General features: G+C 35.7%; 2 protein-coding genes across 3 annotated transcripts; one reads left to right on the forward strand and one right to left on the reverse strand.

Annotated features, from left to right (window-relative positions):
- Positions 1 to 21,172: 21,172 nt before the first annotated feature.
- NRDE2 (NRDE-2, necessary for RNA interference, domain containing) lies at positions 21,173 to 82,774 on the forward strand. 2 transcript variants are annotated; one of them, XM_003756162.4, is made up of 14 exons: positions 21,173 to 21,495; positions 40,217 to 40,325; positions 41,737 to 41,970; positions 48,705 to 48,854; positions 52,494 to 52,947; positions 53,463 to 53,868; positions 55,167 to 55,300; positions 60,550 to 60,670; positions 63,216 to 63,391; positions 69,934 to 70,320; positions 71,453 to 72,378; positions 74,186 to 74,324; positions 81,219 to 81,290; positions 81,933 to 82,774. In XM_003756162.4, exons 1-14 carry the CDS (start codon positions 21,324 to 21,326, stop codon positions 82,056 to 82,058), a joined length of 3,606 nt encoding a protein of 1,201 aa, XP_003756210.2. In that variant the 5' UTR covers positions 21,173 to 21,323; the 3' UTR covers positions 82,059 to 82,774. The 2 variants fall into 2 exon arrangements, with proteins under 2 accessions (XP_003756210.2, XP_012402775.2); XM_012547321.3 differs by having other exon boundaries at positions 48,702 to 48,854; positions 81,933 to 82,682.
- A 15,407-nt stretch (positions 82,775 to 98,181) lies between these two features.
- On the reverse strand, positions 98,182 to 116,446 carry PSMC1 (proteasome 26S subunit, ATPase 1). The gene is made up of 11 exons (XM_012547360.3): positions 116,323 to 116,446; positions 112,990 to 113,043; positions 111,427 to 111,523; positions 109,242 to 109,366; positions 108,689 to 108,874; positions 107,487 to 107,615; positions 105,149 to 105,245; positions 101,674 to 101,863; positions 101,130 to 101,281; positions 100,115 to 100,269; positions 98,182 to 98,544 (listed from the first exon to the last, which is right to left on the reverse strand). Exons 1-11 carry the CDS (start codon positions 116,323 to 116,325, stop codon positions 98,410 to 98,412), a joined length of 1,323 nt encoding a protein of 440 aa, XP_012402814.1. The 5' UTR covers positions 116,326 to 116,446; the 3' UTR covers positions 98,182 to 98,409.
- Positions 116,447 to 144,179: the final 27,733 nt, after the last annotated feature.

Below are 144,179 nucleotides of genomic sequence, written 5' to 3' on the forward strand. Positions count from 1 at the left end.
ACTTCTTTTCATGAGTGTCTTTGATATTCTAGACCTTTTGTTTTACCAAATGAATTTTGTGACTATTTATTAAGTCCTATAAAATATTACCTTGGTAATTTGATTAGTACAGTATTAAAAGTATAAATTAATTTCAGTTGTATTGTCATTTTTATTATATTGACATGGCATTGCCATGAGCACTGAATATTCTTCCAGCTATTTAAGTTGTTTTTCATTTCTTTAGGAAGCATTTTATATTATATATATATATATATATAATGTAAAATTGTATATATATATAATCTATGTAATATAATAATCTATATAATTTGTACTTGCGATCTAATTCCTTAGATATTTTTAAGAATTCTGTAATTATTTAGAATGAGATTTTCCTTTCTATTATTACTTCTCGTGTTTTGTTATTGCTATATTGAAATATTGTTGGGTTTTGAGGATTTATTTTGTAGTTTACAACTTTTCTGAAGCTATTGTCTCAATTAGTATCTTTGCTGATTCCTTGGGTTTTTCCAAGAAAACCATAATATTATTAGTAAATAAGAATAGTTTTATCTCCTCTTACCTTTCTTTATGTCTTTAATTTCTTTTGTCTTATTGCTATTTTTAGAATTTCTAGAACTATATCAAATGCTAGTAGGAACAGTGGGCATCTTTACTCTTTTATTTACTAGAAAAGGTTATAGTGTACCCTTGTTGCATATGATGTTTGCTTTTGATTTTAGATAGCTGCTTTTTACATATATATATATATATATATCCCTCTATGGCTTTATCTTTTAGTAGTAATTAGTAGTAATAGTATAAAAGAATGTTATCAAAGGCTTTTTATGCATCCATTGAAATGATTATGTAGTTTTTGGATGTTTTAGTTTTTTTTTTTTTAATAGGTTTTATTGACAGAACATATGCATAGGTAATTTTTCAACATTGTCCCTTGCAATCAGTTCTGTTCCAACTTTTCCCTTCCTTCCCTCCACCTCCTCCCCTAGATGTCAGACAATCTCATATATATTAAACATGTTAAAGTATATCTTAAATACAATATATGTGTACATATTTGTACAGTTTTCTTGCTGCACAAGAAAAATCAGATTCAAAAAGATAAAAATAACCTGGGAAGAAAAACAAAAATGCAAGCAGTCCACATTCATTTCCCAGTGTTCTTTCTCTGGGTGTAGCTGGTTCGGTTCATCACTGATCAATTGGAACTGAATTAGATCTTCTCTTTGTTGAAGATATCCACTTCCATCAGGATTGTTGTTGAAGTGTATAATGATCTCCTGGTTCTGCTCATTTCACTTAGCATCAATTCATGTAAGTCTCTCTAAGCCTCTCTGTATTCATTCTGCTGGCCATTTCTTACAGAATGCTTACAGTATGCTTTATCATTAGTTCTTTAGATTGTCTTGGATTATTATATTGCAGAGAATAGTTAAATCATTCAAATTTCTTCATTGAACAATATTGCTGTTACTGTATACAATGTTCCCCTGGTTCTATTCACTTCACTATGTATCAGTTCACATAAGTCTTTCCAGGTTTTTCTGAAGTAGCACAATAATATTCTATTACACTCATATGCTGCAGCTTATTTAGCTATTCCTCAATTGATGGATATTCCTTGATTTACAATTCTTAGCCATCACAATACAACAGACTATAAACATTTTTATACAAATAGGTCCTTTCCCCCTTTTTTATATGTCTTTGGAATGTAGGCCGAGCAATGGTATTGAGGGATCAAAGGGTATGCATGGTTTTATAATCCTTTGAGCATAGTTCCAAATTGCTCTCTAGAACTATGCTCAAAAAGGTATCAAACTGTGCATACCCTTTGACTCAGCAGGGTTTCTACTGGGCTTATACCCCAAAGAGATCTTAAAGGAAGGAAAGGGACCCACATGTGCAAGAATGTTTGTGGCAGCCCTCTTTGTAGTGTTAAGAAACTGGAAACTAAATGGAGGCCCATCAACTGGAGAATGGCTAAGTAAATTATGGTGTATGAATGTTATGGAATATTATTGTTCTATAAGAAACGACCAGCAGGATGGTCTCAGAAAGGCCTGGAGAGACATGAACTGAGGCTGGATGAAATGAGCAGAACCAAGAGATCATTATACATGGCAACAACAAGACTATATGATTATCAATTCTGATGCACGTGGCTTTCTTCAACAATGAGATGATTCAAACCAGTTCCAATTGTTCAGTGATGAAGAGAGCCAGCTACACCCAGAGAGAGGATCTTAGGAACTGACTGTAGACAACATAGCATTTTCATGCTTTCTGCTGATGTTTGCTTGCATTTTGTTTTCTTTCCCAGTTTTTTTTCTTCTTTCTTGATCCGATTTTTCTTGTGCAGCAAGAGAACTGTATAAATATGTACACATATATTGGATTTAACATATATTTTAACATATTTCATGTATTAGACTACCTGCCATCTAGGGGAGGGGAGAAGGAGAAGATAATTTGAAACAGAAAGCTTTGCAGAGGTCAATGTTGGGAAATTATCCATGCATAGGTTTTGTAAATAAAAAACTTTAATTAAAAAAAAATTAAAAAAAAACCCAAAAAACAAATTGCTCTCCAGAATGGTTGGATTAATTCACCAATAGGGCAATAGTGTCCCAACATTATTCATTTTTGTCATATTAGACATTCTGATAGGTATGAGATGGTACCTCAGAATTGTTTTAATTTGCATTTCTCTGATCAGTAGTGATTTGAGAGCATTTTTTTCAAATAATTATAGATAGTTTTGATTTCTTCGTCTGAAAACTGCATGTTCATATCCTTTAACAATTTAACAATTGGGGAATCCTGAGTTATCTATATATTTGAAAAATGAAGCTTTTATCAAAGATATTTGTTGCAATTCTCACCCTGCCCCTCTTCTGCTTTCATTATAATTTTGGTTGCTTTAAGCTTATTTGGGCAAATCTTTTTAATTCTACATAATTAAATTTATTTTATATTTTGTAATGCTCATTATATGTTCTTTGGTTCTAAATTCTTCTCTTATCCATAAGTCTGACAGATAATCTAATCTATGCTCTCTTAATTTGTTTATGGTATCATGTACCTATTTTGACTTTACTTTGTTATATAGTATGAGATGTTGGTCCATACCTAGCTTCTGCCACACTGTTTTCCTCTTTTCCCAGCAATTTTTGTCAAATAATGTTTCTTATCATTTTTTAACATAGCAGAATAGTATTCCATTACAATTATATATCACAATTTATTCAGTTGATGACTCCCTCTATTTTCTTTTTTTATTATTATTATAGCTTTTTATTTACAAGATATGTGCATGGGTAATTTTTTAGCATTGACAATTGTAAAACCTTTTGTTCCAACTTTTCCCCTCCTTCCCCCCATCTCTCCCCCAGATGGCAGGCTGACCAATACATGTTAAATATGTTAAAGTATATGTTAAATACTATTGTATTATACTATTATATGCATATATGTCCATACAGTTATTTTGCTGTACAAAAAGAATCGGACTTTGAAATAGTGTACAATTAACCTGTAAAGGAAATCAAAAATTCAGGCAGACAAAAATAGAAGGATTGGGAATTCTATTTAGTGGTTCATACTAATTTCCCAGAGTTCTTTCACTGGGTATAGCTGGTTCAATTCATTACTGCTCTATTGGAACTGATTTATTCCCTCTATTTTCAATTCTTTGCTATCACAAAAAGCAGCTATAAATTTTTTTTTTTTTATATATTGGTATCCTTTTCCTTTTTCTCTGATCTTTTTGGGATACTAACCTAGTAATGGTATTGCTGGGTCAAAGTGTATGTACAATTTTATAGCCCTGGTTACCTTTTCATCTCCATTTGCCTCAAAATCTCCTCCCTGTGTCCATGCTTTCCATTCCCCTAATTGCCACTTACCCTTAGGAATTTCAACCCCTCTCCTTCCTGAGGGAGGACAAATAGACTTTTCAAGCACCAAATCCCTCAGAAAACATATAGTGTAAGGTCCTTAATCTTCTTTCACAGATTATAAGAGCATTCATCAATGAAAGCCCCTCCTACCATCAATGTAAGACTTCATTTATTTCCCAACTTTTTCAATTCTCTCTTTTAACAATTCTCATGTAGGCTCTTCTCTTTCTGAGACGATGAAGGTCACCCTCCATCCATGACAAACCTTTGATTTAACTCTGGCACATCACACATTGCATTGCTTTCTGTCCCCTGCTCCCCACTCTCCCCTTTCATGTATTCTCCCATGTTGTAATATAATTCCACAAAAGAAACAAAAAAAAATATTAGTTCACCTATAGGCAGGGTGTTATCAGGTTTGGTCCATAATGTCAATGTCTACCTTTTCATGCCAGACTTCCTTTGTGTACATTTAGAAAAAAAAATTCTTTCAGGTCTTTCTGATGTTACTTTTTTGCAATTGCTGTTACTTTTTATTCTACATTTATTTACTCCTTGGATTTCCGTTATTTGAGGTATTTGAGAATCACATAATCTCTTAGTTTCTGGTTTTCTTTCTAAAAAAATGTTTCAAATGCCTCTTTATTATTTAGTGTCTATCTTTTTTATTCATGTCGGGTTAAGCTCAGATTTGTAGTTCACCTTTGCCTGCATCTTGAGCTTCATTGCTCTTCGAAATATAATTATTCTAGTCTGTCTTTCTATATTTTATGGTGGAATAGTCTTATATCATTTGAATTTCCCTTCCTTTGTATTTGAAGGTTTTCTCCTTATTGTTTGTAGAACTTGCTGTATCTGAACTTAACTTAAACACTATATGCCTTGGAGTATGTAACCTTCTGTTTGTTTTTGTTTTTTCCTAGAGGTCATCTATAAATTTTTAAAGTGATATTTCATTTTCTATTCCCAAAGTGCACAGTTCTTTTTTTTTAATTATTATTATATCATGCATTATGATTTTAAGGTTTTTGTTATTGTTGTTCTGTCATGCTCTTCTGGGAGACTTATGATCTTTAGGTTGTCTCTATGCATCCTGTCTTTGAGATCAGTAAGTATGTTTTCTGTGAATTGTTTTGCATTATTTTTACTTCTGTATCTTTACATCCCCAGTCTATCATTTTCTCTTTTGTTTCTTTGATAAGACTTGCCATTGCAGATTCCATTTTTTCTATCTGCCCATCATTTTTACTGTCTAACCCATAACTTCCCTTCTTATAATTCTCATTTTTCTTTTGAGCTACTCAGGAACAGTGTATTTTGATTCTGTGTACTCCTTATATTCCACAGGGCCTTCTGTCTCATCAAGGGTTGGATCTTTTCCCTCTTTTTTTGCTCTTAGCTTTATAGGCCATATTTCCTTCTGTTGTTAATGTGTTCCCTTTTGATATACTGCTTATGTTCAAAGCCTTTGAATTTTCTTCTTTGTGAAATCTGGAAATTTCAGTGTTTTTTTCCTATCACAATTTCCCTATTCATTTTCTGACTCTCCCTTTTGATGGTGGTTTCCTTGGGGTTTGGAGTCTCAGCCTTTTCCCACACTGGGTTACTCATGGTTGAATAATTAAGATCTTTGCTCCAAGTGACTGTTGAGTGATCAGAACTAAATCCAGTTGAATGCTTTCCTCTTTCTTTCAGAATTAGGTCTGATGTTCTGTCCTGATGTTTTGTTTCAGAGAGCTTCTTCACTGGTACTAAAAGTTTTTCCACCCTGGTACTGGCAGATTAGAGCTTTGCAGCATTGGTACATTGGGATTGTTGCCTCTGGTAGGTTTTTGCTCCTGAAGGACTGCCACTTGTTTTGCTGGCTGTCAGTCATAGCCCTTATTAACTTCCAAAAGTCAAAGCTGGGATCTACTTAGTACTGGAAAAAAGATGAGGGAATTGGAGTGTGAAGATTTTGTTGTAAACCTCTATCAATTTCTTGGGTCTACTGGTATAATCTCGCTGCCCCATAGCATGACTCTTGAGGGAGGAGAGCTGAATGAGTGCAGGGTCCATAAGTAAAGGTTAGTTAATGGGTATTTTAAAACCTTTTAGAGTCTGTGTGCTTGATTAAGGAGATTGATGAAATTTCTTTGTCTTTGGTGCATAATTTGTGTTTTGGACAGAATTGAGAGGTCACAGAAGCCAGAGAAAAACATTTAGTTCTCCATCTTGTTGCTCACATGATCCAGCAGTCTTTTCTTGTAAATTTGATTTAGTTCTCTATCATAGAAATATTTGCTACAATGATCTACTCCCTCTCCAGTTTCTGCTTTTCTTCTCATTTAAACTATATTGGCTTCGTTTGCATAAAAAGTTTTAAATTTTATTCATTCTATTTCCTTTGAACTGTTCTATCTCTGATTTGGTCAGGTATTCTTCCTCTATTCATAGATCTGACAAGCAATTTCTTTCATAATACATTAATTTGTTTATGATTCACCCTTTATGTCTAAAACATGTTCCTATTTTGAACTTATCTTGGTCTATAGTGTGAAATGTGGGTCGATACCTAGTTTCTGCCAGTCTACTTTCTAGTTTTCTCTATAATTTTTGTTGAAGTGAATTCTTATGACAATATCTGTGATTTGGGGGTTTATAGCCTGGTTGAGTTATCAAGATCATATTTGTATCATGGAAAAAATGTATTAGGATCCTTTCTAGAATTTACTTGTAAATCCATCTTATCTTGGTTCCTCTCCCCTCTCCACCCCCACTCCTCCATGTCCCCATCTTTGGTAGTTCATTTATGCTTATTTCAATTATTATTTTTCTAAAAGAGGATTATTTAAGTATGTTATTTCTTGTTTTATTAATTTGGGAAATTTATAGTTTTGGATATATGAATCAATTTCACTTAGATTATCAGTTATATGGATATATATTTTGATCTTACCAATCATATTTCTTCACCTTCTGCATTTTTTGATGCTGATAATTCATTTTTCTTCCTTCTTAAAAACTCAAATGAGTTAAAAAAAAGGCTTATATATTTTATTGTTTTTTCTCTCCAAAAAACCCCCCACTTCCTACTTTTATTTACTAATAAATTTTTTTTCAATTTTGTTAATCTCCCTTTTGATTTTCAGGATTTCTATTGTGGTGTTTAAATGGAGGTTTTTAATTTGCTGGTTTATTAGTTTGATGTTTTTTAATTTGCCTACTCAATTTATTGATCTACTCTTTATCTCTTTTATTGATGACAGAGTTAAAATATATACAATTTTCCCTAAGTACTGCTTTGGCTAAATCCCTCAAATTTTGGTATATTATCTCATTGTTGTCATTATCTTTAGTGAAATTATTGTTTCTTTGATTTGTTTTTTGATCTACCTATTCTTTAGGATTAAGTTATTTAGCTTCTTTTTTTTTCATTTTTTATTATAGCTTTTTATTGACAAAACATATGCATGGATAATTTTTCAACAATGACCCTTGAAAAAACTTCTGTTACAAATTTTCCCCTTCTTCCTTCCATCCCCTCCCCTAGATGGCAGGTTATTCCATACATATTAAATATGTTAAAGTATATATTAAATACAATATATATGTATACATATTTATACAGTTATCTTACTGCACAAGAAAAATCAGATTTAGAAAGAAGGTAAAAATATGTTATTTAGTTTCCAATAAATTTTCCATCTTTGCTTCAAAGATACTTTATTGATGATAATTTTTATCACATTATAGCTAATAAAAGATGCTTTTCTGCTTTTGCTTGTGAGGTTGTTATGCCCTAATATGTAGTCAATTTTTGTGAAGATGAGGTACAGAGATGAGAAATCAGCATAATTCTTTCTATTTCCAGTCAAGATATTTCCCAAAAGTCTATTATATCTAACTCTAAAAATGTGTGTGTGTGTGTGTGTGTGTGTGTGTATCCATCTCTTTAATATCTTTCTTGTTTTCATTTATCTGGGTCTAAGAGGAGGAAATTGAGGTACTCCACTATTAAGAGTTTAATATTTCCTCCTGTAACTCATTTAACTTTTCCTTTCAGAATTTAAATAATATGCCATTTGGTATATGTATATATATATATATTCAGTATTGATATTAATTCATTGTTTATGATACCTTTTAGTAAAATGCAGTTTTTCCATTTCTCATTTAATTATTTCTTCTATTTTTGCTTTTCCTTTGTTGAAGATCATTTTTTAAAAACTTTAGTTGAACCCTAATAGCTTTTGCTCCAGCCCCTGATTTTAACTCTGTAGATATCTTTCTATTTTAAGTGTTTCCTGTGAACAATATATTGTTGGACTCTGGTTTTTAATCTTGTTTTTAATCTTGCCTCCTTTCTCAAAAGAGGACCTGGCATAGATTGTGCACAGACTGGGAGCAGCTGCCCTAGCTTTAGGAATCTCACTCTGTAGTGGTATTGCAGTAAGATCAGCTTATTTACATCTACCCTCAAACCCTGATCTCTTGGACTTCAAGAAGCTGTAGCCTAAACCTAAGCCATTCATCTTCAAGGGACACCATGAGCAGATACTACCCCAACTGAATTTGCATAAATTAGCTTCTAAGATGTAGCTCTGTATTTTTGGAGCACATCAGACATAGGTGGTCTTCCTAATAGGAAAATCTGGAGAAAATACTTTCAATAGGCTATTTCTTTGATGGAAGATAGGGCTCCCTCTTCAGGGAGATTAAACATGCTCTAAGAGCAAGCTTTTTGTAGTGCACAGGTACCCCTACCAAAAACATGTTGCAAAAACTGTCATATTAGAATTATGCCAAGGACTCTGTCACTAATTCCCTTTATCAACAAATTCCAATCATTATGACTAGTTCTAGGCTGGAAAGAAGACGTATAGATAACACTATTTCTCTAGTAAGGGATTGAAGGAAGAGTTAAAAGGTTTAATTTTTAAGGCATCCAATTTCTAGAGACTTGGCTAGAATAACAGGTCTTTCTATTTGGTTCCATGACAGATGGAAGAGATGGGGAAGACAGCAGAGGAAAGTCGGAAAAGTACTGAATTGGACTTGAAGTCAGGAAACAAGTTCAAATCCTATGTCAGATCTTTTCTAATTGTGTGATTTGGGGCAAGTAACTTAAATCTCTCAAGGATCTCAATTTTTTTTTTTATCTCTAAAATGTGGATGGTATTGATTGAACAATTGAACTATTGAATGGGCTATTGAAATTATAGGATTGTTTATGTTTTTGAAAATCATAAAAGAGGCATATAAAATATGAGTTAGTGTAGGTATTGGGAGTAAGTATAGGGAATATAATTTGGGGACAAGAGATTCCCAAACCAATGCAATTAGACTAGAGTCTTTAGGCTCATAGGCTGCAGGAGCTACAGGCTACATAACTATCAGTCTTTGTTTCTTTTGTAGTACCCCTGACCAGTAGACTTGATAATATAGACCAAGTCAGGGCCCTTCCTCTAAGACCTTGGGAAATAAACTCAACCAGGAATGAGGTGGAGAAATCTTTGCTTTCCTGATGTGCTTTCAGCCATCATCTCCAGTTTCCTTTTGCAGAGTATCCCTCTCCCAGATACCTCTTTTCCTCACCACTTCCAATGCTTTTTCTATTCCACCTTTTCCTGAAGTTAGGATGTTACAGACTGCTGCCTGTGCCATAGTGGCCAGGGTTAACCTCTTTGTGAGGTAGGGTATTCCTCTGGGAGTAATTCTACCATCTGTGTAGATATCTAGCCACCATTCATACCTGCCCATGCCATTCAAGGGGACTCCTGAGCTTCACTTCGAAGCTGAGTCATGTCTTCCCATACTCTAGGTGAGTTTTTCTTCATCCAACTCCACTTGCTATTTCCTTTGGTAGCAGTATCCAAGAGCTCCCACTAGGGCTACTGTGACACCTCTAGGACTTCAGTCCCTTTCCATAGGGCCTTCGGCTGAACTTTCTTTTATGTGTTGTTGCCCTCAAAGTATGAACTTCACAAGGACATGGACTATTCTCACTTTTTCTACTTGTATCCCCAGTTAGTACAATATCTGGCACATATTAAGTGCTTAATAAATACTTTTTCATGTATTCATTCAATACTCTTCATCCCATACTTTCTCATCCCCTAATAAGGCATTTTCTATTATCCTTCAGTCAAAACCACCAATAAGGACTAGTTTTTATATTATATATTTTTTATTTATATAAAACTTATATATTAAAAATACTATCTTAATAGCAACAAGTAGCATTTTTGTGTCAGGTCAAGGTTTGCAAAGTCAGAACAAGTAATTTACATATTTCTTATCTTATTTGAGCCTATTCATTCAACCATACTATTTGAGTCTGTCCCTCAGAAATATTTGGGTAGGAATACCAATATACTTGTCCCTGTTCAACGTGGCAGAATGAAAAAAACTTCCTTACACTGTGACAATTTATTCTCTTCCTCCCAATAACCTTACATGGACATACCAAGTGACATCCTGGTACCTTCTAGACCTTGATGAATGAAAGGAAGGATTCTGTGATATTCTCATTGGAGAATTTATTTCAAGATAGATAAGAAATGTGAGTTAAATAACTACCACAACACCTTTTCAAATACAAGATTATTTATAGTATTTTGCCTGGCCTGATCTCAAATTTCTCAAGTGGCAGGATCTACCCATGGTTTGGGGACATTATTTAATAGTCCAGTATTCTAGAGTCAGACCTATTATTTTAAGTGGAGAATAGTCAGAATTTTCTTTCCCCCCATATTTATCTCACTACTATAAATTATGTCCCCATGTGTCAAGGACAATAATTTTTCTCCTTCTTTGATGTTGACACATTTTAAATATGTGTAGATTGGGACCACCAGGCAGAATCTGATGAGCTGGCTAGACAAAAGCTCAGGATGACGGCTTCTTGGAATTTGCATGGATGGTATTTGTGTTTACTGTGGCCAGCTGGGCTTGCTGGTGCTGAATACAGACTCCTACAGAGTCCATTTGGTCCTTCTATACTCTGCCAACTGTTCCAAGCTTCCAACTGGGCTTTTGTGCTTGTCTTGATTGTTGGGGGCCCTCAGCAATATTTCCTTTTAAATTGTTCCTGTTTTGGCCTTCCAGCCCTATTTCTTACGCAAAGGTGGCAATTCTACATTAGATATCCCTCCAAAAGAACAACACAAGAGAACAAGTGTAAATCGAAAGCTCCTCAGGGGGATGTTTTCACCATATTATTGTCTGGGTGGCCTGTGACTGCCAGGATCTAGCCACCCTTGACACAGACATACATGAATAAAGGACTCAGAAGGGACTATCAAGGACACAGCTGTCACTGATCTTGTCACACGGATTAATCACTGTCCAAACCCTTTAGTGATTTTTGTGCCCAGGACCTTGGGCAGCTTGTAGCACAGCCTGGAACACAATACTCCCTGGGGACACACACAACACAGGGAACAAAGAGACACAGAGGGAAAGCTTGGAATAACATACCCATAGCACTGTGCTCTGCCATGAAGTGTGCTCTCTCTCTCTGTAGCTTTCTGTCCTTCCCCTCTGTCTCTATCTCTGTCTCTTTGTGTTTATCTCTGTGAATGTCTCTGTCTCTGTCTTCCTGTACTTCCCCTTTGTCTCTGACTCTCTGTCTCGATCTCTCTCTGTGTCTCTCTGTCCTTTTGCTCTGTCTCTATCTTTCCCCTCTGTCTCTGTCTCTCTGTCCTTTTCCTCTGTCTCTGCCTCTGTCCTTTTCCTCTGTCTCTCTCTGTCTCTCCTTCCCCTTTGTCTCTGACACTGTCTCTATCTCTTTCTGTCCTTTTCTTCTGTCTCTCTCTGTCTTTCTGTCCTTCCTCTCTGTCTCTGTCTCTCTCCTTTTCCTCTGTCTCTCTGTCTATCTCTACCACAATATGATCCATAGACCTACAACCTATAGGCCCAGAGTTTCTACTTCATCTTTTTTCTGCCACCTGTGGGTGACCTCAGAAGAAGAGAGAAGACAGTCTTTAGAACTATGTGTGGACCACAGCTGCTGCTTTCCTGTTCCCTCAGCCCAAATGCCCTGTTAATCTTTTGTATAATTCTTCAATTCCCAAGTCTTCAGGAAAGGATCAGGCATCTTAGCTAATAGGTGTTACCTAATTTAATCAAAATAATTAATGAATTTCAGGTCCTGGTGTCAATCATTAAATAATTGTCACTTAAAATATATTCAAAGTTTGTAATATGTAGCACAGCTACAGTACTTTAAAAATCTTAGCGTCAAATATAGATCGTTACAGATTTCCCAGTTCTAGGAAGACACTTTAGAGATAACCTAATTCAACTCCTCTTATTTTACTGAGTCCCAGAGAAGTTCAGTGAGTTGGGTAATATTATATAAATAGTCAGGGCAGAGCCTTTAGCTGGGATCCATGTTTAACTTCTATTCCATAACTCTTTCCACTCCTGTCACTTGATTCATTATTACCTTGCTTATATTTAGCTAAATTAACAAGGCAACTTACATTTTATCATTTCATTAAATAGCAAAATGCTCATTTTTAAAAAATGGTTTTCTGTAAACATTAGAGGACAAAGAATATGCTTTCTTATGAATCTTAAAAGTTGGGCTTTGGAATAGTCTTTCACAAGTCCAATCATGTAAATATACGCTGGCATATTTGAGATTTAAATTAAGTCTTTTGTCTTTATTACATGTTCCCATTAAAAAAATCCTCACTATAGTTCATCTAATTGCCCAAGGTCTCATGCAATGATGAATCAAGTTTTAGAGCAATTGAAAATGTAATGAATAACACCCAGCACAATAAATAAATCACCAAGTTCATTAATTCCAAACACCCAAAGACAATTTCCAGAACAGTCATCATAAAATAACTTTACCTATAAGAAAGGAATAAAAAAGGAAAAAAAATATTTTTTTTAAATTTGCTTTTAATAGTGCAAAAAAAGACATTAAATGTTAACAAAACTTAATATATGATATTTTAACCAGCAGTTTATTAAACACTGTTTTGGGGACCAATATAGCAACTTATCAGAGCTTTGTAGTATAAGGGGATAGGTAGGGTGAGATACAACAAGGACTGCATCAGGAAACCTATTATGGCTCTTCCATTAACTTTGACATTGGGGGAGTCAATGTCAAATGTCTAGGCCTAGTTTCCTTACTTATAAAACTGAGGGTGTTGAATTACTTAAGGAGTTCCTAATCTTTTTCAGTCCAGTCTTCTCTTTGACTTCCAGTAAATCCTTCTCATGCCCCCTATTCAAAATGCAGGGAAATAATTCTAGAATTTATCATGTATATGCTCACAAATTAAAGAGATTAACTGGTCATAAAGAAAATTTAAGTGTTTACAAATTTATGCAATCTACAACTTTTTTCACTAACATTCTTTCTTCCAAATATTTCAAGAGGATCATATTATTTACCATATTTCTTTGACAAGATTGCGTATCTCAAGACAGTAACACTTGGATTAGATAATCTCTAAAGCCATTTCAATATTTCAAATTCTGTGCTTTATATAATGATCAAGAAATTATTAAAGATTCAACAGCAAGAATTACCTATAAAGACAATAGAATTTTCAATCTAGAACCCTCTAGAATAATTCTTAACTTTTTTGTATTATGAACTCCTTTGGTGCACTAGGGAATCCTATGACCCTCTTTTCAGAATAATATTTTTATATGCAGAAAATAAAATCCATAAAATTGCACAGGAAATCAGTCATATTGAAATATATTTATGAAAATATTTTTTACAAAAACAAGTTCAAGTTAAGAACCCTGATCCAGAGAATGAAGAGGAAACAAATAATGATAGAACAGATTAGGGCATGATTTAGTGCTAAGAAAGGTAAAACAGAGGGTCATAAACAGAGGAACTACTTTAGTTAGAGAAATCAGGGAAGGTTTCATGGAGGAGGTGACAACTGATCTCTACCTTGGAGGAAAGGAAGGATACCAACAGGTAGAAATGGGATTTGGATGAGTAGAAGGACCATTAGAGAAGTGCTTCTAATTCAACTTCCTCATTTTACAAATGAGGAAACTGAAACTGTGTGCCCAAAGGCACACAGATAAGAAGGATCAGAGATAGGATTTGAACACAGGATCTCTAATATCAATATTCTTTCCACTGGCATAATTCAATTTTTTTCCCCCTAGTCTTTACTTTCCTTCTTTACTGACATTTAACCTGTTGCAAGAACATCAAAAGTTTTATTAAGCTCTAGTCAGCTCTATCCGGGAACCTAGAAAGACCATTATATTTTCTGTAACAAACCAAATAATGGAACTTTGGTCTCGAGTCAAAATCAGTGCATGATTCTAAGACACAGATTCTGCTTTACAATTTAAAATTTAATGTCTTTGTTATGTGAATGTACTAGAGAAGAGAGTTTCATGCCACATGTTCTAAGGAGAGCCAAGAGTAGAAGTCATTTGTCCCTTTAAAGACTGATGAATGGATATCTCTTCCTGCCTCAGTGATCAATGAGGGAATCTTCCCAAAGTGCCACAGCCCAAATAGTTCAGTGGAAGTGCCCCAACATCCCAAAGATTGGGGGCTACCTGTTTACCACTACTGCATCTGTTTAAGAGAACCAAACTGTATTCTGAATACTTCAATCTAAGACAAGAGTTTTCCTAGAGGATTTGCTATTTTCATTAAACTCTAACTGAATTTTTAGTATTTCCTTCAACTGAAATTTAAAAAATAATTATTCTAAAAAGGGGTCCATAAGCTTCATCAGATTGCTAGAAGGGCCTATGACACAAAAAAGTTTTAACAATCTTTAGCTAGATACATATTAATAATGAGTTAGCATAGCTACTTAAGGATTATACTGCTTTCATCCAATATATTTAAACAAAGATGTTAATGTTATGCCAAAGAAGTCTTTGGAATTTTAGAACCTTGTTGACTTGAATTTTAATGTTTTGGCAGAGAATCGTAGCAATTATTTAGGTGACTCAGGCCAAAGAAAACAATCCATTTTGAATTACCTGAATTAGTTATTTGTGTTTGATCAAATAATTGCCAAGTCTCCAATTGATTTCATGTGTGGCAATCTAGTCCAGACTCTGTGAGTAGATAGTCTGTTTGGTTTGGGTTTTTAATAACTGTGAAATGTGGGATTTAATCTTATAATTGCTCATAAAAAGTAAAAAGTTGAAAGCAAGAAGAACAAACCTAAAATAAATGAAAGCAGCTTAACTGATATATAATAAGGTCAGTTGCTCACTTGGAATTTTCTGTGAAATTTGGCTGAGAAATTATCTCACTGTACTTTTGTCTTTGGGGACTGAATTATCTGGTTTGGCTGTCTATATTCATCAACCTAAGCAACTGCTAAAACTTCTATGTGTAGAGCCAATTTAAAAGATCCTTTTGCCAATTAATTTTTATCTTGGTTTATAAAAAATCTGGTCCTTTGATGGAACAACTCATGTACATCCAAAATTACATTTACATAATATCAACTTCCTAGAACATAATACCAAGCTCTCTTAAACTTCACCCTTCTCAAGCTTCCTCATTTCTGCTGAAGGTACCACTATTTTTCTAGTCACCTTGGAATCAACCCTAACTTTCTTCTTCTTCATTGGTCCCCTCCCTCATTCATTCAGTTGTCAAATCTTTAATAAATTCTAGCTATGGACTTCATGAAGCCTGCTAATGCTGTGGGTAGAGAGCACTGTATCTGGGATCAGGAATCAAATCTTTTGATCAAATCAAATCAAATCAGTTCAAATCTTGTCCCTAATACCATATCACAACAAATTAGTTACTGAACCTCTTTCTTTGATCCTCCATTTTCACTTTTGTAAATACTAGGTATAGACCTAGTATCCAGGATCATATATTTACAACTACCTCACAGGGTTGCTATTAGGATCAATGAAATAAGATGTACAATATTTTGAAAAGTTTAAAATGCTAGATAAGAATGGATTGCTACACCTATATGTTTTGGTGTTTCCTAGCTCTCTCTAAAAGCCTTTGAATTCATGCCCTCTCCACTTCTCCAGAAAATTTTTCCCACTATCCTCTCCCTGGCTAACCTTCAATCTCTCTTTCTCTTATAGCTCTTTTATTGATGTCTACAAACAAGCTTAAGTCTCCTCCATCCTATAAAGCCCTGATACTGGATCCTCCCACTCTTGCTGGGCAAGGAAAATTTATTAAACATTTAAAGTGCTGAACCAAACATTGTACTGTTTTACAAATATGATCTTATTTGATCCTAACAACAACTTTCATTATCTTTATTTTATTGTGGAGGAAACTGAGGCAGACAGAGGTTAAGTAATTTGTTCAAAGTCACAAAGTGTCTGAGGCTGTATTTAAACTTAGGTCTTCTGATTCCAGGCCCACTGCTCTATCCACTGTACCACTGAGCTCTACTTGTTACTTTTGACTTGGACTACTTCAATCTATTGTTCTCCCTTCTTCTGGTTTCTCTTCTCTTCAATTCATCCTCTATCCAGCTACCAAAGTGACTTTTTCCCACAAAATGTAGGTCTCACCATGTCACTCTCTTGTTCAGTGAGATCTATTATTTCTAGGACCAATTACAAACTTCTCTGTCATTGAAATTTGACTTCCATGTAGTTTATGGTCCACATATAGTGGTCTACTTAAAATGTCTCCCACATTATACCCCATTTCCCTTCTTTGCGCCTTTGCACTGGCTGACCTCAATGTCTGGATTTCTCTCTTTCTTTACCTCTGCACCTTGGTTTCCCTGGCTTCCTTCAAGACTTATCCCATTCTACCTCCTCTAGGGAGGCTCAGTACTGAGAAGAAAAGGCTATATGTCAGATTACCTTCTATCTACTCTGAATATGTCCTGTATAGCTGATTCTTTATGTTTTCTGTCCCATGAGAATGTCAGCTTTCAGACTACAAGTGTTGCTTTTGCCTCTTTTTGTAACCCCAGAGTTTAGTATTTCTAGCACACAATAAGCAACTTAATATTCTCTTATTTGTTTATTTTGTTGTTGTTGGTTTTTAGTGACAGAATTATAACTAGGGCAGGGCTAATGAGGTTTTGCCCCTAGGCACTGAAACTTAGAGAGCATTGACAGTATTTGCAATCTTTCCAAAGCTTTGTGCCTAGTTAGAAAGAATAATTAGTTAAAATAGGATGGTACAGATGGCACTGGTGAGGTCTTCTCTCAGGCCTTGACCCTTTACACCTGCTTCAGTGGAGAGACATTTGATGAATAGTCTTTATTCTTGACTGAGAGCATGCTAGGTGGAGATTGTGCCCTGCCAGAGTCAGCAGAGCTTATACACATAAAGTAGGACATTAGGAATCTATATAGCTTGGTGACTTGTTAACTATATAACCTTATTAATAAAAGGTCACATTAATATAGTACTCTAAAACTATTATCTTATTTAATTCCTCCTAAAACCCTGTGAGAAGAATAGCACAATTATTATTATTCCTATTTTACAGATAAAAAACCTGAGATCCAGAGATACTAGATGATTGTCCAAGAAGTGAGATGATAGACTCAGAATTTGAATCCAAATTCTTTGACTCTAAATCCAGAGCTCTTTCTACTCTGTAAATATAATCTCTCCTAGAGCAGTGGGGATATTACATATACTACTTAATTTTGAGAAATGTTTTGAAGTCGTGGGTAAAAAGTTTATTTAATAGGTCAATCTGATTTTTGCTATAAATACAATAGTATAATGTAGTAGACAGAAGGCTGATCTTGAAGTCAAGAAGATCCAGGTTTAAAGTTTTTCCTCTGACATATATTGGTTGAGTGTTCAATGGAACATTACTTAAATTTTTAGTACCTATAGCTTTCTAAGACTGTTTTACAGATGAGTTGCAGATTCATATTAACAGAAGGAGACTCCAGAAGGGGAGTTCCCAACACTGAGGAAATAAAAATCACAGGTCTAGAACAAAAATAGCAATTATAGATTTTGGTCTCCTAGCAACATCATTCTTACAGACTCATTAGGGACTGCTCCTGTTTTGTCCATAGCAATGGTTTTGTCCATAGATAGGTCAGAGGAGAACCAGAAGAGGGCAGTGTCATTAAAATCTAGTGCAAAGAGATTATCAAGAAGACTGTCACTGACAGTGTCAAAAACTGCGGAGAAATCATGAAAGATGCAGTCTGAAAAATAAATGGCCATTGGCTTTAACAATTAAGAAATTACTAGTAACTTTGGAGAGAGCAGTTTTAGTCAAAAGATTAAGTCAGATTGTAGAAAATTAAGAAAAGAATAATAGGAAAGGAAGTAGAATAAATCAGCAATAAAACAAAATAGAATTACAACCAAAATTAGAATCAGGCTATTTTTTTGAAAGGAAAAGCTACAAGCAATTTATTTTAATTTGTAGTGAGTGATGATTTTCTGATATATATGACTTCCAAAAGTTTCTATTCAGACTACATTACTTTCTGGAGTAAGTATAACAAGAGATATTTTAAATAATTTATATGAATATACTAAATTTAATTTAGATAATTAAAAATTTTAAAGTTATATATAGGCATTTGGGGAAAATGTAGTAGTATTAAATGGGCTACTTAAGGAAGTTTGTCTAATTTTAAAAATCACTTCATTGATTACAATGACTCTTTAAAAAGTACCCTCAATTTGGCTGCAAGACTGTACTTCCTAATAAAATCTCATTAATTATATTTCTAAAAATACATATTGGATATTGCTTATCATGTCTTAATGAAATAACATCTTTTCTAATCACTACACATAACTTTTAAAAACCCCATTTATTTCAAACAGGTTCCCAAAGGGCATAATTGAGAACTTCTCTCCTTAGAAACAGGGAAGAACAGAATAGGCCAGATATGATTTAGGTAAGATAAGAGGTAAGAAACATTGAAATGTATCATGTCTGGTAGTAAATGACTATTGTAATTCACTGTTTGATAAACCTCAATATCTCCCTATTTGACAAAAACTGCTGAGAAAACCAAAAAATGGTATGGCAGAAACTAGGCATAGATCGACATCTTACACCTTATACCTTATAAAATGGGTACATGATTTACATATAAAGGGTGATACCATAAGCAAATCAGAGAGCAAGAAACAGTTTACTTGTCACTTCTATGGAGATGGAAAGAATTAATGAACAAACAAGAGATAGAGAATGTTATGAAATGCAAAATGGATAATTTTGATAACATTAAATTTAAAAAAGTTTTGCTCAAAGAAAATACAACCAAGATTAGGAGGAAAGCAGAAAATTGGGAAACAATTTTTATAGACAACGTTTCTGATAAAGGCCTCATTTCTAAAATATATAAAAAACTGAGTCAAATTTACAAGAATACAAGTTTCCTAATTGGTAAATGGTCAAAGGATATGAAAAGGCAGAAGAAATTAAAGCCATCTATAGTTATATGAAAAAAATATTCTAAATCATTATTGATTAGAGAAATGCTAATTAAAACAACTCTGAAGTACCATCTGGTTGGCTAAGATGAACAAAAAACTAAATGATAAATGTTGGAGAGGATGTGGGAAAATTGGGACACTAATGTAGTGTTAGTGAACAGCTAAAGAAGTTTTGGTATATGAATGCAATGGAATACTACTGTGCTATAAGAAATGGCACACAAGTGGATTTCAGAAAAACCTGGATGAAGTCTTGTTGAGCAAAGTGAGCAGAATCAGGAGAATACTGTACATAATAACAGCAACATTGTGTGGATGATCAACTATAGATAGATGTAGGTCTTGTCAGCAATATAGTGATCCAAGAAAATCCTGAAAGACACTACAGGAATGCTGACCACATTCAGAGAAAGTAATATGGAATCTTAAGGTAGATCAAAGCTTACTATTTCCCCCTCTTTTTTTTTTTTTTAATATGTTTCTCCCTTCTGTTCTGACTCTTTTTTCATAACATGGCTAATGTGGAAATAGTTAAAAACATGTAAACAAACAAACAAAAAAAGAAATGTAATGTCTCAAGATATTTAAGAATTTGACTCTTGGTTTACAACAGCAAGTGAGGTTAGAGAATGTAGGAGAGATTAATGAAGTGGCCAAGTCATCATTATCTTCCTTGCTGATACCTCTGGTTTTTAGATAGTAAGTTTTTCATTTTTTCCTTTATTAGGAATTACAGTAGGTACAAGAGAATGCCTCGGGATTGAACAACTTGATAGACCAGACCCTCCAGTTTTATAGGGATTAGGAAGGATTCATCTTCATTTAGACAAAGAGGTTTTGCTTTTCAGTGACTCAGACAACAATCTTGTTCATCATTTAACCAATCTGGAACCTAGCCAACCTGCCATATTGCCACGACTTTGAATTCTTTACTCATTTATTTTTTTAAAAGTCTTTCTCTGATGTAAAATGAAACACGGTTTTTAGTAATCCATCAACAAATATTTTGTGAGCTTCTTACTAATACAGTTAGGAACTATGGAAGCTAAGATAAATGAAGCCTTGAGGAACTTATGATCTCTTTGGAGAGGAAAGTCAGTAGACTCTATTGCTGTGAGAAAGGTATAAACCACGCTGACTGGGCCCAATAAAAATTCTTACTATCTAACTTCAACTGGACCTCTGTTGTTGCTCAAGAATTCTTGTATTCCTCCTTAATTGCCTTAAGAGAACATTCCTACCATTGTTTCTAAGCATTATCACATTCCCAAAAAACCTAATAATGCCCACACTTCTATCACATGGGTATTTGATCTTTCCTCCAACTTTATTGTGAAAACTGTGAAATTTATCTTCCTCCTCCCTCCATTCTCTATACAAAAGACACTCCTTCTGCCATGTCCCTTGTCTCCAAGCCTTCTTATCACCACTTAGGGTTTCTCTCAGGTCCCAGATTCCCCACTAGCACCTTCCTATTTATTATTTTTGATAATGTCTTGTTTCTACATAGTTTGAAAATTATCTAATCTGTTAAATTATAACTTCCATGGGAGCAGGAATTATTTTTGCCTTTTTATTTTTTTTTAAATTTTTAAATTTTATTTATTTATTTATTTATTTATTTTGGTATCTCCCATTAGCCGGAAGGGGCAGCCAGAAGCCCCAGAGGAAAGTGCCGGGCCTGTAGTCAGGCGATCCTGGGCAAGCCACTTCACCCTCTTCGCTTCAGTTTCTTTATCTGTGAAATGGAACGAGCCGGAGAAGCAAATGCAAACCATTGCAGTGCCTTTGTCAAGAAAATCTCTAAATGGGACACGGGCATGGAGCGGGATGCCTGACGTATAACGGGCACTGACAAAGTGCTTATTGACTTAATTCTGTTAATCCCAGATAAATGACACTGTGGTGGTCGGTTTGAAGATATTGCAAAATGAGGTTGGATTGTGGGGCCTGGAAGCCCCCGGCCTCTTGAGTTCCACGGCGGTCTATCTCGGCTAAACAGTCTCACTTACACACAGCGCTAAAAGACCACATCCCCCACAATGCCCCGCGCCCAGCGCGCGCATGCTCAGTGCTCGATATCGGGTGTTTATCCTTATGTGCGTGTTACGGAGTGGGGCCGGCGGCCCTGGCCCGGAACCATGGCCCTGTTCCCGGCCTTTGCTGGTGTTAGTGCAGCCCCTGAGTCCTCCGCTGGTGGTAGCTCGAGGAAGGGTAAGGGCGCGAGCAGGCCAAGGGCTTGGGTGGGGTGGAGGGCATTACCATTCGCCCCGCCCGGGGCGCCAGGCCTCGGGGTACCGCGACTAGCTCCACTCTCCCGACATACCCCGCGGCGGAGCAAAGGCTTCTGGGAGAGACGCCGAGGTTCCTCCCGAGATAGTGCGTGGGGTTGGTGGGAGGGCAGAGGGACTGTGTCCCTAGAAGGACAGAGGAGAGGGAGTGTGGGGTAGAAGAGCTGGGGAAGGTCGGCGTGCGGACTCTCGGTGCCCCAGCCTAGGGCGGAACTTAGTTTATTTTGCCTACTATGTGCTAAATATAGTGGGGGGAGGTGAGGTGCAGATGAAAGTTGGGGCAAGCAGGAAAGAAAGGGCCTTTTTAGCTTTTCATGTTAAAATCAGAGTGAGCCCCAAGAAGCCCGGAGCTGACTGCCTTTCTAAGTTCCCAGCGTCCATCACAGTAACGGGCACATAATGGGTGCTTAAATGGGCGCTTGTTGATTGACTTGTTAAAGACAAAATAAATTCCCCTAAATCAGTGGTTCTCAAACTTGTTAGTCTCAAGAGTCCCTTCTCCCCTTATACTCAAAAACTACTCCCTTATATTCTTAAAAATTATCCAGAACCCAAGCAACTTAAATTATATGAATTAGATGATCATTTACCATATTAGAAATGAATACTGATACATTTAAAAAATATATTTAATTCACTTAAAATTTCAGCAATAATAATTATTACATGTTAATTTAGTATTATATAGGGCAGCCCAAAAGAAAAATTGTATTTTCCAGAAACAAACAAAAAAAAGAAGTGTGACATTGTTTTACATATTTTTGCAAATCAAAAAATCTAGCCTAATAGATTGCATGATTCTCATCTCCGTCTACATTTAATCTGTTGCATATAAATTGTTTTTATTTATTTATTTATTTAAATTTAATAGCCTTTTATTTACAGGTTATATGTTTGGGTAACTTTACAGCATTGACAATTGCCAAACCTCTTGTTCCAATTTTTCCCCTGTTTCCTCCCACCCCCTTCCCCAGATGGCAAGATGATCAGTAGATGTTAAATATATTAAAATATAAATTAGATACAATGAAAATCTCTTACACAGATGTATAGTTGAAGAAAGGACAAATTAATAAATAACCACTTGATATTATTTTTTAAATAATTTTGATCCTGCAGACTGTGGGACCCACCACCCTCTCATTACTTTTTAAAAACTTTACACAGATGAAAGTGTTTTCTCCTGCTTAGACTTTTCAAGGGTAATTTGTTAGGATAGCTCTTTCACAACTCTTTATGTATTTCATTATATTTTTCCCGTGTATATGGATTCCTCCAAGGATTATCCTTTTTTATTTTTAAACTTCTGTTCCCCTGTACTTATCACTGTTACTTTGTCCAGTTGAATGAAGTATTGTTTTTGCCTTTGTGAGTAAAAGATTTGGCAAATGAAGGTTTGAAGCTGGGTGAAAGATGGTATAGGAGAGAGAAAGTAAGATGAAGTCAAAGTGTTAAGTAAGTTGGGATATGAAAAACCAAAATTAGAAGAAAGTATTAAATGGCTTGGGAGTATGTTTATATTTCCATTAAGAATAAATAATGATGGTAAGGGTTTAGATCTCAATAATAGTTAAAATGGATTTTTGCTTACATTTTCATTTATTATTATTATTATTAATAATTGACATTTCTCACATCATTGGTCAACTAAGTACTTCCCTCACAGCAGCCCTTTGAAGTAGTTTGAATTGTCTTGTTTTACTGATGAGAAGATTAAAACTCAGATCAAATGATTTATCCAAGATATAAAACTACTAAATGATACAATTGTGATCTGAACCCAGAGCTAACACCAAGGCCAATATACTCTCTAATACACTTATATATAAAAATTTATAAATTAAATATTTCTTATGCATGTGTCACACATTGAATCATACTTGTGAGTTTGTGCTGCACTATCCATTAAATTGAAAATTCTAATTGCAGGGATCATATCTTAATTTTTTTTCCTTCTTTTTGTCCTTACCTGTTCTTTAACATTTGGGAACTTGTGAGGAAACTCCTACAGTTATCCTAAACTATTTAGTTTAAAACCTTAGAAAACTGACTCACAGCTTGGGAGTTATGATGTGGCCAGGGTCATGCAAACCAGTATGTATCAGGGATGGTACTTAAACCCAGGGCTTCCCAACTTTAAGGCCAGCTTCAATAATTTGTATTTGGATATTTATTCTCTACAAAGTGCTTCACTTTTTCTCATTCTAACCTAACAAATCTCAAGTAGATAGTACAAATATTTAATTTTTGCATCACCCCAACCTGCAAATAAGGTGATTGACTTATTGAATTAAACTGTGAGAGAACTAAAAATCAGTGTTGCTCTCTTACAAATAAGGAAACTAAGGGTAAAATGTCTTATCTCAGATCACAGAGCAAAGCCAAAACTAGTTTTCATTGTTTGCATTTTAGTGTATTGCCTTTTATATTATTATTACCCTTTGATTTGACAGTTTGTGTTCTGTTCCTTTGTACTATGTTCTGAACAACTTTCTTTTTCCCTCTTTGCTGAGCATAAGGTGTTTTTTGTTTTAAATAGTATTTCATTTTTCCCAATTACATGGAAAGACAAATTTTAACATTTTTTTGGAAGCAACCAGGATTAAGTTACTTGTCCAGGATCACACCATAGTAAGTATATGCAGCTAGATTTGAACTCAAGGCCTCCTACCTCCTGAAACCAGGGATGGTACTCTTTCACTATGCTACCTACTTGTTACTCATTTTTTTTTAAAAAAAGTTGAGTTCCAAATTTTCTCCCTCTTTCTCTCAGCTTACCTCACTTCACCATCACAGCAATTTGATATGTTATATACATGCAGTTATGGAAAACATTACCATATTAGTCATGCTGTGAAAGAAGAAACAGACCAAAAGAAAAAAAAATGAAAAAAATTTAAAAAATGAAAATAGTATGCTTCAATATGTATTCAAACTGCATCAGTTCTTTCTCTAGATGTAAATAGCATTTTTCATGATTCCTTTGGAATTGTCTTGAATCATTGTATTGCTTAGAATAGCTAAGTCATTTATAATTTATCATCGAATAATGTGGCTATTACTGTGTAGAATGTTTTCCTTGTTTTGCTTACTTCACTTTGTATCAGTTCATGTAAGTCTTTCTAGATTTTTCTTAAATCTGTTTGCTTGTCATTTCTTATAGCCCAGTAATATTCCATTACATTGCTATACCACAGCTTGTTCAGCTATTCCCTAATTGATGGGTATCCCCTCAATTCCAATTCTTTGTCACCATATAAGGAGCTGCTATAAATATTTTTGTACAAGTAAGTCCTCTTCCCTCCTTCTCATTACCTTCCCACTCCTCCCTTTTTTTTTTTTTTTTTTTTTTTTTAAATGTCCTTGAGATACAAACCTAGTAGTTTGGCTGGATCAAGGAGCATGCATAGTTTGATAGTCCTTTGGCCATAGTTCCAAATTGTCTCCATTGTTGGGTCACTGAATAACCCTCTGTCCTAATTGCAATTCACACTTGTATTCTTCTACTTGATCCTTAAAAGAAATCTGTGAAGTAAATCACAGTATAGCATAATGTTATACTAATTTTGTAGATTAGAAAGCTAAACCTGTTTCAAGTGATTTGCCCAAGATGGTTTTGGAACCCAGGTCTTCTGATTTTCATTTCCTTTTATCATATTGTCTCTTTAAGAGCAGTTGTATCAGAAGCAGAATTCTAAGTAATAACTCATTATGAAAATCAGATATCAGAAAACAAAGGCTTTAGTTTTGTGCTTGGTCTTTCCTTGCTTGGAAGTCCAAATGCTCTACTTAGCTCTGCTTAGTTACTACCTCTGGCATCCTGAACCAGTCTGTTAATTTTTATGAGCCTCGTTGAGCCTACTTTTAAAATGGGGATAGAAATGGAATATTAATTATCGGTTCTGCCTCATGGATTTTTTTTTGTAGAACATGAGACAAACTATGTAAAATATTTTATTACTATAAAATGCTATATAAACGTGAGCTACTCAGATTTTAAGGTGGTTGCATTTTTGTTGGTATTTTTCAGACATAAGATGCCTAGCAAAATTTGCTCAAGTCATTCATTACCTCTTCACAATGTTGACTAACCATTTTTGTATTTTTTAATTCATAAGCATTGTAATGTGAGCTTTGATTTGAGAGATCAGTTTCACTTTCATCTCTATCAGCTGTATGACCATAGGCAAACCCCTTGCCTTTTCTGAACCTTAGGTTTTACTTCTGTCAAATGAAATACTATGAATTATACAACATGCCTTCTAAGGATTGTAAGAAAAACCTTTTATAAATCATGAGATGCTATATAATATCATTAGTTATTACTGACTTTTCTTCAAATTTTTTTTTTTTTATTTTTTTTTTATTTAATAGCCTTTAATTTACAGGATATATACATGGGTAACTTTACAGCATTAACAATTGCCAAACCTCTTGTTCCAATTTTTCACCTCTTACCCCCCCTACCCCCTCCCCTAAATGGCAGGATGACCATTTTCTTCAAATTTTGACCTTCCCTGCACTTATTTTGGTTATTTGTAAGCATTGTTATTTGCCCTAGAATCCTCTGTCAAGAATTGGGCATCTAGGAGAGTTTTCCTTATTTAGTAAATTAAATGCCATCTTTATCCCTTAATATTTGTTTATGCAACTAGTTCTGAAAGTTGTTTATCTTCAAATATGGCTTACCTGCCATTCAACAAATAAGTAAAACAATACAAATTAATATTCTTTAATGGTGTGAGTGCAAAAGTTCTTAGATTTTTTTTTTTTTTAGCAAAGCTTAGTTCAAGATTTGCTTTTAAATTTTAAACTATTCATGGTAATTTTTCCATCTGTCCACATTGTAATTGAATTAAAGCACATTCACCATTGTGGGAGAATGTAGTTACATAATAAAGACTTGACAAAAGTATTTCAGAGTTAAAGTATTCAGGTAATGAGTCACTGTTTTATTTCCTGTAAAATTACATTAGAAATACAAAGTCAGAGGCATGTCTTAGTCTTTAGTTTTTCTAAATACTTGCTTGTTCTTTGTTAGACAAAAGGCCAGAAGTGGTTTTCCTTCTGATATTTCTGCCCCATTTCTTTCACTGAAAGTGTGTGGGAAAATAATAAGAAAGAGTATTAATTGTTTAGCAAGTTTCAACCTGTCCTTTCATTTGCTAGCCAATCAGATTTCCTCCTTTTAAGTCCCCAATTAGGCATCAGGTGTCCTAGTGGACCTTTTGATAATATGTAACATTCTGCTCATTATTTGCACACCTATTTAAATGGATATTTTATTTCAGTTATACATTTGAAAATGATGTGAGGACTTAAATACAAAAAAATTATTGTCATTTGATTTCAATGAGACATCTCTTAATTTCAAATAACCTCTTCCATATTTCAATTAGAATTATAGTGATCCTGAAAAATTTAATTATCAGTAAAGTAGAAATAAAAAACAAATTCAGTTTGGATTCCCATTGGTTCTGTTATTATTTGTATGCAATTGGCCCTGATCTCTCTACTGACCTCCAGTCTTGCATCATTTAATTGATGCATCTAATTGAATGTACTTACAGGGTTCTCAAAGTCACTGTGTTCAAAACAGATCTCATTATTTTTTCTCCTAAACCTTCTTTATAATTTCCCCTTTCTTTGTTGAGGGAACCATCATCTTTCCAATAACCCAGGTTGTAAACATGAATCATTTTCATCTCTTCCCAGTCCTTAAAACTTCATGTCTAATCAATTATCAGATCTTTTTGAGTCTAATTCCATAATTCTTTTCTTCATCCTTCCATACATAATCACCACCTTAGTTTAGGTTCTCATCAGTCCCCAAGTACCCTATTGTAATGGGTTCTTAATTACTCTCCCTGCCTCCAGCATCTTTCCTCTCCAATCTATCAGTTGCCAAATTGATATTCATAAAGTATGGACCTGACCATGATGAACACCCATTCAAAAACTAAAATGGCTTTCTCTGGCCTCTAGAATAAAATGCAAACTCCTCTGTGGGTCATTTTAAACTTTTTACAATCTAGTTTCAGCTGACCTTTTCAGGTTTCTTTCTATTATGAATTCTGTCTCCAGGCCAGATTGGCCTACTTGCCCTGCATTGGCCATATTCTCTACCTCTTTTTCTCTTCCATGCCTTTGTACACAAGCTGTATTCCTCACCTCCATCTTTTAAAATTCATTACACCATTCAAAGCTCAATTTAAATGCTACCTCCTACTGAACTCTTACTTCATCCCCTCTTCCAATTTGCTAATGCCCCACCTCTCCAGATATTACTTTATATATTTTTTGTATATATTTTATATTTAATTGTATACAATGTTATATGCCTTCCTCTCAGTAGAATGTAAATTTCTTGAGAGTAGGAACTTTTTTTTGTCTTTGTTTAATACATAGTAAACAATAAATGATTATTGAATGAGTATAACTTGTATATATAACTTGTATAATGCCTTGAATTTGAAGATCTCAAGGCATTTTTGATAGTACAACTGTGGTACCTAGGAGTCAATTTAGGCTTTGTGTCTAATAGCACTATGATTTGAACTAAGTCATTTTACCTTACCACTAGATTATAAAAGTAAACTATGTTGTAATGGAGATAGTCTTTAAAGGTTCTTTTTAGTTTAGATATTTAAGGATCTGAAGTCTTCACTTTTTTTTCCTTTAAAAAAATTTTTTTTTGTTAAATATTTCCCATAATTTTTTAAGCATTCGTGTTAAAAGAATTTTGAATTCCATATTCTCTCCTTTCTTCCTGCCCTTTCTCCACTTCTTGAAAAGGCAAACAATATTAATTATACATGTGAAGAAGTCATGTGAAACATTTCCATATTAGTCATGCAAAAGAAAATCCAGATACATAAAATCAGGAAAAATAAAGTATAAAAATTTTTTTCAAACTGTCTTAATCTAACACTAGTCTAGAAAGATAATGAAAAATTCAACCACTTTTAAAGTGACTCTGAAGCACCAGGAGGTTATTTCATGTTACTGAAGGGCACAGAGCAAGATTAAGAGTTCTATTTCCAATTACCCTAATCTAGCTTCTTTACAAACTGTTTCACACATGGTCCCATATGGCAAAGCCTTAATTGCATCCTTAAAGCTTATTCTGAAAAACTCTGGAAAAAAGGATTAGACTTTATCTTGTTTTAACTTCTGTCTTTGTCTTAATTTTATTCTTTTCATCTCCATTATTAAGAACATTTACATAAAAGTAGGCTTTCCTGTCTATGTGTAAGTTTTGTTGTCTCTTTCTCCTTTCTCCTTATTTGCTTTAGTGAATGACTTAGAAGTTGTTGCAGAAATGGCTGTAATCTGTGATGGAAAATAAATAGGTACTGAGCAACTGGAAATTTTCAAATTCATCTTCCCAGGCTTTTAAGTCCTAAGGACCAGGAACTACTTCAGTTTAAAAAAAAAAAAATAAAATGAAAAGGGAGAGAGGCTGTGGGCCTGGGAATGACTCAGAAAAACTACAAGAATTTCTATATAGTATTTGTGCCCCACTGATTTTAAATGTACCCATTAAATTACAAAGCCCTTAAGTGGGGTAGGAGGGATAAGGAAGGGGCATAATAATTTTTTTCTAATGTGAACCAATAGTGAATGTTGGACCAATGTACAACATAGCATTGTTATTCATTTGGGTCTCTTTCTTCTTTGTGCCAAAGGCCCATGTACAATATTGTTAAAGGGAGTACTAATTTGAAAATTCTTAGACAGCTGTGTTGTGCCCATGTACCCATACTAAGAAAAGTAGCTTTACAGGTTACAGGTTAAATTAAAGAAAAATGATATGTTTTACATTGCATTGAATGATAAAAAAAGAGAAGAAAATAACAGTGGAATTTCATGATGATATGTGAAGTTCTGGGAACTGAAGAGACAGAGTTTATTAAAATGATTGCTACCCTCCTGCCAAATTTTGGTTAGACTTCATGTACTTGCAGAGCATGATTAATGGTGTATTTGTCCTAAAAGCAAGGTAGGATTTAAACATTTTCACCCCATCAAACTATTTCTATAACTACCTTAGCACTTGTTTCATTTTATTTTGAGTTGATGAGAAAAGAAAAATGTAGAACTTGTAATTACAATTCAGACATTCTTTTGCAGATCTAAATGTATTTTGAAACCAAATTAATCTTTCTAAAACACTGCAGTTACCATTTTATATACTAAGTGGTTTCTGATTACCAGTAGGAGAAAGACTATCGTTTGACCTTCAAGATCCTTTATAATCTAGCTCAATATACATTTCCATCCTTAGCCCCCTACTACTTCACAATATGAGTCATTCACTTGAATGATACTAGTTATTCACTCACTCCAACATATTTCTTTTTTAAAAATTATTATTATTATAGCTTTTTATTGATATGCATGGGTAATTTTTGCAGCATTGTCCCAACTTTTCCCTTCCCTCCCTCAACCCCCTCCTCTAAATGACAGGCAGTTTCATACATGTTAAACATGTTTAAAGTATATTTTAGATACAATATATGTGTGCAGATCCATACAGTTCTCTTGTTGTACAAGAAAAATTGTATTCAGAAGATAAAAATGACCTGGGAAGAAAAACAAAAATGCAAGTAGTCCACATTCATTTCCCAATGTTCCTTCTCTGGGTGTAGCTGATTCTGTCCATCATTGATCAATTGGAACTGATTTGGATCTTTTCTTTGTCGAAAATAACCATTTCCATTAGAATGTATCCTCATACAGTATTGTTGTTGAAGTGTATAATGATCTCCTGGTTCTGGTCATTTCTTTCTTTCTTTTTTTTTTTTCCCAGCTAACAGAAAAACTTTTATTTAGGCAAAAATACTTTCAAGAAAGTTTCACAAATGATGATAGCCAACATTTATGTAATAGATTACATTTATACAAGGCTTGAAAGTTTGCAAAACCCTTTACTTATCTTATTTGATCCTTATTTTATTTTCAATCTCCCATTACATTGGCTTACTCAGGGACATAGGCTCATTGAGTATAAATGGCTAAGTCTCCAACATTATTTAATTTCTCTCATTCTTTATTTTGTCTGGTCCCTGATAGAATATATTAAATGCAAGTATGATAGAACTATATCATATAAGCTTTTGGGTGTCTGGACAGAAGGACAATGTCACCTCTAGGGCAACTTTAACAGAATCTATTCCTTTTGTGTATGTGCTTACCCCCTCCTAACTTTCCCTTCTTTTCTTCTTTCTATCCTCTTTCCCTTTCTCTCCAATGACCAAACTGGGCGATGATAGAGAGTGGGATGTAGTTGCAGTTGATGCAATTCTAGATCCTCCTACCCCATTGGACCTACTATTTCTACCTTCCATTTGTCTTTTATTTGCTGGATTTAGGATCATTCCATTAGTCCAATTCTGCATTTTCTCCCTTTTTGTCCCACTCTTTTTCCTCTGTGTCAGCCCAGCTCTTAGTTAATATGCTGAATCAGAACTATCATATTAGAATCAAAGAATTACAAGATGATAGATGCAAAGTTAAAGGTACCTCAGACATCATTTTGTGTAACCTAAGTTCTTTTTTTTTTTTTTTAATTATAATAACTTTATTGATAGAACCCATTCCAGGGTAATTTTTTACAACATTATCCTTTGCACTCACTTCTGTTCCGAGTTTCCCCCCTCTCCCTCCATCCCCTCCCCTAGATGGCAAGTAATCCTATATATGTTAAATATGTTGCAGTATATCCTAGGTATACTATATATGTGCAGAACCAAACAGTTCTCTTGTTGCACAGGGTGAATTGGATTCAGAAGGAATAAATAACCCGGGAAGAAAAGCAAAAATGCAAGTAGTATCCATTCATTTCCCAGTGTTCTTTCTTTGGGTGTAGTTGCTTCTGTCCATCCTTGTTCAGTTGAAAGTGAGTTAGATCTCTTTGTCGAAGAAATCCACTTCCATCAGAATACATCTTCATACAGTATCGTTGTTGAGGTATATAATGATCTCCTGGTTCTGCTCATTTCACTTAGCATCAGTTCCTGTAAGTCTCGACAATCCTCTCTGTATTCATCCTGCTGGTTGTTTCTTACAGAACAATAATATTCCATAACATTCATATACCACAATTTATTCAACCATTCTCCAATTGATGGGCATCCATTCATTTTCCAGCTTCTAGCCACTACAAACAGGGTTGCCACAAACATTTTGGCACATACAGGTGCCTTTCCCTTCTTTAGTATCTCTTTGGGGTATAAGCCCAGTAGAAACACTGCTGGATCAGAGGATATGCACAGCTTAATAACTTTTTGAGCATTGTTCCAAATTGCTCTCCAGAATGGCTGGATGTGTTCACAGTTCCACCAATAATGTATTAGTGTCCCTGTTTTCCCACATCCCCTCCAACATTCCAATGCTGAGGATTTGTGTGGATTTATTTTGTATCCTGAAACTTTGCTAAAGTTGTGGATTATTTCTTTTTATTTATTTATTTATTTAAATTAAAGAACTTTTTTATTGACAGAACCCATGCCAGGGTAATTTTTTACAACATTATCCCTTGCACTCACTTCTGTTTCGATTTTTCCCCTCCCTCCCTCCACCCTCTCCCCAAGATGGCAAGCAGTCCTATACATGTTAAATAGATTACAGTAGATCTTGGATACAATATATGTGTGCAGAACCGAACAGTTTTCTTGTTGCTCAGGGAGAATTGGATTTAGAAGGTATAAATAACCTGGGAAGAAGAACAAAAATGCAAGCAGTTTACATTCATTTCCTAGTGTTCTTTCTTTGGGTGTAGCTGCTTCTGTCCATCCTTGATCAATTGAAATTAAGTTAGATGTTGTCTTTGTTGAAGAAATAGTTGTGGATTATTTCTAATAGTTTTTTAGTTGATCCTCTGGGGTTCTCTAAGTATACCATCATATCATCTACAAAGAGTGATAATTTGGTTTCCCCATTACCTACATTCCTTCAATCTCTTTCTCAACTCTTATTGCTAAAGCTAGAGTTTCTAATATAATATTGAATAGTAATGATGATAGAGGGTAACCTTGTTTCACTCCTGATCTTATTGGGAATGTTTCCAGTTTATCCCCATTACATATGATGCTTACTGACGGTTTTAAATAGATGCTCCTGACTATTTTAAGGAAAATTCCATTTATTCCTATACTCTCAAGTGTTTTTATAAGGAATTGTTGTTGGATTTTATCAAATGCTTTTTCTGCATCTATTGAGATTGTATGGTTTTTGTTAATTTGATAATTGATATAGTCAATTATGCTAATAGTTTTCCTAATATTGAACCAGCCTTGCATTCTTGGTATAAATTCTACTTGGTCATGGTGTATTATCCTGGGGATGATTTTCTGTCATCTTTTTGCTAATATTTTATTTAAGATTTTTGCATCAAAGTTCATTAGGGAGATTGGCCTATAATTTTTTTTCTCTGTTTTTAACTTATCTGTTTTAGGTATCAGTCCCATGTCTGTGTCAAAAGGAATTTGGTAGGACTCCTTCAATCCCTATTTTTTCAAATAGTTTATATAGCATTGGAGTTAATTGTTCTTTAAATGTTTGGTAGAATTCACATGTAAATCCATCTGGTCCTGGGGATTTTTTCTTAGGGAGTTGATTCTATTTCTTTTTCTAAAATGGGACTGTTTAACCAATTTACTTCTTCCTCGGTTAATCTGGGCAAGCTATATTTTTGAAGGTATTCTTCCATTTCATTTAAATTATCGAATTTATTGGCATAAAGTTGGGCAAAGTAACTCCTAATTATTGCTCTATTTTCCTCTTCATTAGTGGCGAGTTCTCCATTTTCATTTTTAACACTAGCAATTTGATTTTCCTCTTTACTTTTTTCAATCAAATTTACTAAAGGTTTATCTATTTTGTTGATTTTTTCATAAAACCAACTCAGTTTTATTTATTAATTCAATAGTTTTTTTGCTTTCAATTTTATTAATCTCTCCTTTTATTTTTATAATTTTAAGTTTAGTGTTTGATTGGACACCAACATATTTCTAAACCTTTGACCATGTCATTTCTTCCCTCTTTCCTAGCCACCTCATTGGCCAGAAATGCTCATTTCTGTTTATGAAAATCTTATCCATTCTTCAAAGTTTAGCTCAGATACTACCTTTTTCACATTGTCATCTTCAACTTCACCAACCAATAGTGTCTCCCTCCTCTGTAACATTATAGCTCTTGTTTGTACCCTCCAACCAAAGTGATTTACTAATTTTTTTCCCCACATGCCATGGGAATTTCCACCTCTTTATTTTGTTAATGTCTTTACTTTGGCTGGACTATGTCTGTCCTCCTCTCCCCATCTGTATTTCTGTCTGTCTCTCTCTTCTCTCTGCGTATCTTTTTCTATCTCAATCTTTATGCTCCCTCTTCTCTGTCTCTTCTCTTTGTTTCTGTCTCTGTGTTTCTCTGTCTCCTCTCTCTCTCTCTTTTTCTCTCTCTCTCTCTCTCTCTCTCTCTCTCTCTCTCTCTCTCTCTCATATTACATAAAATCTGCTCTTCTTTCAAGGTCCAGCTTGTCCTGCCTCAAAGAGTTTTGATCTTGAGTGGGATGTCTAGTGTGGCCCCAGGACCCTGTTGTCATCTCCAACCTTTTCATTATTTTTGTCAATAACTTCAGTGAAGACATCAGAGACTTCTACCAAATTTGTGGACACAAAATGAAAGTGATAACTATTATGTTAAATAACAGAAATTCAAATAGGGTTCTTCTTAACATGTCTAAATGGTGGATCAAATTCATTAAGATGAAATTTATTAGAGCTCATTGTAAAACCTGCACTTTGATTAAAAGCAATCATCTTTGCAAGGATAGCATGAAATTATAGTGTTCAAAACCAAGGGAGTAAATACTTCCATTGTAGAATCTAGGAATTGGATATAACTTCAGAAATCATCTGGTCCAGCCTCTACATGAATATGAATTCTATGATAATAACATAAGTTAATGAAGGTCAAAGACTGCCCTACTTTTGTCTTTGTATTTCAGATCCTAGCTCAAAACCTGGTATATAAGGCTTATTTTGACAAATGCCTTTTGAATTTAATTAAACATTTATCAAGTGGTCACCTAGTCCTTGCTTGAAGACTCTTAAGTCTTCGTCACTATATCCTGAAATAGGCCATTCCAGTTACATATATTTCTGATTGTCATCTGGCCATAGTCTCCTTCAGTCAGCCCTCGTATTTCATAATCTCGGGATCCTTTACCATTCTTATTGCCTTCTGATGTGCTCCAGTTTATCATTATACTTTCAAACATAGAGTGATGATTGAACAAATTACTCCTGATGCATTCTGACCAAGGCAGAGTATAACAAGACTGTCATGTCTTTGGCTTTGGGTACTATGCCTCCATTTAGTCTTGGATTCCATGAGATATTTTCTTTATCAACTGAGACTATTGACTTGTTTTGAGCTTTTGGTACATGAAAATCCCTGAATTGTATTTTTTCAGATGAACAACTGGTTAACTTCTCCTCTATCTTATCCTTATTAAGTTGATTTTTTTTGAGCCAAAGTATAAAACTTTGCATCTATTGCTAATCCATCAACTTGGATTCAGCCTAACAATTTAACTTGTCAAGAACTTTTTGGATCCTGTAATTTAGTGTTAGTTTTCCCTCTGTGCCATCTTCATATTTAGTAAGCATGCCATCTATACCTACATCCCAAGTCACTGGCAGTGTTAAACAGTACAGAGCTAAGCACAAATTGAAAGCAAACTTTTTATTGACTTTTGGGTCCAATAAAAAAAGTTTGATAACTTTCATATCCCTTCTGCATCCTTTCTTAACACTTTGCTTAAGACTTTCTTAAGACATTGCTACCATTCTTCTGCTTATGGCATGGTATTTAATGTCTTTTCTGCCTTCACTGCTGTCCTCCCGATACACTTTAGTTTTTCCATGATCTTAAAATTTAATGCCTAGAAGGCTGAGTGTTCTAAGTATGGAGCCGGACAAAGTACAACAAAACTATTACTTCTTTTATTCTGGGCACCATGCTTCTCTTAATGCAGTTTTGAATAGCATTAGATTTTTTTTTTTTAAAATTACACTGACACATTATTGACTCATTTTGAACTTGTAGTTCATTAAATCACTTGTTCTTTTCCACAGGAATTGCTCTCTAGGAATATCTCCCTCATCATGTACTTATAAAGTTGATTTTTTTAGTCCAAATGTAGAATTTTGCATGTATCCCTGGACCTATGATAGTCTTATTCAATTTTAATGGATTTGGTCTATCATTGTAGTCTGTTGAGACTATTTTTCATTCTGTCATCCAGTGAGTTGACTATCCATCCTAGCTTCATGTCATCTGAAAATTGACAAACATACTGTCTAGCCTTTCATCCAAGCTATTGATATAAAAAATAGAATACAGTCAAGATCTAGAACCTTAGGACACATTGACTACTAGGGACTTCTTCCAATCTGACACTTAACTATTCATGACTCTTCTTCAGAACTAGTCATTCAAGCATTTCTGAAACTACCAATTATATGCATAGTCTACTTTCTCTGTCTTGTCTAGAGGGGAACATGAAAGACTTTGTTAGATGTTTTACTTGAATGCAGATGTACTAAATTGATTGTATTCTCCTGGATCTGCCAAGATAACTATCTTGTTAGCAGAGGAAATATAGTTAGTTTGGTGACACTTTATACAAATGAACCTATTCTAACTCTGATATTATTGTTCAGTCATTTTAGAAATGTCCAACTCTTTATGACCCCATTTGGGATTTTCTTGGGAGAGATACTGGAGTGATTGGCCATTTCTTTTTCCAGCTCATTTTATAAATGAGGAAACTGAGGCAAACATAGTTAAGTGACTTGCCCAGAGTTACAAAAAAAATAACTTTCTGAATGTGGATTTGAACTCAGATCTTCTGATCCCAGGTCTAGCACTCTACTGTCCCGTATAGCTGCTCTATTCTAACTCTTAGTGATTATCATTTCCCTTTCTAAATGCTCAAAAACTGTTTCTTTAATAATACATTCTAGGATTTTGCCAAGAATAGAATAACATTAATAGCTAGCATTTATATAATAGTTTAAAGTTTGCAAAGCGTTTTGCATGTTATTTTACTCAATTTACACAACAGCCTTGTTTGATAGGTGCTATTATTACTCATATTCTATAGATGAGAAAACTGAAGCTGTGAGAAGTCACATGAATCCCTAAGGATTACAGCTAGTACATGTCATCCTCATTATAAATTCATGTCTTACTGATTCCAAAATCAGCACACCATCTACTGTGTTCTTTAGCTGCCTTCAAGAGGTCTAGCTTGTTTGGGTTTGGTTTACAGATTGTACTTTTTAATATGAAGGGAAAGATAATCACCACCAGTTTTATGACACTTCCCCTATCACAACCCCAGCTCCCCAAGCCACAAATGACAATTCTTTCATTGCCCTAGAATATAGGCTAGTTCTGTTGACTTGAACTTATTCAGGGCAGCTAGTTGTTTTATCAGCTCTTTATTTACCTTGATCTCAACTCTGAGTTAACCATTTTTGTGCCAATTTCAATCAAAAGATTAGTCACCTTGGCAGACAAAACAAGCAAACTAAAAATTAAGTAGTTCTGTCTTCTCACTCTTAGCTGCTATTCTTTTACTACTTATCTTAGGTATCTTGTCCTTTATTTTATTTTCTTCTTTCCCCAAAGAGAGTTAAAAATACACACACACATATTAGTTGGCTTTAGCATTATTTGCCAACCTTGGTTCATTCTGGATTTCCACACTAATATACCACTCACATATGAATTCTTTGTTACCTTTCCTTTCTTTGTTTTTCATTGCTCGCTTTCTAAGAGTCTCAATTGGCTAATGAGTTCTCTGGGGACCCCCATTGGTCTTCTAGAATCTAGACTAGATAGCACTCTTGCTGCTTACTCACAGGAATAATTTGTGTTTTCAGAATTCAGAATTAATTTTGAGAGCTTCCCATCCTCCTTGGACCTATATCTGTATAGGATTGTGGGCAATTAGCTTTGCCTACCCTTCATCTGGATGCTTTGAAATATGTTCTCCCAAAGTTTATAGTATATGTCAGGCTATTTCCTGGTGGCTCTCATAAAATTGTGAATTCCTGCCACTAGAATCAGTCAATCACTCAATAAACATTTGTTAAACACCAACTATGTGCTAGGTACTGCACTAAATGTTAGGGAATCAAATAGAGGCCAAAAACAGTCTCTGCCTTCAAGGAGTTCACACTCTTTTAGGGGAGACAACAATCAAATAAATATATACAAAGCAGGATATATACAGAATAAATAGGAGGGAAGGCAGTGCAATTAAGGGGTCAGTTAGGCTTTCTGTAAAAGATGAGATGAGACTTAAAGGAAAGTGAGGAGGCAGAATTGAGGAAGCAGAATGATGCTGGGACAGCCAGAGAAAGTGCCTGAAGCTGAAAGATGGTGTATCTTATTTATGGAACAACCAAAAAGCCTGTATCACTGGATTGAGTAACACATGTTGAGGCATAAAATAGCAAAAAGACTGCAAATGTAGGAGGGGACTAGGTCTTGAAGGGCTTAGCAGGATTTTATGGTTGATTCTGGAAGTGATAGAAAGCCACTGGAGTTTATTGAGTAGAGGGGTGACATGATTAGAGTAGAGGGTGCTTTAAGAAAATCACATTAGTGCTGAAATGAGAATGGATTAGAGAAACCGGAAGCAGGCTGATTCACCAGCAGACTGACACCATCCACTTTTAGAGGTGATAAGGGGCTGTTCTAGTGTGGTGGCGGTGTCAGAGAAGAGAAGGGTACACATTCAAGAGATATTGCAGACATGCAATCAGTGGGCCTTGGCAGCAGATTGGATGCGAGGGGTGGGGATGAGGGATGAGAGAGAGAGGAATCAGGTAGAGCTCCTATATTTTGAACCTGAGGGATTGGGAGCATAGAATTGCCCTCAACAAGAAGAGGGAAGGTAGGAGGCAGGGAGAGTTTGGAGGGAAAGATAATCAGTTTTGATTTGATCTATCAGGATCCAGGGTGTGACTATCTTTGTATGTGTCTGAGATGGCCGAAGGAGTAGCCCATGGGAAGTGAATAGATGAGGGAACTAAGTGGTTAAGGAGTTTAAGGCAGAGTCAGTGTGTATACTGAAGTCTCCTAGGGTGAGGACAGGAGTTGAGAAAAATTATGAGTCTCCTTGAGGAAGAAAGGGGACGGACATGGGGGTCTGTAGAAAACAGGCACCAGGATTTTGATTTTGTGATAGCTAGGAATAGGAGGAACCTCAAAGGAAGAAGGGTCACTGAGCAATGGAGGTGTGTGTGTGTGTGTGGAAACTGAACCTGGAAGTAACTGTGTGAAGCAAGGAGTATTCCAGGCCCCTCCCTACCACCTCCCACCTGTCTCCCCCCCCAACACTCGCCCCCCCTCCCCCCACACACACACCTTTACCAGTGAGATGGAGGCAGTGAATAAGGGTGCCTAGGGAGGCTTTCTCATTTGTAGAGAGCCAGATTTTAATAATAGCTAGTAGTTGGAAGGAGTGGGAGAGGAAAAGATTTAGGGTGAAGTAGTATGTTGCTGTGGAATGGACATTCCAGAGGGTATAGTGGAAGGGGAGAATAGCATTTGGATGGCACTTTGGGGTGGGACAATTGAGGGAAATGGAAATAAGTGATGAGGTGATGAGACGGTGGGGAAGGGGATTTGGAAGATGATCTGCTGAGGCACAGAAGCACCCAGATTTGAAGGCTATGACCAGGTTTGAGAATGCTCATCAGTGACAACATTGAACATCATACCACTCTTCCCAGAGGACGTTAGAGAATCTCACCATGTCATCCGCCTGCTCAGAAATCTGCAGTGGCTTCCTACTACTTTTAGGGTGACATATAAACTCCCTAGATGGGCTCTTAAGCTCTTCCACAACTTGGCTTCAGCCTTTATATCATTCTCTTCATGTACTTGAGTTCCGGTCAAGCTGCACTCCCATCTATTCTCACTTGGTATCCAGATCCCACAGATCATTCTCCTAGTCCTTCATTGAATGAATGAATGAATGAATGAAAAAACCATGTATTTAAGCACATGCCTTGTTCCAAGGCATTTATCCTCATTTCTGTTTTTCAGTCTTCTTTCTTCAGACTGGATTTAGGTGCCATTTCCTATATGAACCCTTCCCTGAACTCCACAATTGTTAATGCTTTCTCCCTCCTTAAATTGTCTTGTATTCCCAGTAGACTGTAAACTTCTTAAAAACAGGCATCATTTGGTTTTTGTCTGATCTTAATACCTAGAATAGTGCTCATTCTCTGTCTCTGTCTTTCTCTCTATATATATACATATATGTATAGATGTACATATATATGCTTCACATAATAAATATTTGCTGAATTGATGTTGACTTAAAATGTAGTGGAATAAAACAAGAATTTATAGTCTTAAATATTTAGTATGCTAAAGCCGTGTCCTCTGCCAAATTAAAAAAAAAAATTGTAACTCTTTTTGCTGTCCTTGACTATTTAGAATAGTTTGCTGACATTGGCGGTGAATTAGGTCATTGGCTGATTAGATGAATTTCTTGCTTTTTAGCATGTATTGAGCTAATGTTATTGATCTTTTTTTCCCTTCTGCATAAATAGATTTAGACTGGTTGAGCAACCCAAGCTTTTGTACTGGAAATGTGCCAACTCTGCAACAAAATACTGTAGAGATTACAGCTCTTGCTTCTGAAAAGGAACTGCTCACAAGGTAGCATCTTATTTGACATTTTTCTCAATAGATTTTCTTTTATATGCTGTATTGTTTGCCATTGTGACTAGTATATGATGGGACTTCTGTATCTTAGCTTAAATGAAACTTCTTGAAAACCTTTAAAAAACATCATGCTGATCTTTTCCAAACTATATTTTCCCTTATCTCACTCTGACATTTTCTTTTTTCTTTCCTTCTCCCTTCTCCTCCTTTTTCCATATTGCAAAGAAATTACAGGTGGTATCTCTGTAATTAGGCCTGGAGGGAAATGTCAGTATCATGATTCTTAAGAAGCTTTATTTGTTTTAATATTCACTGATAACATTTGTTTTGAAACAATAGACATTTCCAAACAAATCTAAAAAGATCCTCTCTTTCTTACAAGGTTCATTTACCCCCCCAAAAATATCAATTAATTAGCACAAAGGAAGGAGATATTCCTTAACAGACAGTATGACACTATTAAATGCTGTAGTTGAACAGAGTTTTATTGCCTGGTTGTATTGAATTTATTTGCATCGTTATAGACAATATAGATGTTGTCCTTTTGACTGTAAAGCAACTCTACTGACCTCCTTAATAATCTCTCAAATCATATAGTTAAGATACCTCCTTATTATATTTTGAGATGCTTTCATAAAACTTGATTGTTGTGCCTTTTACATTCTATTCCTGGGCCATGTGAAATTCAAGGAAAAGTTTTTTTTTTTAAACCAACATATAATTTGTGTCCAGTTTTAAAAGCCTATTGCTGAAAATTATGGAAATGACTCTGTGGAGTTGTCCTGCTCACATGGGTTTATTAATCCCTCACAAACACATTTCCTTAAGTAGTATACTTTGTTAAGCCCTGACCTTGAGGGTACACAGTACTAACAAGCCTTATTTTAATTAAGGAAAGGATGCTACTTAACTTGAGAAAGAATTGTTTATAGTGCTCTGCTTTAACCTTTGGAAATCATGGACAAAACTTTGGTCCACTTTTTTATCTTTAAAGTCATATTAGTGAGAAGTGGTAGGACTGACTATGTACTTCTTAGAATGTTGCTTTTGTAGAATACCCAGGTTTTTATTTGATAAGTTAATCTCTACATGCTTTTTGTTTAAAGGCAAATATTAATGTATATACCTAACAATATTAAGCATAGACTACTCAAAATTGAACCTAACCTTTGATTTAAAAAATCTCTTGCTTTATTTTTTTCTCTAATTGTAAAACCTTATAAATTTAGCTGTGAATCTTAGGAAAGCTCTATAAAAAGACCTTATTTGAAGTTCTCTGTTTCATTTGTGGAAGCAGTATTTCCTGTGCTGTCTTCTCTCTCCCCTTTCAGTGTGTGATTGTTTAATTTTTCTTAATATTTCTTGAATAATTTTTGAGAATTATAAGCTTTATTTTTCTGAATAGGAGCCCTTTAAAACTGGAACTTTCAGAAGGGAGTGATACACACAAAAGGATTAAACAAGCAAGTAGAAAAAAGAAGAAAGAAAAAAAGAAAAAGAAAAAACACCAACATCACAAGAAAACCAAGAAAAAATATGAGCAGTCTAGTGACAGTGAATCTTATTCAGCTACTGACTCTGAAAAGGAGACATCTACAGGATGCATCATTTACAGTAAAAAGGAAGTTGAGAAACCAAAGTATGTATTCTGTTCATAAATTACATTTGTCATTTGGATTTTTCTTTACTTTGGGATCCTAGTGTCGTTTGCTCATACTATGTGTTCTCTGATGTCCATTCACATACATAGATTATCTCTCATTTTGTATATTAGAGTAGGGAGGGACCTCAGTATTTATCTAAAGCAGGGATGACAAACTCAGATAGAAAGAGTGGTCACCAAACTTTACTTAGAAATCCCAGGAGGCCACATATTGACTTACAAAACCATATAGTAACATTATCTGTATTCTGCTCATTTTTATTCATTTCAAAATATTTCCCAGTTAAATTGGATTTGGGCTGACGGTCATCTAGAAGAGTTGAATGATTTGCCCAGCATTGCCCAGCTATTGGTTAGGAAAAGATTTGAACCATGGAACTTTACTGTTAAATCTAGTGTTCTTTTCACTATACCATTCACTATATTATATTCTTATAATGAGTTCCATGTGAAAGTGCTCTGTCCATAGATAGAACAGTTGATATGGTATAAAATTTGCTGAGTTTCTCATCATTTAAGCATAATCTTTATTTTGTTTGTATACAGGATGAGAGAAATTTAAAATTTAAATGTGTCTTAGGGGACTGCCATGTTGTTCCATGCACGGAACTCCCATTAATGTCAGTGTACACCATGCTTTGAGACAAGTATGGAATATAGCCCTCTGTGTTTCCACTCAACCTGTAAACAGTGATCCTCTGGGGGGACCATTCTGTCATCAGGTACCTGTGAAAAGTGCTTTAGGGCTCTGAAATTCTTTAAATGTCATCTGGTTCTGATACTTTGGGTCTCAGATGTCATTAGCACACTAATCACAAAATTTTGAATAGCAAACAAGCAACAAAGTAAAGAAGTTTCATGGGACAGTTAAAAAGAAATAGCCTAATAGTTGTTTTCTTGTGCTGGTGAGCATTTCCCTGTTAGTCCTAATAAGTTGATTTTAAGATTTGTTTTCAAAGGAATTGACATGAACGTAGGCTGTCTCCTCCTAGTTTCTTTTCTACTTGACATTTCCTTCACTGTCTTTCCAGATTCATTATTTTATCCTTGCCCCCTAAGTATGAGTGTCCTCTTCCTCTTTTTTATTCACTCTCTTTATCTGGGTGATCTCACCTTTTTGTCTATCACTTTTATTGATGTAACTCTCAAAGATGTCCATCTAGCTTTAGGCTGTCCTCTAAGCTCTGGTTCATTATGATGCCTCCTGTATATCTCCATTAGCATGTCCCAATAGCCTCTTAAATTCAGTATTCTCCAAACTGCATTCATCATCATCCTCTCCCATTGAACTTGCCTCTCTTCCTAACTTCCCCATGTGGGTTAATTGTACTAATATACTCTCAGTGACCAAGATGTTAAACCCTGGCCATCTTTGACTTCCCTTTGTTCTTAACATTCCACATCCAATTAATTGCCTAATGAATTGGGTGCTTAGGATGGCCATTCACTATTGTAGAGCCTGAATCTTTCACACATGATACTTTGCTTACTCTAATTCATCCCCACACTGACAGGTCTAGATTTTCATACAAAAGTCACCATTTGCTTATACTCATACTCCTCAGTTCAAAGGATATTCCTGGGGAGGAAGGAGAGAGATGTGCTTACTCTCCACTTCACTTCACAAGCGCTCACTGATGTATTTTCATTTATACAAATGTGTAATCATGACACTTTTCAATCTTAAATATAGCATTTACTTAATAGTAAGGCAAAAAAAAAATACCATCACAGATACTTATATAGCAAAGCAAATGTGGGAGTAACAACTATATCCTCTAAATCTGGCTTATATTTTTCCACCAGTTCATTCAGTATCCTTGTAGGTGAGTGAGCTAACAACAACTGAATAGTCTCTTTCACTTCTAGCTTCAGATTCAGTTTATGTTAGTTCTGAAATCTCCCTTTTTATGTCTTTTTATCTTTCCTGGTTCAGGCTTTGAGTTCTCTGCAAATGACCCCATCTTAACTTATTATTAATAACCAAATTCATGTCTTCTGCCTAATATTAAATAAATTATATTTGCTGTACAATCATTGTAGAGTTTTGGTATCCTCATTTCCTAAGTTATTAGATTAAAGGTTCTTCAGTTGTTCTAATCCAAATTCTAATCCATTCTGTAATTTACTTACCTATCACATTTTAAAATGAGCAACTACTTCTTTTAGAACCCTGAGATGACTTGTGTTTCCAAAAATGAATTGTCAATGCAATGTTAACCAGCAGCTGCTTTTCTTGGAAGCAGACTTATGTCTTTTACTTCCTTAGACAAGTTTTGTCTATTCTACTTCCATAACAATATTAAATATACCCCTTCCTCTCCATTCAGACTGCCATGAGCCTAATAATAAGGCTTTATCTCTTTTTCTTGTGTTGTACTAATATCTTCTTAATCTTTGGGCAATTTATTGTTGTTCAGTTTCAGTCTTGTCCGATTCTTCATGACTCCATTTGGGTTTTCTTGACAAAGATATTAGAGGGCTGTGTCATTTTCTTCTCTAGCTTGTTTTACAGATGAGGAAACGAAGGCAGGCAGGGTTAAGTGGTTTGCCTAGGGTCACCCAGCTAGTAAGCTACTAAGCATTTTAGGTCAGATTTTTAGTCAGGAAGATGAGTCTTGCTTACTTCGGACCTGGTGCTTTATCTCCTGCACCACCTAGCTGTCCACTTTACTTAATAAAGCTACACATTTTCCTGATGTGTAGTTAAAACTGTTATCTCCTGCTTAAAAAACCTTTTGAAACTCTTCTAGTAAAATGTAAACTTCTTAGCATGACTTTTCAGGGGTAACACAGTCTGTTTCTGTCTAACCTCTTTTCAGCCTAATTTCACTTGTTCTTTAGATACTCTTTAAGTTTCTGCTGGACTACTATGTTATTCCCTGTCTTATATCTGTTGCTTCCTACTTCCATCCTATGGGCCATTCCACTGCCTGGAGTATGCCTTCTGCTCATCTTTGCCTGCTGAATCCTTCTTTTAGGAAAAGATTCTTCTTTTAGACTTGGCTCTTGACCTGTCTTTTCATGAAGTGGTCAGCTTTAGGCTCTACTTGAGCAATTTGTTGCATCTCTTTTCCCCCCTTACTATACTTTATCTTGGTGGAGCTAGGTGGCTGAATGGATAGACTTTTGTTCTTGAATTCAGATCTGGCCTCAGGCATTTACTCAATGTGTGATCCTGGGCAAATCACTCACCCTGTTTGCCTCAGTTTTCTCATCTGTAAAATGAGCTGGAAAGGAGATGGCAAACCACACCTGTCTGTCTGCCAAGAAAATCGTAAATGAGATCAGGAAGAGTTGGACATGATTGAAAAATGACTGAACAGTGACAATACTTTACCTTTGATTTTGTTCATCTGCATAAATGTCATATTCTTGCAAATAGATTATAAGATCTTTGAAGGTCAGGATTTCCATTTTTCATCTCCATTTCTGTTTACTAACAAGAGTGTCTTGCATTTTGTAGATAATAAGTGTTTCTGCAATTGAATCTTCATATTAAACAACTTTTCTCTTTTTCATAGGGAGGGATATCTAAAGGAGTTTCTTAAAATTTAAGAAGAGCTGTGTTAGGAAATACTCAGTTTTAGCCTGTGCTTAACTTTGTAGATAGAACTTTTCATCCATTCTATGTCAATACAAATAGTGGCATTTGTGTAGCTCAGATTTCGTTTGATTAGTTTATTGACATTGTGCTAAAAATCAAAAGTCTTACTAAGGTTGAACTAAATAATATATATATTAATTCTTGTTAACTGTCTTCTTCATTATCTTGCCTAGAACTTGCATAGTCCCTTTTAGTCTTCCCCGGATCTTATCTCTGGTTAATTTATACCCAGGTGGGGAAACAACTAAGGGCACTAGTGTGTGTGTGAGTTCCTCTGATGTCATAGATGTAGGTCTGTCTCCTGGGGTTCTATATTTGGATGAAGAAGGGCTGGTTTCTTTTTCCCTTAGGAAGGAATCACCTATTGTCATTTTTTCTCTGTCTTAAGGACTATAATTACTGACCTCCTGTTTTCTGGGGGAACTTTTTTTCTCCTTCAAGATAGGAGTGAACCTTTTCCCACTTAAATCAGAACCACATACTGTTTACTGAACTGAATGTCTAATGATACAGAGATAAGTTATTGACTCTCAGGGTAGTCTGCACTTGATCGCCTGACTTTGGGACATCTGGATATTGTTCCTTCTCTCCTCCAGCTTGGCTTTCCATTTTCTTATGGGATGGTTCCAGACATTTCCAGTTGAGGAGATTTCTCTCCCTTCTTTACTACCTTCAGTTTCTGAACTGGCAGAGAAAAATCTTCAGTCATTTTTTTCCAAAGGGAATCAATGTAGAGACAGACCAGGAATGCTCCTCTTCTTACCATTTCTGGAATTCCCATAACATTTCCTCATATGTCTAATATGGAACAGTATGGTATGAAACTTTTTTCTGTGACAATATAGCCATAGGCAACGATAAAATAACTATTAGTAATTGCTTGAACTCTCTTTAACTACTTGCCTTTTCAGCACTATTATGAACTAGTTTTGTCCTATTCCTTCTCACCCCCAAGGCTTATTAAAAAGATAAATCCTTAAGGATTCTTCCTTTTCTAGTTTTAACACTTCAAAAGCCTTCACAATTTATGTTAAGATATTTGGAGTAAACTCAAAGAGGGGATATTAAGAAAAATTTGTTTCCTTCCAGAGTGCTGGAATACAGTGCTGGCAGCCAACTCTGTAGCCCATCTTACCCTCAGCATGTGATATAAATATGTCTATATATATATATATGTATTTCTCTATAAAATAAGAGTCTCAGAACTCATCATATTTGAAATCAAATAGATTCCAACCCTGAAGTAAGACCTAGCTGAACCCTGTCAAGTTAACTTCCTAATGCATTTTGAATAAAGTTTATTAACCTCCTAAGAAAAAACTGATAGCATTGGTATAGAAGGAATGTAGCCAGAGGTCCTGGGGTGAGAGAGACCTCTGTCACTTATGAGTAATGGGACCTTAGATAAATTAGAGACTCCTAAGAGTTGTAAGGTTCTAGAGAGATCATGTAGTTCAACTTATATCTTTTTATTTTTTATTTTTAAATAATGTTCTTTTTTTTCAATTTTTTATTTTTTTTTTATTATAATAACTTTTTATTGACAGAACCCATGCCAGGATAATTTTTTACAACATTACCCCTTGCACTCAATTCTGTTCCAATTTTTCCCCTCTCTCCCTCCACCCCCTCCCCTAGATGGCAAGCACTCTTATATATGTTGAATATGTCGCAGTATATCCTAGATACAATATACGTGTGCAGAACCGAACAGTTCTCTTGTGTTCAACTGATATCTTAACAATAATTCTATCCCCACTAATTTAGTCAGCCTCTAGTAGAAGACCTTCAGTGATGGGGAGCTCACTACCTCCTGATGAAACACATTTTACTTTTGCATAGTTTAAGGTAAAAAAAAATTTCATTAAATGAAAACTGAAATCTGCTTCCCTACAACTTTCATTGCATATTCCCAGTTCTGTCCTCCTGTCTTCACTTTTCTGGGCCATATTTTCCTCACTTTTAAAATGAGGAACTTGGATTAGATCATCCCCAAAGACCTTTTTGGTTCTAATATCTGTAATTCTGAAAGCAGCCCACTTTTCTGACAAAAGCTACATCCACTTTGGAGGTGAGATAATATGTATAGATAAATGGATGGATGGATGGATAGATGGGAGGAAGGAAGGAAGTAATTTAAGATGGGATGCACTATGGTGTAATCAAAAAACCACTGGAAGACCTGAGTTTTAGATACAGCCCTGACACAACCCCTCTGTTATGACAAGTCACTCTTAATTCCTTTGAACTTTATTTTGCAAGTAAAATTAATACTAATATATGCACTAAAAATAATTTGTGAATTGTAAGTCCTGGAGAAATGTGAACTATTATAATTACTCTAATACTCCTAAAGTCATACTCTGATGCTTTATGGCATGGAGTTGACCCTGCATTCATAGCCTGAACTTTGCAAAGTTTTGTCAAGCCAAAAAGATTTCAAATACAAATCTGGTGATGGAATGTGTTTTCTTTTGTCAGAAGACAGTAGTTAGTTTCAAAACTTTATTGTTGTCTTTTGTCAGAAGACAGTAGTTAGTTTCAAAACTTTATTGTTGTCTTTTGTCAGAAGACAGTAGTTAGTTTCAAAACTTTATCACTGTACTGTTGGATACCAGATAATATGGTGGCCTCAGAAATTCAAGAACCTTCAATTAAAATATATAGAGGATATGATATGTACCAGAGGAGGGGATACCAACATTGATGAGTTGTGTTATTTTTGAAGTATAAAGTAATGAGGATCATCACACTATATATTTTAACTTGGGAATATATGCCTATATAAAGTGAGACACACACACACACACACACACACACACACACACACACATTCATTTTTCAGCTATTGTATGCATGGTTATGTATAGTTTGACCACTATTCATTTCTTAACTGTTTCACTGAATTGAATTCACTGTACTTTCACTTTCCATGGTATGTACTTTACATTTGGGTATGTTTGATACTTTGTAGATTTCAAATATTTAACTTTGCTTGTTTTTACAAATAATAAATATTTAGCTGAGAGATTTTTAAAAATCTGTTTTCTTTTCTCTTTCCTTGTTTATCTCTCCCTTCTCCTCAACCTCTCTTGTCCAGCAGCCAAGAAAATAATGCCACTGACAACAGTGGAAGCCACCTTGTTTGGCTTGATGACATTCAGACCCTGACAACAGAAACTTTCAGAACAGATAAGAAACCAGATCCAGCAAACTGGGAGTATAAATCCCTTTATCGTGGAGATATAGCAAGGTACACCTTATGCTTTGTTCTTAAAATTTGTAGAAATAACATTGATTATAATATATTATCATGAGTTCTTCCATGCTAATCCAATTCCCTTTTTTACTTTCCTTCATAATGGGTATCAGAATAATGTCTGTTTTTACCCTGAAGCCAAAACAAGTATGTGATAGCATTAATTCATTTTTTAAAAATTTAATAAGCACTTTGTTTAATAAGACACTGAGAGAATACACACATAAATAAAATATAGTCTTTGTCCTCAAGGAGTTTACAATCTGACAAGAGAGTTAAGATATGCACCTAAATAGCCACGATCCCAACAACAAAAATGTTATGAAAGCATAAAAAAGATATATAGTATTGTTATAACTTAAAAGAGAGAGAAATCACTGCCAACTTTGGGGCAAGGGTAAATAGAGCAAGGGAAGGTTTCAGGAAGGAAGTAGATGGTCCTTTGAGCTGATCTTAGAAGAAGAAGATCTTAGGATTTCAATATCTTGAAATGATGGCAGAATAGAATGAAGAATATGTTAGGTTGTGAGGAATGTTATGAGCAAAATCACAAAGGTGCGAAAACATGTTAAGGAAGGTGTAGCCCATTTTAGCTAGAACATAGAGCATGTGAGAGTAACATGAAATAAAGCTGGGAAGTTAGGTTGAGGCCAAATTGAGTAGGACCTTCAATGCAAGATAAAGAAGTTGGAACTTTATTTGATTCCTAAAATAGGAATACAAATCAAACATTTTCTGATAATAAATCATAATTTTGTGACCTCCAGTTCATTTTGTGACCCCATTTGGGGTCATCACACACAGTTTAAGAAGCTTTGTTCTAGGATATTGAAAGACAGTATAGATGTTATCATTTAAAAAAAACAATTCAGAGAAGTGCAAGTTAGATGAAATTATAATTAGGTAAATTTATTATCTGATTGAACAATCTTAATAAAGAACATATTTAGACATTGAGAGTAGAAACATGCCACCAGGGTCCTTGGTTCAGACTGACAATAGGACCCTGGTGGCGTGCCACTATTCTCAGTCCTTTATTATTATTATTTTTTAAGCCAAATGTTGGCATAGAAATAGTGCTTATTATTATTATTATTATAATTGTGATCCATCAGAATGCTATGATTACAGTCTTAATCAGCATTAGTAGAAGTCTTGAGCAAGGGAGGTAATAATCTAGTTCTGCCCTGGTCAGTCCATGTTTGGAATATTAGGTCTAGTTCTTAGTGCTACATTTTAATTTCATTTTCGTCAAATTTCCACACTTGATAGAAGATGGTGCAGGGTCTATAGACAATGTCACTTGGGAGAGGAGTATGAGAATAACTTGTGTTTTAGTCTGGAAAAGAGAAGATGTACCAGCAGTTTTCAGCTAGTTGGAGGTTTGTCATGGGAAAGAGGTTCTTATTTTATCCATTAGTTAGAGTTGAAATTAGGACAGATGTATCAGTTAAAGGAAAACAGCTTTTAGTTCAGCATAAGAATGAATTTTCCAAAGTTTAGATCTAAATAATAAAAAAAAATGGTCTGTCTTACAACTGTCTTTCCTGTCAGTGGAAATGTTCAAATGAGGCTGTGGCTGACCTGTCAAGAGATATAGAAGGAATTATTTACTTATTTTGCATTGGGAGGAAGTATAATAGATGACAACCCTAAAGTCCTTATGACTCTTGAGGATAAATAAAATATTAACATAATTATCATAAAAAGGAAAATATAGTACTATTATGATATTAATAATTAAACCAAAAGGTCTTTGATAAAGTCCAATGAATTTTTTGCTAATCTTTAATAATATTGTTTGAAATAAAGCAGATTTGATTTAGACTCAGCATGGCCCTTAGCTTATCATCCATCATTAGGGACTTTGTTGCTTGCAAGTATAAAATGAAAGTTTTTTTGAGGGGACTGTGGCAGGAATTGGAAAAGAGAATTAGAGATTAGAGAGGTTAGGGCAAGACAGGAAGAGGAGGAAGTTAAAAAGAAATATATATTATGTAATATATGAAACAGTTTGCTTATGGTGGACATTAAGGAAGCTGTAATCATTAAAATGCAGAAATAATGGGAGGGTCATAGTGTGTAGAAGACCCCAGTGGTAACTGCTGAAGGAGGGAGGAGAAGTGGGAAGGATCCTTAGAGGGTTTCTCCTTTCATTTTATAAATAGTCATGTAACTTTCCCAGGTTACCTCCCTAATGAATGACTCACAGAAGTATGGTGAGAATCTAGGGCCCTCAAGTAGGATGAAGAGAGAAGAGTATCCTCAGATAATGTTAGAGCAATACTCCTGCTTTTTAATTATTCGATGAGTAAATTGAGACCCAAAGAGGGTCTCACAGGGCCACACAGATAGTTATACGATAGAGCAGAATTAAAATCCAGTTTATGACTTCCATTATATCATATGGTTCCAAAGTACAGTATATCTAAAAATTTTTTTAAAATTACAATTTTAGTTTTATTCTAAAATAGGAAACTTGAAAAATAATTTTAATCCATATATTTATTTTAGCCTTTTTCAAGGTTAGATTTTTTTAAATCAATTGTTATTCCAATTTGTTAGATTGGAAAGAGTATTAGAAATGTGGGTTATACATCTTTTGTTTTGCCATTTAATAGTAAAGGTACATATCTTCTTGGACCTTGATTTCTTCTATAAATAATGGGAATGAATACTTTCTCCCTGGCTTATCTAAACAGACTGTTAGAAAAATGGAATCTCGTGAAAGTAAAGTGTTATTTCTAAGTTTTATTTTCATCTTCCATTAATCAGCTGTTGAAGTGGAATAGGTTAAGTGTGTGACTGTAAAGAAAAATAATTGGCTTAATACTGATTTTTCTAATGAATCTCTAGAGATGAACTTTGATACTCTTTAGGTTAAGCCAGTCCCTTCTAAGGTCAGGAGCATAGCTAACCTACAGAAATGAGTTTACATCTAAAGCTCATATTATACCCTTGATGGTATTATACAATGATACTTCATTTGTGCAGTAATATTTTTCTGAAAGATTGAGTATAAATCAAACTGTATTTTTCTTCTAATATCATAATCTTTAAACTCTGTGCATTTCTTTATGTCATATCATGGGTTGGAGATGATCTTGGATTCTCAGAGACTCCCCAATCAAGCAAAAGGTCTAGCAGGTCCAATCAAAACATATATATATATATATATATTTCATTATAATTGCTTTCCTTAATAATCTTGTGTATTGTATTTTATGCATTTAAAAACATAATGAAAAGGATATCTATAGGCTTTGCCAGGTTGCCACTAGTGAATTCTGGTTCAACTGAGTCAGTACTCAATCAGTAGTATAGTAGAAAGAGTTCAGAAATGCAAAAGAGAAGGCTAAGCCTTTGGTCCTGATTCTGCCAAAATCACTTTGTGACCTGGACAAGTCCCTTTATTGGGCCTCAACTTTCTTCACCTGTTGACAAAAAGTTTTACTTTACTTAACATCTATTATATTCAAGACACTTTGCTAAACACTATAGAGGAATGTAACGAAGATTGTTAAATGGTCCACACTCTATTGAGGTAGGGCACTTCAAAGGCCTTTCTGAGATCCAGCTATTTGTGATAATCAAATGTATACATATCCATTTACTATTTTTTTTTTTTTAAAGATACAAGAGGAAGGGAAACTCTTGCCTTGGTATTAACCCCAAAAAGCAACGTATATCTTGGGAAGGTACCTCTACAGAAAAGAAACAATTGCATAAGAAATTTGAACGCTACTTTTCTAAGAAAAGCATGCGTTCAGTAAGCAGTGATGGAGCTCCTGTTTGTAGCAAAGCTGAAGTATTCTCATCTGATCTCAGCCCATTCATCCCAGTGAAAGACTCTGATGATGAAGTTCCATCTTCTACCTCAACTTGGGTGAATCCTTTGGGAGTCTATGATAAATCTACAACACTCTGGTTACAAGGACAGGGTCCTTCAGACCAAGAAACAAAGCAACCTACATCTCAGAAAGATAGTGAAGAAGTTATTCTAAAAGCTAAAGTAGAGGAATTTAACAGAAAAGTCCGAGAGAATCCTAGGGATATTCAACTGTGGCTGGAATTTGTGTCTTTTCAAGTAAGTGTTATTTTTCAGTGCTGAGTTTGTCCAGTGCTCTCATTTTGAGATAGAATGCTTAAGTGTGAATGACTAAAATAGTTGCTTCAATTGTTAACTAAAACATGTGGACACTGGGGATTTTTTTGGCCATTCATATTTGAATCATTAATTTACAGTTGTCATTTTCCTTCTATCCCAGAAATGAATTTTTTTTGTCAGTCAGTTGACTACCATTCAGTATAATTGTTAGCAGTTCTTTTACAATGTAATTGGGTTATAAACAGTATTTTTAAATGTTGGGGCATAAACCAAAAAAAGATTGATATTATAGTTAAATAAGAATCTCAAATTTCATTATTCTTAAAAAAGAAATAGTTAATTCTCTTTATCATCAAGAAAGCAGGGATAATTTTGTCGTTCTAGTCCTTCTAGGAAGCCAGTTTGAGATGGTACATATACTGTAAAACATTTAAATGCCTAAGAATAACTCCATGTCATGTATAATTGTAACTCAGTTTTCCTTTTGTTTTGAGGATGAAGTGATGAAAAGACCAAGCCTATACACCATCAGTGAAGGAGAGCAAGAGTCCAGAAGAAAATCACTGAAGCTAATTCTGGAAAAGAAATTGTCCATTTTAGAACGTGCCATTGAAAGCAACCAGAACAGTGTGGAACTGAAGCTTGCCAGGCTAAAACTCTGTACAGAATTCTGGGAACCATCTACTTTGATCAAAGAGTGGCAGAAACTGATTTTTTTACACCCCAATAATACATCCTTATGGCAGAAATACCTCTTATTTTGCCAGAGCCAATTTAGCACCTTTACAGTATCCAAAATTCACAATCTGTATGGAAAATGCCTTAGCACCCTGGCAGCAGTACAAGATGGGAGCATCTTATCTCATCCTGCATTGCCTGGAACTGAAGAAGCTATGTTCGGTAAGAAGATACCACTGTGAAATGCAATATAGAAAGATAGTTGTAATCAAGGGCATTTGTGTGTGTGTGTTACAAAAAAATGTACTGAAAATGTCTGGAATCTTGCTTCTTGAGTTGATAAAGCAAGCATTGCTACTCCCATATGGATGTAACAGATGCTTCTCTTTTGCAAAAGAAGTTGTAATATAAATTGAGTGAATTGCTGATATTTCAAAGGCGAGCCCAGAATATTAACATGAAGAACACATAGATAAAAGGTTTTCTAAAGATAAATTCTTCCATCTTGTAAAATAAATTGTTTTTGAATTAACACTTAGGAACAGTGTAATGAAAATTTTAGTATGTGATATTTTTTTCTTATTTTTTAAATTTTTTTTTTTCTTACTTAGTAGGGTGCTGCAATTTGATGGATATTTACTGAGTCTGTTTGAAGTATTGACAAATGTTAATCCACTATTCTTTAGTCATAGAAATCTGTACAAATTATTTGAAATATGTTAAGGAACATGTGCTGCTTCTGGTGAATGGATATATTAGATGAATGGTTAAGGCATTTCTATCAACTGATATTTTAGGTCCTTTTTAGAGGGAATCTGCTAAAAAAATTTTTTTTAAAGCAACTTGCCAAGATAGAACCCTAATTTTTTTTAAGAAAAATTATTTACTGATTTTTTTTTACTCAAGAATAGATTTACTGCTCTTATAAAATAATCAAATTATTATTTTCTGCTTATGGATGATTGAAGTTTCTTATGTAAGTAGTTGTTACTAGAGTGAAAAAAATTTTTAAATTTCATCATAAGATGTTAATTTGTTTATTATAGGCCAAGAGCTTATGATAAAAATCTGCTGGTGAATAATGCCATCTAGTGTTAAAGTGCATATAGATCTCTACTTTTTGGTTAAAAACCAATATACTGTAATAGCATTGGTATATAGCTTTGCAAATACCAGTGAAACTTTTATTTTATGATAGTTAATGATAGCTAATTTCTCAGCGCATTTCACGTACTGTGCCATTTTTAGTTCTGATATTTTAACCCAGAATTGGATTAGTTATGAAAATATGAGTGGATGCATTTTGTTGATAACAATTAGTATTCCTATTGTTGATAACAATTATTTCTCCTAGAAAATAATAGATACATTTTTATTCTTTTTTTTTCTTCAGTGCAGTGAAATGCTTCTATTTTAGACTATGAGGAAGTTTTTTCCTGGATTGGATATCTCTTTTGGAAAATGAGCTCTTTTTAATGATGCTGAAAAATGATTTTTTCTTTTTTTCCCCCCTGTTACAGCCCTCTTTCTTCAGCAGTGTCATTTTCTCAGACAAGCTGGCCACACTGAAAAAGCGATTTCTTTGTTCCAAGCCATGATTGACTTTACCTTCTTCAAACCTGACAGTGTGAAAGATCTTCCTACCAGGGGACAGGTCAGTAGTTTCTACTTAATTATTTCTAGTATTTCTTTTTAGAAGCCATATTGAATACATTGCAATTTAAAGGCTAGGAAAAGAAACTTGTAAAATGGTGGTTAGATGGAAAAAGTTATTTTCAATCAGTATTTTTTTCCTAGACTGTGCTGGTTAAACTGGCTTTTTCTTATGAATAAAATTCAGTTATCTCTTATTTATTAGCTAGTTGTCAAAATCTCTCTCTCCCCTCCCCCCCTTTTTTGGACATAGGTATAATGGGTAACATTGAAGGAAGCTTCTACTTCATGTGAGACAATTACTGAACAAGGTAGCAATAGCGCTAGCAGGGTGTGTGTGTGTGTGTGTGTGTGTGTGTGTGTGTGTGTGTGTGTAACATAATACTTAATGTGTGTGTGTTACAAGTACACATAAACAAATGAGAAATTTATGACTAGAGAATAGGACATTCCATTAAGAAGACGTAATGTTGTGTAACAGAACATAATTGAACTAAAATAGTTAAAATTCAAATTCATAGTAATTCAAGTTTAAATTTTACTTCTAATTGACTATATACCTTAGCTAATATACTCTTGTTATTTTTATTTTAGATTGTGCTGTCTATAAATTGAAGGAGTTGTATTAGATTACCTTTAATGGCCTTTCTGTCTTTGATATTTTGTAACAAAGAGCTTATGTGATTTCTGAAGTCAGGTACTTTTGAAGAATTTTAAAAGCATTAATGACACAAAAATCAAATGTAGTCAAAGTTCGTTGGGAAAATATATTTTAGGTTTGTTCTTTATTGCTATAAGGATATAGCAACCTAAAAGAGAGGTATCCCATTTTAGGTAACCTAGTTTTGTATCTTTCCTTCTCATATAGTACATTTTGAGTTAACTTTTACTGTGGACAATGCAATATTGGAGTTTGATCATTGTCTAGTTCTTAAACCATGTTTAACTCTTTTCCACTCTTACTGTTAACTGTCCAATTAACCTTTCAGCCATAAGAAATTTCACTCTCAAAATTTATTGTTAGCTATAATCACAGATAAAATTAAATGCCAGAAGTTTGTTTTTTGAAAAATAATTGTCTATACTTAGCTTTAGTCATTTGTACATGCTGTTGCTTAATGCTGTTTTATAGTCACTAATGAATAGCAGCTTTGGATAAGATGATATTCTGAGAACGAACATTGGATATCATTTTGAGCTACTTTCAGGAGTGTTTTGCTGACTTATATTGATAATCAAATGTAGAGAGCCAGAACTCGGGAGAAGTATACTTGAAACAAGGTGTTAACTCAGTGGAATTGATGATGTAATGGTTCTCTAGTTCACATATATACTTAGTACTTAGTATGATGATGTATTGGTTCTCTAAATTCACACATAATCTGTGATGATGTAATTACAATAAGGCATACTAAGGCTAAGGACTGGAAGATAGATATTCTATCTTTGACCAGCCTCGTGGTGGCTGTCCTGCTTCATCACTTCTCCACCCAAAGACTAAGGCCCATCCAAAGGACTTCCAGAAAGCTAGCCAAACATTACAATCAAAGAAATCAACTTTTATGTCTTTCATTTTTTAAAAATATGTTTAACATTTATACTCTACCTGATTCTAGAAGGGTTTTAGGCAAATTTCAAGTTAAGTTAACTTCAAAAATAGGACAATGCTAGATAAAAATGGAACAAAGATTACCTAAAACATTGCAGAATGGTGGACCCTTTGAGTTCATAAGTTCTGAACTACAATAGGATTGATCACCAAATTGGTGAGCCCCTTGGAGAGGGAAGACCACTAGCCCATGGAGGGTCAAAATGGATACAACTCAAAAGTACCATTTAAACAGTCGTAAATTTGCCCATTTCTTAGATACTCAAAGCTAATTAATGTAACATTACACTACCCCTTCCAAGCTGTTAGCATAACTATTTCTTGTTTTTCTCTGAAAATACCTAATAGCCTTTTAAAAAAGTTTGTTGACTTGTTTTATTTCTACATTATGAATATTTCTAGATTATCTACTCCATGAGAGTTTCATCCAATTAAGCAGAAGTAACTTACAGTGCCCTCAGCTGAAAAGTGTATGTAATATGCCATTTCTATAGCTTCCCTCTTAGCCTCTCTATTTTTTAAAGTTTTTTTTCCCCTCAATTAACTAAACAAAAGTTAGGAGTAATTGTGAAGGATAAAATAGATAACTGTTGAAATGAAACTGGAGAGCTTTTGCAGAAATAAAATTAACATATATAGGTTAAGAAAAGAAGTAATTGGAAGGGGAAAAAAATAGATTGAGAAATGGAGCCAATTACATAGTTTACTTAGAAACATCTTGATTTACTGTTTAGAGTGACATCTAGCCAAGGCAACAGCAGATTAAAATATTAACTTGTTTATAAAATTTTTTGAAGATTGATTAGACACTTGAAAGCAGTATTAGCTCAAAAAGGAGAGATGTACTAGAGGCTAAAAGAGTTGAAAGTTTGGAAGATTTAAGATAAAGCAAAATAATTCCAAGAGCAGTTAAGCATGAAAATGGAAGGAGGACAACAAATAGCATAAAAATGGAAAAGATTTATTTTAAAAAATCATTAAAACAAACTTTTTTTCATTAAGAACAGTGGAGCTGTCATATTTAGACCCTCACAGTCCCAGATATGTTTATAGATGGAGTAAAAAAAAGCACTAAAAACAAGACAGTTGGGTTGGACTAAGTGTATTTAATAGAGATCTGAGCTGGAGAAGATGCAGTTGTGAAATTAGGGAAGGATCAATATTTTTAAAAAAAGAAAAAGAAAATTAAAATATGTCTCAAAGAGAAGATGCCAAAGGTGTAGAAAAAAAATTTCAAATCTTTTAAGAAAGGAACTAAAGGAACATTAGTAACCAATAATCTATATGCCTTCTCTCCTGTATGTATAAAATCTTTATGAGTCACTCATTTGTGTGGACATTCTTGAAAAGGGAACAAGCAGACTTTCACAATCAGTAATCAACAATGGACTATAGAATCACCATGTCATAATTGACTGAAAGAAATAGAGATTATATGGTTCCATTGTGCTTATTGTTTGTTTGAAAAAAAAGTTAATTAAGTAGCGCAAGACACCATGTTACGGGCTATTTTTCAACAAAATATTTCCCATCATATGTCTCAAGAAATGTAAAAATAAAAAGAAATGCTTAGCCATATTCCAGTTAGAGATACCAGGCACAAGAAATGAGACAGGGAATAGATGTTTACTAAAGGATGGTAGAGGAGAAGCAGAGTAGATCCAATGTTGATGTTTGTGGATGATGAGATCCCTATATACTTTTGTTTGCAGATGACATTGTGTTGATTGTATTAATCTTCAAACACTGTAGCATCTCCTGGAAGAGATGTATAGTCACTCACTTATCATTCACTTGGGAAACACCCTCTGCATTAAGAAAGATAAGAACTTGAATTTGGATGAATAATCCACAGAACTTGTCTAGTATGTGGGTTGTATTGCCATCAGTACAAAGCTCCTTTAACGAACTCATACTTCCTGTGAAAGCAAAGGCCCATCTTTAATACCAGTATTCTGCCAGTGTTGTGTAAGGAGTCTATGAAGGAGTAAATGCCATCACATGGAAGGCAATAAAAAGGGACATGATGGATGTGATCAAACAGCCACAAATACTCAAGTGAGGAGCATCAAGGAATTGTATGATAGGAAAGGAAGCTGGGCTTGTCATCGCAATGACAAGAGATGATAAGTGGACAGCCAGATTGTTCAGCTGGAGCTTTTGCAATGTCAGGAGAAAGCAAAGGAAGCTTCCACCATATTGGGTGAATGGCTTTGGAAAGGTCATTGAAGATTAGAGTCATGCAGGACTGGTAGGGGTGAATGGGTAGCTAGGTGATACAGTAAATAGAAATGGGGATAACAGCATCTACTTCACAAGGTTGTTGTGAGATCAAATAAGAGAACATAATATAAAGCTTTTTTTCAAACTTAAAGTATTATAAAAAATCTAGCTACTAATGGAAGAAATTTCCAAATCACTGAGCTCACAACTCCTTTGAGGGCCCTCTCTTAGTTATAGGACCATAAAGATGAGGTCTACTGTAGAAAATTGTGAAAGCTGTCTTTTCTCATGTTTTCTTCAGTGCTCATAATAATGAGATAGTAGACATACTCAGTAGCATTTTTGTTTCATCTTTTAAGTAAAAGCACCATTTGTGCTCTTTTACATTCTTTTGCAGTTTTCTTTAAGAATACTTGAAAAATAATCTCTGAATATCTTTTATATTGTGTTAATTTCAGCATGGGGTAACCTCAGCAAAAATCCTTCTTGGATATCTCTTCCTAGTGTCATGGTGATCTAGAATTCTCTAAAGATATAAATGAAATTCAGACTCTTTTGGTTCATCTAGGTTGGAAAGGCTTTGACTAAAGGCCTACTGGGAGACTTTGATCTTGTTGTCTGAGAATAAGGTTAACTAAATATGAAAGGCCTCATTATCAGAAGATTTGCTGTCAGGAAATAAATTGTGAGAGTCATATTAACTCATGAAATGGACTAAAATACAAAATGGTCCTTGCTCATTTGTGACCCTCTTCCACTTTTGTAGCAGTGGTAACCAAATGGAGGAAAATAAGGCAGAGAATTCCAAGAATCACTCTAATCTCAGGCTACTTACAAAAATTTGCTTAGGCATTGCAGCTCCCAGTGTACAGTCTTTGTGCAGTTGAGGTATCTGATGGCATGTTACTATAGGAATTTTAATTACATCATATTTTTTGTATTATTTTGCTTTTTCTTCTTCCTCTTGTTGTTCTCCTTCCTTCTCTTATTGTAAGGGTACATAGTCCATACAGTACTAACATCTAATTTCAAAGGCAGATAATCCTCACATCTCCAGAGTACACTATTATCATTGACCCATTTATCTTGGTCTGGCCATATGAAGCTATGCTATTTTGAAAATATACATGATTATTCAAAATTCATGTTGTATAATCTTTTCTTTCAATTTCTCTTTTGCTTATTAACAACACATCTTTAAATTATTATTAAAGTGTACAGAATCCTAAATGCCACTGTTATGTTCCATGTGATAAAAAGTTGATCCTGACACAAGATTTGTAGAACCTCGCCAGCATTTGTAGAACCTCTGTCTGTATGTACTTTGCACATATGTGTTTGCACATACAAGCAAAAGGTACATATTTTGAGTGACTACTCATTTCTAAAATTTGTAATCATTTTTCTTCACCTAATAGGTGGAATTCTTTGAACCTTTTTGGGATAGTGGAGAACCTCGGGTTGGAGAAAAGGGAGCAAGAGGCTGGCGAGCCTGGATGCACCAGCAAGAAAGGGGTGGCTGGGTCGTTATTAAGCCTGGTAATCTATTTAAATTCTCTTATGTATTTTTCAACCTTGGAATTTTTGCATTATTCTCTGTTTATCTGTATAAACTTTTGCTTATTGGTAGACTGGGAACACTAAACAAATATCTGAATGTCAAAACCACATTAAAGCTGTTTCTCATAAGGGAATGTGGCTCTTTTTTTTTTTTTTTAATTCCTTTATCAGTTAGAAGCTATAAAATCATCAACTGTACTTTCTTCCCAATAAGTTACACACTTGAGGGTTTCAGTTTCTTTCCACATGAAGTTACTTTAATTTTTCTTTTTTATAAATTGGTCCTGTGAAAGTTATTTTATTCCTAGCTTTTTTTCCTGCTATTTTTAGTGTGCATTTAAATCAGCCTTTTTTGTTCCCTTTGCAGCTCACAGGCTGACAGATTATTTTAAAATATTTGCCTTTTTTTAAGGAGTATTATAGAAATAATTACTAACCAGCATTCATGTAACACTCATTCTGGATGATCCCAGGATTATTTACACTCTTGCATTAAGATATTTTGGTATAGGTAGCATTATGGAGTGAGGGAACACTATTGCATTAGAAAACAGGGGTCTTCCCTACTCTGCTGCTGCTGCCAGCTGGGCGAACTTGGGCATGGCCTTTCTCTTCATGAATCTCATTTTCCTCATCTATAAAGAGGAGATGATCATAATTGTACAGGCTGCCTCACAAGTGAATTGAAGAAGGTGCTTTTGAAGTTGTCAAAAGCAATGTAAATTTGAGCTGTTATTGCTTTGTTCCTTACAATACTGACCTAGCTTGAAATAATAATGTCGTATTTATTTGAAAGATAGCCAGACGTACTATAGGTAGGCCTTTGATAAAAACTAGGGAAAATTCGACTAATAAGTAGGTTTGCAAAGGGACCCCAGGGGACATCTAATGCAAACTTTTATTTTACAGATGAGAAAACTGAGACCAAAGTATTTATAATGAAAAATGCTAGCACTGTACATAGTATTATACAACAAACAACTATCAATGACATAGCTATTCTCAACAGTAAAATGATCTAAGACAATCCAAAGGACTTATGATGAAAAGTTTGGTTAAGATGATTTATGTGGGAGAAGACCTGGGAAAATCAAAACTCTGATGCATTGTTAGTGGAGTTGTGAACTGATCCAACCATTCTGGAGAGTAATGTGGAAGCATGCTGAAAGGGCTATAAAACTATGTATACCTTTTGATCTAACAATTCCATTACCAGGTCCATGTCCTAAAGAGATCATTAACAATGGAAAAGGATCCACATGTACTAAAACATTTATAGCAACTTTTTGTGGCAAAGAATTGAAATTGAAATCCATCATTTGGGGAGTAGCCAAAAAATTTGTGCTAAGTGAATGTTATGGAATATTATTGTGCTATAAGAAATGGTGAGCAGGTGGTTTTCAGAGAAGCCTGGAAAGACTTCCATGAATTGATGCTGAGTAATGGAAACAAATAAGATTCTTCACTTTTTTCTTGTTTTTTTTTTTTTTTTTCATTCTCATGATTCCCCTTTTGTTTTGGTTTTTTCACAAAATGACTAATGTGGAAATATGATTGATGTAATTGTACATGTATAACCTGTACAATTACATCAATCATATTTCCACATTAGTCATATATGTATAACCCATATGAAATTATTGCTATCTTCAGAAGGGGAAGCAGGGAGGGGAAAAAAGCTGGAATTGAAAATCTTATAGAATTGAATGTTGAAAACTATCTTTACATGTAATTAGAAAAAAAATTATTAAATAGAAAAAATAAGAAATTCATATCTCAATTAAGAAATTAAGTCTCAGGGTAAGTTGTCTCTATGCTGACAGTCCTATGGGCTGGTTCAAAGGAATGTTTTATTTATAGAATTTCGTGATAAGCAGAGTTATAAGTAATAGATTATGTTAAAAATTGATTTTTTCCTCTAAAAGCCACCTAAGTTAGACTTTTACTAATGTTCTGTAGAAAAAATACTTAGATAGAAAATTCTGATATTGAGTTGTTATTTAAACATGGCACTACTTTCAATATTAATTAGTTGTGTGTGTGTGTGTGTGTGTGTGTGTGTGTGTGTGTGTTTATGGGAATTTACAAGTGATTCAAGAATGCTCTTTCTCATTCCCTATATTATAGTTTGGGAAACAGACTAAAGTGAATTGCAGTATATTTTGATTTTCAGCAAATTCTAAAAAGTATAATTCAGTATCATTTCTAAGATCATAGTTGGTACTGTCACTGGCCAGAAACTCCCAATTGTTTTAAAAAAAAAAGCCCAGTCAGTACTGACCTTTATCATTTTAGTTCTGATTATGTTAAAGATTATCTCTTTATAAGCACTGGATCCTTTACTTCTTAATGGGATATCAAAATGAGAAAATATACACATGTGTATATGTGATATATATGTATGTAGATGCATATACATACATATCTATATATGTGTGTATATATATATATGTTCTATATAAACATACCTTTTTGTTGTCATTCACCTGTGATTAATAATTCTATATGTTTTGTTTCTGGCTAGATGAGGATGAAGACGAACCTGAGGAGGATGATCAAGAAATAAAGAATAAAACTCTTCCAAAGTGGCAGATCTGGCTCAGTGTTGAGCATTCCCGTGAACAAAGGCACTGGCTGCCCTGGCGCCCTGACAAAACCAAAAAACAAACTGACGAGGATTGTGATGACCCAGAGAGACAGGTAAATACCCTCACCAAAGGTAGTAGGGATTTCTTTCCTGATTTCTGTAGGAAAAAGTCTCCTGTCTGATTTACAGTCTCTTCTGAGAGATGAGTTGGTCCTGAGAGAGTGAGCACTTCCAGTTCATTGATGCAGAGCCTGTATTCACTGATTGATAAATGCCCATCTAACTTGAACTGTGGATGTCTGGGGTAAATTGTCACCAATCATTGGTAACAGAAGTGACTCAGTCTTTTAAATATCCACTTCTTGAAAGATGGAGCTATTTCTAGGCCATTGTTTGTGTTCCAAATGAAAATTAGGCATAAGATGAGGGAAAGGAGAGCAGTTGTGTCAGCAGGCCCTAGGAAAGAGTAGTGAGGCTGCGTCTTAGCTTCAGGCCTCCTGCCAGAGCTGCTGCTTTGATCCTCCTCTTCACTGCCAACACCCCGGAACAGTTTTCAGTCTGTTAGGTTCTTTCTTAAAGGAAGTAGCTATTTTATTACTAATATTAGGTAATACTCCAATTCTGATACCTCATTTTAATATGGGGGTCACACCTGGTATGTGACAACTTTTGTGGTGAAAGGCAAGCTCTGGTGATGATTTGTATGTCTGAGGACCAGTCTAGCTCAATTCTGGCCACAAGATAAAGAATTTGTTAGCTACAACTCTTGATGTAAATCACAATAATTAAGTTATAAAACATTAAAGGACAGAAATATTTTTTAAATGATATCTTTTTTTTCCTCAGTTACATAAAGAAAAATTTAAAATTTCATTAAAACATATTTTGCATTCCAAATTTTCTTTCTTCTCCCAACTCTCCCCTAGATCTCGTAGTTATAGGTTATACACTTTCAATCATGCAAAGTATATTAGCTATGTTGTGAAACAAAATAGAGACCCAAAGAAAAAATAACCCATCAAAAAAATACAAAAATTCAAAAGTACTATGCTTTGATCAGCATTCAGACTATCATTTCTTTCTCTAGCAGCATTTTTCATCATGGGTCTTTTGAAATTGTGTTGGAGATATTGTGTTGCTGGGAATAATAATCATGTACCACAATTTATTCAGCCGTTTCCTAATTGATGGGCATCCCTTCAATTTCCAATTCTTTGCCCTGAGAAAAGAGCTGTTATAAATATTTTTGTACATATAAGTCCTTTTCCTTTTTTTTTTTTTTTAAATCTCTTTGGGATTCATACTTAATAGTGGTATTGTTAGGTCAAAGAATATGCATTAATATAGCCCTTTGGACATAGTTCATATCTTTTAAACGTTTGTCATTTGAGGAATAGCTCTTTTTTTTTTTTTTTTTAAATACTCAGTTGCCTATACATTTGAGAAGTGAGGCCTATATCAGAGAAACTTGCTTCAAAATTCTTTTCACAATTACTGTTGCTTTTTCTCCCCTGCCTTGTTTTTTCTATTCTTTTTCTCCTTTCACCCTATCCCTCTTCAAAAGTCTTTTACTTCTGACCACTCCCTCCCCCAATATGACCTCTCTTCCTTCTCTTATCCCTTTCCTTTCTTACTTTCCTGTAGAATAAAATAGATTTCTATATTTATATTGTACATGTTATTTCCTCTTTGAATTAATTCTGATGAGAGTAATAAGGCTCATGCACTCTTCCCTTTCCCCTCTTCTGCTCCACTGTAAAAGCTTTTTCTTGCCTCTTTTATCACAGATAATTTATGCCATTCTACTTCTCCCCTTCCCTTTCTCCCAAAACATTCCTCTCTTACCTCTTAATTTTATTTTTTTAGATATTATTCCTTCATGTTCAATTCACATTTGTGCCATCTATCTATCTGTCTGTTCCTTCCAACTGCCACAATAAATGAAAGTTCTCACAAGTTACATGTGTCATTCTCCCATGTAGTAATGTAAACAGACAAACCTTATTAAGTCCCTTATGATTTTCCTTTCTTGACTACTTCCTTATGCTTCTCTTGAGTCTTGTATTTGAAAATGAAATTTTCTATTCTGCTCTAGTATTTTCATCATGAATGCTTGAAAATCCTCTATTTCATTGAATGTCTAACTTTTCTCCTGAAGGGTTATACTTGGTTTTGCTTTATAGGTAATTCTTAGTTGTAATCCTAACTCCATTGTTCTTTGGAATATCATATTCCCAGACCTTCAATCCTTTAATGTAGAAGCTGTTAAATCTTGTGTTGTCCTTACTATGGCTCCACTATACTTGGAAGGGTTTCTTTCTGAATGCTTCTAATATTTTCTCCTTGATCTGGGAGTTCCTGAATTTGACTATAATATTCCTGTAAATATTTATTTTGGGATCTCCTTTAGGAGATGATTGATGAATTTTTTAAATTTCTATTTTACTCTCTAGTTCTAGAATATCTGGACAGTTTTCCTTGATAATTTCTTGAAAGATGATGTCTAGGTGCTTTTTTTTTTTTTTGGATCATGGCTTTCAGGTAGTCCAATATAATAATTTTAAAATTATCTCACCTGGATCTATTTTTTGGGTTAGTTGTTTTTTTCCAATGAGATCTTTCACATTGTTTTATTTTCTTTTTTTCTTTTTCTTTCTTTTTTTTTTTTGTTTTCTTTTATTGTTTCTTGATTTCTTATAGTCACCAGCTTGCATTTTGCTCAATTGTAATTTTTAAAGATTTCTTTTTCTCAGTGAGCTTTTGTATCTCCTTTCCTATTTAGCTAATGTTGCTTTTTATGTCATTCTCTTCATTAGCTTTTTGTACTTCCTTTTGCATCACTCTTAATTTGTCTTCCCAATTTTTCCTCTACTTCTCTTAATAGATTTTTAAAATCCTTTTTGAGCTCTTCCATGTCCTGAGACCAATTCTTATTTTTTTCTTGGAGACTTTGGATATAAGTCTTTGACTTTATCTTCTAGAATCTTTTTTCTGTTGTTTGCTAATTTTCCTAATCTATTGCTTAGCTTTTAACTGTTTTTTAAAGTAGGGCTCTATTTCCAGAGGAGAGGTTGCCCTGTCCCAGTGGCTTTAGAGATTTTTGTGCAGCTATTTTCAGAGATTCTTCCAGAGACATGCAAGCTTTCAATTCTTCCAAGATGTTATAATTCAAGGATAAGTGTGTTTGAGTGACAATAAGCACTCTTTCCTGCCCTGAAATTATGAGGAGGATCCCTGCTCCACTGTGGCTGTATGGTCTAGTGTGCTAAAGCAACAGAGTCTTTTTCAGTGCTAGTAAAGAGATTTCTTCCTAAGCAGTTTTTGACCCCCTTACTGTTTGTGGGCTGAGACCTCTAGAAACAGCTGCATTGCTTCAGGGACTTTCAAGACTCTCTTCTGGTATGCTAGTTTCTCAAGACCCTCTCAACCTAGCGAGACAGACCTTTCCTGCTGACCTTCCAAGTCATCTTTTTTGTGTTTGTGGACTGCGAAGTCTGGAAACCTCTGTTGCTGCCATTGATTCAGGTCTTCCAAGGCCTGCTCCTAATTTTCTGGGGAAGGCTAGACTCCTACCCTGGTACAACAGACCTTCTAAAAAATCTCAGGCTGGAAAATTGTTCCACTTTATCTTTTTGTGATTTCTGACATTCTAAAATTTGTTTAGTGTCATTATTTGTTTAAAGTCCATTATTTGGAGTGGTTTGTTTTGGAGCCTTTACTCCACCATTTTGGCTCCACCTCTGCTAAGGCCATTGGTAGTGGGCCAGAAAGCTATGTATGTATTCAGTCCCATCACAAAGAAGTGATTATTAAAGTTTGTGTGTTCCTTTTAGGTGATGGGAGTTGGAGTGGGATTGAGAGGTGAATTGGGTGGCTTTAAAATGCATGAAAAGAGTAGGAAGTAAAGAAGAGTTAAATAGACAAAGGAAGGATAGGTCCACAGTGGCACCTAGCCTTTGATTTGTGAAGCAAATATCCACCTGTGTAGGTTTTGAATTGCACTGAAGGAGGGAATTCTATTTTGGTTCCTGGAATTGACCCAGTTTCACAAGACAGCAATTATATTGCCTTGTGTATGACAAGTTATAGGTACAGCATGGAAAATTTTCTCAGTCGAGTTTCACTATCTTGTTAGAGTTAGTCATATTAATCATTCTGAAAAGTCAGAATAATTTAACTTTTAGTACATCAGTCTAAAGTAGAACTAAGAGGTTGCCTGTTTTTGCAACTACATTTTCAAAACATCTTGGGTAATTCTCTGTGACTATGTCACAAATGAGCAACAGCCATGGTTATAGACTGTTGTTGGACAAGACAATACATTGGCAAGGAAGGGCAGGGGTTTTGTAGGAGAAGCTCTGGCTTCAAGAATCAGAAGACTTGGTTTCATGTCCTCCATTGCCATCAGACACCATCTGACTACGACCAAGTCACTAAACCATGGGCTTCTCATTTTGGGGTACAATGGTCAGAAGGTTGGAATTGATGTTAATCCAGAGCTTAGATCCTGCTTCAGACTTTTACTAAGTGTAACTCTGAGAAGTCACCTAATCTCTCTCAGCCCTCCATTTACTCATCTGTAATATAGGTATTATTATGGTACTTACCTCATAGGGTTATTGTGAGAATCAGTTAAGATAATGTAGGAAAATCACTTTGCAAACCTTAAAGTTCTGGTTATTATTACCTAGAAAATGGAGGTGATAATGACACCTTTCCCTGGGGCTTATTATAAAGATTAGGTAAGAATCTGCATTGTGAAAGTGCTGTATTTGTGTGAACTGATCATTGTATCTGCTGTCTCTCTCCCTCTTTCCTACCCACCTACCCCACCCCATCCTTGAGACTAAACAGTGCCCAAGGCAAAGAGAAGCTAGTGCTTTATGTTGTGATACAAGAGCCACCTGCCAGTGGCTTCTGGAAGTCTAACTCAGACCTGTAGAATGGATCTCTTCATGTGAGAAGATGATGATGAGATGCAAGGAGAGGCAGTTGCGTTCTTTGACTAAATTCAAATAATTTGTATTTGAAAAGAATATATGAGCAGAACATGCCCATTTAGACTCATTCCCTTTTCCTGGCTTGAAGTAGTCATGACAAACAACATTTTGGTTTTAAGCCTTCGGGTCAGAAGTTTTTCTTATTTAAAACATTATTTTGTATAATTTTTTCAAAATGCTTTAGAATAATGAAAATAATTAAGCTTCTAACGTTTGAGGATCTAACAGGACCTTGATTCATCAATTCTTATTGGCTAGGAATTAGATTTGGAAAGTATGGGAGATAAGAGTTAAATCTATGTACATATCCTGAAAGTACCTTCTAAGAGATCCTTGCTAAATTCTTCTAAGAGAAAAACAGAAAAAGTTCAGTTGATATATAAGTAGTTAAGTTCTCGGTGATCAAGCTTTTATTTATATTGACTTTCTTGTTATTAAAATCCAATCCTGTCTGTGTGGGATGGGTGCTAGACCCCCTTTAACAAATTAGAGACATCTTCAGGTACAAAGAGAAAGCATTTATATAATCCTGCAGGGGAGGCCCTGACACACCTGGGAGCCATCCCATCTCCAGCCATGTGCTGGTGAACCTGACCAGCTTCTGCCTTCTCAGGTTTAAATAACAAAAGATCCAAGCTTTTTCATTGGATAGACTAAAAGGAAGTAACCATCCTTGACCAATGTCTGCTTCCTATGGATCATGTCTCTTCCTGTGGGGTCATGGCACTTCTTGAGGGTCTGGTCTTTAGAGACCACATGACTCCCTACAACCCAGAGTTCAAGATGGGAATAGGGATCATGTGACTTCCTGAAACCTGAGGCCCAAGATCTCATATTCCCCCTCTGGATATAGGAATCATGTGACAATCTCAATACTGAGAAAACTTCATTCAATCCATTCCATTCCTATTTCACCACTTCTCTCAACTTCTCATCCTGCTTTTACTCCACCATCTTGGCTCCACCTCTGCTAGGGCCATTATATAATCGGAATGAAGACATTTTGTAGCTACTTTGGGGCTATAGATTTTGAAAATGGTTTTATTAAATCAATTTTAAGAACTCTACATTTTCTTACTGAGATCTTGAAATTGTTGTTAGTATGGTCAGTTGGATTTTCCTAATTTTGTTATGTTTGGTTTATCGTTTTTTTTTTTGTTTGTTTGTTTGTTTTTTTGTTTGTTTTTTTTTTTGCCTAATTTTCATTTCTTAGAACAATTTTGTCCAGAAGCTGTGAAATAAAAAAGTTGTCTGTTTTATAATTAAAATGATGCACAGTTGCCATTTATCTGAGAAATTATTGAAACAGCTTTTCTGGATTTAAGAACTAATATGATTACACTTTTATTCATATTAGCTAAAGTGTTTTTAAAAATACTGATTTTAAACTTCATCACTTCTCAAAAAATGCATATTGTTTGTGTAGATTTTTTTCCTCTTTCTCCAGTTTTAGATCTTGAGGCCTGTAGTCTTTGAGTCTTATTGACAAGCACAACACTTGTTTATGTACTATTTTTATGCTTCAGATAATTGAATAATCAGGTTACCCATAGGAAAATAACTATGAATAAGTAATAAGAAGTTGATGGGGTTTTCTATTAAAATGTAGTCTTGGATGTGTGACTAATAAAGTTTGTCCTTTTTTTTTTTTTTAGGTGTTATTTGATGATCTAGGCCTATCTCTCATAAAACTTCCTAGTTTGGATCTAAAATTTCAACTGATTGATTCATTTCTACAATTCTTGGGAGTCCCTTCAAGCTATAATCTTCCAGCTTCATGCCTCTATCTTGCCATGGATGAAAATGGTATTTTCGATGATGGGATTTCTGATGAAAAACCATTGACTTTTTTCAATCCATCATTTTCCGGGATTAATTGCGTCGGTCGCATGGACAAAATGAACAGACAGGAACATCGGATGGGTCACTGCAAAGAAGGCGAGGAGTTCATACAGAATATATTTCATCTTGTATTGCCCCTATTTTCAGGGAAAGAAAAATCTCATCTCTGCCTTTCGTGGTTACAGTATGAAATTGCTAAGGTAATTTGTGTTCCTTTTACATTTGTCTGGTGCTAATTTATTCATTTCTGATTAACTTTTATGGTTCATAATGTTTGAAATTCCCAGGCTTTCTCTGGGATTATAGTATGGCATTATGATGAGAGCTGGATTTGAAACTAAGAGACAGTGAATGATGTTAAATTGCAGTCCCAGGTGAGCCTGGGTGTATGACTTCACCTTTCAACCTCAATCATCTTCTTCTTTCCCCCCATCTCCAGTAATACAAGAATATTTCTAGTATCTACCTATTTCATAGGGGTGGTTAGAATCTATTAAGATAGTGCTTAAAAAGAGTTTGTGAGTCCTTAAATATTATTTCATTGCTAGATATTATTATTGTTATTGTTTGTCACAATAGTTACCATCTTAATAATCCTTTGGAACAAATCCTTAATTTGTTCTTCCCATATTTTGTGTGTCTGCATCAATGGGATAACAATAAATAGGGTGAGAGTAGATGATATCAGGTACTGAAATAAAATGAATACTATGTTGTTTGTTTATATTTTCAAATTTCTGTGATTAGGAATTCTGATTAATTTAAATTTGGATTAAGTTCCTTCATTTCCTAACTCTTTTATTTGAGCATCAGATATTAAAAATTATGTGATTGACCTATTCTGCCCTCTGCTGGACACTTTAAATATTTAATCTTTTTTTTCAATTTCAAAATGGTAAATTCATATTGTATTGTTAAAATAACATCTTTCATAAAATTGAGATATTAAATATCTTTGGAGTAAAACTAATAAAGGATTTGTGACCATATGTTTAGAAATTTCAAGTAGAAACACTGATAATGTTTTCAATTCTATGGAAAAAATGTTTGCTTGGCTTTTTTTTTTCCTGAATTAAACTCGTATTACTGCTGAATTAATGACACTTGTGCCATCTGTTTCTTTTATCCAAGTTGGAGGAGATGATATGACAGGTCCCCTTAGACCTTGAAATCTATGATCCTGTGATCTCAAGAGTATGATGAGGAATATAACATAGATGGCTTGTTTTCTATATAGAGTTAGAAGAACAAAGAAGTTAATTAAAAGTGCAAAGTGAACTTAATTTTTAAAGTTGCCATTGTTTAAATCCATCTCTTTCTTTTTGCCTATAGGTCACTTGGTGTCTGCAAACTAAAAACAAGAAGAGACTGAAGTCTCAAGGGAAAAAATGCAAAAAACTAGCCAAGAATCTCCTCAAGGAACCTGACAACAGAAACAACTTTTGCCTTTGGAAAGCATATGCCCACCTAGAATGGTTACTTGGCAACATAGAAGATGCAAGGAAGGTTTTTGACACTGCTATTAGCATGGCAGGGCCAGAAGACTTAAGTTCTAGACTCTTTGACTTAAGCTTGCTTTATGCTGAACTAGAAGTAGAACTCTCAGGGAACTTGGAAGGGGCTACTACATCCAGAGCAATTCATATATTAACTAAACTGACTGAGAATGGTCCATACATACCTTATACTGGACAGGTATTAGCTATGAACATTTTGAAAGCCCGCAAAGCATATGAGCACATGCTGCAGAAGCATTTAAATGAAAGTTCAGCTCCTGACCCATCTTCTTTTAATTGTTCTGGTCATTTGGTTGGCATGGTTGGCTGCTTTATGCTTTTCCAGTATTTGACCATAGGAGTTAATGCTGCTATGCATATATATAAACAAGTGTATGAAAGACTTAAAGGGTCCATTTCATCAGAATTCTCAAGGCTGAGTGCAAATATTGGAGCCCAAAATTTGACCAATGCCCTTGAAGCTGTCACACTGATGCATGCAAATCTACTCAGGTACCACATGAAAGTGAGTGTGTTCCCTTTGAATCCTCTGAGAGAAACGCTTTCAGAGGCTTTAAAATTATATCCGGACAACCAGGTTCTTTGGAGATCGTATATACAGATCCAAAATAAATCCCATAATGCCAGCAAGACAAGAAGATTCTTTGATATCATTATAAGGTCTTCCGAATCCCTAGAGCCACGGCTGTTTGCAATCCAAGCTGAGAAAATGAGAAAAAGGCTGGTGGAAGCTGTTCTGAGGTATCTGTTTTATAAAAACATAATCCCTGTAGTCTGCAAAGAACCATGGGTATTATAGGATGACAGATTTAAAATGTATTAAGATATTCATAATGCAATGTTACTAGTATCCTTAATTAGAAGAAGTTGGAGTATATACAAAGCCTCCTTTGTGGAAGCATAGAAAGTCTGATAAATTCTTATTATGCTATATGTGTCATTTGCCCATTTTAACTTAAAGGTGGTTTAAGTGCAAATCACATTGTTTTAAAGTCATCCAAATCCAGTTTATTGTAACTTAAAGTTAACCAGTGGTTTTAAGCTGAAGCATTAATGGTTGCTCTTAGAGTCTTTCATTTTGTTTCACTTTAATAAACCTGGAGAATTTAATATTGAAGCATATTTTGTGTAAGAGAGAATTATTTTAGATGTGTTTAAGATTCATTGTGCAAGGAGATCTGATCTTCAGGTTAGAGATACTAGGTTCAAATTCCTGTTCAGCCCCTTATTACCTATGTGACAATCCATAATTCACATTGACTCTCGACTTTTAATCTTTTTTTTATATATAAAATGAAGGGATTGAATTAGATAATACCTAGGTTCTCTTCCAACTCTAGAATACATATCTGAGTAAAATGAGAGAGCTAGAAACTGCTATTTTGAGGATCTTAAAGGATCTGGAGATGTTTTCCATAGAGAAGAGACATCTGATTGATGGGTAGAGGTGCATGGAGGACTGTCCTGAAGAAGAAAGGATAAGTTTGTTTTCCTTGAACCAAGAGAGCAGAGCTAGAACAATTAGGTTTGGGGCTTAATATGAGGAAAATCTTTCTTTAAAAATTATTTCTGGCCAAAAAAAGATTGCTTTCTTTGGAGGGCACTAAATTACCCTATTCTTCTCTTCTCCCTCTCCCCCCCCCCTCCCCCCCCCCAAATGAATGGTTATTTGTTGAGAATATTGTAAAGAAAGTAATTCCTTCCTTTTAGGTGTGGACTGAGTTATTACTTCTGTGATTGTTATTGATTTGTGTAGATCACATTACTGCCCTTCACTTATAAACTGAAGGCAAGGATTATATCATTTTCCATCTTCATGTATTTCCTAAGCCAGCACCAAACCTTGTTTAATAAATGTTTGGATTGGATTGGATTTTAATCACCCTGTATGACTTAAGTTTTCTCTACTTTAAACTTAAAGGGATAATTAAGTTAGTTATTAACTATAGTTAGTTAGATCTCTGTCTCAAATAAAACATAATTGTATCTTGTTGATTACTTCACATACATTTATTCAGTATGTACCCATATGTAGCTCTAAGCCCTGAAAAGGTCACACAGTTAATGGTAGCATATGCCTATAATCTCTGACTGAGGAGAATGAGACTAGTGGATTACTTAAATTGCAGAGTTCTAAGTTGGAGTGGGCTAAACCAATTAGATATCTACAACTAAGTCCAATCTTCCATTGAGTGATGGGGGGACCCAAGTTACCCGGGGAGAGACAAATCAGCCCAGGATGGAAACAAAAAAGATCAGAGCTCTCATGCCAATAAGAGTAGCCCCTGCATTTCCTGCTCAGCCTGGGCAAAGTAGGGAGCCTCATTTTAAAATAATAATAATAATAATATTAATAAAATTAATTTTAAAATTTAAAAATATAAAGTTAGGAAATTTAGATAGGTTATGCTCTTTGAATTTGTAATTATAATACTCTCTAATTGTAAGTAGAGCTTATTGTTAACAAAATTTCTCTTCTCAAGAAACAGGACAAAATTATTTGTATCTTTAGGTCTCAAAAGTCTTTCTTTTTTATGTTTTCTTATAGAGAAGAAGCTGGAGAAATCCATTCAACAATTCCTGAAACAGGTTTATCAAATCGAATCAAAGTCTTATTTGAAAATGCAGTTCAGAGTGATAATGGCAGCAATTGCCCCTTGTTATGGAGGATGTATTTGAATTTTCTGGTAAGAAACTAGAAATTGGGGCTTCGTCTTAATTTACAGAAGTTTAGTACTAGAAATGAATCTTAGGAGTAATTCTTAATCAGCTTAGTTCCATAAACTGTTATGTTTTAGATACTAGGTGGGTTAGATGCAAGGGATCCTAAAATGAAAAACTAAATGATCTTTGCCTCCAAATGCAACATTTGAATGCAAATATGGTTGCCACAAAGCAAATTGTGATAAGATGTAAAGTAAAGGTCTATGCAAAATGTTTTTTAAAATGTTAAGGAGAGAAAGAATATTTCAAGGTAGGGAGTTCAAGGAAGAATTCCCAAGGTGGGGGAGGGGGAGGTTGAATCTTAAAGAAAGGATTTCAACAGGTAAAGATGTAGAGAGAATGACTTCCATGGGGGAGATGATCGACAGGGAAATACAGAATTGGTGGAGCAGGGTGAGATAAGGAACAACTTAGTGGTTGATTGGACACAAGATAGGAGGAAGAAGAGTGGAAGGCAGATTAGAGTCAGATGTTGAAAGGTCTTAGTTGAAGACAGCATTTGTATTTTATCCTATAGACCAGAACTTACTGAACTTTTTCCACTTGTGATTTTTGGGCTGAGAAATTTTTACATGGCCTCAGATATATAGGTATATAAAATAAGTATACAAATCAAATATTTACTGATAAGAAATCATGATTTTGCTCCCCTCCACATTCAGTTATGAGACCCTATATAGAGTCAGGAACCACAATTTAAGAAGCTGGGCTATAGGGTTATATAAAAAGAGCTATATATAAAGGCACACAACTGAAGGTTTTTTGAGCAAAATGTTGCTGTGGTCAGAGATTAATTTGTCAGCTGCAAGACAGATGGATCAGGTAAGAAACCAGAGGCAGAGAGAGCATTGTTAGAAATAAGACATTGTTATAGATGAGAGATGGTAAGAACAAGATGAGTAAAAGCATTTGAGGGAATAAATTTATGAAATGTAGTATGAGTGAATTAATAAGACTTTGTAACTGATTGGAATGAGAAGTTAAAGCCAAATTTTAAGTCTTTTCTAAGATATTAGAATAAAGGAATCAATTTGACATATGTTTTCAGGGGTCTACTATAACAGTGATTTGATTCTCTGCCAGAATTTCAGTGTCCTGATTATCTTTTCATGTATTTAAGTAAAGAAATTAGTTTCAGATCTAGAATGTGGATTAAGAAATATATATATATATATATTCAAATTACATTTTGTGATCATTTAAAAATGTGTAGTGACTGGATCAACATAAAATATTATTTCATATGGTTTAATATTCCTTTTGTTTCATCATTCATTCAATAAATATTGCAATATAGCATACACGGATAGACACAGTGATGGTAAGACAGGTCCTATAAAGATAAAAAGTTCCTGCCTTCAAGGAGAGGTTACAGTCTAGCAAAGGAAATAATATATGGACACAGATGAGAGTATACCACATATTAATACACAACTATATGGAAGAGTATGAAAAATTATGAGATTAGATGAAGGAAAAATCACTTCTACTTAGAGGAGATCAAGAATTAGGGTTCATGGAGGTGATATTTTAGGTGGACTTTGACAAAATAAGAAAGATGTCAATAGGAAAAAGACAATCAGGAGGGTATTTCAGACTTAGAAGATTATATGACAATAGAGACAGAAGAAAGCATAGAGCATTAAATAATTAAATATCTAATATTAATATAAAATAATTAATTTAAAATTTAAAAATGTAAATTAATACAATAATAATAAAAAAATACTCACAAATAAATAATTAAATAATTGCCATCATTATTGGAACATAGAGAAATGAGAAAGATTGGTTAGAGTCAGTCTAAGGAAGACCTTGAAGGCTAGGGAAAGAAGTTTGGTTTTATTATTCTCCCAGGGTTAGAAATTAATTTAGAAGAGAATTTAGGGTTAGAAACAAATTAAGTGTTAGAAATGACTTTAGAATTTGGGGTTAGAAACTGGGGAATCATTAAAGGTTTGAGAAATAACAGGAAAGGCAAGTTAGAATCAGAACTTGGAGGGCTTTGCTTTCTGGGGTCAGGAACTCATAGGTAACGTTATGAGTCATAAGGGTAATTGAGAGTAGGTCATTGGCCCTAACATAGGAGAGTCCAATTCTAGTTAATACATAGGATCATATATTTAGAGGCAGAAGACACCTTAGATTAAAAGATGCCTTTTAATCTAATTCCCTTATTTTATGGGTGAAATAACTGAGGCTGAGATTGGTTAAGTAACTTAAGTTGTAGATTTGTCACTAGCTAGTTGTATGACTACATACCAATCACCTAACCTACTTGGGCTTGAGTGTTCTCATTTGTCCAATAAAGAGAGGATTGTTATAGGTGATTTCTCAAATCCTTTCTAGTTCTAACAGTCTCTGATTCTTACCAAACAAGTGAGTTTGTCTGGCATATAAAAAGTGGCTAGCCTGTTAGACTGCTGATTCATCTCTGATTTCTTATTTAAAGGTAGAGTGTCATTAAATGTTGAAAAACACAGGACAGATAGTAAGTGTCCTAAAAGGTCAGGAAAGGGAAAGATCAGAGTGATTGGGAAGAAGAATTCATGAAGGAGCTGAGACTCTTAACTATGTCTTAAAGAACAAGTTTACTCTGAAGAAGTTAGCTGGACAAAAGAAATGGCTGTGATTCATTTAGTGCAGGCTTAATAATGTTAAATTATAGCTTTGAAATCTTTTACTTTTATAAAGAATTACTAGGATATTGTTCCAAATTTTTATTGTTTTGATTGCAATGACTAAGCTCTTTTTAGGTTGGGGTTGTGAAGAAGCTGTTTCTCTGCCTAAAGTGCAAAGAAAACAACTTGATTATGATGGTTTTGTTTGAGTGAGAAAAGAAACATCAGTAAACAGAAATTGTGGGAATGGCACTTCTGGCTTGTTAAATGTGGTGTCTTATTTTGCCTTCCTCCCATATAATTTCTCCTCCCTTTTGCCAATCACAGACAGAAGTCACTATAATTTCAAAGGCTGCTATTTTCATATGTTGGTGGGAGAGGAAAATACCATTTCATTTTGTCCTTCCCCATTTGATGAATCAGTATATCCATCTTGCCGACTGTCAGTCTTATCTGTCAGATTATTGTATAGATGTGGTGTTTTTAATGATTGTTTGGTAGATATCATTATTTTCTCAAATTCGCTTTTTATAATACCATCCAAACTATCAGCAGTCCATATTTGTTTTCCACTAAGGTAAGAAAAAAAAAGCATTAATATGGCAAACTCTAGCCTTTTCATTTTCTTAAAAGTTTCTTTTCCCTAAGTAGAGCAGCATATTAGATGAGAAAACCAAATCACCCTGACTTAATGTATAGCTTCTTTAAATGGATAGCTTATCATGAATGGTTAAGCATACTTTATCTCTAGGAAGTTAATTCACTTTAGAAATTCTAAGAATCAATGATTTTAAGAATGAATCACTGAGAATTACTCATATGAGGAACCGAGTTTTAGGTAGCTAACTTTTGCTATGCACATAGTTTTCCTAAATTTTTACATAGTCCTAAGGACAATTAGCTAACTTTTCAAGTTTTTAGATCTAATTGGTACAATGACATCTTTTTTTTTTCTTTTTTCTTTCTTTTTTTTTTTTTATTATAATAACTTTTTATTGACAGAACCCATGCCAGGGTAGTTTTTTTACAACATTAATCCCTTGCACTCACTTCTGTTCCGTTTTTTCCCCTTCCTTCCTCCACCCCCTCCACCAGATGGCAAGCAGTCCTATACATGTTAAATAGGTCACAGTATATCCTAGATACAATATATGTGTGCAGAACCGAACGGTTCTCTTGTTGCACAGGGAGAATTGGATTCAGAAGGTAAAAATAACCCAGGAAGAAAAACAAAAATGCAAACAGTTTACATTCGTTCCCCAGTGTTCTTTCTTTGGGTGTAGCTGCTTCTGTCCATCATTGATCAATTGAAACTGAGTTGGGTCTCTTTGTCAAAGAAATCCACTTCCATCAGAATACATCCTCATACAATATCATTGTTGAGGTATATAATGATCTCCCGGTTCTGTTCCTTTCACTCAGCATCAGTTCATGTAAGTCTCTCCAAACCTCTCTGTATTCATCCTGCTGGTCGTTTCTTACAGAACAATAATATTCCATAACATTCATATACCACAGTTTACCCAACCATTCTCCAATTAATGGGCATCCATTCACAATGACATCTTTGTAGTCAACCTTGGAAGAATTTAGTTATCAAAATGAGAGATCACCCATCTTTGAAGGCCTAGCTCCCCTATACTACTTTCCCTAAAGAAACTCTGGGCTCTTTCACTTTCTCCAAATCCCATCCTTGGAGTATTGTCTCCCTTCTTAAATCTCTGCAAAAAGTACTTTGTACTTTCTGTGTGAAATTATCTTTTTTTTTTTTTTTTTTTTTTTTTTTGGTATTATAATCATTTATATATTCAAAATTATAAGCTTCTTGGGGAAAGGAATCATCTTTCAATAATCTTATCCCACAGTGACCATGAGAACGTATGAACTGAATTAAAAAGGCTAAGTTGAATCTAGTAACATGTGAAGGCCTATACTCAGGAATTAGCAAAAACCTCCTATTTTTAGTATTAGAAAAATAGTGAGAGTACAAGTAAAAAAGTGTGGAAGGCAAATTCAAATGTCATTTTCCATCAGCTTTTCTTTTCAGAAGTTACCTCTAACCTTGGTCAATGTTCTAGTCACAGAGGGAAAAATCCTTTCCAAATTCGTCTTGATGTTTGAAGACTTGAATTTTTCTTTAAAAACTAAAATAAAAAAAAATTTACTCAGAAATTTCCACCATTAATCTTTGCTGTGTTTTATAGTTAGGCATCTATTTCATCTATCCAGGTAACTGGACAAATTCTCAAAAGAAGACTTGAGAGAGCAATTACACCTGTCATTGAGCTTGGATATGTTGCATTTATGGAAATATCCATGAAATATCTCACATATATTTCTTGGTGATTTTTGAGAAAATATGGAAAATAGATTTTCTTCTGTTCCCATTTTTTGTGAAAAGAAGAATGAATTAAATTCAAATAGCATTTAGAAGATACTGAGAAGGAAAGAAAGAGATATCTTGAGATACCTAGTAATTATTTTCTTCACAGGGAATATTTCAGGTTCCAGTGCTTCTGTTTGCTTAAGCAAATGAATGAATGAATGAAGAGCATGATCTCTGTCTTCCTTCTGGTGACTCCTGCTTTGTTTACTAGATATCTCTACAAAAACCTACCAGAAATTGATTTTGAGTTCAGTATTTAATTATGGGATTAACGGGCTCTTTCTTGGTTTTGCCCAACCAAAGTTAGTTTGTGTGGGGATTGATTTAAAAATCAATCTTTTGTGTTTGTTGGGAAGAAGAAGAAGTTAAGGAAGAAGAAGCAGGTCTGTCAGTAACTTGGACCTTTTCATTAGCTAACTCTTCATCATCTCAGCCAGTCAACAACATTTACTCTTAGGAGGCAATGTGGTACTATTGGAAGAGCCCTTGCTTTACAGTTTGAGGTCCTGGATTCAAATTCTACCTCTAATCCTTCTTAGCTGTGTCACTTTGGATAAGTCACAACGTCCCTTGGCTTTAGTTTCCTCATCTGTAAAATGAGGGGGTTGTACTATGACCTTTAAATTCCTTTTTAGCTTTAAATCTATGCTGCTATAATCTACTTTTGAAGTACCTGTGCAGTAGAAATGACTTCCATACTTTAGAAACTTATAATCCATTGGGGGAAAACAAATCAATGAATATGAACATCTCTGATAGCCAAAGGAACATTTCAGTTCAGACATCCATGTATTTCCATAGTTACATATTTCTTTAGTACTAAAGATGCCTCCATGTTAACTGAAATTCTTTAGATAAGCTGAACAATAAATCATTGTTAATGATTTTGACAAGATTTATCTTTGCTAGGTAGGATGTCTCATTTTAAGATTGGGCATTTTTCTTTTTAAATTTCAATTTGTTAACATTGAATTAAGTATCTATTATGACACTGTACTTGGTGCTGAGAATATAAAAATTAAAATAACAGTCCCTATTCCCAAGGAGTTTACATTCTGCAGGGGGAGCTAACTATGATACTGACTCATTTTCTTAGTTCTTCTGTTCCCCTTCATTATCAGTTGCAATTTCTTACACTTATAAGGTGTGTTTGTCTCTAGTAACTTCACTTCCTTGCTGCCCTGTAAGGAAACTCTACTAACCCTAAGCTTCTTAATTCAGTGGTAATTTATAAAAATTTGTGTCTGGAGGAGGAGGCTTTGAAGATGGTGCCAGTTGTTTCTCAGTCATTAAGCATTATTAAGTGCTATGTATGGGATGAATAGGAAATAATTAATAAAGGATAGGACGGAATTAAAAGGAGCTAGAGAAAGTTTCCTGAACAAGGTGGAATTTTAGTGGGATTTGAAGGAACCCAGCCAGGGAGGTTAGTAGTTGGAGCAGAGAGAGAGTGTTCCTCGCATGGGAAACCAGAGAGAAGGCCGAAGCCACAGGTGCATTGTCTTGTTTGTGAAATCTCGAGGAGGCCGGTCACTGGCTCAAAGGGTATGAGTCAGGGAGTGAGGTGTAAGGAGACTGGAAGGGGGGTTGGGGAGTAGGTTAGGTTAAAGGTTACGGATAGTTTTGAACACCAAACAGGATTCTGTTTTTGATCCTGAAGGTGATAGGGAGCCACTGGAGTTTAAGTAGTCTTTTGACTATGTCTAGGTAGTTGAGGTCCTCCTAAGAATTGATCATTGGTAAAATTGGATCATCATGATATATAGCTAATGTGAGTTTTTTGGAGTCATTGTAGGATTTTTAGTTCTGACTGCCTCATTGCAGATTACACCATTTCTTTGTCCCTTTAGGTTTCTCTAGGAAACAAAGAACGAAGCAAAGGTGTATTTTACAGAGCCCTCCAGCACTGTCCTTGGGCAAAGGTAGGTTAAAAGTAAAGGCTGATGGATGACTGAGTCTCAGGTTGAAGTTACATCATCTCTCTCTGTTAGGGAAGCTCTTCCATGCCTGTGCTGATAACCTGTTTCAGGAAAAGTGTGGTTATATAAGATAATAATGTATATTCTGTTAGGAGTTTATACTTTAAGGTAACAATTGTTTTCTTTTTCAGGAAAGAATTATTTGGGAAGGGGAGATTGTTTCCCCATATTGTTTTTGTTATCTTCTCCTAAATTCTGGGCTCATCTTAACTTCAGATTGTATATTCATCTTAGGTTTTACATCTCTCTCTTACAGTACTTAATAAATACTATTGTCAGTTGATTATTCCTTTCTATCTGTCTTTGAGAGCATTCACATTTAGGCACCACTTTAGTTTTTGTGTTTTAAGTAACCTTCCTAAAAGACTTTTCACTGTGCTTGGCATGGGGACAGCCAGAGAGGAGAAGAAAGAGTTCTAGCTCTTATCATATTTGTTGAAGCTGTTAACAGAAAGTTTCATTTCCTGTCCCTTTCCTAATATTGTTCTTTCTTCATTTTTGTTGATTGAAAATTGCTTTATTTCTCTCCTAATTTATAAGGTATGAATTGTCTCTCCCACTCTTTTTTGTTGTATCTTGTTATAGGTGTTATATATGGATGCAATGGATTATTTCCCTGATCAATTCCAGGAAATCCTGGATCTGATGACTGAAAAGGAATTAAGAGTTCGGGTACCAATAGAAGAACTAGAGCTTCTCTTAGAAGATTAATAATGAGTGGAACAAGATGATTAATGGAGTTAAGACTGAGGTTTGACAGTCCTGTAATAGCTGTGGGAATGTACAAATTGGGAAACTTGGACTAGGAGTGGAACATTTTTTTCCTTTATTTTTTAAGGACTTATTTAAAATTTTAAGGTTTCTGGGCCAGTGTAATGTATTTTTAAGTATTCAGATGTCTCTCACAACCTCCATGTGTTTAGAAGATTTATTTACACAGAATGAGTTATTTTATAGATCATATATATGAATATGATGTACATATGTACAGAAAGACAGACTTGGGAATAAATAAATCTTTTGTAATTGGTTCCCTTTAAAGCCAATGCTTCATGTGGTTCATTATCAGCATGCTAAATGTTTCTTCTTAGAGGACTTGGAGATCAAGAGCCAAGTATACTCGCCTCCTTCACCTGAATTAGATGTGGGTTATGTATGATTCTGGGGCTAAAGATCTAATCCTATTGTGACCATCATCTGTTAGGGATCATTTATTTGCGTAAAATAAAACTTTGACCTTCTCTTTGCCAAGTCAAATTTGAGGGTTGATATTTTTCAGTCACGTTCAACTTTGTGACCCTGTGAACCATACTGTCTATGGGTTTTCTTGGCAAAAATTTCTCTGAAAACACATCTCACTTTTAAAGAAGACTCCGTGGCTTCATGCACCAAGTTGGTAGTTTGTTAGCTATGATATTCCTATCATAATCAAGACCATCATTCATTCAGTAGCAATTTTTATTGTTGTAAAGGGAAACATATGAAAGCTACATGTCACCTTTTAAACTATAACCCCACCCCCTCTTCCTCAGTCTTCTTTTTGCTTCAGCACTTGGACAGTGGAGTGGAAAGAAAACAAGTCTGGTGACACTTACATGTAATGTCCTCTTGGCCAGGTCATTTTGCTACTCTGTCTCAGTTTCCTCTTATGTAAAGTGGGACTGATACTTTCATTAGCTGCCTCACAGTGTTGTTCTAAGTTAAACTTCCCATAGTCCTATAGAAGTGAATAATCCTTTTGCTCCCAGAGACCAGGGGCCAGATTTCTGGTGATGAATTTCTCCGAATTTAGCCAGATCTCCTCAGCTTGGGATGACAGATCCTCTGGGTCTTCAGGAGCTAAGCCAAGGCCACCTCTATTCTATGACAAGATTTTGGAGGAGCACATCATAGGAGAATCCACCTTAGTTTTTTATTTTAGTTTTTCAAAATGATAACATCAAAGTTGACAGTGTTCTTGTTTTGCTTCTTGAACCTAATTAGTAATTATGTAAAAAGTCAGTATGTACATTCACAAAAAGAAAGCATTTTGATTGATTTCACTGGAATCTTTAAATCTATAAAGTAAATTAAACTTAAGGAAAACAGCTTTGAAGAAACTCTCACTACTGAATATAGATTAGAGAGCTGTCTTTTTTGTAGTGTTGCTTTTAACAAATTTTAACTTTTCTTTGATTATATAATACTGTTTTTATGTTGAACTTTTATTTATTTTTGCCTTGTTTGCCTCATTTAGAAAACAGAGAACCCTTTATGGAAACTGAGAAAGGAAAGGTTCTAATGAAAATTACAGAACAATATGTACCATGAGAAAAGGTTCAAAGAACATGCCATGTTTAGTTTGGAGAAGAAGAGATTTGGTTGTGGTGGGAGATAATGGAGCAGGATAAGCTCTGGACTTGGGAATTGGGAGAACTGCATTCACATCCAGTATCACACAATTAGCTTGTGATCATGTGATTTCTCTGTGCTCTGTGTTCCTTATCTGTAAAATGAGGTATTTAGACTCAGTGGTTTTGAAGGACCCTTCCAGTTTTAACTTAGTGATATACATGTGACAGATGAAAAACCCAAGAGACAGGATTTCTGGGTAATTAGTAATCACTTAATTAATCAGGCTAGCCAATAAACAGTACATTGATGGTCAGTGAATTTTCTCTTTAACTGAAGACAAAATAGAGAGACTGAAAACCTTAACATACTTTTGGAAAGTGGTGACAAGAGAGTGACACATGAAAATCAACCTTGATTGGTAGACAATTAATGAGGGAGTAAGTTTGAAATCTTCCCCTCTTTTGCTGAGAATGTGGCTTGATCTTGAGACTCAGACCTATCAGCAATGGGGATGATAATCTATCTCCACCCTGATCACTCTGATAGCTTTTCTCCTTTCCCATCTTTATGATCACTTTTGACTTTTTTGGATTGAAATATTTGGATTAGAACTGAACTGGGTTCCCTAGAGTTGTTTCAAAGATTTTCTATGTTACTTCTCTAACAAAGAGAACACCTATTGCTTTCTGGGAAGAGGACATGCTCCCTGCATCAGGTTCTGCTATCTCTGGGCTGTAAGTGGTGTCAAGTGTGAAGACCCGAGCCAAGAATGCCATCAGACTCCAAGTGAAGGCTTATTTTTTTACTTTGAAGTTATATTTCCATACCACCATATATTGCTATTTACACTATAGTATTTTTTCAAGTGGATACATACATACACACACACTCTTTCACATTGGATCCATATATTACCCTCCAGACATTCCTCTCCCCTTTAATATCTTTGAGGAACTCAGATCTCTACCAATTCGAATTTTTCTGTTAAGAACTTTTCCTCTTCTCAAGAGGGTCTGAGGTTCCTTAAGAAGCCACTTCCAGACTCCAGCTGAGATCTCCTACATAGGAGAGCTTCTTCACCTTTTTTTTCTCATGACCCCTTTGGCTGTCTGGTGAAGCCTGTCCCCTTCTCAGGATAAAGTTTTTAAATGCTTAAAACAAAATACATTTAGATTACACTGGAAACATTCTGTGTCGAAATTCAGTGTTCAGAATTTTTTTTTAAGTTCACAGACCACAAGTTAAGAATCTTCCTCTTGAGAACTTCCCTTACCCATACACACATTTGCAGGTTTCCATGGGGCTGAGATCTACATTGGCCATCCACTAGGCATCTGCTCTCTAAAAACCCATTCACACACTCAGCCTCCCTAACTTTCTAGTATAACAAATGCTGAAGGCTTCTCTAAAACTGCCTGGAAGTAATAGGCCTAGACACAGTCCGACAGACATGTAAATTAGTGAGTGAATGAATTAAGAAAAAGGCTTTTATCAAGTGCTTACTATGTGAAAAGCATTGAGCTAAACACTGGGGAAGCAAATAGAGAGGATAGTCTCTGCTCTTGAGGAGCTTTTATTTTAATAGTAAGAGATTATAGATATAATAATAGCCTTTGGGAGATTCCATCTGCAAGTCAGATGGAAAGGTCTTTTGTCCTTGAGTGTAGCTGTAAAGTAGATGCTAATGCCTCCTAGAGCTTTTTATTTTTAAAACCTTTAATTTTTTAATTTATTTTATTTTTAAAGCTTTTTATTTTCCAAACATATGCATAGATAGTTTTCAACATTCACCTTTGCATAACCTTGTGTTCCAAATTTTTTTCTCCTTCCCTTCCCTCATGCCATCCTCTAGATGGCAAGTAATCCAGTATATGTTAAATGTACAGTTCTTCCACACATTTTCCCACATTTATCATGCTTAATGCCTCCTCTTTAATGTCATTAACACTGATGTTTGACTTGTTGACCTTGATGCCAGAGGCTTTCTGGGTCCTCAGTAGTTGTGTCTGTAGTAGCAGCTGAGCCGGCTGCCCAGCTGCACCTCCTCAGGGGTAGTTTCCCAGGATGTCACCTGCAGACGCTTCTCGGGGCTCTCATGTGCAGGGTCCTGGGCTGCCCCCATTGGGGCAAGGGGAGACGATGAGGAATGCCAGCCTCCTGCCTCCACCGCTTGCTCTACTGACTTGCCTGCACTAAGGGTGGCAGTCAGTAGGGAAGGCAGGCCCCTTCTGCAGCTTTCCTGGATGATGGCCAAGAGGCCCGAGCCAGAATCAAGATCAGGGTTTAGGAGAGCTACTGCTTCTTGTGCTTGTCTTTGTTCCTGGCGGTGTGATGTGCAGGTGACTCCATTCTCTACAATGACTGCTGCCCTCACTGAATGCTTCAGCCGGCAGGCTGGAAGCAGGTCTGGTGGCCCAGGGGGCGCTGTGACTCTCAGCACTTTGGGATTTAGGGTCTTGGGCTGTCTCCATTGAAGTCTGAGGAGGATTTTGTGGGTGCTGGTGGCTTGACTTGCCTAGATCTGCTGTCTTTCCTTGTAAATGCATCCACTCACTGATAAACCATTAACACACAGAGTGCTTGAGATCCAAACTTGGCTTCCAACTCTCAGATCTTTTCATCACCACATTCTACTACCCAAGAGCTGGCTTACCACACCTACTGCTATGATTCCAAGTCCTTCTGTAGGCCTACAGGAGGTAAAGTGGAGGAGGAGAAGGGTAATTTGAGCCGCAGGAAGCTGTGAAAGTATTCTGACTGTCTCCTCAATTGCTGACCTTCCACAGCATGATAGTATACAAGGAATACTGTCCTTGTATTTATTCCAAGTGGGGGACTTCTTTTGCGTAGTAAAAGAAGGATGATAATACATATATAAAATTATAATACAGTGATTTCAATATTAAATTTCAAGAGACCAAGAAGAATCAAGACAGCTCTTTAGAAAACTTTGTAATGAATTCCTGGATCTGCCCTATGTATATGTCCTTTTTACTGCTGTTTTCATTCAGTTGAGCTTTGCCAGTGCTGTGCCCCAAACCAGAAGGGTGTGTCTGTGGAAAAGAATAGTGTAGAAAATCACCTTCTGCCATGTGGGAAATCTGGGAACATTTACTTAGAAGTCGAAGGGAAAAGCAAGCTGATAGGCATTTCTAACCGACCTTGATTTCCAATGTTACTAATTAGATAAAGTGGGATGGTGTCATGGAAAGGATTCTGGTTTGGGAATTGGAAGGCCTCAGTTCAAATTCTGGCTCTGATCCTATTGGTCTGCCCATGTGCAAACATCCTGAATTTAATTTTCCTCATCTTATCTTAAGATGTAGCTAGGTGATCTAGGGAATGGTTGGAAGTCTAGAATAGGAGTCAAGACCTGAGTTCAAATTTTACCTCAGGCACTTACTAGCCATGTAACTCATAGCACTTCATCTGTAAAATGGGGACAAAGCATTTTACAAGGTGGTTATGAGGTCTGAATGAGATGCTATGGAGTGCTCTGAAAACTTTAATACTCTATGTGTTTATTATCATTATTATAATGAGAGGGTTGAACCAGATCATCTCTAACGTCCATTCCAACTCTTAATCTCTGATCCTAAAATAGATTTTTTTTTTAAATGATGTTAAACTTCTGTGACAGTGCTCTGCTAATTGCCTGAGATGCATATAGGATGGTGATAATGTAAGGTAAGTCCTTTGATTAATTCCCATGAGCATTTGTCTCTGACATCTTTCTTACTGCATGTACGTCAGCAAAATTGCTCCTACTGTGTCATGCTTTTGCAAAGCTAGTCATTGATGCTAAGTAGCATCTGCCTATATATTACAAGAAATTAAATTCAATTAACATTTGTTGTGTTTTAGATATTTATAATTCATGATTAGAAAATAATATTGAACTTAATTCAATTGGGTAGTGAATTAATTCTTACAATACCTATCTCTACTAGAGTACATGTACTAAGTTTTTGTGTCCACTAAATTTTGGTACCTTGGAAAAAAGCTCTGATCATCTCATCTGAGTTATAGTCTTTTTTTTTTATTTTTATTTTAAAAAATTTTTTTTGAGTTATAGTCTTGTCCAATATTAAAAAAAAAAAAGCCAATGTCAGACCACTCACATCCCACACAGATAACAAATATCCTGATGGTTCGTGGGGCTTGTGATCATGCTGCAGTGTATAAAGATGGTCTCTGTTACATATGTACTATGTCACCTGAACATGTGTGAACAGATGAGTCCATCTTCTGAAGCTAGAACAACCACGTTGTCAGCAGTAACTAGTGTAGGGAATGAGGCTGTGGTCAAAGAGTGGGAAGCACAGATGAAGAAATTGCAACTATTTCTAGCCATATGAAAAGATGCTCTAAGTCATTATTAATCAGAGAAATGCAAATTAAGACAACTCTGAGATACCACTACACACCCGTCAGATTGGCTAGAATGACAGGGAAAGATAATGCGGAATGTTGGTGGGGATGTGGGAAAACAGGGACACTGATACATTGTTGGTGGAACCGTGAATACATCCAACCATTCTGGAGAGCAATTTGGAACTATGCTCAAAAAGTTATCTAACTGTGCATACCCTTTGATTCAGGAGTGTTTCTACTGGGTTTATATCCCAAAGAGATACTAAAAAAGGGAAAGGGACCAGTATGTGCCAAAATGTTTGTGGCAGCCCTCTTCGTAGTGGCCAGAAACTGGAAACTGAGTGGATGCCCATCAGTTGGAGAATGGCTGAATAAATTGTGGTATATGAATATTATGGAATATTATTGTTCTGTAAGAAATGACCAACAGGATGATTTCAGAAAGGCCTGGAGAGACTTACACAAACTGATGCTGAGTGAAATGAGCAGGACCAGGAGATCATTATATACTTCAACAACAATACTATATGATGACCAGTTCTGATGGACCTGGCCATCCTCAGCAATGAGATGAACCAAATCATTTCCAATGGAGCAGTAATGAACTGAACCATCTATGCCCAGTGAAAGAACTCTGGGAGATGACTAAAAACCATTACATTGAATTCCCAATCCCTATATTTATGCCCACCCGCATTTTTTATTTCCTTCACAGGCTAATTGTACAATATTTCAAACTCCGATTTTTTTTTGTACAGCAAAATAACTGTTAGGACATGCATGCTTATATTGTATTTAATTTATACTTTAATATACTTAATATGTATTGGTCAACCTGCCATCGGGGGGAGAGGATGGGAGGAAGGAGGGGGAAAATTGGAACAAAAGGTTTGGCAATTGTCAATCCTGAAAAATTACCCATGCATATAACTTGTAAATAAAAAGCTATTTTAAAAAAAGGGGGGGGGGGAGGCAGCTCTTGCCAGGTGGTACTGCCTCAGATCTTGTCGCCATTCTTGTACCCAGAGACCTCACGGAGGGGCTGCCCCTTGTTAGGCCAGCCAGGAAATTCCGTTTATAAGACAATATGAAAAAAAGATTTGGCTGAAGCAATGGCACCAGAGATTCCTATGACATTCTCTGCTGAGCAGTATAAACAACATGTCCTCTATAGGACCTCAGGGGAAGGAAAGATTCCCTGGAGATTGAGACTTGAGCTAGACCTTGAAAGATGGAGAAACTGTGGATAGATGGGGAGAACACTTAACAAGTGGGTGGGAAGGCTCCCTATAGGATGTGGGACTCGGAGCGTGCCTTTAAGGATAAATAATAATGGTAGATAACATTTATATAGTGCTTCAAAGTTTTCAAAGCTCTTTATATGTACTATCTTGTTTGTTCCTACAACAACCCTGTAAAGTGAATGGGATATGGCTCAGGTAAGAAGGACATTCTAGGGAGGAGCAGCAGCAAGAGCAATAACATGATGGTAGTAAAATGCATGGCAATATTAAAAACACTAACAGCCACAACAACCTGCATGCAGGAGTCATTGGATAGAACAGTTTTTCTGGACCCACACATGATAAAGTTTGTATTTGGAGCTAAGTAAGCAAACTCCCAAGGAGTGTGAGACCCCTCTAAGCCAGTCAGTCAGAGCCTGGTCCTGTGCTTGAAGTGACAGTCAAGTGCCAACTGATACACTTGGAAATGCTCCATAAGTGTTGGAATGGCCAGAACCATCCTGACCCGAGGCAAGCAGAAGTGGGCAGTGTGTGTACGGGAAGCCTGAGGAGGATGGTGCCTTAAACCCACCTACTGTGACAAGGATTTCATTCTGGATCGGACCAGGGACAGCAGGAGCATCAGGGGCACGAGATAACGTCATGGCTGACAAACTCATCGGGTTGCAGTAAGTAATTGGGGCTTGAGAGGTGATGTCACATGGGGCAGAGCAAAGATGAATGGATGGGGGCACCCTCCCCCAGCATAGGAGTTCTTAACCTGAGGTTCACAAAATCCGTGGACAGATTTCAGGAGGTCCACGAACTCATGAAAAGTCAAAGCTTTACTTTCTCCAACCACAACCTGAAATGAAACATTTCATTTTTCAAAACCATCATTCCAAAAAGGGATTCCTGGGCTTTATCAAACTGCCAAAGCCTTCCATGATATCAAAACCGCTAAGAGCCCCCGAACTGACAGATCAGGCCAATTTCTGGGATATCAGGTCCCTGTGTAGATGCCAGAGGCTGAGGCTTTGAAGGGCCAGGGCGTGCTGTGATTGATGACAAGTTGTGAAATGCCTCCTTTAATTAAGCATGAGCTTCTTTTACAGTGAGGACTTAAAGGCTGAGTGGAATACAGTGAGCTCTCAAAAGCCACCAGACAATCACTCTAAGTAGGTCAGGTCTCCCAACAAGCAGAAGTATATGGTGATGTGTGAGAGAGGTGGGATGGACTTAAAATCAGGAACACCCAGGGTCAAATGCTGCCCACAGTTAACTGTGTGTTTCCGTGCTTTACATCTCTCTGCTCCTTAAGGAGCAATATAAATGTTAACTACCAGTAATGGAGGTGATGTTAAAAAACAAAAAGCATTCAATATGCAGAGCATTTCACAATTTCAGATATTTTCATTCATACTGTTTAACCTTTACGAGTCAAGCCAACAGGTGCTTTCCTCTATGCTGTGCCTGCTGTGGGTATGGATACTCTTCTGGTGGGAGGCTCCTGGTCCACTTTGGGTGTCTGACACTTTCCTTCCATCAGTGGCCCCAGAAAGCAGCTGGGGAACACATCCCAGAAACCACCTCAGCAGGCTCTCCTAGGCTGAGGGTAACTAAGGGACCACAAACCCATCGGTGAGTGGGGGGCGGCTTTTGGCAGAGAGCAGACTACAAAAGGTTAGCCGTAAAAATCAATCAATAAATAAATGAGTGAGCAAACAAACATAATCATTGCCTTGAACTTTGGAAAAAAGGAAAAATGAAAAAAGAGTTTGGATCTTGGAGTTTTTGCCTCTAGGAATCGGTTTGGGAATCTAAGCTACCATTCTGTAGCTTCCTGAACTGCATCAGCCCTTGGGACAGGCCTTTGGCCTTCTCTGTCCCAGGGCCTTCTCCAGTTGCTTTGAGCTGTGTTCAGATCAGATCCATCTCAAATTGCCAGTTTCTGTCTCTTGTCTGGACTCCCTCCGTTGTGCCTTCGTCTGCTCCTGCTTGCTGAGAATTGCTGCTATTTGAGCCTCATAGGGTACATCATCATATACTACAAGACTGGACTCTGAAGAAGGTCCTCAAACAGGCGGTGCTTTCCTGAGTGGATTTCTCTTCAACCACTGATAATCTGCCTGAACCCATTCTCCAGTGATTAACATACTTCTACCTGGTCCTACCTTCTCCGTCCCAGTTTGTCCACAGATGTTATTGTACAAAACTCCATTCTTGGTCCCCCGCTTCTTTATTCTCATCCTCAAACCCAGCCTGCCATTCCCTCTCCCCCAGTGGACCATTTTAAAACTATCCATTGGATTCTCTGGAAAACCTGCTCCATAGGTAACAAACTTAGTGTTATTTTAAATCTTTTCCTTTGCCTTTTCTTCCATTTTCTTCCAGTCATGGAGACATGATTCCCCTTTGATGATAGGCCCAATTTGCTGGTCGTAGTGGGGCTGCTGGAATATTTCTTATGTTCCATGGTCACTTCTAGATTCTGCTACCATCATCACTCAGTAATCTCCCCCTCTTTGAGTTCCAATTCATCTATATTTACCAGTCCACAAGATTTTTTATTTTTTAAACTTTTTTATTTTCAAGACATATGCAAGATTTTTTTTATTTTTTAAAGCTTTTTATTTTCGAGACATATGCATGGATAAGTTTTCACCATTAAGCCATGTAAAACCTTGTGTTCTAGTTTTCTCCCTCTTCCCCCCATCCCTTCCCCAGATGGCAAGTAATCCAGTATATGTTAAACATGATAAAAATGTATGTTCCATCCAATATATGTAAACATATTTTATACAATTATCTCAGCAAGATTCTCATAGCTGTTATCTACCAATCTCTGAGACATTTCCTTCCTCAGTGAGTTTACCAGGTTCACACACTTTCTCTTCTTCCCAAACCCTATCCTTAACTAGGGGATTTCAGTGTAACTTTTGATACTTCCTCAAATGCCCTAATTTCTCAGATCCTCAACTTGCTCAATTCCCATGATTTAGTTCTCCATTCCATCTCAGGCACACAGACAGATAGTCATATTCTGAGTTTTGCCATCAGTCACACTCCATTTTTTTTTTCCATTTCCACTTTTCTGAACTCTGAAATTCCTTTATCTGATTACAATCTGCTGAAGATCCTATAATCCTTCTAGTCTCTTGGGCTCACAACTTAGATGTCATCTTTGGAAATTTATTTTCTCTCATTCCCTGTATTCAATCAAGTCCTGTTGATTGTACCTTCAGAACATCTCTTGTACACATTCCCACCTTTCCTCTGATGCAGCCATCAGTATGATGCAGGTCTTCATCACCTGGATTTTAGGTATATAGGTTGAAGCATATAAACAGCTCCCCTTAGACATTTCCTATAGCTCATTTCCTGGTCCTTTATTAACCCACCAGCCTGAATTTCTCCTCTTTGGTTTCCTGCTTCTTTCTCAACACTCTATTCTGGCACGCCAAAGAAGCCCTGTGACAGATTCCGCGTTAGACTTTCCCCCCCCTTGTTTGGCTCTCTCCTCCGTTGCCTTCCTGCCAGCATTCAGCGTTTCCTCCCAGGTAAAGGTGGAACTGTCTTTGCCCTTCAGTTTTACATCCATTTTGTCTAGTTGTGATGGATTGGAACATCCCGTGCCAGTTTTCTCATCTATAAATGGAGGGAGGCTGGACTACATTAATCAGTCAACAAACGTTTATTATGGGCCAGGTACAGTGCTGAACACTGGGTATGCAAAAGACAGTCTCCGGTCTCAAGGAGCATCCAGTCGAATGGCTTGGTCACTCTAAGTCCTTCCCAGTGCTTGATCTATGATCCTGCCTGTAGATAGTCTGTCACTTGGGAGTGGAAGGGGGAAGAAGGAAGAATAGCTGAGGGAGAAGAGTATTTACGTATTACCTACAGCATGGATAATACAAGAGGAAGCCCCAGCAAGTGCTCGGTAAGGAATGAGCATAATGTAATAAGGCTGGGAGTGAGGATTGAACAGTCATGGCTGGAACTAAGCCCAGATGGGCTTCCACCCTGCAGTGCGGGCACCTCAGCTTGTGTCATTCAGAATCATGAGATTTTAAATTTGTAAAGGAAAATATGGATTTCTATGAAATCAGGTACTTTGTGGCAAATGGTACAGCAAACAGAGCTCTGGAGTTGGATTTAGGAAAACTTGTGTTAAAGTCCTGTCTAAGACACTTAATTTACCTGTGTGACCTGAGTTACCTAGCCTCAATTTCCTCATTTGTAAAATGGGGATAATGATAGCACCTACCTCCAGCGTTGTTGTGAAGATGTTAGATAATATAAAGTCTTAGTTTTTTAATCTGTAAAATGAGAGGGTTGGGCTTGAAATCTAAGTCTCTCCCTTTTTCTTTATTTTTTTTTCCTGAGGCAATTGGGGTTAAGTGACTTGCCCAGGATTACACAAGTAAGGAAGTATTAAGCGTCTGAGTCCTCCTGACTTTAGGACTGCACTTATCCATTGCACCACCGAGCTGCCCTAATCTTTCCCTTCTTGAATCATTTAGATTCTCTTAATCTTGTCTGAATTCAAATGGACCTATGTGCTGAGGACACAAACTGAAAAGTAAGCCATGTCCAGCTCTCAGGGAGCTCACATACAGAAGCTCTCAAGTGTGGACACTTTCTAAGCTGTTGATTCATTGAATGATAGGCCTGGATTCTATGAGTCTATAATTTTTATCTTATAATAGTTTACGGAATCCTTAAACAGCAGTTCTCCTGCCCCAGGCTAATTAAGAAAAGTTCCCATGATCCTCTTTGTTCTCCCAGAGAGGGCTGCATAACATTGTATCAGGACACTTCTTAATTTTTTTTTATTTAAAATATTTTCTTTTTAAATTTTTAAGTCCAAATTCTATCCCTCCTTCTAAACCACTGAGAAGTCAAGGTATGTATTATTTTGTAGTTTGAGGTCTTGAGTATGAAATTTCAAATAATGGTTTTCTGGGTGAATTATCTTTTGGATCCGGGAGTGTTGGAGGGTGGATCCAAATGAGAAATGCAAGATTCCCAGATGATGCTTAGCTGAACATAGCAAAAATATACATGTGATGTTTCCTTCCCTGGACTTTAAGCAGGGGATCAGATAATCTTTGTTTAGGACATCCACGTGGCACTGATCGGAGACAGGGGAATGAACAAGTACAAGGATTTGTCCTGGGAGTCAAAAAACTTGATTTCTAGTGTGATTTCTAAGTCACGTGAGATCTTGGCCAAGTCATTTTCTGACCAAATGATAACACTGGTTCTGTGAACATGTTATATAGCTATGTCATCCTCCTCCTCATCATCATCGTCGTCATCATCATTAATCCTGAGTCACTTTGCTGCCTCTATGATCCATCCTCAGCCTTCCTTCCCCATCCCCTCCAACTCAGTTGTTTTGTCTGAATAGAAATTTAGGCAACTTTCCTATTTTAGGTGGCAGCTATTATTCCCCAAATGTCAAATTAATCATATTTCCAGAATAATTATATCCCAAGTAGGGGGTGCAAACAGAGAAGTCAAGGACAGGGTAATTCATACGATCCTAGAGCTGGAAGGGACCACCCACTCATGTAAAGATGAGGCAATCAAAGCTAGGGTTGGAGTGGGGGGAAGAGCAGTGTTAAATGACTTGTTTAAGATCAAACAAAGCAGTGGTCGGATTTGACTCTGAACCAGTATGTTTTTCCCTGTACCACTTTCTTTGCTGGAAAACAGTTGGAACCGTATTGCCTTCCTTTGTAATAACCATGAATAACGCACTTCTTCCTCATAGAAGCACCTGGCTCTGCTGGTAAATTGAGCTGCCACATGAGGCAGAGAGTATGTAGAACTGTATCAAAAGACATTTGGTACCCCTTTGGAGGGGAAAGCTGGCTTTTCTGTCTTTTTAGGTTAGAGAAGTTTAGCTCCCAATTCAGAACGCATTTATTAAGTCTACCGTTCCAGGCTCTGCGCCGAGCGCTTTACAAATATGATCTTGTTTGTTATAATCACCCTGGTGCTGTGATTGTCCCCAGTGGAAAACACTGAGTCAGACACTGAGACTTGAAGCCATATTTGAACTCAGGAGTTCCCGACTTCAGGCCCAGCAGTCCCGGGTGCCAGAATCACATCCCCAGAGGAAATGCTTCCCTTCTGCTAGAGAGTCCTGTGGAGTGGCCAAGAGAGGAGGGCAGAGTTCGTTGCTACAGGGTTATGCTGCTTCATGCTGGTGAAGAGGGAAATGCAAAAGCGATGGGTCGGTTCCCTGGTGAGGCGTCATTGGGGTCCTGGTCTAGAGGCATCCTCTGCAGGAAAATGGACCCAGAGGTACGGCGCTTACTCCTAGCTAGCTCTCTAGTCCATGGTTGATTTTCAGTGTGAGCATTCAAACCTTAGCAATTAGCAAATGCTACAAATCAGGGCTTGATTTATTATTTTGTTGATTTTCAAAACTTAACGAAGTGATGGTGAAAATATTCACCACAAAGACTAAACTATGTGTACATTTTTCTGGAGAGCTGGTCGTTAAACATTTACCACCACACCCCTGTGCTGTGGAGTGTGGAGAACAGAATGGGGCAGGTGGGCTGGGTTGTGAATGGCACTGTTGGAGCAACTATCCACATGGATGAGGTCATAAATTACTGTGAGCTGAGTAAGAGGCATCCTGGTTTAGGGGTGAGAAAGCTGGATCCATTATTCAGGAACTGAGTTCTAGCCTGGTCCTGGGCAAGTCAACCTCTTAACCTCCATTCTTTTCTGTTCTGTAGGGATTGTTTTAGTACGGGCAGTGTCTGTAGGAGTGCCATGTGGGATGTGGAGTCAGAGGGATGCTGACATCCAGAGCACGGGCAGTACCCAGGGAAGTGCAGGGTTTCATGCTTCACCTTCTGTAACAGCTGTTTTCCCCGCAGCAGTCTCCTTGACTACCACCCAAAAGCACCAACCTAATCCAGAATAAGTCAGTGAGGCTTCCACATTACACATAAAAGTGTGTGCTGGCTATGACTTGTCTTCCTGTAGAGTTAACCCTGGGACTTTTCAGTACCAGTTCAGTTGGTTCTGGAAGGCCCCACAGGAAGGTGGATGCCCCCGTGCTTCCTCCGACTGCAAGGCAAACATTCATTGTTTGGGCCAATCACATTCTGTTAGCTGGTTTTTTGTTGTTAGGTCTCAGACCTAACTCAATGACAGGATTTGCCCTCCTTGCCGATATCCATTCTTTCTCTAGCATTTGTGTTGGGAAGTGTGCTGTGGCAGCTCCAAAAAGGCAGCCCTGGGCTGGGTCTGAGAGGCGGCAGCAGCCGCGTCACTCAGAACAGACACAAGGGACCACTGCATCGTACTTGGAAAGCCGCATATTAACATTACCTTTGTTTTATTGTAATTTGATGCATTTGATTAATTATTTCCCAATTAGTTTGATCTGGTCCCTGCTGCACCAGGTGGGGAGTGCTGTGGGCTACCTACAGTCATGTCTAGTATAATGGATAGAGCTTCAGCCAAGAAAATCTGAGTTCAGGTCTACAGTCACCTGTGTGACTGGTGGTTTCTCAACTTCTCTTGCCCCCTGGCAAGGGTCTGCAAAAAAGGTGGTGGAAGACAGGTGGGACCACTGACCCTTGATTACCTTGTATGCAACGTTGACAAAATCGCCTTCTTCCCATTGGGACCTAAGGCCCTCCCGGGCAGAGGCTGTTTCTGCCCTCCTTTGCCCGCCCCGGGGTTAGCACAGTGACAGCATTTAATAAGCACATTGATATCCTGGTCTGGGAGTTCTCTAACACTCAGGAAACCATAGGTTGAAAGTAAAAAAAAAAGACATGACTTGCTGTTTCATGGGGAGGCCACAGAGCACAAACAAGCTGAGTATGAATAGGACCACGTTGAAATAATTGAGGTAAATGAGTTATGTGGCCCCCACCAACATGAAAAGCTAAACAGGAACTGGGTTATGTGGAAAGATTGGACTCTGCTTGGTTTCCTTTAGTAGGATCAGGAAATGGGAGATGGCCTGTTGGTCAAAGGGAAGGTTTCTGATCTCACTACAGCTGCGTTAGGGGCTTTCAAACTGGCGGTCTCATTTGCAGGTTGAGTTCTACCACTGTCTGATACTGGGGAGGCCATTTCATGTCCCTGGGTGTCAAAGTTGCATTAAGGGAGTGACCTGGGTAAACAGATCTTAAATTTCTTCTACTTATGACCCCTTTTCACCCAAGAAATTTTTATCCAATCTCAGAGCTATAAAATAAGGTTTACAAATCAAACATTTGCAGATATAAATCATAATTTCTTGATCTCCAGTCCTGACTCCATATGGAGTTGCAAACTAGTTTTAAGGTTTGGGTTGGAGGAATCCATTAAACATCCTGACCTTTGACCTCAGGCAGACCATTTAATCTCTTGACACTACAGGCTGCTCCTGAAGGGCATTGTCAGTCACTGCCTTGTTGCTGGAGGTGGAAGGGCCCAGGCCTGTGGCAGCAAGAAGGCAGTGCTGGCCTGAGATTTCTCGCCCTGACCTTTCAAGCAATTGGCCTGAACTAAGCATACCCACTTTGTTTGTGTGTGTGTGTGTGCACACGCACACAGGCAGGCAGGGTGAGGGAAGACAGGGATGAAATCTAAAGCATGTGCTAGGGTTTACTCCCCCAAGAACATTAAACTTCTGAATAAAGCAGTAAAATAACTTCTAATTACTGTCTTGCCAAAAAGAAAACCCACCCACAAATGTACCAGTCTTCAGAAGAGATGTTGAAATGGCAAGATAAATTGACATTGTTTATCCTTCGTATAAGCTGTCTTTGCAGGGGAGAAGCTTAACACACGGAACTGTTGTTACTCACTGGCTGACTGTTACTGGTACCACCCTCACACATACTATCTACCAGCAGATGACACAAGTGATACATGAATGCCTTCTGAAAGAGACTATTTTATTGTGGAATACAGTGTAGCACAGTGAACAAAAGACTAGCACAGTTCAATGGGTACCCCACACATCCTACTTGAGTAATATATAAAAAAACCCCTTGCTCAGAAAGGCCTACTGGAGCACATGTGCCCCTTCAGTTCTCCCAGTGTTATTAGTTCAGGGGGTTTGGAAAGCTCCCAGCAACTCTCATGAAGGCAGCATGGTTCAATTAGAGATACAGTCCCTCTGGGGTGCCTTCTTGTTTCTTATAAAGTACATTTTCTTTAGATTTTTTGAAGTCTTCATTTGTTACTTTCATTCTACGTTCTCTTAAGGCCATGAGACCAGCTTCTGTACAAATTGCCTGCAAAAGAGGAACAGAATTTTTAAAAATAAAGACTTGGACCTTAGACATCTATAACTCTGTGTCAGCAACACAGAAGGGGAGATATTTTCAAATAAGGAGTGTGGTGTAGCTAAACTAAAGTGTGAATTACTAAAACTCTATGGAAGAGAAATATAACAATTATTTTTTAGCTGAAAGCTGAATTTTGGTTATTTAAGGGAATAGGCAGCAGTTAAAAGGACTACTTAGAGAAACCCTAACTAAAAGACAGTAACTTTCTTAGGGGAAGTCTGCTCATCACATCAAGACACAATTGTTTGACAGAAGGAACTGTTTCATGAGAAACAGCATGGCAGAGAGCCAGCATATTATTGCAGATTAAACAATGAACTTGGGAACATTGTACAATGGTCAGCTATAATTGACTTAGCTTTTCTCAGCAATACAAGACAATTCCACAAGACTCGTGATAGAAAATGCTATCCACATCCAGAGAAAGAAATATGGAGTCTGAAGCATATTGAAATAAAATTGTTTTCACTTTTTTGTGATACTTTCCTTTTGTTCTGCTTCTTCATTTACAACATGAAAAATGTGAAAATACATTTCTATGATTGCCCCCCCCCCGCCCCCCCTCAAAAAAAAAAAAAAGAGTTGGGAGCTGGAAGTCTATGGGCAAGTTACCATCTTTTTCAGCTTGTTTCATCTGCAAAGTAGGAATAATAATACTTGCAACAATTTACCTCGCAAGATTGTTATGAAAAAATAGCTTTGTAAACTGAGGACAGTTGTATATCATCCCCCAGCAATTAAAATTACTTCAATTAATGGTTAAGGATGACTTGGTTCTACAAAGATCTCCACACTCTGTGATAGAAGTTTAGCTATCTGAACAGAGAGAGAGGTCTCAAGTCTATAAGCCATGCTGCAATGCCTGCAGGTTACAGTTTGATGAAACATTAGAAAGAAAGAATGAAAGCTCTATAAGAATTCCTACAGCTATAACTAGGTTTTGGGACATTTTGATTTTTCATAAAACTCTCCTACTATGAGTATCAGTGATGTAAAACCAAGGGGTAGAACCTTTCCAAATCATGATTTAATAGGACTGGTCAGAATACAATAAAACACTGAATTCTGAGATCAGAGCAGGATATCTACATTTCTGACAGTTCTGGCCAAATTTAAGAGCAACTGCCACTCTCTTCCTTTGAGAAGGGAGTAGACTGTTCACTTTTAAAGATGTATTAAGTCAAACTAACTGCAAGCATGCTCAAGAAAGTTACCAGGAGCAAAACAAAATGACTCACTTTGGGGATCAGTTACTCCATAACTATGGGTATATTTTGTTTTCTTTTTAAATTTAACTGTGGCTGAGAATGAGCATTATTTTTAATAAAATTAAAGATTTTCAGTATAAAAGAACATTTATACTTTTAATGTGGTGGCAAATCAACAATAACTACAGCTAAGTTAAAATAAAAATACTATTTAAGCTATTGCCTAATTAGCACCTAAGTTATACATATCCACTAGCCATTTTAAAGTAACTATGGTTTTCCATTATCAGTGTAAGCATATTTTTTACCTTAATATCTGCTCCAGACAAGTCATCTTTAGCCATGATCAAATCATCTAAAGTTACATCATCTGCCAAAGTCATTCTGCTTGTATGAATCTGAAAAATGCGCTTCTTGGTCTTTTCGTCTGGCAGAGGGAACTCAATCTTTCGGTCAATACGGCCTGTGTGTATAAAATGTTTTCAATGTCATTTACACACTTCTAGACTTTCAGTAAATCTAGCTTGGCCTGGAAGTGCAAGGAATGAGGAACTTATCAATAAAACCAATAACTATTAGGTAAAGGCAATTTCCTCTTGGTCCCTTCTGTCCACAAGGGATTTTTCTGGAAAGCATTAAGAAGCCATGGAGAGGTTTCTATTCTTCTTAACAGCAACTATCAAGACAACTGTTACTCAAAGAAGCTACTGTCAAATTGTGATCCTAGTCCAATCTTTCTCTGACTCAATAGGAGTTAATTTTCCAAAATATTTCTAGCAAACAAACACATAAATTCTGGTGTACTAAAGTTAACATCTTTTAAAAAATGAACATTTTCTTGTCAATATGATCACAGCTTCTGACCCAGGTCAAAAGAAATCCTCACCTGTATGGAAATAAATTAGGTTAATGATCTTTTAATGACATCTAATTTCAGTGGGACCAGCTCAATTTAAAAAGTACCATACATAATATTCCTTTAGAGAAGGTACAAATTGCTTGAGATCTAATCCATTTATACTAGGATAAAGATCAAGTTAAGATTTAAAGGACTAAGATTTAAAGGACTAAAATTTTATAGGCAGAGTCTGGCAGCAGGTTCTAGCTCAAAGGAAAGGCATTTGTTTTGTATAAAATCTTAGTTACAGAACTCATGTATCCCACTTTAAAGCTGCTCTAAAAAGATTTTCTCAATAGCTGCTTGCTAAAGCTTCCTGAAAAGCAGAATTTTGAAAAAATAATATAACATAAAAAAAAAAAAAAAAAAAAAAAAAAAAAAAAAAAAAAAAAAAAAAAAAAAAAAAAAAAAAAAAAAAGTTGAACCTGGTCTGATTAGTGCTGGATCCAAAGTCTCTATTCGGTTTGTGGCCATAATCACTTTTACATCTCCTCTAGAGTCAAACCCATCCAACTGGTTCAATAATTCCAACATTGTTCGCTGAATTTCTCTTTCTCCACCTGAATTTGAATCATACCTTGGAAAATTAGGAATAAGAAAAGAAGGGAAGGAATGAATATCCAATTAAAGGCTAGGCTCTAAAGGCAAAGCAAAGTACTAACTGCAGACATTTAAGCTTGTAATAAAACAGAATCTCTCTCAAATATTAATTCTTAAACTCACAGGATGCATCTTAGTATCACATTGTACAATTATCAATGAGCCAAAATACTATACATATGAAAGGAAAAGGGAAAGTACCATGTGAAAAGAAAAAAATCATCACAAATTATTTGCGAGGCTTACATTTTTTTCCTAGATAACTATAACTGATATACCAGAGAAATTCATTTAAACATTCATTTTTACAAAACACTTTCAATTAGTCATCTTTAAAATACTCAAAATTCAATAAAAAGGACGGAATACCTTTTGGTCCCAATGGCATCAATTTCATCAATGAAAACAATCGATGGAGCATGTTCCTCAGCTACTCGGAACAATTCTCGAACAAGCTTGGGCCCATCTCCTAAGTACTTCTGTATAAGCTCAGAACCAACAACTCTGAGGAACGTAGCTGAGGTCTGGTTTGCTACAGCTTTGGCTAACAAGGTTTTACCTATTTAGATTAAAAAAAAAAAACCACCCCCACACATACATATTTCAGTTAGAATTACTTATTAAACACTTTAAAACTAACAACAACCTGACATCGGAGATAAAACAATAATTTATTCTCTGGAAGTTATACAAAGAATATTAGTTTGCAGTTAGGAAACGTAGGTTTCAAGGTTCAAAATCTTGGCTTTGTGTGACCATATATAAACTCCTTCACTCTTTAAGTCTCAATTCCCTCATTTGCAAAATGAGAATTATACTTGCACTATGTACCAGACAGAACTATGCTAAGAAAAGTATTCTATATATCATCAAATGCTCTAGAACCGTAAGATCCCCTTAAGGTACAGCTCATGTGCTTGCCACCGAGATATCTACTCAGGAACAGAGGAAGAAGTTTGTGGCAGAGCCAGAGAAGGATCCAAGTTTCCTAAAACATAGTATCATGTCCTATCTTGGTCCCTGCTGCAGCCTTCTCTCTAGTCACTTTAATCTTTAGGAGATAGCACATAATCATGTTGTTCTACAACCTCTTATTTATTTAGCATTTTAAGGCCTCTAAAACATTTCCAGCACAATGGCTGGTACAGTCAGCACTTAATAAATACCAGTTGACCAATTTTCCTCACCACAATTGTGTGCAGTACAGGTAGTTTATGCCTTTTTATTCTCATTGTACAAATGAGAAAACTGAGGGTTAGAATAATCTTCCCATGGACATACAGTTAGTAAAGAATTTGGGGTGCCAACCCAGGTTTTTTGCCTCCTAAATTTAGTGCTGATATTTCCAATAATTTGTGGATGATGCCTTTCAATAATGTTTTGTTCAACTCTAATCGAATTGTATCACTGTGATTTCCACTATTAGAACAGTAGTGTAATCCCCTTGAATGCCAAGTGTTCATCTTTGAATTTACATGTTCCAAAAGTAATTAAGATAAGCAATGCTCAGAGCCTTCTGTGAGGACTTCTAAAAGATCCTTTTAGCTCCTCTGGCATATTGCTGGTGATGCTAATTTGGATTTGACCTGACATTATAATGAAATAACTTACTGTTCAAACACTAACATGTACTATTCAATCAATAAATATTCCATGAATAACTTGTGACCTCTAGTCAATCCCTTACTACCATTTTATTATCTTCTTTCCTATCCCACAAGGATATTATGAAAACTAACTTCATAAAAAGTTGGAGATGGAGTGGGGAAAATGTTTTTTTTAAGTGCACAATATTACTCTGTTTCATATAGTGAAAAACCATCATGACATGAGTCCAAGGTCAATCAGGAAAGAAACTAACAGGAACTATTATGGTACTGTATTCACCTAGTAGCTAAATTGGGGGAAGAGTTGGAAATCCCAACTAAATCCATTCAAAACAGGTAAGGACAATGAGAAGTAGGAGGAATATACAATGAAACCTTTTCTATAAAAGTGTAGCTCTTTATTAAAAGTAAGAATGGCTAGCAAACTCTAATTTGTAGTTTAAAACTAAGTAAACCAAGATAGACTGAAGAGCAATATTTGAAAGACACACGAATAACAAGATCTAGGTTAAATCAGAATTTTAACAAATTCTTTTTAAGTAGGAGGCAGTCTAGCAGTTTTCAGCAATTTAATTCTATGCTTTTGTTAAGGACTTAGAACCTGGGAAAAAGCCAGGAGTATTCATGCAGATCATCACTACTGCTTGAACTGAGTGGTACTATTCAGTACCTTCGATATTTTCTTTCTAGGTGACTATAGTAGCATTCTTGATAGGAATGAAGTACATGTCTCCTGTTTCAATTAGGATCACAATGCAAGTACTAGGTGGATGGTCAATGAAACTGCTAGAGACCCTGATATCTGGGATTTGCCAAGTCTTCTATTAAGTTAATTATTAATCATTGCCTGACTCAACTTAAGCTCTTCTTTCTCCTTTCAAGAAATACATTTCTAATCTTACTATACTTCTAGGATTGAAGAGTTCCTTCACAACCTGGTTACAGTTCTTTGGAAAACCACATATGGCTTGACAGTTAAATATCCTATACCCAACATTAATTTCAAAAGGCTGACAGCAGTGTCCTTCTTTTGTGGCCCATTTCTAGCTAGTTAAGAGTCCACATGCTAAAAGATAACTGCCTTACTGTTGTTCTCAGCAAAATGTTCAAACTGTCTTTTTCCTTACAAAAAATATTCTTTGATTTTTTTCTCTTCTAGGCTGGAGACTAAAAAGATAAAAAGAAACAAATGCCAACCAAAGAGTAAAGAATGTCAGAGATTAAAGTTCAAGTCCTCATTCTACAGATGGTGAAAGAAAAATGCAGGGATACTTAATTTATCCAAGGTCATAGCTATTTAGAAGCAGTAATATTAATTAATAGTATTAGCATTTACACAGAATCTAAGGCTTGCAAAGCACTTTGTATGTTTGTGCATTTGATCTTTTCAGCAACATTGGAAGGTAGGTGTTATAATTTTCATTTTTAAAATGAGAAAACCGAGGCTGGCAGAAATTAGGTGACTTCACCAGAGTTACAAGCTAGACAGCGTCTGAGGAAGGACTGAAATTAAGGTCAACTTTGTAGCCACTGTACCAAGTAGGTATCTGTGAATGGCCAATTGTAGATACCCAGAAAGTATTTAGGAGAAGGAGGAAGTCTTGCAGAAATGAATGAGGAAAACTTTGTGGCATTGGTGGACATGCTTTGGTGGCAAGGATTTTCTCAGACAGCAGGCAGCAGACAAGATCAATGGCTTGGAGAAGGAACAAAATTGCGTCTGCTCATAGGAACAAGGTGAGGTGGATGATGAGACAGAATCACAGAACTGTGAAGTTGAAAGGTAAAACTTTAGAAGTAATCTATAGCAGGACAAACTTTTTCCACTTGTGACCTCTTTTTTTGCCTGAGAAATTTTTGTGATCCCAGGTACATAGCTACATAAAATAGGTGTGCAAATAAAACATTTACTTATAATAAATCCTAATTTTGTAACCCTGACATTCAGTTTCACTTCCCTATATAGAAGATGAACCACAGCTTAAGAAACAGCACCTTCTATTGGCAAGTAGTTAGTCTGCTCAGTTCAGCTTCTAATTGAGAAATTTCTCATGTTTCAGGAAATCTGCCTTCTTATAAATTAAACCTACTAGTCCTAGTTCTGCCACTGGAGATATATAGGAAAGGCTTCCTTCTTCCAAAAGAACCTTTCCCAGTATCTAGAGAAAGCAACCATATCTTCTCTTCCCCAAGACGGACATACTTAGTGCCCCGAAAACATCAAACACATAGAGTACCTGTGCCAGGCGGGCCGTAGAGAATGACTCCTTTAGGTGGTTTAATACCCATCTCCTCATAATACTCAGGATGAGTGAGGGGAAGCTCCACAGATTCCTAGAGAATATATTGTTTAGTAAAATAATGATTTTTTTTCCCTTTTTTTTTAACCAGGATATAAGCCAGGAGTTAAGCTTTCCTTAACTCCTTAAACTGAAATCCATCAATTAAACTCAGTTAGACTTTGCTGTCTTTCTGTATGTTTATGTATGTATCTGTATATATGTATAATCATTTCCTAATTTGAACTGAATTCCCTCTAGTTTATTACTATTAATTACTATTCTTGAATAGCTTCTAATTAGATAATCTTTATTCTTCTAAGCAAGGGCCAGGCTCAATCACTAGTGCTCAAAAAGGGTCAAATTACAAATAAATAGCCATCTTCCATATCTGAAAAACAGATTGGAACCCAATTAATTAAGTTTCTGCTATTATTCTGTTCCATCTATTTATATTCTACTCATCTCAGGATGAAAGTGATTCTAGATTGCTGAATTCTTTAAGTGGTGTAAGGTGTCCTAGGATTAGCTTAGCTGAGTACAATCTTTTTTTTTTTTAAACCAAATATGGACAACAGGTGATTTTTTTTTTTTTTTTTTTTTAAACAATAGCACCTGATGAAATCATCTACTAAGTTGTAAAGTGGTTATGATCTGTACAGGCAAGGTCTTCCTCCTTCCTGGGCAATTGTTCCTTCTTACTCTCTGATAATGAAGTAGTCCTTTCTCATTCACAAGTCAAAGCCTATACATGTGTCCTTAATTTCATCCTCCTCTGCAGTCTGCAGACTGCAACCCCAATGTCTCTTCTCTCTTCTTCAATATCCCTCCATCTACTGGTTCTTTCCCTGATGCTTTCAACCATGCTTATTTCTCAACTTTAAAATATCCACCTTTCGATTTTGATCTGACCTTTTCTCTTTACTCACAAAGCTACTACTTTCATTCGGCCCCCAAACACCTCCCTGGACTTTTGTCTTGGCCTCCTAAACTCTCTACTGTCTCAGGTCTTTTCCCATTTTATCTTCTCATCTTTGACACTGTTACCAAAGTGATTCTCCTTAAGGGCAGACATGATCACATCACCCCCTCCTCAAATCAACTCCAGTGGTTTCCTGTTGTCCCTAGATCGAAATACAAACTCTTGTTTCATTTCAAAGTCCTTCACAACTTTGCTAACCTCTTTTTCCAGGCTCATGATATATATAACCTCCCTTCAACACATAGCTAAGGTCCATCTTCTATATAGAACCTTTCCTGATGCTCTCAAATGCCTCCCTGTCAAACTGCCCTAAATTTAACTCCTTCATGTTTATTCTGTAAATACTTCTACGAATGGCATACCAAAAGTCTTGGTGCTGTTTTCAGGTTTAATGTGTCTGTGTTGTCTTCCCTTTCTGAATGTAAGGATTTCCAAGAAGGGACTATTTCACATATTGCATCTGTACCCCCAGTACCTGGACTAATGCCTGGCACATAATAGATCTTTAAGAAATGCTTGCTGATTGATGAACACTAAAGTCATGGTTTTCTTTTATGCTTTTTTTGGGGGGGAGAGGGGATTTTTTGCTTAGGGACATTATTATTAATAATAACAATATAGTACTTACACAGCACTTTAACAGTTACACAAGCATTTAGATATGTGTGTATATGTATATGTGTGCATATGGGTCTGTATATAGGCAGATACCCCATTTGATGCTTACCAGGTTGCTGTGAGATTAAATAAAACAAAGTATGTAAAAAGCATTCTGCAACCTGTGGGGTGATAAATAAATATCAGCTTTCATGCTATCACAAAGGTTATAAGAAATTACCAGGGCCCATATGGAAACCTGGATGGATGGATGGATGTAGAGAGCTTTGGTGCCCTCCAGTGATGACCTAGGGAATCAGTATTCCAATTACAATGGCCAGTTCTAATCAGCCCATTACCAATACTATGGTATAGTTTTCCCAGACCATAAAATAGATAATATAATAATAGTAATAATTTGAAAAAACCTCCATCTGAAAATATTTTAAGTCTGAGCCACTGGATTATGCTTATAAAAATATATGAAGCTGTGATAGCTGTAATTCTGTTGGAATTTTTTTTGTCTACTTCTTTCCCTATGCCAGTATTAACTAAATCTGTTAAAATCAAAACAATAAATGAATCCCCAACTTCTAAAGCAGCCCACTAATTTAATCATTAAAGAAGGAAATCATGAATATCAGTGCATTAAATCCACTAACTAGTAGAAGAAGAAATTAGACTTCTGATAAATCCACTCTTGTTTCCCATTCTCACCTTAATTTCTTGAATTTGGTTGTCCAATCCACCAATATCAGCATATGTCTCCTGGGGGGCCTTCTCTACTTTCATTACCGTAACAAGAGGATCTGTGTCATCCATCAGAACTCCTATTACAGCATGAACCTAATAAATAATGGCAGTATTATTATAGGGACTGGTTGTTTATAAAGTGTTATACCATATTTTAGTGTCTTCCCTCTACATTTATCCTGTATATAGCTTGTTTGTATATATTTATTTGTTGTTTCCCCCATTAGACTATGAATTCCTTGAGGGAAGATTGTCTTTTGCCTTTTCTTTTTTTATATCCCTATCACTTGATAGTACTTGATATATAAGAGGTAATTAATATTTAAATGTTTTTTGCCTCACCAGTGGTGATATTACTAGAAAGCAAAGTCTAACTACTAATTACTAGAAGCAAAGTAACTAAGATGTCCATAATCATTGACCCAAAGATTCCATTACTGAAGTTGTCCCAAAAGGAAGCAATTGATAATATAATAAAGTCCCCAAATACAATAAAATATTTGTAGAACTTTCTGTGATAACGAAGAATTGGACACAAAATAGATGTGCGTGGACTGGAATGGTTAAATGGCTAAACAAATTGTGGTTCAAGAATGTAATGGAATATTACTGCACTGGTAAGAAACAATAAAAACAGAGAAGCGTGAAAAGATGTACACAAACTAATACAGCATTAAGTAAGCAGAGTCCAGAAAACATACAACTACAATAATATAAATGGAAAGAATAACCATATATAAAAAAATCAAGTCATTGTAGCAAAATTATAAAGATGAAATATGACTCAAAAAAGAGATATAAAAACATATACCCAACCCATCCTTCATGGAAGTGGGTAATCCATCATACAAGGCACACATTTTTAGACTTTTTTTTTTTTTTTAACATACTGACTGATTGTACTGATTCTTCTTTCTCATTTTCTTTTCTTTTGGTCTTTAAATACTATTTTTTTCTATAGAATGTCCTATAGAAGGAGGGGGAGATACTAGGGAAAACTATGAAGAAGTTTAAAAAATTAGACACTAATAAAAAAAAAACAAAAACAAAAAAAACAAATAAAAAGCAGCAGACATTATTAGCTGGTCCAAAGTCCAAACTAGTTAGTACCAAGGAAAGATAAAAAAAAGTGCCTTTCTCCAATTTACAGAGAATTTTCAACTTACCTTATGGTTGAGAAGGACAGAACATCCTGGCTCTAGCAGATCCTTGTCTACAAATGACAGAATGCTGACATAATGCTCTGATCCCACTGAGGTAGACACAATAGCATGATTATCATCAATGATCTCCTCCAAGGTCCCTACAGACATTGGGGTTCCTCTCAGATCATCCACCTTTGATCGTTCTTCCTATTGGAAGAAGAATAGATCCAAAATAAAAACATTAAATCCAAAGAACCAGCACTTGATATTGTGGGATCTAATCTATTTACATAAATGTGCTTATTTTAGAAATGCTTATTTTAAAATATACTTGGACATTTTCACCACAGAGTAAGTAAAATCTAAAAATATTATTTTATAAATGAAAAATTTAAATATGAAACATTTTAACCATATTAGACATAAAATTTATCAAATATATAGGTAAATTTACTTTTACAAATTTTATTTAAGATATGGTCCTAAGAACTAAACGATTTCTGAAAATTCTATCCAGTTTCCATGTTTTCAAAAAAAAAAAAAAAATTAAAAAAAGAGAAGTGAAGTAATTTACCTCTTGCTTTTCTTCCAGAGGTTTCATTTGTTCTTGATTTCTGATGAACTCTTCTTCCATGAGAAGATAATCTTTAATTCTCTCCAATTTCAATAATTTTAGCCTGCATTGTGTGTGAGGTGTTACTGTAATTAAAAACAGTTAAGGGTCATCATATTATGACTATAAAATGCTAAATAAGTAATACTTTATTAACAAATAATTCAGCATACTCAACTGAAAAGAATTACCTATCTAAAAATAATGTCCCCAAATCCTGAAATGTTGATCAGTTTAGTAAAAGTAATTAGATTAAATGGAGAGGAAGAGAATTTCCATCAGTCAGAAGCCAGGGAAATAGGGAGAATAATCCCAAGATTCAACATGTAGCGTGTAAATTTATATAAGACCTAATCTACTTTTCAGGTTCCTATTGAGACCAAAGAAAAGCATCTTTTTTCCTAAATATGTGGGGTCTGGTGAAGGCACTAGCCTTAGAGTCAAAGGGTCATATACTTAGAGTGGGAAGGGGCCATCAAATAGGTCACCGAAGACAACCCTGTCATTTTACAGATGAGGACCCAGAGAAGGTCCCACAGGTTTTCAGAGTCACATAGCCATGCTATGTCTCAGAGGGGATTTGAATTTAGATCCTGACGTCAGATGCAGTGTTCCATCCACTATATTATGTTGCTTCTCACAAGATCTAGATTCCAATTCTAGTCAAAACAATCCAAAAACATTAAATACCTAATGTTCTCAAGGCACTATGCTTCTCTATTCCTTTCAAAGCATCATCATGCTTCCAGTTAACACAAGTTAACTTAGAAGTCATCCTCAATTTCCTTTTCTCCCAGCATTCTTTGTTTTGTGAGGATACTGGAGTTAATGATTTGCCCAGGGTCACACAGCTACTAAATATTAAATATCTGAGGCTACATTTGAACTCAGATAAACCTGATTCCAGGGCTGGTGCTCTAACTATTGCATCCTCTAGCTATCCCTCCTTTTTTATGAGACAACTTGGGCTAAGTATCCCATCCAATATTTAATCCTTTGCTATCCTCTGGATAACATTTCTCCTTCAGGAGATTATTAGTTCTTAGTTGTACTAGTGCAACAGCTTCTTAAATGACTTCCTTTTCCAATTGGTTCTTCATGTAGCTACCAAAATGATATCTGAAGTTCAGATATGATTATGTCACTTCCCTTCTGGAAAAGCATTAATAACTATCATTTGTAGAATAAAATACAAACTCTTTTGTTTGGCATTAAAAGCTCCAATCTAAGATTATTTTCCTTTATGTATCTATTAACCAGCCAAACTAACCCTCTTGACAACATTTCTTCTCAGGAAGACATTTTTAATTGCATACTTGAATGATTCTTTTTACATAGCCAAAACCAATTTTTAAAATATTGAGTCAACTCAAAAATTGAGCCCAAAATTCAGACCATAGCACAAATTAGAAATATAGCAACTCATCCAAAAAAATAAATAAATAAAAAATGAAAATCTCAAGGCAAATAACAGAGTACTAAAACAATTTTGCTTCTTGAACATTCTTCTTCTGCTGTTCAATTTTAAGGCAATTGGTTTTAATTTGGCCATCTGAATAAGTATTCATCTATACTATAAAGAAAAAAACAATCTTAGTTACGTAGGTAAATGAAGAAATATCCTAAATAGCTCTCCAACTTAGGGGATTCACAAAGGCAGAAATAAAACTAATACCAATTCCAATCTTTAGGCATGGTAATTAAGGGGGGATGTGGCTACATAATTATTCAAAAGCACCACAGTCTAAAGCTAACAAAGGGCTTCACTGGTGCCTAGAAATGGAAGCCTCTGTAATTCTGCATGAAACCAGGTTTACATATTTCTGCACTAGAGTGCTTTTATTGAGGTACTTTATACTCCAAAAGATAAAGAGGTACTAGAAGCAACAGTTCCCTAGTACCATTCTGATCTTCCTTTAGAAAAAAATGTTAGGATTATTTTTTTCTTCAACCTACCAAAAGGCCTTTTGCCAAGAAAGCTTAATAGAAAATACCTATTTCTTTATTCCTCTTATTTAAGCTACTGTCAATTCCTGTTGATCTATGCAAGTGTCTACCTTTCTTAGACCTATATTTTAATATGGCAAATTTTCCTTCATAAATTTGAGAGTTGACTTTGAAAATATTCTGTCAACCATGTAATTACCAAGTGGCAATTTGCTGGCAGCATCTGGTCCCTTTGTTTTCTTCTTCTTTTTCCCCACTCTAGTTGGAACAGGAGGCTCATACTTCTTTTTCTTGTCCTTTGGTTTATAAATAATATATTAAAAAAAATTGGAACACAGAAATGAAATGAAACAAGAATTTATTTTCACACTACAATGATCTTTATCAAACTATATTTCTCTTCATTTTTTAAAGTAATAAAAAGTAGTTCCTCTGTGGCTAAGTTAGCACATCAGTTTAATTTTATTTTAAAATATGTATAAACATTCAGGGAGAGAGAAAAAAATCTAAATCAATCAGATACAGAGAAGAAAAAATCCAGAATTATACTCCATTTAGATTTAGGTACTTGGAACAAGTTTTCATGGTTCAGGAATACTGGTATTTTAAAGTATTCATTTAGAAATGGGAACCAATAGTACCATAAGCAAGCCCATCTGACATTTCAAAAGGGTTCTTTTATCATTCTTTAAAATCATTGATTAACTCTCTAAATGTCTAAAGGGGAGGTTCTTAACCTTTTTGTCATCAACTTCTCAGGCAGTCTGGTGAAATCTATGGATCCCTTCTCAAAATAATGTATTAAAATATATAAAATCATGTAGGAAACATAGAAATTATGTAGAAAACAGAAAAAAACACACAACTATAATCTCTTGTGATCTAGAGGCTACAATTTCAAAGAACTGATGTGTAAATATTGTGAGATACTAGTAACACTTCATTATTGACAAGCATCACGGGAACATCTAATATTATTGTGGTTTGGTGCCTAGATTTATAACAGAAGTAACTACTATATTTCAGTTAGTAATTAGTGAAAATACAGATGTAAATGTAATGTCCAAACTCATGAGTAACTGGTTAAGAATCTCTACTCTAAAAGGTTAGAGAAATAGAAATTGGCTTATTTAAGTTTTATACTTATTTTTGCTTTTATATTAGCTATTTCTCTTTTCTACCTTCCTTTTCCTTCCTCATTCCTCTTGACTTATAAACTTTCTTTATAACAAAGAAAAACATTTAAGTGAAACTAAAAGACACAGAATTGGTCAATATCAATTTCTAAAATGTTTCTAAAAGTTAGGCTGGTTAAAAAAAAGTTTAGTCTGTGTTTTTGGTATAAGGGGTGTTTTTAAATTTCAAAATGTACCCCCAAACCCCAATACAAGTCTATATGGGTATAGTATTTTGCTCTACAATTTATAGTTATCCCTTTCACATGGTAACTTTCTCCATTGCAGTATGTTTTATCAAAGGTCAGCATAAGAAATTAAATAGAAATTTGGGGGGAGTTTTGGGGAAGCCACAGATGACACACAAAAAAAGACTTAGAAACTTGAAAATATACAAAATATATGTACAGTATTGTATAACATCAAACATATTTTATCTTTTAATATCTTAATTCAAACTTCTGTTACAAAGGGAAAATCAAAAAATATTATACCAATTTTCCAGGTATTGCTGTGCCCCTAAACTCCCCCCCCCCCCCATGTGATTAGGATAACTGTATTTATTTTATGTCTGCTCTAGCATTTACCTTGTCATCCTTCTTGCCACCTCCTGGACCATGTCCACCACTTTGACTTTGACCCTGAAAAAAAAAAGTCACAAAAATTAAACAAATTGAGAAATATATTTAGATGCAGCAGATTAATGCAAAAATTTATGTTGGCCAACAGATGACAGAGTCCAAAAACAACTGTTTTCTAAAATAAATGACAATGTCCTATAAGAGAAAATTAATAGATGGAGAACACCATGTTTCTATAAAATAGGTCCCATTTTAAAACAAGAGTCTGGGTTTATTCACTTACTATCCAATTAACTAATTAACTTAAAGATAAAGTTACTAACTTACTTTTCTTCCCTTTGTAGCCCCTAAAAATCTTAAGAATTTAACTTGTAATTTAATCCCAGGTGTAATCACAGTTTAAGAAAACAATGCTTAACAAAAAGGAATATTGGTGAAACTGTATTGTACAAATGTACTAGAGTGATGACTTTATTCAGCTCTGTCAATAAGAGGCAACATATTAAAGCAAAATAAAAGTGTTCAATTTAGAGTCAGAGGACATGGATTAGAATCCTGGCTATTATTTACTGGTTATGAGATGGTAGGCAAATCACTTAGTTTTTGGAGCTCTGTTTCCCCATCTGTAAAAATGAAGGAACTGGAGAAGGCAATTTCAGAGGTCCTTTAACAATTTTAACATCTATGACCCTATAACTTATTAACTATATGATCTTAGATAAATTAAAGTCATCACCACAGCAGAGAATAACACATGCCTCGGGGTTCTGTGATTTGATAAGAATAAAATGTTTGTACGGGTTTACTATTATTTAAATCACTAGTGGGGGCTTCCCTGAAATTATCTGCACTTCTTACATAGTCTGAATGAGAGACACTTTAAGTGCCATCATAGCAGTCTTTTTGGATTGTTTTCTTTCTCTACATAAAAATCAGTTTTTCTAGAACTATTAATTAAAAACACCAAGTCAGTGATGTATCTGAACAAGAACAACTTTACAATAACCATAGCTGGTAATCCAGCTTGCACTTAATGCCTCTGGTAATGGGCAATTCACATTATCATGATGTAGTCCTATGAGACCATGTCATAAGATCATACATTTGGATCATTTAATCCAACCTCTTAATTTTACAGATAAAAAAGCCAAGGGTAAGAGAGGTTGAGAGATTTGCCCAGATCAGACAAGTAGTAAACAGCAGTTTCAGGATTTAGCATTCTTCTTTCCACAGTTTTGAAGAGTGGCAGCATAGGCAGTAGAAAGGATGCTGGATTTGGAGCCGGGGACTCCTGAGCAATCTTGAATGTCATTTAACTTCTAAATCTCGATTTCCTAATCTGTAAAATGAAGGAGTTGAACTCAAGTGTTCCTTCCAGCTCTAAATCCACGATCCTATAATATTAAGAAATAACCCAGTAAAGACATGATAGTTGTGACCTGGCATTAGAAGGACTTACACATGAAAGAGGATTTCTATCTGTTCTGAACCAGGAATAATGGGTACAAGCTACAAAATTGGACTTAATGTCAGGAAAAAGTCCCAACAATTAAAGTTGTCCCAAAGTGGTAGGCTGCCCCTCCTTTCCTGATGGGAGATCTTCATGTAGAAGTTGCGTATGTCATAGTAGGGATTCCTATCAAATCTCTGACTAGATGACTACTGAAGTCCTTTCAGATACTAACATCCTGTGATTCTGCACTACAATTATATATATCTTATTCTTCTAATAACAAAAATAATTAGAGGTCACTGGAAGATCACCCGGTTAAGTAATAGCTATCTGATAACAGGGCAAATGTATTTATTTTTACTCTAGAGACAGGCCGCTATCAAAATCCACTTCCATCTAGTCCTTTCCCCCACAGGAAGGACGTGATTGCTGTCTTTAAACATTAAATACTGTCATCATTAAAAATGTCTTTGGGGCTCCAAACATCAGGATCCGGACCCATAGAGTATTTATAACTACTACAGGACTCATTCCAACAAGCTGCTGATAGAAGTGGGAAAAAACATCTGCAGCAGGAGTCACAGAGGCTAATTAAAGAAGCCTCTTTCTTGCTATAGGAACACAGCAACAGGACTGAGCCCAAGAGCAGTGCCAGAAGGGAACAGAGAACATATAAGGGTTAAAGGGAAACACAGGATCACTGATTTCAAAGAGACCTACAAGGTCCTCTAGTTCAAAGCTTCTTAAGCTGAGGGCCCGGACTCCATATGGGGTCCAGTAACTTTAGGAAGGGGGCAGTGAAAAACTTCACAATAGTAAAAGGTATCAAAAATTCCTCTATGATTTATTCCTTTATGTAACAGGAAATTAGCATATCCATCTCATTAGAAAACAAATTTATTCGCATCTTTAATGAATGCTAAAATCACACGTATCCCAAAATAATTATAAAGCAATAAAATTTATGATTTAATATCAGTAAATGTATTATTTGCACACCTATTTCATATACTATAGACTCGGGGTTCCGTAAAAACTTCTCAAAAAGGGACCGCAAGCGGAAAATGTCTAAGCAGCTCGGCTCTAGTCCCACATTCTCATTTCTACAAATAAGGAAACCAAGGCCCAAAGCGGCCTGTCCAGTCACAGACACTGAGCCTCGGGATTTGGATGCGGATTTCTCCGACTCCAGAGCTGCTGGGAGTTTTTTTTACCGTACCATGATATCACCGGTTTCACGTTTCCATAGCGTTTTAAGGAAGAAGAGACAAGACTACAAAGGGAGGACCTGCCTAAGATGCCAGAAGAACTGAAACGTTGACGTTAAGTGAGAATCACGGCAGCGAGCCCTTACTAGGCGCCCGCGGTAAGAAAGGCGCAGTGCTAAGCGTTGGGGACACTTTTTTTTAAGAAACAAAAATGCCCAATTCCTGTCCTCGAGGAACCCGCAGTCGAAGGCACAAAGGGCTCTCTGCAAGCGGGACCAGGAGAGGGTAGCCGAGGGAGCCTCCGGGAGAAGCTGGGAAAGGATTCAGAGCAGCAAGACCTGGAATTTTACGGGCTGGAACACAAAAGTCCCAAGGGGAGGAGGAGGAGGAGGACGGAGAGGAATCCGGCGGCACCAGGTCTGTCTCTCGGCCCAGCCCCACAACGCGCTCCCACGATCTGGGGCCTCGGCGCGGCCTGGGAAGGTGGGGGCGGGGGCAGGCGCGACCATGACTCCACAAAACAGAAGGCCCGTCCCCCCGTGCTCCAGCCGCCCCTCTCCAGCCCCCCCCAAACCCTGGCCTCGGGGATCGGGGCCCGCGACCAGCTCCCAGTCGAGACCGCCAGAGCCCCGAGAATCCGGTCAGAAGCGGCCAACCGAAGGAAGCCGAGTCACTCACCATCGCGCTCCCAGCTCCCCTACAGTCTTCTTCGACGCCGGAAGTGCGTCTCGCTACGGCGGCCGCGCCGGGACAGACTTCCCCGCAGTGACAGCTACGGGGGCCGAAAGGGCCCCAACGCCGCAGCCAATCGTGGGGCGCGAAAGCAAGCAAGCTCGGCGAGGGCTGGAAGAGAGCCAGGAGCCCTGGCCCGGGTCCCAGAGGTTGGGGATAGAGACCGGGGAAGGGATCCGCCTTAGCAACCTGCTGGGTCCGAAGCTCTCCCAGCGCGGGGCATTGCCTCCGGGGCCCGATGGCACCTAGCCGGCGCCTTTGCTTCCCCTTTAGTCTTCCCTTTTCTCCTTTTCATCCATCTCTCCTTCCTTCCTTCCTTCCTTCCTTCCTTCCTTCCTTCCTTCCTTCCTTCCTTCCCCCTTCCTTCCTTCCTTCCTTCCCCTTCCTTCCTTCCTTCCTTCCTTCCCTCCTTCCTTTCTTCCTTCCTTCTTATCCTTCCTTCCTTCCCTCCTTCCTTTCTTCCTTCCTTCTTATCCTTCCTTCCTTCCTTCTTATCCTTCCTTCCTTCCCTCCTTCCTTCCTTCCTTCCTCCTTCCTTCCCTCCTTCCTTTCTTCCTTCCTTCTTATCCTTCCTTCCTTCCTTCTTATCCTTCCTTCCTTCCCTCCTTCCTTCCTTCCTTCCCTCCTTCCTTCCCTCCTTCCTTCCCTTTCCTTCCTTCCTTCCTTCCTTCCTTCCTTCCTTCCTTCCTTCCTTCCCTCCTTCCTTCCTTCCTTCCTTCCTTCCTTCCTTCCTTCCTTCCTTCCTTCCTTCCTTCCTTCTTATCCTTCCTTCCTTCCTTTTTATCCTTCCTTCCTTCCTTCCTTTTATCCTTCCTTCCTTCCTTCCTTTTTATCCTTCCTTCCTTCCTTTTTATCCTTCCTTCCTTCCTTCTTATCCTTCCTTCTTTCCTTTTTATCCTTCCTTCCTTCCTTTTTATCCTTGCTTCCTTCCTTCCTTCTTATCCTTCCTTCTTTCCTTTCTTCTTATCCTTCCTTCCTTCCTTCCTTCTTATCCTTCCTTCCTTCTTATCCTTCCCTCCTTCCTTCCTTCCTTCCTTCCTTTTTATCCTTGCTTCCTTCCTTCCTTCTTATCCTTCCTTCCTTCCTTCCTTTTTATCCTTGCTTCCTTCCTTCCTTCTTATCCTTCCTTCCTTCCTTCCTTCCTTCCTTCCTTCCTTCCTTCCTTCCTTCCTTCCTTCCTTCCCCCCTCCCTCTTACACTTACTAGCTATATAACCCTGGGCAAGCCTATTTGCCCCACTTTCCTCATCTGTACAATGGCAATACACTGGAGAAGGAAATGGCAAACCACTTCAGTATCTTTCCCAAGAAAAACTCCATGAAAAAAAGGCCATGGTGTCATTTAGAGTCAGACATGATTGAATAACAGCAACAAAATGTTTATTGAATTGAATTGATGTTCTCCCTTTTCAGCTTGTATGTGTGTGTGGTCTTTTCCTATTAGATTATAAACTCCTTGAAGGCAGTAACCATTTTTTTTTTTTTTTAATTTGCCCGGTGCCGATCCATTGTAAACACTTAGTAAATGTTTATACAATTGAACTGAGTCTGCTGTATAGTGTAGCATTCTAAAAAGGGAACGTGAGTGCCTTTAAAAAGTGCAGCACTCCCAGGTATGAGTGACAGGTGTCTCCTTACCTTCCTCAGCCCTCATCTGGAACATTTTATTCCATTCTAGGCATCGGGGCTTAGCACAGAGTTAAACAGCAGTGTTCCAAGAAGGGCAGCCTGCAGGGTTAAGTGAGGATAGGTTAAAGGAACTGGGGGTGCTAACGTTGGAGAAGAGGAGATTTGGGGGCGGGGATGGGGAAAACAGGGTGCTGGTCTTCAAGCATTTGAAAGGCTGTCATGTTGAATATTGTCTTGTTTGATCCCAGAAGAATCAGAAGCGTTGAATAGAACTTCCAAAGAAGCAGCTTTAGGCTTGATGTCAGGGAAAACTTCCTAAGAAAGAGAAAGAAATATCCAAAAGCAAAATGCAGGAGGAGATGGTTACTTCAAGCACAGGTTGTGTGCTTCTTGTTGGGTGTGTTATAATGGGGATTTCTTTTGTGTCTGGATCACACTGAATGCCCGCCAAGATTCCTTCCAAGTTCCAAATTATGTGATGTAGAGCTGAAATAACTTTGAGATAATTTAGATCAATCCAGGTTTTATGAAACCAAGAGGCTTGTTCCAGTTCACACATAATAAACATCAGAGCCAGCATCAGAAACTATAGCGCATTCTTCTATACTGTCTACTGGAGGAAAGGTAAATCTACTTTGTCCTGGATTCTGTGCCAAACACTAAGGAAACTCAGAAACAATGGGCATGGTCCCGGTGCTGGACAGATTTGTATTTTTATTTTTTAATAAAAATAGTGCCATCAGACTTGCTGACAACACAAGGCTAAAATGGGTAGCTCTTACAATGGATGACAAAGGGGCTCAAAGGCATATTTTAAAAAATATTTTAAAATACAATTTTTACTATATTTTAAAATATAAAAATTATTCTTAGCTCACATGTTGCACAAAAAGTAAAGCTTCCTGGTACAAAATTTGCCCAGTCTTGGCCTATAATATCATGTCTACATATCCTTCTGTACCCCACATTCTCCCTTTCTTCCCCCCTTAATTTTTTTTCTAGATTTTGGAGGTTGCTATATACCCTTCATAGTATATATGTAACATTGCCTATTTAACCCATCATCAATGTGAGCAGGTTTTCAGAAATATGAACCCTCCTCCCCCCTCTAATGCCTCTGTGTCTATTTTTTCCTCTGCACCTCATTTGTGTAATATTTTACTATGTTTATCTTTTCCTAGATAGTTTTGCTTTTTAGTCAGATCATGCCCAACTTTGCCTCAATCTTTCTTTTGAGCCACTCAATTACTTATGTTAATCTTAAACATATGGTGTATATTTCCATTATAAACCAAACAATTTGTCCATGTTAAGTTTCTTGAAATTAATTTTTGATATTAGCTTTTATATGTTAAATTTTCTATTAAGTTCAAATTTGGTTGAGATAAAGTTTTGAAAATTTGAAAGTTCATTGAATGTTCATTTTTTTCATTCAATATTAGAGATAATTTTGCTGGCTATGATGTTTTTGTCTGCAAGCCTAATTCTTTTCATTGCAGATATGTATTACTCCAGGATCTGCAGTCTTTTATTTGTCCTACTGACAATTCTAATTGTGGCTCCAATATATTTGAATTTTTTTTTATTATTTCTTACTCAATTTTCTCTTTGATCTGGGGGTATCGAAATTAGGGCAATAATATTCCACAAAGGATCTCTTTGATTTTTTCTATTTCTACTTTTCCCTCATGTTCTATCACTCCAGAACAATTTTCTTGTATTATTTCTTGCATTATTATATCAAGGTTTTTTTGGATCATGGCTTTTCAGTTATTATATTTTGTCTTCTTGGACTGTTCTTCAGATCTGCTGTTTTCCTTACAAGATGTTTCACATTCAGTTCTATTTTTTCATTTTTTATATTTATATTATATTATTTCTTGATCTCTGAGAGCTTCTCTGGCTTCCCCTAGCCCAATTTTAATTTTCAAAAAGTTATTTTCGTCTTAAAGATTTTGTATCTCCTTTTCTAGTTGGTTAACTTTTTTCATAATTTTTTTTTAATTTTTAAAAAGTTTAAAAAAAATTTTCCTCAATGTCTCTCAAATGATTTTTAAATTATTTTTTGAGTTCTTCTATAAATTCTCTCTGAGCCAGTAGCCATTTAACATTACTCTTTGGGATAGAACAAGCTTTCTTTCTTTTTTTTTTTTTTTTTTGTAGTTCAGTGTCCTCCTCTGAAGATGAACAGAAGAAGACAGGGGTCTTCTCTATTCCCATAATAAGTTTCTATGATTGACGTTGCAGATTCATTTTTTTAAATGGAAAGTTAGTATAAGCCCTTTAATCATGGGGGTAGAGGATGGTCTCTCTAGCTTCACTTCAGTCTCTGCTCTGACCTGGAACCCCAAACCAAGAATTCCCCATTCCTGAAAGTGTTGGCAGCCAGCAGCATCCCTGCCCCATTGCTTGTGCACTCACCGGGTGTTCTGGCACCTTCTGACCCAGAGTCACATCTCTATGGCACAGTTTGGTCTGACATTCCTAAAAAGGTGAGATTGCCTCAGTTTTCAGGTACTCAGATCCCAACTCTTCACGCTGGAAGGTGAAAATTTCTGTGGTTCCTGCTGAAGCTCTAGACACATCCATCTTGCCCCAGCACTCCCCACTTAGTTTTTCTGGGGAGCCCAGAGATGTTTGTATTTCGCACTGGTTAATCCAGGTCTGGGGGCTTTCTTTGGATCTTCTCTTCCTACAGGACCTCAATTCTGCCCCATCTCCTTGACTTTTCATCAGTCTATGTTACCCTTGAGGTACAAATTTGTTCTGTTTGTGGAGGAAATCTTGAAATTTACTGACCTACTCTACCACCTTCCCAGAATTCTCCTAGTCTTGGTTTTTACAAAAAGGAAAACAACAGATTCTATAACCTATAGGCTAGCAATGAATTGATTGGGAAAATTCTTGGGAATTTTCTTGCAAAGATTTTAGAATGGTTTAGTGCAATGGTGGGCCTCAAGGGGTGCAGAGACCTTTAAGAGGTCAAAATCATCTTAATAATAATACTAAAATGTTTATTGATTATTAAAATCTGGGCTTTCTTCATATACTTCAACCAAAATGGTATTTCACAACAGATTGAATGTAGAAGCAGAGAGGAAAATATAATTGTCTTCTGCTAAGCTAGACATTGAAACAATTTGCAGAAAGTCTTCTTGCTAATTTTTACCACTTTGGTAAATGATATTTATTTATGATTTATTTATGATATTTGATAAATAATATTTTAAAATGTTCAAACTCTGACAGTCTCTCTGCTAGATTTTGTGCCATATATACATTTTATTTTTTGTTATTTTTAATTTTGTAGTTTTAAAAAATTGATATGCTTAGGAATATTATATTAAAACAAAAATTATAACTCTTAAAAAGCATACTTCAATGACCATACACAACATTATAGCAATTGCTGGTATGAGGCAGTAAAGTATTTCAAGGCTTATTCAAATTTATAAGAAATAGGATTAGTCTCACCAAAAAATAAAGGAAAATATAGTTGAAAATGAAAATAAACCATAGCCCAATTAATCCTCAGAAAAAAAAAGCAAAGACCTTCAGAGAAACTTATCAATCAATTCATTCTCTATATTGTGGCATAGATTTTTTTGAAGTTAAAAGAAAAGCAAACAAATCAGTAAAAAACAAAGCAAAACAAATATCAGCTGCTAATTGTTATTATGAAGGGAAAAAAGCATTTACAATAGGCAAGGCAATACAAAGACTGGAATATTGTAATTTGGGGAAAGAAGTAATTTTTATTAAGAAACTTGTTTTTTCCATTCAAGGTTACACCAAAATCATTTTCAGAAGAAGTCCAGGAGATTTTATAAGACCTTAATATTGTCAGACAGTACCATCCAAAGTGTTTTTGAGATATTTTTAAATTTGCATTAGACTTATAAGTCTTGTCTTCTTTTAGGGACTGATAAACTCTGACAAATATATTGATATACTGAGAACCAGAATAGTTTTGGAATAAAGAAATTCCCAAGAGGAGACAAAATGCTGTAATCTGGTTTTGTACTATGCTACATGCTAGAAAAAGTTGACATTTATCCAATGGATGGAGATAAACATGCTTCAGTGGCTTGGAAACTCACTTGATTTAAACTTCATTAAAAACCAATGGACTAGAATCAGAACTAGATTTGGAAAATGGACTGTTCATCAAAAATATGCTTAACAGATTAGGTGATAAAAGTGTAAGTAAAAGTATAGACGATGAAGAATTAAATAATACACATTAAAATCTTGTTAATTAAAAGCCAAATCATATAAAAGAAATGATTTCAGCAAAAGGAGGTCACATTTTTTTTATTAAAAGCTCCATAAAGATGTAAAGAAATTATAAGGTGTATCATTGTATTAACATTGTATGTTAATAATTTTAATTACTTTATTTTCTCTCATTAATTTCCATACCTCTCTGAGTGCCTGCATTGGTTCTTTTGTTATTATCTTTATTAGGGGATCTTTGAAGGTTAAAAGAGCATTTAAAAAAATCCAAATCCATGACAATCATTAACCTTGCTAACAAAGGAATAAATATAAGCATGATTAATCAGTTGCCAGATCTTAACATTTTGACATACTACAGATGATACTGAAGGGAGGAGCCATCAAGTAAATAAATAAAGATATGTTGTAGATTTCTACTAAACTCATTTTCTGATGTTTTATCATGATATGAAGTGATCCTATGTGTTAAAGGTTATAGAATTAATACAAGCTCAAGTAGATATTTCCAAATTGGAAAAGCTTCAATTAATAGATCTGACTACAGATTTCCTGACTGCTGACTACCAGCATAAAGTTTTGAAAAGCTTACCACTAGATGATCAATTTTCTTTTTTGACTACAGTAATTTAGGGCAACCATTTCACTAGATGTAGAAAAGGTCTTCAATGAAGCTTCTAGACAATGTATATCAAGTTTTAGATGTTTAGTAGTTAGTTATGTGAACTTGGATACTGAGTCACTTAACCATTTTCTATATCAGTTTTCCCATCTATGAAATGGGGAAATAATAATAGCACTCACAGGATTGTTATGAGGACCAAACCAAATAATAAGTATTATAAATATACTAGCTATTAACTATTTGTCATAGGAGGGATTAGCCACTCTGAAATGAAATCACAAATCTTTTTAAAATAGCAAAGTACTCAAGGACAAGGGATGAACACATGGACTGTAGCTGATGGACATTGGCCATGATATACACACATGCATGTATGTATATATATATATATATATATATATATATAATGATCATAATAATTTCTCTGTGAGATTTGGAAGGGAAGGGAATATAACATGTTTTACATACATGAAAATGAAGGGTTAAAGGTACTTCATTGCATAATTAAAATTAGCTGTCATTCCCCCCCTAATTTATTTTGGTTTTGTTTTTGTTTTTGCAGAGAACTCTCTATGGGGGCCCTGTGAACATAAGAAGATATAATCACTACATGATTACAAGGCTCAGTCACATACAAACTCTTCTATGAAATCTTCCAATTTCATATCACATTGATTCTCTTTTCTGTACTTTTATAATAACAATAATTCACATTTGTATAAATGTTTAAAGTTTATAAAGCTATTTCTTAGAACAACCCGATCAGAAAATGGTTGTGGTGGTAGTGGTGAATATTATTATTGCCATTTTAAAAGAGAGAAAACTGAGAGCCAGGGAGATGAAGTGACTTTTTCATGATAATAAAACATTTCAAATAATAGCGCTAGAATTAAAATCTTGATCTGTAACTACTGAGAATACAGTCAGTTTAACGTTCTTTTAGTTTCTGTCTCCCTCTCCAACCCATTTTTTTTTTTTTTTTTGCCTTTGGCCAGGGTGCTGCCATATTTTTGAAAGAGACCCACTGCTAAATAGTTTAATCATATGCAGCAGTAGAGCAGAATCATTCCCCTAATTAAACCCCTACTTGAAATCTCTATGCTAAGCATTTTAAGCCATATCTCTTTTATCCCCTAAATTTCCTCTATTTGTTGTTTTTCTGGGTTGGAGATGCCCAGTAACAGAATTGAAGACACAGAATAGAACCATCCATAGTTAGAGCAAGGGACCTTAGAACACAGAATGTCAAACTAGAGAATTAAAGCTGGAATGTACTTTAAAAATTAGGTAGTTCAATTCTTTATTTTTCTAGGGAAGAAAATAGTGAATTCTCTGTTGTTTAAGCTGACAAAAAGATGTTTGTTTATCATACACCTGACCATGTCATTTCTTTACTCAAAACTCTGCAGCAGTTTCCTGTTGTCTACAGTAATTCTCAAACTTTGGTTTCAGGACACTTTTATAGCTTTTGTTTATATAGATTACATCTGTAAACATTTGTCACCTTAGAAATGAACATATTTCAGTGTCTTCTGAAAATAGTTTTGACTTCACAGAAACTCAGAGATCCTCAGAGATCTCTGAACTGCAATTTTAAAACTATAGCACAAAACACAAATTCCTCTCTTTGACTTTTAAAACCCTTTACAATGTGGTTCAGGGCAGCTAGGTGTTGAAGGGGATAGAATGCCAGGCCTGATATCAGGAATACTCATTTTCCTGAGTTTAAATGTGGCTCTAGATACTTACTAGCTATGTGACTCTGCATAAATCAGTTAACTCTGTTTGTCTTAGTTTCCTTATCTGTAAAAATGAGCTGGAGAAGAAAATGGTAAACTAGTATCGTTGCCAAGAAAACCCCAATTAAGGTAACCAAGAGCTGAATATGACTGAAATGACTGAACAACAGCAATATGACTTAGTTTAGCCTACTTTTCAGGCTTTAGGAACTTCATTTGGAACTTTATTTTAGTCAAGTTATTATATATATATATATATGTTATCTTAAATCTGGCCTCTGTCTTTTATTAAGAGTGTGCCCCTAACCCTCAAACAATTGCTCAGGATTTATCTAAGAAGCAGAAGGATAGGTTGCAATCAGAACAACTGGAGGTGTTTTCTTTTCTTTTTTCAAATGAATTACCAAACTGTCTTAATTATTTACTTTATAGGTATTTTCTCTTAAATCTAACATGTTGAAATATCAATAAATAAACACACACACACATCCATTTATAGATTGCCTTGTATAAGGAAGTATTGAACACTGGATTTTAGAGTTAGAAGAGATTTTAAGAACCGCTGAATCTAAATGGAACATTAAAAGGAAATGAAATGACAGTAAAATTTATAATTTTATATAAGAGGATATTGAAGCTTATATTGGGGAATTAGAAAGGGAAGGCCTTTTCTAATATTCCCTTTCCCTTAGAAAATTGAATGAACCTTAATTAATTCACCTTAAGATGTAGTTTGCTCCAAACACCATTAGGGGACACTGAATAACTGAATTAGAGATTTACAGATGATGCTGTAGAGCCATCAGCACCTATTCTGCCATTGCTAATTCTAGTTTTGATATTCTATTACTGCTATCTAATGTCACCCTCTTCTCCCCTCTCTCCCTGCTTATAGTTGCCATTAAAAAAAAATAAAATGAATTAAATTACAGCTTGTTAAAACTTGAAAAGATCTTAGAGATCTAATTTAATTCCTTCATCTTAAAGATAAAGAAATTGGGAGACAAACATTACACAACCAATGTTACAAAGTAAGTGACAGACAGAGGCAAGATATAAATTTAGGTATTCTGGGGAATTTAAATTCATTACACTTTTACATTCTTCTATACTATTAGATTAGATCCTTGAGGGAAGGGCCTAACTTTTGTTTTTTATTTCTTAATATTGCCAGTGCTTAGCAAAGTGCTCAGCACATAGTAAGTGCTTAAAAATATCTAGTGATTGGTTGATTGATACCAGATTCCAAGAATGAGTCACTCACCCAATCTGATTTTTTTAACCTTATCTCCAAATTTGTGGAAAAAGTTTTGATATCTATTATCACTTTTTTATTTATTGACTTTCTGATATATTCCTCATCATATGGTTCAAGACATTTTTCTCTTTACTTAAGTCCTTAATCAAATCCTCTTTTTAAAATAGTTGTTTTTTTTATTTAAAATTAAATGTAAAATAAGAAAAGGAAAAAATTATCATGTAAACAGCAGAACATAAAGGAGGATTCAAACTATAAAGTAATGTGTTTCCATTTCAAGAAAGCCTATATAAAAATATTATACATTGCATTCAGAACTGTATATATTTTTTTGATTCCTTGTAAGTTTTTTTTTTGTATTCTGCAGTATACTTTTTACTTTTTTCCCTTTCCAAGACATTCCTTCCCCAACCCAAGAAGGCTACAATTAAGTGTGTATGCATATACACATATATACACATACATTTACAAATATATCTATAATCATACACACATACATATGTTCATTATATATATGTAAGACTATTTTGTTTCCATTTGTCTTCTGCTTCTTTGAAGATAAATAGTATCTTCTTTCATAAGTCCAAGTCTTTCCATATTTTTCTAAAGCCACCAGTTCATATTTTAAATACATAGTCTAAAACTATATTGATTAATATAACTGACACTGTAGTTTATTTATTTTTCTTTTTTGATTAAATTTAACTAAATGAAAGCTTTAGCTTTGTCTGAGATCTTGGTTACTACCCCTGTTTTTTTACATAATAAATTCTACTTCTGATCCTTATTTTATGTTTGTGTCTCTCTCATTTTAATCTCTTAATATCATTTCTTGAAAGCAACATATTGTTGAGTTCAAAAATTTAATCTATGTTTCCATTTTATGAGTGATTTCGCCCAGTTCACATTCTAAGATATAATTACTTGTTCTTTATTTTCTTCTTCCTATTTTCTATCTTTCCTTATTTCTCTGCTTTGCTTCTATCCCTTACCCTATTCCTCTCCTTTCTAATAGCTCTACTTCTACATGCATCTTTTTCTCCTTGAGTTACTCCCAATAGAAACCCTCCTTTATTCTCTCTCCTAAACCTATCCCTCTGCCCTCTTCTTTCTATCTGAATTTAGTGACTTTTTTATATCCTCCCAAATATCTATCTCTCTATAAATTGTTCCTTCTTTATCCCATTCCCAGTAATCTACATATCCATCAAATCCTTTTTCTTCTTCTTCCTGCCCCAGAGGCATTAGAATCTCAGCAGATGGCCTCATATTCTACTTGTCCAATGATGAGATTTACACCATTAACCAGGGTTCTTGCATTTATCTGCATTCTAACATTGCTGCCTCTCAATTCACCCTTTCCCGTTTCAGAGAAAAAAAAAAGGTTTCACTTAATTTTTAAATAAAAATCCCTCCATTAGAGTCCTATATTTCATACCTTTGCAACCAAGAGAATTTGCATGTGTACAGGGGAAAGAATATACAGGCTTTAGAGTCAGAGGACGTTGTTGCAATAACATTTGATACCCGTGTGACCTTAGCTAATTCAATGAATCTCTTTGGACCTCAGCTTCCTTACCTGTAAAATGAGGAGCTTCAATTAGATGGCCTTCAACATCTCTTAATCTATGAGACCAGATATGAACTGAGGTCCTTCTGACTTTAGGGCTGGTGCTCTATCCACTGCACCACTTAGCTGCCCCCTTCTTCTCATTCTTCAATGATGCATGTCTTCTTACTTTGGAAAAAACCGTCGCTTGACCCTCCTAACCAACTAGCTACTACTCTACTGCTGTCCCTCCTTCCCTTCATAGCCCACCTTTTGGAATGAGTAACCAATACCTCCTTCTGCCTCTATTTCCTTTTCATGCATTATATTCTTGACTTTGTGAATTGGGCTCCATGCTCACTAGGCCGCTGAAACTACTTTCAAAGCTCATTAGTAACAGCTTTTCCCCATTTTCAATCTCATTGACCTTGCTTTGACACTGTTGACTAACTTCTTTCCTAAAATTCCTTTCCCTTGGTTTTTATAACAACTATTTAAAAAATATCATTCCATGATTAATCTTCCTTCTCTTTGATACGGGCTTCTTTAAAGTTTGCTCTTTTCTCCCTTAGATGGCTTTGGAGTCAGAAGACCTACGTTCAAATTCTCCTCTGCCATTTATTATCTGTGTGATCTTGGGCAAGTCAGTTATCTTTTTAGATGGCATTTTCCCCATCTGCAAAATGAAGGAGTTGGTTTAGAAAAATTCTTTTATCATTTTAAATCTTTGGTCTAATATATGATCCTAAGATCCCATTTTCATGGCTTTCAATATTATTTCTCTGAAAATAATTCCCAAGTCCCATTTCCAGACTTGATTTTTTTTCCTGAGCATTATTAGTAGTTCTTTCCCTCCTATACACATAGTACTCCCACTATGATTATTTTAAGACTTTATATATCTTAATATGAGCTCATGATCTTTCTCACTAAACTAACTCCCACTTTAAATTCCCCTTTCTCTGTTAATAATATTGCCAAAGTTAGGGCAATCATCTTTGATTCCTTCTTTTCTCTCTGTCCTTTATTACCTGTGTCACCAGCTGATACAGCCTGAAATGTTTTGTCCCTGCCTTCTGTATTCCAACTATAACCACACAAACTGAGAGCCTCAGCATCTTGTTGTCCTCTCTGTTCCAGATTATCCTACATGCCCCCACCAGACTAATCTTCTTCAAATTCCATTTTCATCATGGCGTTCCATTGCTCAAAATTTCCCATGATTCCCTGTTTCCTCTATCACTAGGTCTTTAACTCCTTTGTCTGGTTTTCAAGGACCTTAAAAATCTGGCATCTTAAGCTTATTTCTCTTGCATAAAAATGTTTGTTATGGCGAGAAACATATGGCATGTGCAGCCTGAGGCTCCTTTTCAGCTGTCTTCAGGTTTATGGTAGTTGTTGGGGTATTTGCCTATTCATATCTCATTGAAGACAAAGGATTTTAGACTGAATGTTCTAGGGAATCATGGGAAGATTTTGAACAAAAAAGTACCATGATGAAAATGGCATTTAAGGAAGATTAGTCTGGTACGGACACGGAATACGACCTGGAATAGAGAGGCCAATAAGATTTGAATCACCACAGACATATCCTTTTCATCTAAATGAGATCAGACAACATGAATTCATTACAAGAATCATTTAATAAAACAATACCAGGGTAAGGAAGAAAAAAGAAAAATCTCCCCCGAAACAGAGAATTGGCCAAACTTTATCCTTCAGTGCAGCGTGCAGGGCTGATGCCATTGTCACTCCCTTTGGAGTTTGTGCAGGTGTTCAGTAACTGATTAAGGTTCATTAACCACATGGAAAAGAAGAGCCTCTTTGATTTAATTTAGTGGAAACTAAGGTGTATTCAGAAGGTACTAGTTAATCCTTGGGGGTTTTTTGTTTCATTTTTTTAATGGTGTCTGACTGTTCATGATTACATTTGGGGTTTTCTTGGCGAAGAGAATGGAGGAGGTTGCCATTTGCTTCTTCAGCTCATTTTACAGATGAAGAAACTGAGACAAATAGGGTGAAGTGACTTGTCCAGGGGTCATACAGTTAGCAAGTGTCTGAGGCTGGATTGGAACTCAGGAGATGATTCTTCCAGACTTCAGGCACTGTACGGCCTAGCTGTCCCCCTCTCCCTTTTTCTTTTTATTGCCTGACTGTAAGGAGAGAGAGAAGGCAAACTTCCCCAATCTAAGGTTGTGCCTCATGGATATGGTCCTCTGTTTTTTGCCTCTTTATTTCTATTCTTCCCATTCCCCCTACTGATTTCTACAGCTTCCTTTAAATCCCAACTAAAATTCCTTCTTCTACAGAAAGTCTTTCCTAACTCCTCTTAATCCTAGTGCCTTCCTTCTGTTGAATATTTCCTATTTATCTTATATATAGACTGTTTTGTACATAGTTGTTTACATATTGTCCCTTCCATTAGACCGTAAATCAGCTGAGAGCAGGGACTGCCTTTTGCCTCTTTTTGTATCCTCAACATTTATCAAAGTTCCTAGCACACAATAGGCACTTAATAAATGTTTATTGATTGATTGCTTTTACGGGAAAGAGATTAGAGATGATTATGATTTGTAAACTTTGAAAAGTTGAAGAATAAATTATCATGAGACTCAGGAACAAGAGTTCTTGCTAGGTTTGGAAGCCAGTTAGTCCAGCACAGATACTAAAGAATAATCTTTAGTACTCAGCCTATATCAGAGAAGCAGACTTATCTATCCATCTGCCATGCTACATTTATAAGTGAACTTGGTGGGGCATTTGCCATGTAGAAACTATTCTTACTCTGAACCCATTCTCCCAGGGACCAAGGTGCTATAGGGGATATTATCAGGTTGTATTCCTGTTCTTGCTATAACTTCAAATAAACATCCCTCTGTGGAAGCTATTTGATATTATTTGTCTTCAGTGGAGCTGAGGAATAAATTGCTGCAGTTAACAGTAGAAGGCAACACAAACGGCAAAATGGCAGCCAGTCAAGACAACAGTATTGGAGAAAGAAAATCCTAGCCCCTCTGGGACACCCCTAGAATCCTAATTAGAAAGATATACTTGATTTTGCTTTGGAAGAGTGAAAACAAAATGTTTGCTATGCCTATATGCCAAGTAGTAGCATCTTCCCTAGATTTCTATTGTCAGTAGGAAAGGGAAGTTTTCCCAGATAACTCCCACTCTTGATGTTAACATCCCTTCAAGACTACTTCTCATAGTTCTGTGGGCTCAATTTCCCAGAAACTTGCTGGAATTCACTGTTGTTGGTTAGACCTTATTGATGCTCAATTTTATCTACAAAATGGACTCTTGCAGCTTTCTCAGCAGGAATACTATTGTCATCTGTTGCTTGGTGATGAATTGCTTCTCCCACTTGGTTGTTTTTCTGTCACACTGCAACAGTAGAGTTTATTTCTATTCTTCTTCCCTGCTAAACTGCTGCTTCTTCAACTGCTTGGAGTTTTTACATAAAAGCAGTGTTACTGCTTTTTTGAGAGATTGTGTGTGCCTCATTCACTCTTGTTAGTTGGCTTATAACCACACCTACCAGTCAGCACAGAAAAGGGACCTTAGGGGTAGGAAATCTTAACCTGAGGTACATGAACTTAAATTTTTTTTGATAATTATATTTCAATATGGTTGATTTCTTTTGTAATTATACATGCATATTATATCATATAGATATATGCATATATGTACATATGTATGTGTATGTATATATTTGTACATATTGAATTTCTAAACATAATTCTGAGAAAGGGTTCATAAGAATCACTAGACTGCTAAAGGCATCCACCACAAAGAATGTTTGCTTTAATTGAAAAAAGCTTTCTTTATAATTGTCCTGATTAGGAGAAATTCTTTCAAATGCTCTAGACATTTAGGTTTGTGTGATTAGATGGCTGTCAACTCCCATTTTGTATTGGGATTTTGCCCAATAGAGTCTTCTATTAATGACATTGAAAGGGGAAGATGAACCTGGTGACCTTTGCCCTTTATTTCTGTTGCATCTAAATTAATGTACTCTTTAGGTGTGATTTGACAGGTTCTCCTGCATCTCCCTGCACATAAACCTGGATGGTTTGTGTTTTATAGTTCTTGTATATTTTCCAGACACACAGTAACTTGCTGAGAAGGGGAGTTAAAAAAAAATCTACATTTATTATAAGAAGAACTCACATTTCATGTATTACTTTACAAATATAATCTCTAATTTGACTCTCAAAATAACTCTTCAAGGTAGGTAGTGGAGAGAATTATAATCCACATTTTATAGATGAAGACACTAAGAGTAGAATGATGTCTTTGCCTAAGCCAGTTAGTGAAAAAATTCAGGCCTTCTGATTCTAAGTAGCCTTTCCATTCTCTTTCATCTGGTCTCCTTTAAGAGAAATTAAAGAGAGAACATCAGCTAGATCTGGGATTGAAGCAAAAGCTCCTGGGAATTTGGAGTCATAGTGACTCACTGCTCACTTTCCTCTTTCATAGAGAGCAGATTCACCCCTGATTTTAATGACTCAGCCCTCCTTCTTGTCCCCCGCTCGAGCCTGTCAGACCTGGATCTCACTGCTTTGTTGAGCCAATCAAGCTGTCTGAATCTACGTGGAGCACCGGCTCAGAGAAACTGCTTTGTGTCTTACAGAGGTTCTCTGAGCTTCTGTTCCCCAATATGTTGAGCATTTTTATTGCCATCTTGGAAACAGCCCTAGCTAAGGCACTTTCCTTCTGGGGAGACAGGTATGCTTGCTGTAAAGGTAACCACCTGGAACTCAATGCTCAAAAGTGGAAGGAATTTAAACATTATTTACTCTAATGACTTTATTTTCCAGAATCTGAAACTGAAATTCAGAGGGGAATACTTTCTCTAAGTTCATATATATTTTCTGACTTACATCTAGTCTTTATTCCCCAGTGTACCAACGGACACATAATGTGTAGTAAAGACTGGAGGGACTGTTGTGTCAGAGCTGGAAGAAACCCCATAGAATCGATTAACCAATCAATAAACATTCATGAAATGCCTGCTATATGCCAATCAATCAATCAACATTTATCAAAGGTCTATTGTGCCTAAGTCTTTGACTTAGGTGCAGGGAAAATCATTAAATGTCATTGTTATATAAGGCTTTTTGAGATTAGCTAGATCTACCCCTTCCTTTTGCATGAGGACCATGAGGCTCAGAGACATCAATTGGCTTGGTCAAAGTCATGTCATGGCTGAAGAAGAATTAGAACTGACGTCCCCAGGTCCATGTTATTTATACAACACCATGCCTCTCCATGTTCATAACCTGAACTGACCAAGGAGATGAAAGAAGGGATTGTTTGCTTTGTCTAAGGACTGCAGGGAGTGAGAAAGTTTAATGATTCCAAATTTGACACTATTTTTCCATATTTAATTTCCCCCAAATTTTTCTATATTAAGATACACCTGTATATCTTAGTTTAACACATTTAAATGATTGAGCAACAAGTGTATATTTACTTTGAATATATTTTGTATGGAATAGTAGCAGAGTATATTGTGATTAGGAAGATGACCTTTTATAGAGGAAAACCTAGGTGCAAGTCTTCTTTTGATACATACTTCATATCAAATGAGGTAATGTTTGTTAACCAGTGCCTGGTATATAGGAGTAACTTAATAAATGCTGATTTCTCTAGTGTAATCAAGAGTGAGTCACTTAATTTCTTAATTCCCCTGATACCTACTATATGCTAAGCCTAAAACTAGGTTCTAGAGAGAGAGAGAAAAATAGAAGGAATTTACAATATTGGGATGAAACATGTACAAAGTGAATTAAATAACAAAATTTACATGAAGTAAATTCAAAATAACAAAAAAGTGGGGGAGATTACTACCAATTGTGGGGAAACAGAGTTAAAAACCCATGGGGAATGACTAAAAGGGAAAAGAATAATAAAATGACTAAAGAGAAAAAAAAGTCATAAAATAACTAAAAGAGAAAGAGAATGATGAGAAGTCCCAGAACAGAGAACACACACACTTATGTATGTGTATGTATATATGTACATGTCTGCAGGTATACAAATATATATTTAATATATTACATAATATAATATTATACATAGTACATATATAATATTATACAATATATTAAATATGTAATATTATATATCAATGTTATTAATATATTGATATAATTGTATATTATATAATATTGTATATAATTAACAATATTACATAATATGTTAAAAATATATAAACATGGCTACATGATCAATTCATATTGATTTGAATACAGTTTCCCTGCTCTATATCTCAATGTCTCCTTACTGCCTTTAAAATAAAATACAAATCCTATAGTTTTCCAATCAAGGTCCTATACATTTTAGCTTTAACTTATTTTTCTCACATTTCATGTTTCTGCCCTTCCTATCCTGTATGTTAAACACAAAACTGAAGAAGTATCTCTTGTGCTGATCTTGTTCTGCTAGTTCCCATCTCCCTGGACAACATAATTGGAGCTTGAATGGGGCACGTGCACAGTTGTCCTTCCTGGATCCAGAAACACATGCTAGCTTGGCCCTTAGTACTCTGAGGGTGAAAAACTCCTTGATTTCTTCCACTGCCCAAAAGTGACTGAGGACTCTTACACCTTGAGATGATAAAGCTTCCCCTTATTGATCACCAAGCTGGAAGCAGATCTTTAAAAAGGGCATGATTCTCTTCCTTTGATTCTCCTTTGGTAGCAGATAGACTTCCTCTTCAGACCACCTCACCAGTAGGAGGGTGACAATTCCCATATGCCATTGAGGTCAGGAGAACTCATCCTAGCAAACTTAAACCAAGTTATCTTAACTCCTTTGTATTTCCTTTCCCAGAATGCTTTGGTTTAAAGTACTCTGGCTCTCGTTGATTAGCCAACAATAGGCCCCAGCACAAACCTCATTTGGTCATTGTTGGGCTCTTATGGTTTAGAATGAGTGTACCTAGTAATTGTTTCTGTTTTGAGGATTCTGTTCTGGGGACCTTCCCCTCCCAGATGGATTAGGTAAAAGAAGTCAGTCTTTGCCTAATTTCTTATTTAGCCATAAACACTAAATGGATCTTGCCACAGAAAAACTGAGACCCTAAAAAAAGCCAAGGTCTCCCACTGCATTGGGGCCATCTTTAGTCGTTGACACTGGACTCAGACGGCTCTGGAGGAAAAAGTGAGACTGATGACTTTGCATAGTCCTGTCTCACTTAAATCCAATTTACTTGCAGGTCATAATATCCCCTTCTTGATATCATGGTCCTCGTTGAGAAGGAAGGACAAACAATAAGAAGAAGGAAAAAAAAAACATTTTCCAGTAACGGATGTGCACAGACTTATAGCAATTATGTGAAATCTAGAGATCCACCTAGAGTCCATTAGGAGGAACTGACTAATGGCAAAAGGAGTTTATCAGAGAGAATGACCATCAGAAGGAGAATGGGCCTAAGCCAGGGATTAGATTGGCAAAAGACACAGAATGGGAATTACATGGACAATGGAGAACTCAAGTGACATGTGGAATTCCTGTTTATTCCTTCACTCTGCTTTTTGGTCTAATGTTGTAACTAAAATTCCAAGGAGTTGTAATATGTATAGATTACTGATTATTTACATCTTGTCAATACACACTAGGAATGTTTTGTCATTGGATGTTTCTTTTGTGTGTAGGAAATAAATGTCTGTTCTATATTTAATTAACATTGTATATTAAATACCTTCTCCCTTTGAAAAGATCCTAAATATGAACCCAAACCTAAGATATTACAACTACCTGGAATTTTGTTGTAAAGAGGATCTTAGTAGAAAGTGAGTGGTCACAGAATTCTATCCCTTTGGGCCCAGTGGTGGTTCTTGGTTTCAGAATAAGATTCTATTCTTTCTTCATTTCTCCTGTTGAAACCCTTTTCTGCTTTCAAAGAGTTCAAAAACTACCTTTTCCATGAAACCTTCTCTTAATTCTCTTGGGTTGAAAATAATCTTCTCTTTCTTAAAGTTTCCTGAAGATTTCCCTATAAATAAATGAATGAATCAAAACAAAACAAAACAAAACATATTTATTTCAAGCTTACTTTGTAACAAGAAATATGCCAAGTGGATGGAGCTACAAAAGCAAAAGTAAAGACAGTCCCTGCTCTCAGAGTTTATATACAACTAGGGATTTCTTTCTTCTACCTTGTATTATCCTTATCTATGCCAATGTTCTATCTCAGGTGTATTGGAGCAATAGCTTCTTGAGGGGAAAAACTATGCTTGCTCATCTTTCTGTCTCCAGCATGTAGCATTATGCCTTATTCTTATTTATTTAATTTTTTTCCCTGAGGCAATTGGGGTTAAGTGACTTGCTCAGGGTCACACAGCTAGGAAGTGTTGTGTCTGAGGTCATATTTGAACTCAGGTCCTCCTGACTTCAGGGCTGGTGCTCTATCCACTGAACCAACTAGCTGCCCTTGATATGCCATATTTTTAATAGGCACTTAATAAATGTTTGCCTAATTGAATTGCTAAGTGATAATCTAATTGCCTTTTCATTTGAACACAAAATATGTTCTTCATTTTATCCATAAGCCATAATAATTTTTTCTAGCTGGGGTATTACAAACTAAGTACATTTAGTCATTTGTCTGAGGACCTAGACAGGTAGAGGAAGATTCATTCCCAGTTTATCACATTAGCCAATTGGTAATTAGTTCTTTTAACCATGATAATCCATGGTAAGAAAAATACTAAATGATACTCAGTCTCTATGCATCCCCTCTCTGTTTTTCCATATTAATCATTTTGTGAAAACAAAAACAAACCAAAAGCAACCCCCAACATAAAAAATAAAGTGGAAAATAGTATGCTTCGTTCTACATTTGGATCCCAGCAGTTTTTTTTTCCAATGGAGGTAGATAGCATTTTTCATCATAAGTCCTTTGGATTGTCTTGGATCATTTTATAGCTAAGTCATTGATAGTTGTTCATTGTACAATACTATGTACAATGTTAGCATTTCATGATAAATATTTTGGATTGACTTGGATAATTTTATTGTTGAGAATAACTAAGTCATTCATAGCTGTTCACTGTACAATACAATGTACAATGTTTTGCTTCTGCTCTTTCATCTTTTTATGCATTCCTTTTCTTTTTCTACAATGTCAAAGTAAGGGTGGTGGGGAAAGGGATAGATGGTTCTAAAAATATCACTTAGTTGTTAGATCGTCTATAAACTAACTTGGCTATTGCTTTTCCAAATGCAACAACCTTGTCTAATGATCAACAGATGGACATATGACTGTTAAGAATGATATCTTGGCATTCTTGATATAAATAAGAACAGAAGAAAGAAGGAAGTTGTTAAATGGAAAGCTGGTTCACATATTCTTTGGGGGAAAATTAATAAAGGAACTGGCACAATTAGTTTTTATCGTGTCCTCAAAGGCAAAAAGAAACATTAATTTGTGCAATATGATCATCTTATATTGAAGTATTCATGAATAGCATGAAGAGATCAACTGATATACCAGGAACTGTGCTAAATGTTAGGGACACAAAAAGAGGCAAAAGGCAATCCTTGCCTTTAAGGAGTTTGTAATTTTACAGAAGAGTGTCAAAGAAGAATTCCTTTTAAGTTTTCATTGTAAATCAACATATATTTTGGTGCTTGGTAACTTCAATAAAAAGGTAAGAATAGCTGAGGATAATAAGAAATATATTGGAAGAAATTGAATCAGGAGTAAAGGAATGAGAGAGTCAAAGACAATAAAGAAGATTCACACGGATGGATAGTTATTTCTTTTTTTGGTCAGAGAAGAATTGGTAGGTGCTGGGCATGGTGAATACTTAGTAATAGCACAAAAATGAAATTATTTGACAAGAAATGACTCATTACTGATGTGGGAGTCATTTTTGAATAAGTTGTGTACAGTAAAGGTACTAACTTGTTAGAGCAAAGATCAAGATTAGTTCAAAACTACACGAAATGATAAAAGTGAGGAAAAAAGATATGATGTGTAATGAAAACTTCAACTTATCTACACAAGTCACTGATAAAAACTGGGGTAAAGATAGAAGAAACAATATCATATAGACATTTAACTGGCACAAATCAATTAGCGTAATGAGAGAATATTAAAAGATTATAAACAATATTATCTTATTGAACAGAGAGTACCAATGAAGATTAAAATCAATCTGAAGAAAGCATGGTAAGAAATCCAACAAAGTGCAGTAAATGGATCATAGACTCACTTGACTTACATGGAAGAAGGATTTACAAATAAACTGGAATGTGTTACTCCATGTCTTTGGGAGGTTGGAGTTCTACCTTTGTGGGAAGGATAGCCATAGCTAGACAATTACTACTTGCTGTCAAAGTATTTCTCTCAAGATGTATATTAATCTTGGAATTACCTCTATTCATTATACATTAGATATTTCAAGTATAGGAATATGACACTATTGAGGTTTAGAATTTAAATTGCTTTCTTGATCATTCTGAGGTAAAAGTAATTCTGCCTCAGACCTGGAGGGTTAGTAACATTTAACATAATCTCAAATGTTTTAGCTGCTTATTCTCACCATATGCTTATTACACAATTCCAAATAATGTGAAAATATTTGTTGTAGCAAGTAATGAAGATAACAATCAGGAAAATCATTTAAAAATTAGCTTAGACAATTGATTTAGGGGGCTTTGTTATATGAGATGAAACCTTAGTTCAGTCAGGGAGAGAATTATTTCATCCAAGTGTTCTTGAGATGGGAGTAAGCTCCCTTTCAATGAGAATCAAGGCACATATTGAGGCACAGATTTTTTCTCATGTGCTTGTGGCTCTGAGGGTTTTCCAAGGTCTTCTCTTCTCAAATGGATTCTTTTTGTGATGGCAAGCTTGGTCATCTCTTGTCTTAGTTCTTACCTAGCCCTTAATCACTGAATGGGGATAGCCTTATACAAACTGAAACTTGGGAAAGACCTTAGTTTAAAAAGGCCAAAGTGACCCCCTACATCCTGGGCCATCACCAGTCATCTTGATTTTTGTTTTGGCCAATAGATTTCAATGACTTTGGAGGAAAGAAAAGGCTGCTTTGCATAGCTCTCCATCACTTAAATTCAAGTCACTTGAGAGTTAAGACATCACCTTAGTGATGCCATTGGTTCTCTTCAACAAAGAAGGATCAACAACATCAACATTCACCATTCAAAATCTAAGCCTTGTCCCTTTTTGTTCTGCTTCATATAGAGACAGAGGGAGAGATGCTGTCAAGGGAGAATTGGGAGGATTTGGCCACACATTGGATACAAACAGAAAAAGAGAATAAAGATTGAAGATGATTCCTAGCCTGTGAGCCTGAGCAAGTGAGAGGATGGTGGTGTCCTTGACAGTAATAGGGAAGTTTAAAAGAAGAGAAGATTGGGAGAGAAAGGTTAAAAAAAAGACAACATGGATAACTTTGAGGCTGGTTGTTTTGATTGAGTGATTCAATCAGAAACCAGACTACAAAGGGTTGAAAAGTGAGTGGGAAGAGATCAAGGGAAAAAAAGGAAAACAGATTTTTTAGGAGTCTGCCTTGGAAAGTAAGAAAAAAATTAGCATAATAGCTTAAGTGAATGGTAAGGCTACATGATTTAACATGTTTTTAAAGATTAAAAAGATGTTTCAAAGATTGGGACTTGGGTATATTGAAATAGCAGGTAAGAAGCCTGAAGACTATGTAATAAAGAAGAGAATGTTTATATGTAGGAGTTTTGAGGTATAGATTCAAGAAAGAGTTAATGGCAAATAATCTCTATTTTCTCTGAAATGTATGAGGTAAAATCCTCTTCTGAGACTTAAAGGTAGGATTTATGTGGGAAGCTTTGAGGAGAGAAGAAAGGGTTTGGGACAAATATTATGTGGAATGTGATAGTCAAATAGAGCAGAATAAAAATCTTGTCTTGTGATCCTATTTGTCAAGCTGATTTAGATGACATAAATTTGTCATTCAGCAGCATGAAAGTAGGAATAAAGGAGAAGGAGAGTGGATAATACCAGATGAGATTTGGCCAGATGTTGACAGCAGGAGGAACAAGGGAATTGAGCATTAGAGTCAGTGAAAAGTTAAACTATTTAACTATAGGATCAATATCTAAAAAGCAGCCCATCCAAGGATTGGTGAATGTTATTAACAAAGACACAAAGAAATGAGAGTGATAGACTTGAGAGTTCAATGAAATATGAATAGTCTAATTTTTTCCCCTGAAAACTAAATTAGGTAAAAAGAAATAGGGAAAAAAAACTGGAAAGATGTTAGAGTCAGACGGTGGTCTCAGTTTCTTCATCTGTAAATTGAAGGCATTTGATTAGATTTCTGAATTCATTCTAGCTCTAAACATTCCTTATTTTAATATTTATTCATCAGTTTTTATCCTGGCAAGAAAATTGCACAAAGTAAATGATTCTCAGAATATGAATAGAAAATATTTCCAAAAGGGTAATATTAGGCATTTTTAGAGTTTGTTATTTCAAATGAGGCTTCTTTAAGTAGATTTGAGTTGTTGGGTGCAATAGATGTTTTCTTCTGCCTTTTATCTATGTAATTGTATTAAAATAGTTCCTGCCTTTGTTTTGACAAGTAGATTGCTAAATATTTTATACAACTTCAGTTATTTTAAATGGGATTTCTCTTTTTATCTCTTGCTGCTGGCCTTTGTTGATAGCGTATAAAAATGCCAAAGATTTATGTGGGTTTATTTTATATCCTGCAACTGGTAAAGTTGTTAATTTTTTCCTGGTAGTTTTTTAGTTGATTATCTAAATATACTATCATATCATCCTCAAAGAGTGATAGTTTTGTTTCCTCATTACTTACTCTAATTCCTTCAATTTCTTTTTCTTATCTTATTGCTAAAGCTAACATTCCTAGGACAGTATTAAATAATAATGATATTAATGGGCAACTTTCTTTCACCTTTGATCTTATTAGGAATGCTTCTAGCATATATCCCCATTACATATAACACTTGCTGATGGCTTTAGATATATGTTATTTATCATTTTAAGGAAAACTCCATTTATTCTTATGCTCTCTGGTGTTTTTAATAGGAATGGATATTGTATTTTGTCAAATGCTTTTTCTGTATCTATTGTGATAATCATATGATTTCTGTTAGTTTGGTTATTGATATGGTTTCCTTTTAGCTATGTAAAGTAGCTAATTCTCACATTCCAATTCTCTGATTCTTTCCTCTTAGTGTAGTCAAAGTTCTGAGACCTGGTTCTCCAGAGATTTTCCTTAAAAAATTTTCCTAAAAATAATAAATTGATTAATATATACTTCTTGCCCCTACTTCCTCAGGACCCATTGAAACTCCATGAAACTTCAAGGTGTCCATACAGATCTGTTTTTCACTTTTTTTAAGGTGAGATATCCATGTGAGAATCCATGTGATTCTGAGAAAAGAAAGAGTATAGTGGTAAGGGTATTGGCTTTCGAATCAGAGGACTTGGGTTCAAATCTTGCCTTTAATGTTTACTAACTGTATGACCTTGTTTAAGTTGCTAATCTTTCTGAGATCTGTCTGTAAAATCAGGGCATTGGACTAGATAGAAAACATATCTTTAAAAATTAATTTTTAATTTTTTTTCACTTAATAGCATTTTATTTTCCCAATTACATATAAAGGTAGTTTTCAAAATCAATTTTTATAAGATTTTTTTAGTTCCAAATTTTTTCCCTTAATCCCTTCCCTTCATCCTCCCCAAAACAGTAAGCAAAAAATTTTAATCTATCTTTTTTCCTTGATTTTTGAAAAAAATTATTTTAATCATGTATTGTTTATATCCAGTTACATGTAAGCAATTTTATACAGTTACACATGTACAACCATTTTAAACATATTTCAATATGAGTCATGTTGGGAAAGAAAAGTAGAACAAAAGGGAAGAACCACAAGAAAGAACAAAAAACAAACAAACAACAACAAAAAGGTAAAAATAGTATATATCGATCTATATTCAGTCTTCATAGTTCTTTCTCTGGATGCAAAAGGCATTTTTTATCCAAAGTTTACTGAAATTATCCTGGATCACTGTATTACTGAAAAGAGCTAAGTCTATTATAGTTGAACATCACAGAGTCTTACTGTTACTGTATACAATATTCTCTTGGTTCTGCTCAGTTCATGTAGTCAAATTAACCTGCTCATAATTTCTTATAGAATAATATTCCATTACCTTCTTATACTATAACTTATTCAGTCATTCCCCAATTGATGGGTACCCACTCAATTTCCACTTCTTTGCCACTACATAAAGGGATGCTACAAACATTTTTGCACATATGGGTCCTTTTTCCTTTTTTATGGTCTCTTTGGGATACAGAGTCAGTAGTGATCAAAAGGGTCATGCACAGTTTGATAGCCCTTCCAGCATAGTTCCAAATTGTTCTCCAGAATGGCTGGATCAGTTGACAACCACACCAACAATATATTAGTGTCATGCCAGTTCTTCTTAAAACTTTCATGACCCTTTTTCACCCTAGAAATTTTTATATGACCCTAGGTATGTAGCCATATAAAATAGGTATAGAAATCAAACATTTACTGAGAATAAATCATAATTTTGCAACCCCACATTCAATTGTGAAATCCCCATATAGGAATGTGATCTACAGTTTATGAAGCTTTGATCTCTGGTTCATTTTAGCAAGATGTAGTTTCCTTCCCTTATCTCTTTTAATTAGATCTATTTTTGCTTTTGTTTCATCTGAGATCAGGATTGCTGTCCTTGCTTTGTTTGTATAATATATTCTGCTGCAGCCTTTTACTTATACTTTATGTGTGTCTCTGCTTCAAGTGTTTTTCTTGTAAACAACATATTGTAGGATTTTGGTTTTTAATCCACTCAACTATCTGCTTCCATTTTATGCGAGAGTTCATTGAATCGATAGAAAAGACTGTCTAACACTTTAACTGTCTAACACTGGAACAAGTTGTTTCATGAAGTAAAGCATTCTCGATTAATGGAAGTATTCAAGTGGAAGTTGATGGCTATTTGCTAAGGATAAGGAATTCATGTTTCAGGTAAGAATGGACTAGAAGCTTTGCAATATCTTTTTCTGAAATTGGGACTGAGTCCACAATCTGTCCTGGATGATTCCCACAGCTGGCTCTGTCTGCTTTGGAGCTTGAGAGGTTTATTCTGTTATCTTGACCCATCCCTATTCCATAGTTCCTGCCCTGGTCATTTGTTCATAGGTTGAATTTGTGATATTGGGCTGGAAAAATGACACTTGTGGTTTCTCCTGATATTTCCCAATCATGACTCAGTCTATTTCTCTTCTTAAATTTTTATTGGAATAGTTATGGAGGGAGCTGGATAATACTTTTTCCTCCTACCCCACCATCTTGATTGGTCTTGTGACATCCTTTACAAATTTACAGGATTGTGATTAGGATTCAGATTGGAATGTCAACTAATGAAGTTCTCCCTTTCAGGCCTGGAGCAATTGCCTATAAGTGTCCTGGGCAGAGTCTCTTGTTCACTAATTATGTTCTGAATGCTCTGCAATATTTTTTTTTTTTTGAAATTGGGACTGAGTCCATAATCTGTCCTGGATGATTCCCACAGTTGGCTCAGTCTGGTTTGGAGCTTGAGAAGCTTATTCTGTTATCCTGATCCACTCCTATTCCATAGTTCCTGCCCTGGTTATTTGTTCATTTTTTTATTGGAATAGTTATGGAAGGAGCTGGATAATACTTTTTCTTCCTACCCCACCATCTTGGTTGTCTTGTGACATCCTTTACAAACTTACAGGGTTATGATTAGGATTCAGATTGGAATTTCAACTAATGAAGTTCTCCCTTTCAGGCCTGGAGCAGTAGCCTATAAGTGTATTCTGGGCACAGTCACTTGTTCCCTAATTACGTTCTGAATTCTCAATCATATCGAATAATTGAGCCTGAAATGAGTTTGGGGGCATTCCATACATATTTCATGTTTGCAGATTGATTTGTTAGACTGGTTCATTTAGAATTTTTTTCTCCATTATGGTTAGAAGCTATAGTGAGCCACAAAAAGCCACAATCAGAATTACAAAGATCAGGAGTAAAAATCAGCAAGCATGTTACAGGATGGGAATATGGGCTTGTCACATATTTAGGATGAGGGGATAACAAGCAGACAACTAGAGTGCCCCACTGCTACCCTTTTAATATTAGGGGAGAATGAAGGAGGCACATAGGGTAGATTCTCCGTACTAAGCTTAAGGGGAAAACATGGAGAAGAATTACAGTGCATAGGCAGGCATGATTAGCTTGCAGTTTGCATTGATGGAGAATACTTCCAAATCAATGAAGTCATATTATTTGAATCTTTGGGTCAGAGTAAGATAACACATAAACAAAGTAAGCTTTTTGAGGGCAATTAGAGCTTTTCTACATTAAAATGCTGGTTCTGTAACTTTTTTGACATCACCAAGGAGACACTCATGCTTTTAGATATTTGGACATACAACTTAATTCTTGGGGAGAAGGCATATTTATGAAAAGCTTGCACTTCTCTCTATTCCTTGTCCTAGCAGTACAAAAAGATTGGGGCAGAATTATGCTTTTGAAATTTTCTATAATCAAGTAAAACATTTGTAAGGAAGTTCAGTGCCTAGGAAATTAGGAATGTAAGCCAAGAGTGTGGAAGATAGTGATAAAGTCACTATCTTTATCTTCTTTATTTAGCTTTTATTCTAGTTCAAATTAATTTTCTCTCCCCCTACACTTAATAGTATTTTATTGTTTCAGTTATATGTAAAGATAG

This window comes from Sarcophilus harrisii, chromosome 2 (assembly GCF_902635505.1).
Source record: "Sarcophilus harrisii chromosome 2, mSarHar1.11, whole genome shotgun sequence".
Lineage (NCBI taxonomy): Eukaryota > Metazoa > Chordata > Mammalia > Dasyuromorphia > Dasyuridae > Sarcophilus > Sarcophilus harrisii.

Coding starts and splice junctions, on each gene's coding strand:
- PSMC1 (XM_012547360.3), bottom strand. Junction 111,524..112,989: donor GTGGCAAGAAGGATGACAAG/GTAAATGCTAGA, acceptor TATAAACCAAAG/GACAAGAAAAAGAAGTATGA. Junction 101,864..105,148: donor CTACGGCCCGCCTGGCACAG/GTACTCTATGTG, acceptor TAATCTAAATAG/GTAAAACCTTGTTAGCCAAA.
- NRDE2 (XM_012547321.3), top strand. CDS start 21,324: ATGCCCCGCGCCCAGCGCGCGCATGCTCAGTGCTCGATATCGGGTGTT. Junction 40,326..41,736: donor GAAAAGGAACTGCTCACAAG/GTAGCATCTTAT, acceptor TTTTCTGAATAG/GAGCCCTTTAAAACTGGAAC. Junction 72,379..74,185: donor CTGGTGGAAGCTGTTCTGAG/GTATCTGTTTTA, acceptor GTTTTCTTATAG/AGAAGAAGCTGGAGAAATCC.